This window comes from Ziziphus jujuba, chromosome 10 (assembly GCF_031755915.1).
Source record: "Ziziphus jujuba cultivar Dongzao chromosome 10, ASM3175591v1".
In the NCBI taxonomy this organism is placed as follows: Eukaryota; Viridiplantae; Streptophyta; class Magnoliopsida; order Rosales; family Rhamnaceae; genus Ziziphus; species Ziziphus jujuba.
In genome coordinates this window covers 17747860-17873733 of record NC_083388.1, presented here as the reverse complement: position 1 = coordinate 17873733, position 125874 = coordinate 17747860, and the positions used below count along the sequence as shown (strand labels likewise).

The 125874-nt window shown below is 32.9% G+C and overlaps 9 protein-coding genes, 2 non-coding genes and 2 pseudogenes across 13 annotated transcripts; 5 read left to right on the top strand and 8 right to left on the bottom strand.

The window, feature by feature from the left end:
• Positions 1-21926: 21926 nt before the first annotated feature.
• On the bottom strand, positions 21927-24311 carry LOC107411485 (basic leucine zipper 61). The gene is made up of 5 exons (XM_048468028.2): positions 23917-24311; positions 23636-23726; positions 23374-23500; positions 23089-23277; positions 21927-22093 (listed from the first exon to the last, which is right to left on the bottom strand). Exons 1-5 carry the CDS (start codon positions 24282-24284, stop codon positions 21927-21929), a joined length of 942 nt encoding a protein of 313 aa, XP_048323985.2. The 5' UTR covers positions 24285-24311.
• Positions 24312-32148: 7837 nt separating this feature from the next.
• On the bottom strand, positions 32149-33241 carry LOC132799683 (uncharacterized). Its single transcript, XM_060812127.1, has 2 exons — positions 32915-33241; positions 32149-32646 (listed from the first exon to the last, which is right to left on the bottom strand). Exons 1-2 carry the CDS (start codon positions 33239-33241, stop codon positions 32149-32151), a joined length of 825 nt encoding a protein of 274 aa, XP_060668110.1.
• A 5381-nt stretch (positions 33242-38622) lies between these two features.
• Positions 38623-40032, bottom strand: LOC132799682 (basic leucine zipper 61-like). Its single transcript, XM_060812126.1, has 4 exons — positions 39794-40032; positions 39528-39618; positions 39136-39262; positions 38623-38903 (listed from the first exon to the last, which is right to left on the bottom strand). Exons 1-4 carry the CDS (start codon positions 40030-40032, stop codon positions 38623-38625), a joined length of 738 nt encoding a protein of 245 aa, XP_060668109.1.
• A 3593-nt stretch (positions 40033-43625) lies between these two features.
• Positions 43626-44558, bottom strand: LOC112490503 (putative cytochrome c biosynthesis ccmC-like mitochondrial protein; annotated as a pseudogene).
• An 8322-nt stretch (positions 44559-52880) lies between these two features.
• Positions 52881-55881, top strand: LOC107411489 (probable phytol kinase 3, chloroplastic). Its single transcript, XM_016019085.4, has 6 exons — positions 52881-53394; positions 54420-54487; positions 54563-54694; positions 54928-55043; positions 55198-55312; positions 55412-55881. The coding sequence occupies exons 1-6, from the start codon at positions 53041-53043 to the stop codon at positions 55587-55589; spliced, it is 963 nt and encodes a 320-aa protein (XP_015874571.3). The 5' UTR covers positions 52881-53040; the 3' UTR covers positions 55590-55881.
• A 1263-nt stretch (positions 55882-57144) lies between these two features.
• Positions 57145-58173, bottom strand: LOC107411500 (uncharacterized). Its single transcript, XM_016019098.4, has one exon. It carries the CDS (start codon positions 57721-57723, stop codon positions 57295-57297), a length of 429 nt encoding a protein of 142 aa, XP_015874584.3. The 5' UTR covers positions 57724-58173; the 3' UTR covers positions 57145-57294.
• Positions 58174-73844: 15671 nt separating this feature from the next.
• TRNAE-UUC (transfer RNA glutamic acid (anticodon UUC)) lies at positions 73845-73916 on the top strand. Its single transcript has one exon. It is a non-coding gene; the product is annotated as a tRNA-Glu (tRNA).
• Positions 73917-74056: 140 nt separating this feature from the next.
• Positions 74057-76451, top strand: LOC107411498 (SAGA-associated factor 11). Its single transcript, XM_016019096.4, has 4 exons — positions 74057-74216; positions 74507-74577; positions 75603-75914; positions 76047-76451. The coding sequence occupies exons 2-4, from the start codon at positions 74536-74538 to the stop codon at positions 76230-76232; spliced, it is 540 nt and encodes a 179-aa protein (XP_015874582.2). The 5' UTR covers positions 74057-74216; positions 74507-74535; the 3' UTR covers positions 76233-76451.
• A 206-nt stretch (positions 76452-76657) lies between these two features.
• TRNAE-CUC (transfer RNA glutamic acid (anticodon CUC)) lies at positions 76658-76730 on the bottom strand. The gene has a single exon. It is a non-coding gene; the product is annotated as a tRNA-Glu (tRNA).
• A 521-nt stretch (positions 76731-77251) lies between these two features.
• On the bottom strand, positions 77252-79940 carry LOC107411497 (BAG family molecular chaperone regulator 4-like). 3 transcript variants are annotated; one of them, XM_060811761.1, is made up of 5 exons: positions 79806-79940; positions 79441-79651; positions 78756-79012; positions 78532-78678; positions 77252-77671 (listed from the first exon to the last, which is right to left on the bottom strand). In XM_060811761.1, the coding sequence occupies exons 2-5, from the start codon at positions 79634-79636 to the stop codon at positions 77471-77473; spliced, it is 801 nt and encodes a 266-aa protein (XP_060667744.1). In that variant the 5' UTR covers positions 79637-79651; positions 79806-79940; the 3' UTR covers positions 77252-77470. The 3 variants fall into 3 exon arrangements, with proteins under 3 accessions (XP_060667744.1, XP_060667745.1, XP_060667743.1); XM_060811762.1 differs by lacking the exon at positions 79806-79940 and having other exon boundaries at positions 77252-77356; positions 77452-77671; positions 79441-79758; XM_060811760.1 differs by lacking the exon at positions 79806-79940 and having other exon boundaries at positions 79441-79758.
• Positions 79941-93150: 13210 nt separating this feature from the next.
• On the top strand, positions 93151-93663 carry LOC112490635 (uncharacterized). Its single transcript, XM_025070821.2, has one exon. It carries the CDS (start codon positions 93151-93153, stop codon positions 93661-93663), a length of 513 nt encoding a protein of 170 aa, XP_024926589.2.
• Positions 93664-100742: 7079 nt separating this feature from the next.
• Positions 100743-104971, bottom strand: LOC107411486 (uncharacterized; annotated as a pseudogene).
• Positions 104972-118172: 13201 nt separating this feature from the next.
• LOC107411499 (probable N-acetyltransferase HLS1-like) lies at positions 118173-119891 on the top strand. The gene is made up of 2 exons (XM_016019097.4): positions 118173-118584; positions 118727-119891. Exons 1-2 carry the CDS (start codon positions 118411-118413, stop codon positions 119711-119713), a joined length of 1161 nt encoding a protein of 386 aa, XP_015874583.1. The 5' UTR covers positions 118173-118410; the 3' UTR covers positions 119714-119891.
• Positions 119892-125874: the final 5983 nt, after the last annotated feature.

The following is a 125874-nucleotide window of genomic DNA, read 5'->3' as shown; positions in this document are numbered from 1 at the left end:
AATCACGTGCTTCCTTTAAGATCTCCTTTTTGAACTCAACGATACCCTGCTTTGGATTCTTAATTGGCGATACTTAACCTTAAGTCGCTTTTGGAAAAACCATAACAATAAACAAATAATAAAATATATTTTTCAAATATACCTAACTTGCATAGGCAGTTGTTAAAACTCCACATTGAAACAATAATAAAAACACGGATAAATGCATAAAATCAGGTCTTAAAATCCATAGCATAAAATAAAATATGCACGCTTGTAATGGAGGTACGTACGACACCGTCTACATACTACGTGATCCATGATTCCAACTGTCGCCGACACTCTGCTACCAATACAAACCAGGGTGGTTGCCTATATTGGCCGTCCAATCCCCTGGACTCGTAGGCAACATGATCATGGGGCTAGCTCTACATGGACCACATTGGTTCGCCGCCTCCATATGGTGCAGTATAATATCAAACAACATACATAAAAATACATGTATGAACACAAACCAAAAATACTTGAATAAAACACCTTGAAAAGCATTTAAATTTTGATAATCGATCGGGAAAATATTTTGACGCCTTGAAATCGATCGACACACATCCTTAGGCAATCATCATTCTTCTCCATGAACGAAACGGATACCATTCACGATGATAAGCTTGACCTTCAAAAAGAAAACGCATCCTCGACCATCGACTAGGCCAGAGGAATTTCCCGTTAGGCTAGATGATCCTAATTGACACCCTCGAAGATTAGAGTTATTCAAACTCGGGCAACGAATTTACTTCGAGACAAACAGAAAGAACGCTTTCACACGGGTAAAACGAGAGATTAAACACGGATAGGATGCACAACAATGCACAGTCCCTTAGGAATACTAGAACCTAGAGCTCTGATACCAACTGTCAGGACCCGTCCAAAGTTCCCCACCGGAACCCTAGACAAGCCCTGATCCCAGGGAAACCCTACCGGACCCTTCTGTGGAAGATCCGGCAGAACCTCCCCTAAGGGATGGACTTACCACAAAATTTCCTGCACTGAAAACACACTTCTATAATTGTTCCCTTATTCCTCCCACAGTACGACGAACTGGTTCCACAAATTTCAGCACTCCAAAATAAAAATACAGTAATCCAGTGCAATACAAATACATAAGTGTCCCATACAGTATACAGAGCTTTATGAAGTACTACAAAATACAGAATACAGCAAAAGTGAACGAAATATTACAACTGCAGTAAAAGAAGAACAAGGTACTGCGCGAACAAATACAGCGAGGAAGATCAAGTCCGCTCCGAGTGAACACCGACAACCTGGTACCTAGAGGAACGGAATTTAAGAGTGTGAGATGCTAATCATCTCAGTGAGCGACCCTACTACTCTACACTATCATACCACGGTAATAGGTATATAAATAATAATTATTTGGAAATAATAATGTCTCTCAAAACCCTTACAATTCTCTCAGTTGGAAAGGTTTCCCTTTTAAAACATTTTCACAAAACCCTTTATTCATATTCCCCGAAAACCAAGACATCAAATAAATATCCGAACAGTAAAAGTAATTTTATTTTTCCAATACAGTTTCCAAACATTTTATTTTTAAAACACAGTTCCAAAATCAGTTGATGCACCCACTATATACCAGTGGCGCCAACAGTACCCAGCGTCCCAAGGTACCGCTAGACAGGAGGTTATAGAAAGAAACCGGCATACGGTCGCGTGGCGTCCCACAGCGCCGCTGCTAACCTGGTGTCCCGGCCAAAGGGGGGTGGCCGCCCTCTCCGATGGCATCCACAGGACACCCTCATAATATCAACCGCGCGCTACTCACACCCACCTGCGCGCTAATCACATCACCTGCGCGCTAATCACACCCACCTGCGCGCTAATCACAACCGTGTGCACACTAACCATATCACATATACCATATCACATAATCAGAACACCAGTACGTGCACGGTGCATCTAAAAATTATAAAATCCATAAATTTAAATCATAAAACAAATTTCACATTTTTTATAAGCATAGCGGGCATAATCCATCCTCTTGAACCGGGAAATTCTCCACAATTTCCTTATAATCCATACCAAAAATTCCATGATTTTCAAATCCACCAACTCCCAAATCCATCAATTCAAATATCCACATTTTTTTCCAAGCATAAATAATTTCTCGAAATATCATAATCAAATCCCATAATATTTTATGGGCATATTTCATAAAAATTGAAATCACCAACATAACCAAATATTTTCCTTGAAATATTTGAAAATCAAATCGTGCCCAATTTACCATTAAAACCACACCAATTTCAAAATCCTCAAAACCATAAAATAATTCCACACGGCATAAATTTGTAGAATTCGCATTTTCTTAAATCCAATAAGTTCATAAATACTTCTACAATAAATCCAATAAATATTTGGCACATAGAAATTAAATTCCAAATATTTAATTCACACATAATATATTCATCCATTAAATTCCCCAAAATTAATTTGAAGGTGGGTCACTCACCTGGAGCACGCAATTAACCCATGATCCACTACGGGATCGATTCTACGACTCACCGGTGCTCCTAGAACAAAATTCACAGACAGTCAAATAAATTAATATTTTATTCGGGTAAATAATACCCGGTACCCGGGGGGTCAAAACACAAACGATATCTAGAATTTACGAGTTATATACCGAATCGAAGCTCGAGTGATGCTAATCACAGATCCGGTCTTAATTTTCGATGATCGTACCCGACGGGGTTTGAATTTCGTCGGGAAGCTTTTCGGGTTTCGGCTCCGCAATTCTCCCAAACCGTCGCGAATTGGCGGAAACGGAAGTCGGATTTGGGTTCAGGAGGTCGAACACTGCGGACTGGAGCTGGCCGGAATTTTCGGGTACTCGCCGGAACAGTAATTTCCGGCGGGCCGCCACGTCACCGGCAACCGTCACCGGAACAGTATTTTCCGACGGTGGCCGTTTGCTGTGAAATTTTGCAGATTTGTAGATCGTGAGGAGAGCAATCCAACGGGACCGACGGTGAGCAAAACGGAGGTCGGACGGCGGAGAAATCACCGTTTGAAGATTTTCGACCCCTCGCCGGAAAACGCTCCGATCCCGGCGCGTCGGTGGTCCGATGGCCGTGATTTTTGGTGGGTAGGCCGGACTTGAGGAGAGGATGATGGGTGTATGGCGCGTGTACTGTATATTAGCCGGAATAGTGCCGATTCGCGGTGGCCGGCGGTGGAGGGGGAAAAATCGCCGCCAAACTTCGGACGTCCGATCCGGGCGCGTCCGGCGGCCGTTCGCCGTGAAATTTGGAGGTTTTGCCGGAAATGAGGTGGGCAATCTGGCTGGCCGGCGCGTGTACAGTAACTAGGCCGGAAAAACGTGAAAATGACCGGCGGCCGGCGGGTCCTCTCTCTCTCTTTCTCTCTCCTCTCTCTCTTTCTCTCTCTTCTCTCTCTTTCTCTCTCTTCCCCGAGAGTTTTTCAAAATTAAAACCCTGCATGACACTGTTCATGCCACGTGGACCACTCAGAAGCTGACACGTGGCATTTCACTGTTCACGACCCAAAAACATTAAAATAATACGGTATCCGGTAAACTTCAAACGTCCATAACTTTTTAACCACATGTCCGATTTAAGCGTGCCGCTAGTCTATGAACTCGTATCGACGAGTACTTTACAACCATACAAGAGTCAACTCACAATTACATCACAAGAAAAAGTCAACTCCCGGCACCTTTTAGACAGTTTACACCTCAACTTGTTTTGCCCATAACTTTCAAACCGTAGCTCCGTTTTCGACGTGCTACTAGTCTACGAACTCAGGGCATCATGCACTTCGCCACGGTATCCTAGTCAACTCAAAATTCTCACCGAGTCAAAAAGTCAACTTTTGACCCCCTTCGGTCAACGGTCAACCTCGGTCAACGTGCACGGATTCCGGTGCGATTTGGGACGGGGTGTTACACATCGATCCTGGTACTGGCTCTGATACTAACTGGAATAGCTTAGTCCACCTGTATGAGATATTGTCCGCTTTGGGTCCAGCCCACACGGTTTTAAAAGGTCTCTCAAGAGAAAAATATCCACACCCTTTTATAAGGCATGCTTCGTTTTCCTTTCCAACCGATGTGGGACCTCACACAAACCTTATGACATTTTATAAAATTTTCAATATTTGTAATATTTTCGATTTTATGATTTTAGATGCACCATACAATATTGGTGTTCTGTACTGTATTTATTGATTAGTATGCAAGTATATTTGGTTATCCTGTGGGAGCTACGGGTCTAAAGGTTAGCAAGTATTTTGCAAAACGAATATCAACTGCCTCCCATGGCCAAAATGACTGTTATTAGCATCGGCGTCTTAAAATGCAAAGGTGACCGTTTGCAAGTTTTTTTTTAACCTCTCCGTCAGAGTGATACTTGGGACATCAAGTATTGTCTGACACCACTTGGTATATAATGTGGTACATCAAGTTGTTTTCTTAACATGTTTTCCAAAATAAAAAATTTTAAAATGTATTTTATTATTTCTATATTATTTTATTATTTAATTAAAATTCTATATATTAATGTTAATTTTGTTTTTAAACTAATTTTTTTCTAATACAAATTTTATTTATGATTTTATTTTATTTTATGATATTTTATTTTGAATTTAATAATTTGCTACCAAATTATTTTCAATGTTAATTTTAATTTTAAATTATTTGTATTTTATTTATTTGTCTATTTCCTTAATTTTTGGGGATATAAAAATGATGAATACTGTGAAAATAGTTTTAAAAAGTTGAACATTTCTAACTGAGTAAAATTGTGACGGTTTTGAGGGAAAATTCTTAATTTTACTTTATTTATTATTTTAATTACTTACTTATTTATTTATTATTAATCACCTTTATTTTATATTATCGTATTATTATATTTTATGTAGTAGTTGGATCATTCACTAGTATAATTAGCATCTCATTATTTTTCTGTTTTTAAATCATTTTTCCTAAGACCAGGTGTAGTAGGTGTTGACCCTTTAGAGCAAGCCCAACGTTTTCTTTCCATTGCTGAGTTCCAAGAAGACTTTTTTGCTTTTCTTTCTTTTCTTGTGATATTTTTTTCTTATCTCTTTGTTATATTAAATTTTATAATTGTTGTAAACTTTAGTATGCTCTGTATATTGTATTGGATTATTATTTATTTAATATTGTGCTTGTTCCCTATTTTGTTTTATTTTGAAGTGCTATTTTGTGGAAATCTTTTCTAGTAAGGTGGAAGGAATAAGATGATGTTTTATAGGAGTGTGTTTTCTATGTAAGAAATTTTAGGACATATCCAACTTTTAGATGAGATGCTATAGGGTTTTTGATAGGAAGCTGTGGTAAGCTTTCTCCAGTGCATGTTTAGGTTTCTGGTAAAGAATTTTGTATGGATTATGACATTAAACACCTATTTAAGAGTTCTAAATGAGACAACAAAAGGATTTAAAATATTCTGTGAAGTATGTGAAACATATACCTTCAACTTAAGTGCGTTTACTTCGGGTTTGAACAAAATGTAGCATAACATTTCCAGATATTCTAAAATTGTTTAATATGAAAGGTGCAAAAATTTCTAAATAAAAAATTAATAGAAAACAATAAACATTTTTTTATTGAAGAGAATTATTAATTTTTTAACAAATTAGTGTATTCAAAAATGCAAATTTCATAGAAAAAAATATTCTTTTTATATAGAGTTCGTTTATAATATATATATATTCTTTTAATATTTTTTGGGAAAATAAAAATTTAATAAAACATACATATTAGAAATCTTAGAAGTATTTTTTTAAAAAAATAAATATATAATATACATATAATGAATAAAAGAACATTTTTTATAAAAATAAAATTTCCAAGTTTTCTTTTCTTTTTTGGGTCTTTATTTTTTTTTCAATCTATATAATATGCATATAATATTATTTTTATTTTTTAAAAATTCACATTTTCATGTTTTAATATTTTACTAATTTATTAAAAAATAATAATTATCTTTAATAAAAAAAGTTTTTTATTAATTTTTTACTGAAAAGTTTTTGTATTTTTCATTTGTATTTTTCATCCTGAATTATGCAGAATCGCATTTTAAACTCTCACTTTTTGTCCCTTACGCTACTCATGAGACGCTCCGCTAAAAAGTTAACAAAAAATAAAATAAAACAAAAAGGGTGTAATAGTGCAAGAAAAAATGAAAATAAAGTTCAAAAAATAAAATGCTAAAAAAATGTCAAACCCGCAAAATATGAAATATTATATAATTTAAGGTATAGTAATGCTAATATCCCATAAGTAAATAAATATATTTATTTAGATGATTCCCTTTTTGAAAATTTATAGAGTTCATTGGATTATAGGCCTGATATGTAACTTCCATTCAATTCTATAAAAATTTGTTTACTAATTCTTTCCCCAAAAAAAAAAAAATGTTTATTAATTACAAAAAAAGTTAATTTGTTTATTTAATTAAATTTTTATTTTTACCTTTCTGTTTGCTAACAAACCTAGAAGGAGAACAATAATAAGAGAGTAACGATGACCTACTAATATATATTAAGAAGTATTTTATCAAGAAGTTTCTAATTTTTTTAAATAAAAAATATTTAGGTGTATTTATACATAATCGTCCATTCTTTATTAAAATTAGGGATTTCTTTTAATTAGAAAGCTAGTATATATATATATATATATATATACACACACACACATTTTTTCCCTTCTTGATATTGAAATCGAAAAATAATTTGAATTTTGAATGTATAATAGAGAAAAAAAAATTTATCATTAGCTTGTGTTTGTAAAATGCTATTCAAATGAATTAATATTGGGAGAACAATTAAATTACTCTTACATTTAATTCCTTTCTAACTCATTAATTACTTAACAAAATATAATGTCATTATGCTTGTCTTCTTAAATTACATTACTTTGACATTAAATGAAGATATAAAAAGCATACAATTTATTAATTACTTAACTATATATGTATGCCTCAATGAATTTATTTCATTTATTTTCTCTTTTCTCTAGTGCACTGGTAGGTTTAATTTTCCATTTAATCATTAGGTAATATATCCTACAAAAAAATTATTAGGTAATATATGTGCCAGCTCTTTCCTATTAATGCTTTCAAATTAAGCAATATTAGAGTGTGTTTGGAAATGCTTGTTTATAATTATCTATTTTTCATTACACCTATTTTTGTAGCACTTTGTATTAATAACTACTCCATAAAATAAGTGGAAGAATGTTTGACTTTATATAATATAAAGTACTTTTAAATATAGTTTTGATATTTTTATTTTTTATTTAATGCAATGAATTTTTTTTTTTCATCTTAAAGCACTTAGACTATGTTTGTTTAAAAAAAAAAAAGAAGCTTATTTTTGTAGTATTTTTGTTAATAAGTGTTTCATAAAATAATAGGTAAAATATTTGACTATACATAATATAAAACACTTTTAAATTTATTTTTGATATTTTCATTTTTTAGTTTATGCATTGGCTTTTTTTTTTTTTTTTTTTTTTTGGGTTAACCACCCTGAAGGACTTATTTAGAAAAATATCAAATTGCTTCCTTTAGTATTTAATACATTTAATTTTTTTTTTTAAGAATAATTGAGTATGGGATGTCTAGTTTAGTTGGACACCAACGTAGTTGAAATGCTTCTTTCTTTAAAGTGGGTACATTTTATAGTGTAAGTTATATATCAGAAAAAGAAAATATTAATATAATAAATTTAGAAATGTTTATGCGGCAGAGATTTCACCATTGGATAAAGTGATAATTAATATTTTGGTATGTGGCAACTATTAGCGTGTGCCACATAAAAATTTCTAATTTAAGGAGTTACAAATTCCTTGATTAGAAAATTTTATATTGTATATATGTATACAATCAATCTCCTATTATCAAGACGTTGTGATGTAAAAACTATCAAAACTTTTTATCATTAGCCATCGGATTTCTTAAGTATTGAGGTTTAAAGATATTTTGATAGATTCAATAAGTTTGGTGAGTATTTAAATCCTAAAATGACAAAGTCAACTTTGTTTGGACTCATTTAATAATTAGTTTGAAACCAACCTATTTTGGTAATAACTAATTTGGTCCAATTAATAGTTTGTTTGTAATTTTCAATCAAATCCAAACAAATTTCAACTTTAAATTCAATCCAATAATGGTCGGTCTGGTTGATTAAATGATCAGTTTTGTATTGAGTTTGGACTTGGATTGTACACTTTGGATTTCAAAATTTTAGGCATTAAATGTTGAAACCTTGGATTTTGACATTTTGAAATCTAGAATTTTCACATTTTCATAATAAAAATAGCCAAATTTTCTATTAAAATCTCTTAACATTTTGAAAAATGAGAATTTATTTTTAGAATAAGATAAATAAAACAAAAGAAGTTAAAATAACATATCAATTAAAACTATTTTTTAACTACATAATGTAAACCAATATAAATATTAAATAAAACAAAAAATAATAATTTACTAATTATTTTTTAATATATATATTTAATTATTTATATTTTAATTGGTATGTTTTGAATTGGTTTTGTGGGTTTTTTCTTTTTGAAATCTATCAAACTATTGATTTTGAATTTTTAAACCTATTCTTAACTAGATTGATTGCATTGCATGGTTAGTTTGTTCGTTTAATCTGTTTTTGTACATATCCCTAATTCAAATTCAGAAAATATTTCTACATCTCAATTTTTAAAGCAATCCAAGGACTAGTAAATGAGAATCTAATGGTTTTTTTCATTAGGATGTCTTGATTGGAGAGTTCTCCTACATATATATATATATATATATATATATATAAATATATATGTAAGATCCCACATTGGTTGGAAAGGGGAACGAAACATACCTTATAAAGCTGTGGATACATTTCCCTTCTGAGGCCTTTTAAAACCATGCGGACGGGACCCAAAGCGGACAATATCACATGCGAGTGGACTGGGCTATTACAGTTGGTATCAGAACCAGTACCCGGATCAGTGTGCCAGCGAGGACGCTGGGCCCCAAGGGGGGTGGAATGTGAGATACCACATCGGTTGGAAAGGGGAACGAAACATGCCTTATAAGGCTGTGGATACTTTTTCCTTGTGAGGTCTTTTAAAACAGTGCGAGCGGAGTCCAAAGCGGACAATATTACATGCGGGTGGACTGGACTGTTACAATATATATCTAAATGACTATCACATTACAATGTTCTATAAGAAACTTTCGACCATAGACAATCATCGTATCAAAAAATATTTATACATATACGATGTGGCAAATCAACTTGCACAAAGATCCCTACTATATAGTCACTTTTAGACCAGTATAAAAGCCACAAATAGATATATTGAATAAAAGAAAAAAGTAATACAAAATTGAAATTAAGAAATAATTACAACCAGCCTAAACACTTACAAACAACAAAACTCCCACTGGCCTCATTAAAACCTGTTGAAAGAAAAATCTAATGGAGAAAACTTTAACAAGAAAAAGAGTACTAGTTAACAAAATCCCGACAAATCCACCCAAAAACTGACAAAAACAAAAAGTACAATTGCTTCGCATATAAGATGAATGAGCATGAAGACATTCCTTTGGTAAATGTTGTAACCAAACCTCACGTGTCAATGGAATAGTTAGATTGGAAAGAGCATCGGAAACCATATTACACTCCTTATAGACGTGAGACCCTATAAAATCAATGGAATTAATGAAATCAATTCAAACCAACCAAGCCTACAAGCTTCCAGGAAGCATCCAAAAGCAATCCTAAAGAAGACACATAATAGACATCGAATCACTTTTAAGCCAAACTCAATTTCAAGAAAAAGATTAGAAAAATCCAAAACTTTAATAACTGCCTAAATTTCAGCTTCAAAAGCGGTCAAATTGCCTAAAGAAGAATAAGAACAACCCTTGACCAAGCCACAAGTAATTTTGAAAACTCCACCACAATCTACTGGACCTAGAGCCTCCAAAGCATCACTATCTATGTGAATCTTTATCCAACCATCTTTAAGAGCCAACCAAACAACTAGCAATATTTTTGGGGCCTTGGAATGAATGCCTGAAATAACAAAATTCCTTAATATGTTAAAATTTGAGATTGTATTGTCCATATGAAAGATAACAGCCTTACGGATAGACTTCCAAATAAAGACAATAAATGAAATGAAAGAAATGAAAGCACCATCAAATCTCATTTTATTTCAAGCATATCATATAGCATGAAAATCAACAAAAATAGAAGATTGCCCAAGACAAAATAATTGGGAGCTAAAATTTTGAGACCTACAGCCTGTAAAGAAATTCAAAACCGAATCACCACGCTAAAACATTTTACCAAAACTAGAGAAAATTGACTCCCATAATTGATGAGCATAGCTACAACATATAAAAAAATGCTCAACATCTTCATAAGCAACATAACACATAGAACAACATGAAGCACTTAAAAAGTCACGAATAGAAACTTTATCATCTATTGGAAGATAGTTGCTAAGCGATCTTCAAACCAAAGTAGATCTAGAAGGAGGAACAAATTTATACTAGATAAATTTAATCCACCCAGGATGAACAACAGGTTCATTAACAAGAAATTTATACAAATTTCAACAAGAAACTTCTCTTGAAGATGAATGCAACCAAATAGGTTTATACAGAAGACTGGCCATCGTAGTCTTTAATTAAATCAACAACATAAGGAAAAGTAGAATTAAAATCCATAGGAAGCTTCTAACCACCATTTTGATCATAAAAGGAAGAAACTTAAAGAAATTAAATCCAAAATAAAAGAGCTAAGCTAGTTGTCTTTCCAAAATCTAACCTTTTTGAATGTCGTCCAATCAACCATTTACAATTTTGCATTAGAAAAGTATAATGAAAACACAAGGAAGGCCATATATATGAATGCATATAATGGGAATGACCAAGTTGCAATTAATGCCAATATCGATTTCTCAAAAAAGAGAAAATAAAAAAGATTGAGACATGAATTTCCAAACAAATCTACTAAGAAGCACTGAGTTAAGTTTATTGAGATCGTTGATACCCAAACCTCTTACCTTCAAAGATAAACAACAAGAAGATCAAGAAACCTAAACCTTTGAGTTGCCAAAAATAAAGCCAATCCAAATAAAGTTCTGTATAGCTTAATTTAATTCCTTCAATAGACCACTTAGCCATTCATAAGCATGAAAAATTGAACGAATATAGAAGAAATAACAGATTTAACCAACCTTGCTAGTCATATATAAAATTCGACCATACCATGATGAAAGTTTTGCAAATTTATTATCAATAGTCAGACGCAAAACAAAAATCTTAGAAGTACTTTTAAAAAGAGGAACCCTTAGATAAACACAAGGCAGAAACCCATATCTCATATTCAAAAAATGAATGATATCATGTTGCTTTGAAGGAGACATAACTTTTCCAAAATAAACAAAAGACTTCGTCTAATTAACTTCTTGTCTGAAAGAGTAGCATAATTATCAAAAGTTTGATAAATAATCTTTAAATTCTTAATAGTTCTCTTGTAAAAAAAAATAATAATAATATCATCTACATAAAGCAAATGAGGAGTGGCATAACTCTAAGTAGCTGTTATGGATGAAAATAACATTTTGAAAGACTTTTAATTTGTGAACAAAATATTGAGTTTTTATTAATTACCTTACATTCTAGATTCGTACACCTGCTTGACTATTTATACAATCCTATGTACACTAGTAGGTAACAAAGAATGATAGACTCCTTATATGAAAAAAAAAGTTCTATCTTTACACATCCCTTTGAGATGGCATTACAGATAACCTTACAAATAAAGAATATGCTTTTTGTGATGATTAACAACCAACGGATGACCAGCTACTAAAGATTTCATTCTTTTGTGATAATCTTTGATCAACTACCAATGGCTTCAGCATCTTATGTTGATCTACAACTAACCATTCCAACATATTCCCGAAATTCCAATAGTTATCCTTACTCATAGTTGGCATAATTTGCATATGTTTTATCAGGTCCCCTCAAGGTTGAAACAGAAACTTATGAACATCTGTTTGGATAATGCTTTTGTAAAAGCATCTGCTATCTGTTGAGACCATTGTACCATCAGCAATCTTTTCTCGAACAAAATGATAGTCCAACTGAATATGCTTAATTTGTTGATGAAATACCAGATTAATAGTATATGTAATGTATTCATTCATGTTATCACCTAAAAGCTGAATTGGTTTGGTATAAGAGAACCAATGTCTTGAAGAATATAAGACAACCAAAGTAATTTAGATGTTGCTGCAGCCATTGCCTGGTATTCTACTTCTGCACTTGAACATGATTTAGTGGATTGCTTCTTTGAAGACTAAGATGCACAATTAGCTCCTAAGTATATGCAGTATCCCAAAGTACTTCTCCTTATAATAGGACATCCAGCCTAATCTGCGTTTCAACAAGAAAGTAAAGTATAAGAACTTTATGCCAATAACCGAATGCCAAAGTCCATAGTTCCATACACATAAGATGCACTTGACTACTTGAAGATTTCCCTTTGTAGGACTCTAAAACTGTTGACAAACCCTGTTTACTGCATATTGTATATTTGGACTAGTGAAAGTTAGGTACTGTAAAGCATCCACAATACTACGGTACTCTATTGTATTCACAAGTTCATCTGTATATATAGATTTTGATGGTTTGACAGAGATTGGTGTGTTAATAGGTGCTACTCCAAGCATGTTTGCATGCTTAAGTAAGTCCTTTGTATACTTGGATTAAGATAAGAAAAGGCCCCCATTAAAGAATTTGACTTCAATGTCAAGAAAGTAGTGAATAGCTCCAAGATCCTTAACAGCAAATTGTGTTCCCAAATGATAAATAATTTGGCTAAAAAATACTAAATTTGACCATGTTATGATGACATCATCAACATAAATTAAAAGAAGTACAAGATATTTACCATTGTTGTAAATAAACAAGAAAGGAGATAAGCTCTATTACTAAAAAAAAAAAAAAAAAACCCAAACTTTATAAGGCATTGAGAAAGTTTGTAAAATCAAACTCTCAATACCTATTTTAAACCATAAAGTGACTTCGTTAGAAGATAAATATGAGAACATTTGAGGGGATCATGGAAATCTGAAGGTTGTTCCATATATACTGTCTCTTTTAAATCACCAATGGAATAACATTTTTAACATTAAGCTGTTTTATTTGTCACTTTTGACATTAAAGCTACAGAGATAATGAGCCTTATAGTTGCTAGTTTTACCACTACAGTAAAGGTCTCTTCGTAGTCCAACCCTTCAACTTGTGTAAATCCTTTTACAACCAATTTGGTTTTGTATCTATCCAAAGATCCATCTTTTTCAAATTTTATGCGATAGATCCACTTTGATCCAACCATATTTACATCAATTGGATGAGGAACTAGCATCCATGTATGACTGTTGTGCAATGATTGTTCTTCCTTCATAGCAGTAACCCATTCCTTTAATTTAAAAGTTGTTTTTAAGATTTTTGGTTTACGTATTAGATGGCATGTATTGGCTAGAAGGCTAGCATGAGAAGAAAGAGACATATTTAATTCATTTAGACGTTCATAATGCATGCGCAATTGGTGATGTTGTAAACATTGTATGGCTATGTGTGGACGATGGGACTGGTTGAGGATTATTGTGAATGGGCAACTTAACAAACAACTGAGAGGAAATATCGGGTTGAGTATGTGAGTCTACTGGTGAGGACATGACTTATAGATGAGGATTACTATCAGATTGTGATACACTTTCACTTGTAGCTAAGGATTTTTTTATTGATTTGGTATGGGAAGCACTAATGGGAGATACATGATGGTGGGATTCTATGGAAGTTGGTTTTTGTTGAAATTAGGTAGGAGTATTGATTTCAATCTCTTGATGATCTAAGGACTCTACAAGTGGTACATTAAGATCTAATGACTCATTAGATAACTCATAACAAGTTAATGAGGTGTTGACATTATATGATGAGGAATGGGTTCAATTTGACAATTAATACCACTTTGTGTGGTTGCTTGAATCCATTCATCAACATCTGACAATTTGGTTAGATGTAGTGAGGCTTGCATAATATTATCATAAAAGCTTTTGTTAGATACAAAAGGAAAAAAAATTTCATCAAAAACTACATGTTTAGAGATATATACTTTATGAGAAACAAGTCAAGGCATCTGTAACCTTTATGTAATTTGTTGTACCCAATAACTAAACAAGGATATGTCTTCATATTAAACTTGTATTTACCTTGTTTTATTAAGTGAGGATAGCATCTACCCAAAACTTGAAGGCCATTATAATCTAGCTCATGTCTAAACAGTTTACAATAGGGAGTTTCCATTTTCAGTGTACTTGATGGTAGACTATTTATAAGCTAAATGACAGTAAGGAAAGCTTCAACTCAGTACTTTAGTGGTAAATTACAATGAAACATCATAGTTAATCATTTCTCAACAATATGGTGATGTTTTCTCTTAGCAACGCCATTTTATTGAGGAGTTCCTGAACATGAAAACTATTGTTGTATTCCACATAAAGCTAAATGGGTTACAAAAATTGTTGAAATGATTCACCTCCATTATCACATTGAAATTTTTTTATTTTTCTTCCAAAACGATTTTGCAACTAATTTTTGAAAAATTATAAATGTGTCATAAAAGTTTGATTTTCTTTTCATAGGATATAGCCAGGAAAAACGAGTTTAGTCATCCACCAAAATTACATAATACTTAAATCCTTTATTTAAGACTACTGGGGCTGGCTACCATAAGTCATAATGAATTTTCTCTAAAGGAAAATCTATTACATTATTGGAAACACCGAAAGGGAGTTTACATTGCTTTCCTAATTGATAACTATTATAAACTGAGGATTTTAACCAACTGGAAGCATAAATATTTTTATTTTGATTTAACACTTGAGAGCTCTTGAATTTGGATGTCCTAGTTGCTGATGCCACAGGCTAGAAGAAACTGTTTCTTTTCATACCGCATTTAGTGCTTCCAAATATCCATTATCATGTGCATACAGACCACCTTTTCTTCTCCCATTTCCTATTAACTATTTGCCGTGATCTTTATTACAAAGCCCAAAGAAGTGAATTCAACAATATATTCATTGTCAAAAGTTAATTGCTAATAGACAATAGATTTTTTTTTTCAATTTTGGAACCACCAAGACATCATTTAATTTTAGACTCGTTAAGCTAGTGGGAATGACAAGCTTTCTAGTGTGCGAAATAGATAGAGAATTTCCATTTCCTACAAAATTTTTGTCATGACCAGTATAGGGACTTTTAAAGACTAGATTACCTTCTTGGTTTGTCATGTGAGAATTGACACTTGAATCAGCATAAAATACGTTATCATCTCCTTGGAAAGCCGTATAGGCTTGCTGTGCATTTCCTGGTTCAACAATGATGTTATAGTAAGCCCATCACTTATCTATTGAATGATAGGGCCTTGTGCGAATTTGACACACAACAACATTATGATGAACTGATTTTGCATTTGTTTTACCTTAAGAAGTTCACTGATTTTGATTTGTTTGAGGATTCCAATTATTTGTAGGAGATGAGAATGTGGAGCGGCCTGCAGGATTAAAACCTTTCCCATAAGAAGAAAACATCCACTGGACATCCCTTTCCTCTACCACGACTGCTTACAAAGGCCAGAGATTGATCCACCTGTGAACTTTCCTCAAACTGATCATTTGATAGAACCTGGCCATGTGTTTTCAAAACTAACACAAATTATATAAAGGACGGATATGGTGCTTTAGATAACATAGCTAAACAAAAATCTTGGTATTTAACATCAAGGCCTCGAGACAAATGAAAACGCTTGTCAAGATCACCTACCGATTTGCCAATGGCAACAAGATTGTCACAGATAAAAGTGAACTTACAAATATACTCATTAATTAATAGATTTCCTTTCTTCAATCCCACGAGATTATCTGTGAGAAAGTTCTTTTTTTCCTTTGTTGCTGGTAATAGGTGCTTTTCGATGGAATGCCACATAATATATGCTATCTCCAATCCAAAAAAGTGAAACTAAGAACGCCTCTACTCATTTTACCAAGAAGCAAAGTGGCTAGAAGACCATCATTGTTGTTCCAAAGGGCAAAGTTTGGATTGATAACCTTATCATCATATTAAAAGATGAGTTCCACCAATGGTTTGTCTAGCCTATTGATGTGATGATATATGTCTAGACTCCTGATAAGTGCAAGAACTTGTGATCGCTATAGGAGGTAGTTTGACAAATCCAGTTTGATGGAGATGAGTCTGGGGCACTGATAAAAAAATTGTATTGATAGGTTTAACTCTACCTCAGCTTGAATGTTGAGGTCTAAGAAAGTCTGCTCTGATACCATGATAAAAATAATAGTTTGAAAAACTTTTAGTTTGTGCACAAAATATTGAGTTTTTATTAATTGCCTTGCATTCTACATTTGTACATCCTCTTGGATCTTTATACAATCCTATGTACACTAGTAGATAATAAAGAATGATAGACTCCTTATCTGACAAAAATTCTATCTTTACACATCCCTTTGGGATAGACTTATAAATAATATCCTTCTTGTGATGATCAGCTACCAATGTCTTCAGTCTCTTATGATGATCTTTGATCAGCTACTAATGACTTTAGTTTCTTATGATGATTAGCAACTAATGATTCCAACATATTCCCACAATTCTCATAGTTATCCTTATATGTATAACTTGCATAATTTGCATATGTTCTATCAGTTATTAGCATAAGATAATCGGAATTCTCCAAAATAGACAAATATCGACTTAAATAGTCTTTAATGATGCCAAATAACAAAGGAGACACTACAAGAAAATGAGCATTTAGCGACAAAAGTTTTACCGGCGAAAAAAAATATCGTCGCAAAAGATATCATTTACCAGCAAAAATTATATTCCTCGATAAAAGTTGCACTTTTGGTGACGAAAAATAAAAGTCGCCGGCTAATGTAATATTTTTAATGATGAAATAATAATTTTGCCTGTAATGGACTGGCTTTTACCAACGATTCCTTAAACTGTCGACAAAACAACAACTATTTACCAACGGTTTTATGATTTGTTGGCAAAGGTAAGAACTTTTACTGAAAAATTTAAATTTTGTTGGTAAAAAGATTACATTTACCCATGAAATTATAATTAGTTGGAAATTATACCGACAAAAGTTAAATTTTGTGGGTAAAAACCTTACCATTACGGACGAAAATTGAAATCCGTCATAACAATTGCCCCCCACATTTAAATGGTAAAAAAAAAAACCTTACAATTTACAAAGTATTCGGTAAAAGGTATAATCCCCAAAAAATATATTTTTGAATTATTATTATTATTATTATTATACTATGTATTTAAATTATGGTACAGAGTTAGCGAAAAAAAAAAAAAAACCGATTTGCAAACAAAATTTTACATATCAGCGGCATGGCTTTGTTTTGGATTTTTAAACATATAAATTACTTAATTTGTATCCTAATTTTCATTTCAATTGTTATTGTCAATGAAATTTAACAATTTTGTTTGTGAAAGTTGTGGATATTTTATTTCAAAAAATGTATTTTTTGGAAAAATTATCATATATTTAATCTTTTCATTAACATAGAATTTTTGTAACATATATGTGTAAATTTTTATGTTAAAAATAAACTAACAGCAGTACTTTTTAGTTAGTATGATATATAATTATATGCAACTATATATTTAGACATATATATATATATATTATTGTTATTAGTATAGTACTATTCGCATAAATTAAACTGAAGAGTATACATATAAGTTAGTACTATTCTAAATACTTCATTTCTTTTTATTGGTAATGGAATCAACATTTTGTAAAAAGTGTAGTTTTTTAAAAACACTAGTAAATATTTGTTTATGAAATTTATAGTTTATTTATTTGGCAATTGCTTTTATTCGTTTTAAATGTAATTATATATTATGTATTGGCAATTGTTAGGAGCTGCTGCCGGCGAAATATATTTCCCTCGGTAAATATTTGGATTTGTTTGCCGACAATTTTAACAAATTCCTCGGCAATGGAAAAAATTTTCCCGCCCCCCCCACATCCCGCCTCACAGACCCGCCAGTGACATGGAAAAATAAATTAAAAAACAGTACTTTCCCTCTTTTTTCTCTCCATCTCCGTTGCATCTCCTTCTCCTTTCCCTCTGTTTTTTTTTTTTTTTTTTCTTCTGTCAAAATCCACCGCAAACCCACTTTCTCCCTTGACTCAAATCAGCTGCTCATCTCGAAATGTTGAAGCAAACCCTTCTTCGACTTTCACTTTGAATATCTCTTCGAATTTCTGAAATCCAATTTTCTTCTTTGTTTTTTTTTTTTTTTCGCAGGCTGCCGATCGATCTGCTAGTTGCCATTCCGTTCTGGTTATTGCCGTTCTGGTCCCGATTGGGTTGTAGCCGTTCTGCAGGTTGGTTTTATTTTTATTTTTATTTTTTTATTTTTGTGTGGATATTGCTATGAGCCCCTTTTGTTTGGTGATGTATAGAGTCCCTTCTGTCTAACCTGCATTTGGTCATTCCCACAAATTGATCCCAAAGGTCCATTTGATAATTTTTAAGGATTAGTGATTATTTGGATACTTTGAAAGTCATATACTTCAATTACGATTGCTTATGAGATGAGGTTTGGGGATACTTGTTCATTTAGATGGTGGTGGGTAGCGATTGCAGAATTTTCTTGCAGGAATTCCTTTTAGACAAAAAATATATGTAAAGTAAAATCTTTGGTTATTTTATATGTCGTGGATTTCAAACTTTGAATATTGATCGTTGGCAATGACTAAAAGCCAGCAAGGAGCCAAGCTTTCTTAGACCATATATTATTTCTTTTCTGTTGATGATGAACAATTTTCTACGTGTTGTTTTTGTGTTGATGATGGACGTTCACCTTCACTTTTTGTGTGCTTAACTAGGAGGCATGGAATTGAAAACCAACATTGACTTGAAATGCAATTGCGAGAAGTGGGTCCTAAAGACTTTGTGGTATATGCATCAATTGAATTAATGTAGTCAACTCCTACTTCTAAAGTATATGTTTGCTGCCTTTTTTTTTCTATTGAAGTTTGTTACGTTCCAATAGTTCTGATTTGGTCTAGTAATGTCGTCAAACAAACATGTGAAAGTAACTTGCTGACAGTTGTCTTGACTTCATCCATAAAACAGTATGTCAAATGTGGGATGTAGTGGAGGAAGATTATTAGAATGGGCATGCTGATAGTTTCATTGGCCTTATGTATTATTGTTTATGAGCATCAAAGTGTCAATAAACTCTTATTGTTTATAAGAGTTTCATTGGACTAGGATGGTTAGCATATTTGCTGGCAATCAGAAAAGATGTTCTCATTAGGAGCACTGATACATAATAATGAATTACACGATGACTGCATCTGTAGCAGAGCATTCATGAACTGTTACTTACTGTGCCCATATGGCTGCATTTTGTAATACTTGCAAGGTCCCCAACGAAGGGTCTTGATTGTCTCTTTGCTTCCCTCCCATCGTCTCATCTATTTAATTAAAAAAGATAGATTTGTCATCATGATTCTCGTTTTATTGTAAAATATATATTTCTACTTACATATAAGACAACTTATCCATTTGGCATGTATGGGAGTTGGATCTATGTCAATTAATGATTGGTCATTGTTGAATTTGTCTTATTCTACCTCTGTTTTTATCTCCTGCTGCTGGTACTATTTTCTCTCAACTATTGTTGTCTGCCATTTGCCACTGCTGTCATTGTGCATGCTACTGTCTATGTCTTTATGAAAATCAGACTTGATTATGTAAGTTAGGTTTAAGCCGAAATTTAAAATACCCCTGTCTTGAATGATAATGTGTATATGTATGATATTATACAGTTGATGCTTATGATGAGGTGTATGCATGGCTAGATGTGATTATTGTTCCTACTAACTGTTATGTCTTATTTAAATTTGTTTAGGCACCATCTCGAATTGTAGAAGCAAGTGCAAAAGCATTAAAATTGACGGATGCACTTTTGAGGTTAGAATCTCATCACTTAAAACTTTTATATATATATGTACTTACAGAAACAAGCTTTCATAAAGAGGAAATCAATGTTTTTTGAAAAGCCTTAAGGTGAATAGTTTGCTGTTAAATACATGAAATAAAGAATTCACTAAATAGAAAGTGTTGAATACATATTAATGGTTTTGTTGTTAGATAATGTTGGTTTTCAATAGGCATTGTTATTTTAACCATGCCACATTTTTGATTGATGCCTAAATGGGATAGATCTATGATTATCTTTGCTGTATGAAATAGATGGATAAAAGTACCGATGAAAATAAATTTGTCGCTAAAACAACCTTCACTGACGAATCAATTTTGTTGGCATTTCAATTATTGCCAATGCAATCTTGTTGTCGCTAGAGACCTTTTCCGATGAATGAATTATTATCGGCAAAAGTTATTGCCGAGGAAATTAGTTTTGTCGCCAAAATATTTTACCGAGGATTTTTTATTCGTCGCAAATAGTTATTGGCAAGGAAAACAAATTTTTGTTGGCAAAAGTTTTTAACCGATGAAACAAAATATTTCATCAGTAAATACAATTCCAGATGCTGTATAGGCGACGAACCAACTGACAAAGTTAATTTCGTCGGTAAAACATTTACCGCCGAATTTTTTATTTTTCCCAACAATAATGTTTTGTCGGCAAAAGGCGATTTTCTTGTAGTGAGAGAAAGGATCTCCTTGTCCACGTATAGGATCCATACGGATCTTGGATTGTTATGAGATGGACATAACATGAGGTCTTGCTTTGAAATGACTATCATGGTCTCCATAATTACAATGGCCTAAGGAACTTGTAGGATTCATATGGATCTCATATGTTGAAAACATTTTTATTATTATACGTTTTTGCCTAATTACAGGATTATCACTGGACTTTAGGCATGTGTCCTCCTCCTTCCGCCTATCTAATATTACTCATTCCTTATTTTATTTGTTTTCATTTTTAGCTTAATGAATGTATCCAATCCAACACCAAATACTTTATTAAACATTGTAAAAATACTTTTAGAATTTACATGTGTAAATGTAAAAATCTTTTACTTTAGGGAGAAAAAAAAATCTAAGAATGTCTTCAACAAACTAGTTTTTTGTACAAAAAATATGAATTTTTCTATTTAGTTTTTTTATTTTAATACACGTGTAAAATCTTTGTATTTTTAAATATTATTTCTATTATTAAACTATATATTTCATTATTTATATTACTACACCGTGTTGAATAGAAAATATAAATTACTAAGTATGTACTCTTTGTGAATAAGTAATATTTTTTTTTTATCATCGATAATTATACTTTGTTTTTTTTCTTAAAAAAATTGTTTTCAATGGTACTCTCTAACCAAATTTTATGGATCCTCAACTGTAGCACATCATGGTCATACTAAATAAGTCCTCAATTATCCGATTAAGTTTTGAGGATTGGGCCAGAAAGGACAAAAAAACTGAAGGAAGCACAAAATAAACATATTTTCCAAATTTAATCCCAGATTACAAACAAAGTCATGCCACGCTAGTTATGGATACACACAGCAAACAGACATAAGATATATGCAAGGGAATTTAAGACAATGCTAAGCATAATGGGGGAGCAAAGAAAGCCTACAAAAGTTTTAAGTTGAGGTTTACGTTTCGTTGGTGTTTCATATGAAGCAATTGCGAGGCTCGGAATTGATTGTGTTCAAGCTTAGCATCTGCTCCACCCCACCAAAGTTTGAGTTGAGTTTCATTTTTTGCTGCGGCACTAGTAATGTAGATTGGTTGGAGCTTGTGTTTTGCATATTCTGCTTTGGGCTATTTCCCAATTATTACCACCCGTCCATGATTGTCCCAGTCTTTCTTCATGTTGTTGTTGTGCCATGTTAAATTTGTTCAGGTTATTCACTTCTGCTGTGACGTCTCCCACTTGTGCTACAAATTGAAGAATGAGAAAAATAAGTGGATTAGTTTCAATATAATATTCTTTAAAATGTGTTACTAATTAATGATTAAAAAGGAATGGAAGGTCTTAACTAAAAAATAAAAAATAAAAAAATAATTAAATATATATTTGTTTTTTGGGGCAATTTTAAAGTCATTACAACTAGATGAGTGGAAATTTTACCGGAATCAAGGTTAGAATGTTGGATCTAGAAGTGTATTATTAGTGGTTTTACCACTGGCCCAAGTTTGTGAATACAATTAAAATACATTTCTACCATTAAGTAATTGTAATTAGAGGGTCGAAGTAAGTACATTTCCCTCAGACCTGAAGTAAAACAAACGAGGTATGTGCATAAACAATTTCCTCTTGAGGTTAGACATACTATAGAAAACAAAGAAAACGGTATACTCTTTTTAAGCCTCATTTATTTCTAGCTAGCTTGTTATGTAAAATTAATTACATGAGTTTGACCATTAAAGATGACCATTAATGTTTTAACCAATATGAACTTCTTCCCTAATTAACTAGTTAGCATTATCATTTTAAGATTAATGGTAAAAGTGAAAAATATATGTTTAGTAAAACGTATGTCGATATATTATAACATCATATAACGTAAGAACACATGTCAATGTATTGTGATAACAAAGATTTTATCGTAAATATTATACACAAAATCTTTGTTTGTAGATAATGCTTACTGTATCTAACTTTTATTTCAATTTCAATATTAAATCCATAAACTTGATACATTAGACCTTCATAATCAAACTTTTGGAACTCTTAAATATTTGAATCATAGCTTTTATTGAGGAAAATAATGATTTAATTGTATTACTTTATTGGTCTCGATATATGATATAATATACAAAAATATTTATAGATATTTAATTTTCTAGGCGTAAATACAAAGAAAAAAGGATATCAAACAATATTAAATATTACAAAGAAAAATATCAATGTCAAGTGAATTTGGTGTTACCTTGGTTTGAGTTTAGAAGTCCAATATTCTGCCCAAACCCAGGTTCATTTAGACCGGTGTTCAAAATTTGTTCCAATCCACCAGATTCCCAATTTAGCATCCTTGATTGTGCTTGCAATTGGTGTTGTTGCAACTTCAAATGAAGTTGCCTCAACCTTGAAACTTCCACTTTGTTTTCTTCAATTTGGGCTGTGAAAAAATACAATAGTTATCGATTATAAAATCATAAAACTAAATACACAGAGAGTGAGAAGGCAAAGGCAATTTAAGGCAAAGGAGGGTCACCATCTTTGATTAATTTGTTGTTGGTTAAAGCAGTCATCCTTTGATTCAAGCTATTTTGTTCCATTTGCAACATATGTTGCTGGTTTTTGTAGGCTGAAACTTGAGGAGATAGCACTGCTATTTGAGACTGCATTCCATAAAATATATATATATATATATATATAAATATATATTTACCATTAATTTTGATTACAAATAATTAAAATTAAAATCTCCACCAAATGTTTCCTAGTAATCAAAAGGTTAATTCCCTTACGGTTACCTCTAAGGCCTTCAATCTCCTTTCCATATCCGTGACATATTGAAGCTTCTTCATTCTCGATTTCTGTGCTGAAACTCGGTTTGAAATGATCCTACATACATACATACATATATACATAAAATATTAAAATTTATTAATGTAATTAAAAAAGAGAAAAGAAAAAGACATACATGTGTACAAGGAAATTACTTAAACCACTGGGTTTTCTCCGCAGGGACAAGATATACGTTTATATGAATGTATATAAATGGCAGAATATATAGGGGAAAAGATTTTACTACCGTTTGAGTTTCCTAGGATCCACGTTTTGGTCAACGTTACGAGGACGTTTTAACTGGGATTTATTCCCATCCACAGCCACAGGCTCACTAGTATCAACAACATCATCCTGGTTTTTTGTGTTGTTGTCATCAATTATAGCTAAAACAGGAGAATTAGGGTTAGCATCTGAAGGCTGGACAAAACTATTCTTAGCCATGGCTGTTCTGGTGGTATTAGACCCGGTTTCGGGCAAGCTCTTCGAGTACGGTTTTCTCCATACCTGAAATGAATTGCCAGCCATAGCCTCGAAGCTCGATTCAGAAGGTGGAGGATGAGTAGTTTTATGCCATGCTGATAATTGTCCAATTGTTTTGCTAATCTCCTCCATTTTTACAACTTTTTGTTTTTGTTTTTTGTGCCTGCTGAAAAAAAGGAGAACCAAAATCAATACGCATTAACTAAAACTATAAGAAAATGAAAAACCTTATAGAATTAAGAAAAATGGAATTCTATACTCAGACTAACCTTTATAAGAGAGAGCTTAATACACACCACTAGTAGACTGGTATGGGAGATAAATAGAGAGGGCCTGCCCGCTTGTCCTTATTTATACAGAAATATACAGCTAAAACTACCAAATATTACCTTGGCTTTCTTGAAAAATCAAAGTTTATCATGCCTAGCTAAATTACAAAACTAGGCTAGTTTTTGTTTGGCTAAATTACAAAACTAGGCTAGTTTTTGTTTTTGTTTGCTGATGTTCATGCTGGTTGGTATGTTGGGGTTAGTTTGGTAAATTTGTTTTCATCATCGTTAGATATTTGATGTTGGTTTTTAATAAACTTGGTTTTTTCCTTGAAGCTTCGTTCTTATCTTCTAAACAGTGGCTTCTCTAAAACATTTGTAATTAAGACGAACCATTATAAGAGGAAAAATGATAGCTGTCTCTCTTTTGCTAATTTGAATGCACGAAGAAGATACCAAAGTATTTGAAACTGAATTCAGGCCAAGTATGGAACCCTAATCATTATTCTACAGCCAATGCATCCGCAAACTCATGCCATGTGGACTACCCAGTTGAACATGCAAACTTTGAATTATATTATTTTATTTTACTAAATAGCAAACAAATATATATTATATTATTCTTCTAGTACATATTATGAAGTATTTGTATGTAGTACAAGTCACTAACTAGCAATACTTGTACGATATATACAATGTAGGCAACGGGAGAGTTAGCTTAATTACTCAAGAAAATTACCAAAAAGATCAATCAAGAACATTTCATTTTGTTATGAATCCCCCCTTGCTTTGTAATTTTGTAGTGGAATGTAAAAATTTCAAAGCAAATATTAATGTATTGGTCTTGTCATAACAATTACCATGGAGCAATAGGTTCAATTCCATTACGTCTGATGGCAAAAAACCATGCAAGATGAATATTTATTTTTTCCATCCAAAAGTTGACGCAAGAATTGATGCTACGTAAGGAAACCGATTGAAGACCAAAATCCTTTCGGCTACACAAGGCAACGAAGCTACATTTAAAGCATGCCCAAATTTTCTTCTTATACCATCCGATAATTTCCAAACTTTAAACCATAAAATCCAAATAAATATTATACTAGAATCTTTATTTGGTCTCTCCCTTTAGTCATATGCGCCATAATCTTCTTGACAAATTCACTTGTCCACCCTTTGATTATGCTACACTACCACGAATCCCATAAAAACCTTTGACCAAATATTCTTTTTAGACTCCAAAAATGGCCATGATTAATTCCTTTCTAAGGGAAGATCGGATAAGTAAATGGGGAAAATGAGAATCAATTTATATTCCATGGCTTGCCCAGTGACCCTTCTTTCCTTATTTTGTTTCCTTGAAAATTTCCTTCCTTACCAGCCATGGTATGACACGGTGCAATGACCAAAATTAATCCTCCAGGCGTGTATTGATTTTCTTATGGCTCCCATAGAATATGTCAAATTACCATAGTAAAACAATTCCTTCTTATTAACCCCGAATACTTTATTTTCACAAAAGCCTCCATCCCAAGTTTCCAATTTAAAAATATTCCTCAAATCCTTTCCAAATTTCATTATACTACATATATATCTCATGAAAACAACCCTAAACGTATTATATTAAATATAAAGAATTCCCATCTCAATGTCCACGACTGGTCCTCCATCATTCCTCTTTCAAGCATAAGTTCTCTCCATCCTGCCTCCTACTATCCATAAGTCACACGCAAATCTCATCTGGTGCAAGAACACGGCTCCACAGGTAAGTCTTGAAGTTTCTTCATCATCAAAATCTATACATACTAATTGTACACGCACCCCTGCTTTCTTTTTGTATCTCTTGTTGATAAACTTCTCTACCTCTTATTAATGGCAGCCAATACCACCCCAAGTACTGCCTCTGCATAGAATCGGCCTTCTAATAAAGAGCTTCTTTTCCCTTCAAACAGTGCCGTCAAAAGAGATAACCTGTCTACAGAAAGGTAAGTTCAGCCTCTCTTGCTTCACTTACTGCACCCGTGACCTTCTCCATGCATCGCTTCCTATGTTTGCTGTTGACTCTTCAGTTCACTAATCAGCCGAATAAGTGTGTATATTGACTTGTTTATCTGTTGCATCCTGCACAAAGCAATGCTCCCACCAGCACATCTATTCACATCCTCTTGTTTACATATATATATATATATATATACATGTAGAGCTTGGACAAAATCCATAAAAGCACACGGTTCCATATGCTTTGTTTTCTTCTTCTTCTTTTTTTTTTTTTTAAATATATATATATATATATATATAAACATGTGAAACATGAAAATTCTCACCAAGGTGCACGGCTCCATACATGTATATGGCAAAAGGTATCCACATGTCTTTTGTTTAGCCACACAAATTTTCTCTTGGCTCCATGCATATACATATATACACACATGTGAAAACATCTCATCCTTTTTTTTTTTGTTTTGGTAAAAACATACCAATGACCCCCTAAATTCCACTTCATAGTTGTTTAAACTTTATTCAAGCCATTGAATTTTTTTTTTTCCATAGGTAATCGGCTCGATGAGAACACAATTTTACTAAGGTCGCCAAACAAAAATTAATGAGGCTCACGATTCATCTCCATAGCCAAAGGTACTAGTGGCCTTAATTTAGCATATTAAATATATATATATATATATATTTTGAAATATTCTTTTTATATGTGGCAGTCACCAATAAAGACAAATTGTCATATGTGGAGCAGCTTGAGCAGGCTATCAATCACACCAAAGATGCTATTGACGATAGGATTTTGATCGAGAGAAACCAACTATACAAAAAATTTAGCCTTGGCCTTCAATTCAAAGATAAAATGCCTTGTGAAGTTGAAGTCGCATTTCGAACTCGCCCAGATGGAGTTCTACCGTTTTCCTCAACATCCTTGGATTGGGCTAAGTGGGAAGATTCTAAACCTTTCAAGTCGTGGTCGGTCACACCTCCGGAGTGGATTACATGGGTGGATCGATTGGAGCCCTATTACGGCAATATCTGGAAGAAATCTGGAATTTATGCCGCGATACGTCTATCCAGTCTTGACATCCCATGCAATAAGGGCCTGATTGCAATTGTACTTTGCTTTTGGTCTTCTGTTTCCAATGTTTTTTATTTCAAGTTTGGAATGATGACACCGACCTTGATGGATCTAGCTGTTCTGCTTGGCCTCTGACCTTATGGCGAACTTTTGTCTATTATAGCTCTATCGCGATACGGCCTGTTGCATTATGAAGAAGCCAACTTCCCAAAGCAAGAAGCTTCTTACAACCATTTCCTGAAGAATATTCAAGGCAAAGACAAACCACCTTCGAATCAAGAACACCTTTTCTTCTTTTGTGGTTGTGTAGGTAGATCTTTTGTGTGCCTTCGATGCAAGTAACTGTCAGGACCCGTCCAAAATTCCTCACCGGAACCCTAAATAAGCCTTGATCCCAAGGAAACTCTACCGGACCTTCCAATGGAAAATCCGGCAGAACCTCCCCTAAGGGTTGGACTTACCACAAATTTTCTGCACTGAAAACACACTTCTATATTCATCCCCTTATTCTTCTCACATTACTACAATGTAATTCCACAAATTTGCAACACTCCAAATTAATAACAGTAATCCAGTGTGTAATTAATACATAAATGTCCAATACAGTATACAGAACATTATACAAATAAATATGAAATTAATACAGGATGGAGAGGAAAAAGGAAAGGAGATGCTCCTTGGACTTTCGTCAATGAACTGAGACGTCGGGCTCGCCCCGGATGATCGATGTCACCCAACCTGGACCTAGAGGAACGAAATTTAAAAATATGAGATGCTAATCATCTCAGTGAGTGAACCTATCTACTATACAATTATAATACCACAATAATTAAGTAGATAAATAATAATTAAATGGAAATAATATTTTCTCTCAAAACCCTTACGATTCTCTCGGTTGGAAAAGTTCCCCTTTTAAAACATTTTCACAAAACCCTTTATTCATAATCTTCGAAAACCAAGGAATCAATTTATTCAATTAAATATCAAATAAAATATAATAAATCAAGCATTCCAAATTTATAATAAAAAAGAAATTAATTTATTGAATAATTAAGTAAAGGGAAAATTAAATCAATTTAAAATTCCCATTCAATTAAATAATAAAAACAACATTAATCATATTCTTAATTCCAATGCAATTTCAAAATATTTATTTTAAAATCCCAGTTCTGAAAATCACTTGATGCACCCACTATATACCAGTGGCGCCAACAGTACCCAGTGTCCCGAGGTACCGCCAGACAGGAGGTTATAGAGAGAAACCGGCATACAGTCGCATGGCATCCCACCGCGCCGCCGCAAACAGGTGTCCCGGCCATGGAGGGGTGGCTTACCCTCATCCGATGGCAAACACAGGACAACCCCATAAAATCACCTGCGCACTACTCACACCCACCCGCGCGCTAATTACATCCGTGTGCACACTAACCATATCACATATAAACAGAACACCAGTACGTGTATGGTGCATCTAAAAATCATAAATCAATATATCTCAAAATTTCAAATTTTCCATAAATATACCGGGTTTATCCCATCCAATTAAACCCGTAATTTTTCCACAATTCCTTTATAATCATCGTCATAAATTCATCGCATAAATTCCATAATTTTCAAATCAACCAGCTCTCAAATCCACTAATTTAAATATTCAATTTTTTCCAATGGCATAAATATTTTTGAAATATAATAAATTAAATCGCATGATATTTCATGGGCATAATTATAAAAATTGAACCACCAACTTAAATAAATATTTTCTTTGAAATATTTAAAAATCAAATTATGCCCAAAAAGAATACTAAAATCCAAATACCACTAATTAAGGAAAACACCTTGCTCATGCGTGGTAAATACAATTAAATTACAACAACTATTCAGAAATTCATTAATAACCCAAATTTTCGTTTAGCAACGATAAACATGTGTATACATATAAAATAATATTTTTAGCACAATTATTTTTAAATTCCACCACATGAGCAAAAATTCCAGATATCAAATTAACACCAAATAAATATAATTAATCACCCCAAATAATTTTAAAGGTGGGTCACTCACCTCGAGCATGCAATTAAACCACGATCCACCATAGGATTGATTCCACAATTCACACGTGCTCCTAAATTAACAATTTTACACAGTCAAATAAAATAATATTTTATTCGGATAATTAATACCCGGTACCCGGGGGCCTAACACAAACGTTATCCAAAATACGCAAATTATATGTCTATGGAAAGCTTACGAGATGAGGAACGTGAAACCAACCTTTGTCGGACCCATTTTGACCGGCGGTGGCCGAAATTTACCCGTGAAGCGCTGGCCGAAATTCAACTCCTCGTATCTCGCACACCGTTTCAAATTTTTTGAAATTGGAGGCCATATTTGGAATCAGAAGACCTAAAATATGGGTCAGGGCTTGTCTAGGGTTCTGGTGAGGAATTTTGGACGGGTCCTGACATAACGAAAGGGTACATTCACATAGCTGAAGCTCTTGCTGTTGGTTCATCCTATGCATTTGGACCGCTTGTTCTTGGTCACCTATATCGAAGAATCAACAATGTCGTCAATGCTAACATGGACCCGCATCATCCCAGACCTCTATGGATATTGCAGTTTTGGCTCCATGCCTACTTTCCTGAGAAAAGGCCATCTCTGTCCACCAGCCAAACCAATACATTTCTTGGTCGTCAAATCCTTCAAAATGGTTTGTAAGGACATTCAGCCAAAGATTGCTTTGACTTCTTCTACTCCACAGACCAGCGGGCTCCAGAGACTTTTTCTGTGCTGACCAGATATCCTTTTCTTCCTTCTTCATTGAGTACTGCACTTAATCCTTGCCAGGGAATAGAGAAAAATCCTCCATTAATGAAGACATTGAAGATTATTTGGTCCACCATGCTGATCAATTGAGATATTTCTTTCAGTCGAAAATTCAAATCCAATCAACGCAGTGTAGAAGTCTAATGTCCAAACTTCATGGCTCGACAATTCGCTTTTTGCCAAGCTATTCATGTACCGTGGGTGTCTTCTCATAATCTTTATTCCACATATAGACCATCTTTTTCTATCATGTACTCCTGACTAGGTCGAGATCCAAATGATAAAGGCAGGACGACAACCTTGTTGACCATCACTTCTTCCATAGTTCCAAATTTAACCATCAGAGACTTCTTATTGGTTGAAGAATCAATCATGTCTTCTTTCATAAGGTCGTCATCCAGATTCTTTATGCATGGGATAACTTTAGCACTTTGTTTCCTAACTCATACCAAAGTTTTCTTCTTCACTCCAGAAGGGCCAGCTCCTGATGAGGCAATGGCCTTTTTAGCCGTGACTTCGGCCATCTTCTGCAAACCCTCTGGTCTACCTTCTGTACCACAAAGGTGCGACTCCAATTCTTTCAATATATTATCATCTTTCTGACTTTCGGGCCGAGTTAATATTGTCATTGGCCCTTTTTCAGCAACTTTCTCATGCGCTTTTGATTCCTCTACCAGTCTTCTTACCGCAGCATGTTGCTGTTGCATCTGCCTCTTCTGAGTCCTGGTGAGTGGCTGATAATGCCTATATTCCGCACGGTACCACTGGCCTATTTCTGTAATTAGTGGCCAGAATGTCCTTGGCTTCCCAATTTTATAATAAACCAATCTTGTTCGATTATCTCTCGAAAATGTAACTTGAAGCTTAGAGTCAAATTGCCTCCCTTGTTGTTGATGGTTCAGCTTCCAATGCCCATCCTGCACCTTCGGTCTTAGGCGTTGGAATATTGACTTTGGACTATGAGGCCCGTAATTCTCTGGTGACAACTTTATCACATTTTGCTCACACATCTCTAAGGGTTGCTTTTTCCCATCGTCAACTTCATGCTTGCAACATGTACAAAGCACCTGATCAGATGGTTCAGCCCTTTTGGCTGAATACTCCTTCCTTGGTTTGGTCTCCCTTTTCCAAACTCTACCAGACAAGGGTTGTCCTAGATCAATCTTGACTCTAGGTTTGGTCAACTCAAAAATGTTGGTCGAAACCATATCCACTTCAGCTGATGGGAAATGATTGCTATCAACCTCCATTACATCCTTTCCTTTTTCTGGGAACTTCAAGGTACCCTTGTCAATTAGTGCTTGGATGGCATTTCGAAACACCACACAGTGTACAGTTTGATGCGTCCACATACCATGCCACTTACAGTACGGTTTTTTTTAGTTTTTTTCGCTGTGGATAAAACATGATTATCGGGTAATTTAATTACCTTGTCGACCATCAGATGGTTAAAAATTTAATCAGCTTTGGAGATGTCAAAACTCTAAACTTTCTCCGGCTTAAATCGATTTTTTTTCGTATCCATGACCAATTGAGGAATCCTCTGGTTCCTTGTTGGTCTAGCTAGAGCTTTGCATACGTATGGCCTAGTGGCCACTACCTCAGCAGCATCGATTTCGATGGAGGCATCTTCGATTCCTTGGTCTTCAGCTTCAACCGAATAAATCTCCATATTTGGGTTTCTATAATATGATCCTCGAGATGAGTTCTTCCTCTAATACTCTTCCCTCAAAATACTTTTATATCTAGATGCTCGAGAGACTAACTCGAACAAATCATGAAACTCTGTCCCCTTAAACTTCTTCCGAAGCTTGTAGCTCAATCCGCTCTAGGCTAGTTTGACAAACTCTCTTTCTGGTATATCCAAGCGACATCTGATCCTTGTCCTTTTGAATCGGGCAATAAAATTCTCCACCGATTCTCCTTCCATTTGACGCAAACAAGACAAATCAGCCATAGAGATCTCCGGCTCAATCCTATAAAATTGCTCATGGAATTTTCGCTCTAATTCTTGCCAAGTATGGTTCGAGTTTAGTTGCAGGTTGATGTACCATGAGAAAGCAGAACCTGTTAAAGAGTTAGCAAACAGACAGAGTTTTAAGAATTCATTGGCCGCAGCTTCTTCGCATTGGATAGTGAAACGGTCTATGTGTTCCACAATAGACTGATTCTCTTCACCCGAGAACAAGATGAATTCAGAAAATCTGAATCCCCTTGGAAATTCTATCCGATCAATGGCCTCGAGATAAGGCCTTCTGTAAAATGATCGGCAACTCTTCTGAATGCGGGGCCGATCATCTCCTAGATTATGGTCTCGATGGCCTCCCTATCCATTCCATGGCCATTGTTCATCCAGTTCTGGATATATGTCCTTGTCTCCATGTCGGGCCATGGTAGTCGACCTGGTGGTGATGGTCTTCATTTTGGCCATACAAAAAGTTTTGGCCAAAATGTTCAGCATGCCCCCCACTATGACCTTGATTTTGGACATGTGGGAAAACATGGGGCTGAAAGTCTGCCCTTCCTCCGTTAACATTATTTGCTGCCTAAAAGGCCTGCATGCCATAAGGTGCAGCTTGAAAAGCCCGCACTACATGTGGTACGGCCTGAGGGGCCAGTACAATCTGTTCTTCTCGGCCATTTCTAACATTCTGGCCTTGGTTTTCAGTTACTCCTCCACCATGAATTGGGTTCCAAATAGGTGGGGGAATATAAAGTTGTCGTTCGGGCACGACTATCCTTCCTTCATTTCCATTTGTTCTCGTCGGAACAGTTGGTGCGTCAGTCCTTGTCATGTTGCCTTCAGGCACGGTCGAAAAGGCTTGCACTTGTTCTTCTTGGCCGGCAAATGGCTTTGTGCCACTTGACAAGGCTTGAATAACCTGCAATTGTTGACGCAACAAATCCACAATGCCTTCCATCTGACGTTGCTGGGTCTCCTGGAATCATTGCTAGGTTTCTTAGAATAACTCCAGCTTCCTTTGACCTTCCTTAAGCTCTTGGGATAGTTCATGGATCGACTCTTGGGTGGACATCTCCGTCGAGTCGAGAGTCTTGCCAACTTCTTCCTCATTGTTGTTGTTATGGGTGTCGGACTCCAGAGATCTTGATCGAGTCTGAACCATTGTCTTCAGTTGAAAATTTATGTGGTCCCACCGGACGTGCCAAAAAGATATGTTGGAACAATGTCGGAAAATTTCCAACAATCTGTCATCTCCTAAATTTGCGGGCATGCCACTTCAAACCTGTAACAGTTCAAAGAAATAAAAGAAAATGTGCTCTAATTGAATCTAACTTTTCAGATGATTGTATTGATTATTGGAGAACAAAAAATAATCTTACGAAGTCCAATTGCCTTAATGATTAAAAGACTTTTAAAAATAAAATTTCAACTAGAAAACAACTAAGAACAATAAACTAGAGAAAGTAAATTTTAAAGAGAATAAACTAATTAGTCTATATTCTTATAGTCGTTTGTGGAGGTGTGTAGCGATCCCTTTCTAAGTCAATGGAGCTTCAATTTATATACGTAGAGAGCTTTGAATTGCTTCATACATTTCCGATGTGGGATTTTTTTCAAACTCCAACTTCAAAATTTCAATTTATACATGGGACAATTATATGACTATACAATCTCCAATCAATGTTGGACTAAAGCCATTTAACTAATCTCCCAAAAATAATACTTCAATGAATTGAAAATATTAAATTAAAAAATTAATATTTTGGCCCAAACAGAATATGATTGATTAAATTTGAATACGACTTTACCTCATATTCTATTATTAAATTTAGGGAATTTCATATATTTCTTTATGATTAATGATAAAATCTATTCGTAAAAAAATAGTAATATTGAACGGTATCGAAACATGTGGATGCAATGCGGCAATATATGAATTTGTATAGCAATATTTTTCGTGGTTAGCTTATAGGGAACACGCATTATACTAATAAACTTGTTGACCAAGGATACATATATGTAACGCTTAATAAATGTGTATATATATATATATAGTAAGAGGATTAAATGTAAATGCATGTATACAGATGCATATGTGGCTTACTGCAGTTTAATTGGTGCTTACTATATATATATATATATATATATATCTATATATATATATATCTATATATATGAGCAATCAGTACTTGCAAATGACATAGATAGATCAGCAAGTGAAACCAAATGCCCAAATTCCTAAATAATAAGTATATGCTTAATTTGAGACCACAGACACACAATATTGCTGGTTGTTGATAACCGAAGAAGATTTAGTAAATATACAAGAGTACTCGGCTTTTTTTTTTTTTTTGTTTTTTTTTTGTTTTTTTTTTTTTTGGGTTTCTGGTACCTATATATATAAGTGTACCTAGAAGCTATAGGTAGAGCGACATGAATATATTGATTTAAAGACTATGCAGGATTTGCATCATGCTGAGTTCCGATTTTGTTTATTAATTCAACATTTATTTAATTGATGTAGACATTATCCCCAAAATATAAATTTATAGTCCAATGGTGTCTAGCTTAAATAATAATGTTGCCAAGAAAATGTCATAAAATCAGTCACTATAACAGAATCCATAATTAAGTAGCTTGTATATAAATTTTAAAAAGAGAATAGAAGAACAAATGCATTAATTTTTTTTTTTTGGAACATCAAATGCATTCATATTTAGCAAAAGGTAAAAGATAAGAAAATATTTTTAAGGGAGCTAGAAATTATTTTTGGGTGCTATGGTTGAGGTGCTTTAAATTAATTATTTTACAAGTGCTCAAAGAAAATACGTGGTCAAAAAGGCTAATGATAAAAGGAAACAAAATAAAAACCACATATATACATATATTTTGATTCTTTGAATAAAGATATCTTTTCTTATATCAATTAAGATGAAAAAATGATAAACATATATATACATTTTATACCTTATACAAGCAGGACGTAGATTCATTTTCGAAAAAGGAAAGGAAAAAGAGGGGGAAAAAAAAAGAATTGTTTAATGATGTATAGGCATGCATATATGCATATGTTTCTGCATACGTAAGTGCATATGTATGATTCGGTGTTTAGTAACAAGATCTCTCTCCTTGTTGATAATTTTGAAATAGATTCTGAATTTTGTTTTTCCTTTTTTAGTCTGCGATGTATGGTTGTATATTTAGATATCTGAGAATGAATTTCTACGGATCTACGTCATAATCTATTCAAATGTTGATAAAAGAAACTAGCGTGATCTAATATAAGGGCACGCAGTGGGGAGCCATTGTTGCCTTTCCTTTTGCTTTTTTATATATGTCAAATCACTATATACGTGCATCTTAATTAGTAGCACTAGTATTAACTGATAGTAGACAACTTAAATAATTTAACTAAAATTCCTAATGTATATTATCTGGCTATGCTCCCACATCCCGCTCCCGTTCAAGAAATTAAGAATTAAATTAAAAAAATAGAAAGGACTAGATATTTTTCTTGATTTTGATGTTTTATAAGCAGGCAAAAATCCTGCTTATACCAAATTATGCAACCTTATGGCCATTAGTATAACTCTATGTCACAGTTTCTTAGCAATACACAGATACAAATTGGGATTTTTATATTAATGTCTCTTGAACTTTTTATACTTTTCACGCATTTTGTTTCTTAACAAATTTATTTTTTGGCTTCATAACCTTATAAAATTTCTAAAGAGTACAATAGCATCTCTGATATTGTTATTTGAATTTTTATTTTATTTTTTGCTTGTGGAACAAATCATTCGATTAAAAAAAATTTTAGTTTGTGCATATATATATATATGTATATATATATATATATACAGTCCGTCTATGGTGCAGATGGTCTTCATGCGGACCACAGTATTGGTGACGGTTTTTTATAGTATTGGTGACCATTTTCTAAAAAACCGTCGTTAATACTATGAAAAACCATCACTAATACTGCAGTCCTCATGCGGACCGTCCTCATCATAGAATTTCCGTATATATGTATATCAAAATTTGTTTATACCTAATATTCACGCGCATCCAAAAGGCTGAAGGGGAATTGTGATCTTCTATTCACCAATACCTATCAGTTTCCAGTCTCACCAATGGATAATAGACACATCATTTAAAAAAAAATTTGGGATTGTGTCAAGCCTCACTCTGTTACTTTATTTTCCAATTTTCCCTTTTTCTTTCACCTTTGTTGCTATTTTCTTTCTCTGCCATACGTGGCACCTCTGGTGAACTGGAAGACATCTAGAAAAATCATGATTGCCTTGTTTTAAAGTAGAGATGAGGATAATGAAGATCAAAGAAGAAGCAAGAGGCTAGCCATGCAAAAGTGAGATCAAATTAAAAATTTTTGTTATATATGGTTGCCTTGTACCAATTAAAAATAAGCTAGTGAAGATCCCAAACAATTAAAAAAGTATGTTTCAAGTACTAAAATTAATATTGATATCAATCTTCAATTGAGATCAAATTGATTTGCTGTAGCTTTCCCTATGCCCTTCATCTAGGTCACGAGAAATAGCAATCAAAAAGCTAGAATGGTTACTCCATTGTTTTAGGGTTTTAGTGAATTGATGGGAATTGGCAATTGGGCGGAGGCAAGAAAAATAAGGAGCATACGAGGGATATGGATTCTCTGATGAAAGGAAGATGAGGAAATCTTCTTGATTTGCCTGCGCAATGTTTTTTCAATGAGTTTTTCTGACTATGAATTGGCGATTCAAGAGAAACTATGGCATCACTGAACAATTTTCCTTTTTCACGAAGCATCAACTTTCAATTCAATAAAAAAAAAAAAAAAAAGGCGGAAACTAACAGCAAGAAATTAAAGGAGATGTGTAAATTTTTGTTAAATGACGTAGTTATTTTTCATTGGAGAACACGGAAGGGGACAAACAGATGAATTCATAAATGGATAAAGCTCAAAGGGTCAATAAATAAATAATTAATTGCATTTTAAAAATAACGATTTAAACGATCAAATTTTTAATTTGTTGCAAATTGGTTCAATTTCCAATTTAATCAAACAAATTAATAAAAATATCATCTAAAAACTTGCAGGAGAATCGATAAAGAAATAGATTAGGGTGTTGATAAAAAAGAATAAAGTAGTTATGTATAGGCGAAAACATTACTAATTTATTTGGCAAAATTGGGATTTAAATCATTTTGCAATATATTTAAAAATTAAAAGTGTAAATCACTATTTTAGAAAGTTGAGTATCCTAAATTGTAATTAAAATAAATTACAATTACAAATTAATAAAGCATACAATTAATTTTTTGGTCGGTGACATTTATTATGCATTCTATCATAAAATCAATTTTGGTAGCGCATAATTATAAGTTTAAAACTACGTAGTTCCCACCGACATAAAAGTAGCATCTTTGCAATACGTACTAAATGTTACAGCATTGTTTTATATTACAATATATAAAGTATGTAATCTATCTATTAAGTCTTAAGATGTTGTCTCTTTGGGCACGATCTAGTGTTTAACTTTCAGATTCTAGATTAGATCACAGTGTATGGCTATTTACCAGGAAAAAAAAAAATCAAGGCGTTTGGCTAAAAGATTATTCTACTTCAAATAAACATATATCAAAAGAAAAAAATAATAATAATAAAGGTCCATTGAGATGTGTAGCTTCAAAAATATTTGTGAAAAAATAAAATAGGAAAAAAAAAACCTCCTACAATACGAAATAACAATTAATTTATAAAATTTATTTGTATTATATTATAAAAATACATTAGAATAAACAAAGTACATAAAAAAAAAAAAAAAACAAAGTGAAGATCAAATATGGTTTTGATTTTCAAATTGTTACATTTCACTTATTGCATTGATCAAAGGGCAAACAAGCAAGAGAAATATAGATATATACACCCAAAGGGGAGGATCAAATGGAAAGAAGCTGCAGACCCATTACACTTGCTGGCAGGAATTATAAGTTTGATTCTTAACAAATCCCATTTGAGCTTTAATATGGATCTGATATATATATATATATTACTGTGGAAAAAGGCGATAGAGACTGTGGGCTGACAATTTGCGGACTTCCACAGGATTAGCAAAATATAAGCTGCTAATGATCCATCGATTCTTAAAACCTGGGCCCATAATACTCATCAAGAGGTCTTTTTTTGTTAAGTCAAGGAAAAAAAAAAAAGGAGAAATATATACATAAACCAATAGATCACATACAAACAAAGCGAAATTAAAATTGGATTGGCCAAAGAAGAAACAGGCGAAATTAATTAAGACTAGGAAATCATGTGGGCTAGGAAATCAGTAATCACATAAAGTTGTAGGAATGATCAGGATTGGGAGTATTATTATTATTATTGATGTTAATAAACTGTAGTCCTGGTGCAAATTGGTTCAAGTTTTGGTGGTTGGGCGGGTTGACGGGTTCTGGAAACTGATTAAGCCCTCGTGCAGATTGGTTCAAACTCATGGTGTTCACCATCTGATACATCGCAGGCCCATTTCTCAGCATCTCAGACATTTGCTGTTGATAAACTTCTGAAAATTGCTTCAAGGAGTCTCTTTCTTTCTTCAATTCCTCATATTGAGCTGCATACGTGATAATTATTTATAATATATCTTTGTTTTATATAAATATATATACAATTTTGATATAGTTAAAAATTTATGAAAAGGAAACTGTGAAAATAACTATTCATAGTCATTTAATGGTAAAAATTATACAGATTTGATAGTTGTAAATACAGTCCTTCACAATTATCTAATATATATATATATTAAGTGATTGTTCAAGATGAGAGAATTATTAGAGGAATATCACCTTCTTTGAACAAAAGTTCACCGGAAAAGGCAGAGAGCCTTTGCTTTATCGAACTATTTTCAGCTCTCAATAGGGCATTTTGACGATCACTGTATTTAATTCTTGGAGAAGCGATTGCTACTTCTGCCTGAAATATTTATATACAAAAAAAAAAAAAAAATGAACATATTTTTATACATAATTAATTTTATATATATGAAAATAATTTTATTCTACTAGATGACGTTCAACTAAACACATCTCACCAAACTTGATGGCATGTAAAAGAAAAGCAAGTATGTTCCATCAATGTTCGTGGGATGAGTACGTGGTCGCCCAGTGGAAAACTACTGTATACGTATGAGAACTGACAGAAATACATATATATATATATATATGTATATGTGAATTACTTGTAAAGCTTTGACTTCAGTTTCCAGTTGACTAATGTATTGGAGCTGTTTGAGCCGATATTTCTGTGAATACTGTCTGCTTGCTACGATTCTAAAGAGAGTAATTAAACACCATCAAATGTGCACGTCTTGTATAAGCAGATCCAAATTCCTATATATGTAATCTGCTATATATAAATCTTCTACATATATATATATATATATATATAAAACTTGGTATATATATAGTATATGAAGTAGGAGGGATGGAGTCAATATTAGTTAACCTTTTGAGTCTCTTGGGGTCTGCATGAGCATTAGCGTTAGCGTTAGGGTCCTGATGATGAACCTGATCAGTCTCAGTGTTGGAGTTATCAGCAGGAACTGATTCTTCGTCTTTGTCAGAGATAATAGGGATCTCTTTGGCTGATGGAAATGGAATCAGAAAGTTACTGTTTAAGCTCTGAACCTTTGGACTTAATGGAGGCAATGTATTTGATTTTGGTCCAACTCTTTGTGCTATCATATTGTTGTTCAAGCCCTCAATTTCCTTATCTTTGAAAAATTTTGAAAATAAAAAAACCAATTAGAATCCAAAACCCATAAACTTTTACAATTTAAAAAACAAAAAAATAAAAAATAAAAGAAAAAGAAAAAAAGGCATTTTCACTTACAACTCATAGTAAGCTTGTTAAAAAAAATAAAAAGAAAAAAAGAAAAAAAGAAAAAAAAAAGAAAAAGAAAGAAAGAAAGAAAGAAGCAAATTAATTTAATCACAGAGAGCGCGTCTTACATATCCCCTTTTATAGATCCATGGCAATGAGAATTATCCATATTAATTACTGGCTGACTACACAACTTGGCATATGTATCGTGCCCGACTTGCCATTGAATAACCCAAATTGCCCCTGCAAGATTATGTAAAAGTTTGATTACTGACCTTTTCCCATGGCTTTTATAGTAATTACAAACGTGCTAAATATGAGTATCCATTCTGTCATATTTTGGGTTTATCATATATATACAGTGGTCTAAAAGTAACTTAATAAATTAGTGTATAAGTGTCATAACCAAAAATGGAAAATTCTATATGGAATACAGACTATATTGCCCTAAATTAATTAGACCATGAATAAGTAAAAATTTAGAGCATGCCAACTATCCACTTCTCAATATGCATGCATAATCAACATTTGTAATAGGGTATGCGTAATTTTTCATGATTAGCACTAAATATGTATATATGTTAAGTAATTAACTATGTAATATTTTTATTTTTATTTTCTATATGCTTATATACTATTATCTATCGAGAGAATATATAGCGGAGGTTGGAATCTATTCAATAACAATAATAATAGAATTACCGAATCTATTATTTATTAGATTTTGAATATCAACTAATGTGAGATTGCTTTAATAGATTTATATATTTATGCTGGATTATATGAATTAACTTTCAACGACTAACCAACTGTTGCGGTTTTGAAAATTAGTGACCATAATAAGGGTACTTATTTCAATAATTAGTGATTCTTTTAATTTAGTAATGAGATTAATTTCTTAAAATAGCACAATCTATTGGTTTTTTTTTTTTGGTGAATAATAACCTGATTTGAATATAATTAAGTTTGGTATATAAAACTAATTAACAACCTGCTACTTAAGTGATAGATTTTTTTTTATGGAACTCTTAGTTATTTATTAGCAATGGCAACCATTTCATTTTAAAATTAACAAGTGCATCTCTACGATTCTTAATTTTGCCAGTCATATACCGTTGATTTGTATTGTATGAATTGTTTAAATATTTTTGTGGTTATATTATGACATTTTAACTTTTTGAGTTATTATATGATTTTTTATTTAATCAATTACTGAAATATTTATTTGCATAAGAAAAAAAAATATTTTATATCATAAAACAGAAAAAAAAAATTGCTTCACACAATGAATTAGCGAATAAATACCAATATATATATATATATATATATATATTCTATCATTATAAAAATATATTTATAGTAAATAGTTTATTTCCAAGACAAATTATGTGAGAAAATTTGAATATTATACTTTGAAAAATTTTTAAATTTATTTTTTAAAAATATATAATTTTTTATAAAAATCTAAATAAATTTTAAGGAAAGAAGAAATATCTATTCTGTAAGTAAAATAGGAAAGTTCTTTTTAAAAAAAAATAGTATATTTAGGCTTAGACGTATGTGTAATTTTGTTTTGAATTTGTATAGATAAGTTCTATTTTATAATAAATAAAATGAAAATTATTCATATAAATTTTAAATTAACATAAATTGTAAATCCAATATTTAAATCATACTTCACTACCATATAAAAAAATAATAATAATAATAATAAAAATTACTGGGATGTTTATTTATTACTTGTGCCAATTTTCAAATGAATGATATTATTTTCTGAAAAACGGAAAGAAGTATAACCATTTGTTCCCTTGTTATTTTTTTTTTATTACCTCAAAGAAATTTTAAATTTTTTGAACAAATATGAAAAGAAATGCTCTTTTCATATTTTTTTTTAATATTTGTATATATATATATATATTTCAAAAATTATTCTTTTTAACATTTTTAAAAAAAATTAATTGTATAATAATGTTTAAAATCTCTCTTTGTACATAATAAATAATATGTGTTTGAGTACTTTATTAACTTTTATTCACAACATGTATTTTTTCAATATTTTTATGAAAACTAATGTTTCTTTCATATGTATATAATATTTTTCAAATTTATATTTTTAATTTTACACTATTTAAAAATTCTATACTAGCTATTTTGGAAAGTAAATTATATATATACAAATATATATATATATATATATATTGTTTAAAATAAATTAATATTTTTAAGTAAGAAGGATAAATTTTTCTTTAAATATTTATTTATCTTATTTTAAATTATTTTCTTTCCACAAATTAACTTTTAATAATTTTTCGTACATAAAAAAGATACAAAGTATCAGCCATAACAAAAATAGTAGTTAAAAGTATACATTTTATGGGTAAATGTTTTTTTTACCACAATAAAGGCTGTTACCAGTTGTGGCCAATAACCCCTTCTGGTTAATAGTTTTTAGCCATATTCTTAGTAACAGCAATCTTTGTAGTTAAAACTAATGGTTGTAGCTAAAAGCTACTTATTGTTGCCAAAAGTGCTTTTAGCCATAGCAATTCATAGTGGTTAATAGTACTGTGGCTAATGCTCATTTTTTTAAAGTGGTATTTGGCCCTTAAATTATGCAAAAATCTTACTTTGGTCCCTAAAAATTACCAACCATGCTCCCAACTAACAAAATTAACGTACAAGTGTCACTTATGTTAGCCAAACTATGGAAAATCAAATAAAGACTAATTGTGAGACTTTACATATGGTTTAGAGATCAAAGTAGGAACAAAATAATTTAGAAACCAAAATGAAAATTAACTTGTAGTTCAGGAACAACAATGATTAAAACTTTTTGTTTTTTTTTTTTTTTGGTGGTATATAATGGTTGGTGAATTTTGTAAAGGGTTGTTAAATTTGTTAATCCTCAAACTTTATCTATAGTTGTACTTTAGTTCTTGAAATATATATATATATATATATATTTTTTTTTCTTGTTTTCTGATATTTTTGTTTAAACTTTAGTTTTTAATGCACTTTAGTCTTTAAACTATCTTTTAGCATTTTGAGACATACAACGTACTTGATGCACATGCAAGGATCTTATAAGTTAATTCTCAATCAAGTTATAGGAGGGCTAATCCTTCTTAGATACTTTGTACCTGCTATGGTGTTAATTTGTAATACCTCCATAGTTATTCCATACCTCCTTCGAACCCCTCATCATTCACTCACTTTGCTCGCTCAATTTTTGCTGTGAAATATCTCCTTCACTTTGTTTAGGAGCTATTTCGTGTCCCCAAATAGGATAGTTAATTGATTGGTAACTATCTCACTACGAAAAGTCTTTGACTTCTCTCCCATATTTTCTTCCCACTCATCCGGTGGTCAAAGATTGCACATACATGTGTATATGTATATGCACCACACACTTACATGTGCACACATAGTTCATGGAAAACGCACTTTTTTGTAGTCAAATACGAGTTGAGAAGGGGGAGTGAGCAAAGTTAGACAAGATTGGCATGTGGATAGGAACACGTATTGATGTACCAGATCAGCTAATGCTCCCAGGTTAATGCGGTGTATTCCACTAGTTGACTGAAGACTTTATTATTGGTATATCAATCGATCTAGCATGGATTGAACTTGTTCAACAGGAAACTTTTGAAAATGCAATTTACCTAGGTAAATAAGGAACAAGATGAATATAGAGATTAAACGAGTATCCCACACCCAAAATGTGCCCCACATAGGTCTTTCCCGAAACCCCCCCAGTAACTAAAATAAACAACATAAAAAAAGCTCCTAATTCTGTATCAATTTTGGAAAAGTGAAGAAAAATGGAATGTTTTGTTAATAGGAAAAAGAAAGTGTTTATACTTGTAGTGATATAAACAAGAAAACTCATTTGAGTTGCAGGAATATGTACATAGGAATGCGAGAATTTCCACCTTGTTGAAGATCTAGTGGTGCTACTTGAAGACTTAAATGAATAGCCATCGTTGTTAAGAATAATCGAGATCCAATAAGAATTTTCGCAACACTACTGGTGCCAGGACCTCAACTTGTTTTATCCATAACTTTCAAACAGTAGCTCCGTTTTTAATGTGCTACTAGTCTATGGATTCGGATCGATGCATACTTTGCAACGGTACCCCAGTTAAAGAGAAATTCCATTCGGATCACTAGTCTATGGACTTGGGTCGATGCATATTTTGCCACGGTACCCCAGTCAAAGAGAAATTCCATCCGGATCAAAAAGTCAAATTTTGACCCCTTTCGATCAACGACGGTCAAACCCAGTAAACCTCAATCAACGTGAAGAAAATTCCGATGTTGTTCGAGACGGGATGTTACAACTGGTCTTTGACATTAAAAAAGAAGGTTGTAATAATGAAATAGACATATGAGAATTTGGTCCAATCAGAAAAATAAGTAGGAGGGTATGTAAAACAAAAGCTTTTAAAATCTACCCAGGCACTTCTTCATTCATCCACTTGATTAGGCCAGGGGCAAGCTTATTTCTTTATATAGGATGACATGGATAAAGCCACCTTCTTTGATCCATTCATTAATCGCATCCCCTTCTACTTTTATACTCTAACTTCATTAATGAGATAAGGTAGTTGGCTTACTTACTTGCTAGTGGACAAGTAATTTATTACTTGAATATGGATGTGATTCGTCATTACATGTGACTATATCTATAGATAGAAAAGTTTGCTATGCCTAAAAATCTTAATCTATAATAGTAGTTGAGATCTATTTGACTAATAATCCATTTTGTAATTGGAAAAAAAAAATTAAAAAAATAACTAAAGGGAAGAAGAGAACTGATCTTTTAATATAACAAGCCTATGTTATGAAGAGAGTTAATAAGAAGAAAATAGTGCATTTTAGGCATCAAGCGATAAACGTCTGTTCTTTTGTTTCAGTTTATTCATTGATTTGAAATTTAACACTTGTTTTCTTATTCATCCAAGGGCGGTGGCATTCTTAAATGAAGTATATTCGAACTAAATTAGCACTTCTCAAATCAAGCTAGGCCTTTCTAGCAGAGTTAGGCACCAAGGCCCCGGATGTGCTAGCAATCGGCACATATGGGAGTTGCTTGAGGTTTCTTGACATGGTATCCTACACCTCACATTCTTATTCAATTGTGCCCTGGAGCCACGGTTGAAGCACGCCCACCCAATGTGCTTCTTTCACGACATGCTCTGGTCTCAGGGGTCATCCAATAGTCTTCTGTTAGGACCTTATTTTGCATGGGGCATGAACACCTACGTGATCAGTGGGTTGCTTTGTGGGTGTGGACGTGGTTGTTATATTGTTGCCTATTTTCTTGTTAGTTGTTTAGTTATTTTGCTGTAGTGTGTGAGTTTAGTAGCTGGTATGTAGGAACCATAGATAGCTTAGCATTTAAATATTGGCAGATGTATTTTATGAACATGATGAATGAAGTTGTTTCCTTCTTATCTCTCCTCTTTCTCTATCTTTCCTTCCTCTATTCTCTTACTACAAAACAGGAGCCTATCATTGGTATCAGAGTCAGGTTCCCTTCATAAGCTATGGAGACTAGAGGTAAGGCAAATGCTAAATTCCAAGCGGATGTTCAAGAGATCCTGCTCCAACATGACACCTGTATTGATCAGATTAATACAAGCCTTGTATAGATCAACACCACTTTGCAAACAATCCTAGCAGATTTGCAAACCTTGCATGTTCAATTCCTCAAGAATTAAGAGGATCGAGAACAAAACCGCTTCAGCATGGGAGGTCCTTTATTCAACAATGCAGGAAGCACGCAGCCAACCGGGATGACAGAAACATGCCAGGCAAAACTCAAATTGTATTTTCCAAAATCAATGGTGATGACCCGAATGGATGGATTAACATATGTGAGCAGTTGAGTTCAAGAATATTGAAGCCTTACAACGGATCCAGCTTGCCTATTTTCATCTTAAAGGGATAGCCTTGCAATGGTATAGGTGGATCAGCAAGTTCAAAGGTCTCTTTCTATGGCCAGAATTCACTAGAGCTGTTCTGCACTATTTCGGCCCCACAGAATATGAAGATCCACCCGAGACTTTTACGAGGTTGAAACCAGTGAAGAAAAAGTCACCGACTTTAGGGAAAAGTCGGCGAGAATGTTGAATGTCAGCAAGCACCGGCAACGATAGGAGGGAGAAAAAATGTCGCCGAAATAAACTTCTTTTTTTTTTTTCTGAGGGGTTTTTGAGTGCGGTTTCGTGGCTTTTAAATTGATTTTGAAAGAAAAGAGGTTTTTTAAACCTGTGGGTTTAGAAAGTACCAATAGAAAACAAAGAAACCGTCGAGAGAGGAAGGTGAACAACGATTAACTACTGCTCATTCTCTAGTTTTACTTCCATGTAACATTCCTGTTTTGAATTTTCTTTTTTTTTTTGGTTTATTTTTTGTGGACGCTGATCACTTTGCGTTGGTTTGCTATTGATACTTTAATGAGATCTGCCAGCAATAGTCACTTTCACACACGCCAACACACTCCCTCATTTCTACAATTGACATTTGTGTCTTACAACCTTTTTCAAAACCAATGCACTATTTAAAATAATAATTTCAACATTTTTTTTTCTATTACAATATTCCTGTTTATTTAATTTTAATACAAAATTTTTATTTTACATATTTTTTTCTATTTTTTAAGAATATAATTTTTTTATTATCCAAAATGATAATAAATTTATATTTATTTATACATAACTAATTAATCATTTTTTTTTATAAAAAATAGATATTTAAATAAATTTTTAATTTAATAGGCTATGACTGAAGCTTCTAATTATGTAAGTCATTATAACAGTATAAACTAATAATTTATAGTTAAACATGTATGCAGTATAGTTCAAAATATTTATTAAATATGTAATAAATATGTTTTTTTTATTTATAATAAATTTTAATATTTATGTATTATTTTATTATCATTATATTTTAATTGTTATATTTTTTATATTATCCAATCTTATCGATATTTTCATCAATATTTTTACAAAATTATACTTTTGATATTTTCATCGATATTGATATTTATCACTGGTTGAAACAGACCACCTCCGTCAACCACTACCGAACTGAATTTGAAAAATTATCCTAACAGATTGAACATCTGTCAAAAACTTACCTGGTAGGATGTTTCAATGCTGAATTGAAGGACGAGATACACCTCGATATCAAAGTGAAATAGCCTCAATCCTTATCAGATGCCATTGGCATGGTGCATGTGATTGAGGAAAGAAATCAGTTACAGAGAAAGAATTATGAACATCCGAATAGCCTAGCATGGGACAACCATCAAGAGTGATGGAACAAAACGCTGCTAGGCTTTTCGGACCCTTACCGGCAACGAGACAAAATTCTCAGAATTTTCCACTCTCTTTCCAGAAAATTTCGGCTCAAGAGGCAAGGGACAGATGTTCCAAAGGCCTATGCTACTACTGTGATGACAAGTTCACACCTGAACACCGTTGTCAACGTCCTCAATTCTTGATAATTGAGGAACAGACAGTTTTTGAAGAGGAGGAGAAACCGAATCCGCCAGATGGCCCATCCAAACTTCATCCTTGAGGACAAGGATGCTTTAGGGGGGAGGAATGTTAGAACCTTATTTTGCATGGGGCATGAACACCTACGTGGTCAGTGGGTGGCTTCGTGGGTGTAGAAGTGGTTGTTATATTGTTGCCTATTTTCTTACTAGTTGTTTAGTTATTCTGCTGTAGTGTGTGAGTTTAGTGGCTGGTATGTAGGAACCATAGATAGCCAAGCCTTTAAATATTGGCAAATATATTTTATTAACATGATGAATGAAGTTGTTTCATTCTTATCTCTCCTCTTTCTCTCTCTTTCCTTCCTCTGTTCTCTTACTACAAAACTTGGGCCTATCATCTTCTAACCCTTACAATATGGGGATAACTTAGACACGACCCCGACCCCCTTCTTCTCTAGTGGGAATTCAAATCCCGAATAACTAAATAGCGTCAATGTGGATGCCCATGCCTAGTAGCTTCTTTTTCAGCTTCCTAATTGTACTGGGGCTTCTCCACTTCAATTAAGCCGCTGAACTTGTTACCTTAGCCCTCCTTTCTCTATTCAATCTATGGTTTTTCCTTAAATGCCAATTCTACTTTCCATTTGTCAGTTAAGTAAGGTAAGCTTCATGCTTACTTATGAACTCCTGCCTTAGATTGATTGCTAGTAGGCTAAATAAATGCCTCTAAAGGGCTTCTTTAGGCTGATTTGTAAGCATTAAAGGAAGCGATCTAATGGTCATTAGCTGATCTAATGCACATGGATCTCTTACCTATTGATCTGACCTTTCCTTTTCCAATCTTAGATATCCACAACCAACTTTACTTTCTTTTAGAAAGGGATTGTGAGAGCAATTATTAGCCAATGCATCAACCTGTGTGTTTTGTCTTTAATATACTATTGCTCCATTTGCAGATTTCGAAGGTGTAAGGTGAGATGTGCAGTGCAGGTCGAGTGAGGTAGAGTATCATTCATAGGTAAGCAGCTAAGTTGTCCTATGTCTAGTCAAATTATGCAAGCAAGAAGATCCATTTTAGATAGAGCAAACAGCAAAAGACAAATCCAGATTCACCTCGGCGATTCACCTTGACATAGATTGTTACCAACAGAAAATCAAGCAGTTGATCATCCAAATTCTAGATTCAAAATTTATGGCTTTTCTTTGCCAATTAAGTTCGCGACGTACTATTGATTGATTCCAAATCAATTTGTTTGACCAGGGAATCCATTTTTTTTAAAAGAATGAAAAGGGAGCAAAGCAAATTCCAATGATTTGAGATCTGTATAATGCACTGAGTGAAGCAGTAGAAATTGGACCTAAAGTGCTGATGCTTGTCCGCCAACTCTTCCATTTATAGATCTCTATTTTATGATGGACGAAATATAGGCTCGAGCATAATAGTCAAGCCCTATAAGAGCTAAGCTCCTATTTTGGCTTAAGACAAATGGTCATAAAAATGAGATCTTTCATCAGCAAGGCCAGACGAGGTGACATAATCTAGATGAGTAGCCGATCCCAATTGCTGAGGAAGATCTAGATTTTGATTCAGATTTATTCGTAGGCCATATTGGGATGAAAGGAAGGTAAGCTGCTTCACCTTTGTCCGACTATCCTTTTTTATCTTCCTTTTTTACTGCTTCCAGAAGGTTATCTAATTTTGTGATTTTATTATTTCATTGTTACAGCAAGTATACTACAAATCTCCAGACAGCAAAAATTAGACTAAAAAATAGTTTAAGGATCATAGTGCATCAAAAAATAAAGTTAAGGATCAAAGAGCTAAAAAAAAGAAAGTGCACAGGATAAAAATGCAATTATAGACATAGTTTTGAGACTAAAAAATTCAATAAATTTTTATAAAACCAAATAATAGAGATTTTTTTTATTTTTTTTTGGTGGGTTATTGGTACTGTTAATATCTAAACTATGCTCACAAATTGTGCTGTGAATTTCAATTTTTTTTTACACTTTGGTCCTTAGCACTATTTTTAGTCTAATTTTTAATAGTTTTGAAGTATGCAATGTATATACTGTAACATGAAAATAACAAAATTACAACATTAGGCAATCCTTTAAGACTCTTGCGTGTTGCATTAAGTAGACCACACATTTCAAAATTATAAAAATTAGATTGAAAATAATTTTTTAAGGACAAAAGTGTAACAAAAATTAAAGTTTTAAAACCAAGGTACTTAAAAAAAAAAAAGGGTCCACGAGCCAAAGTGCAAGTATTACCATCATTATGGGAATAACAGTGTTAATAATCATATATCTTAGTAGTCCTTACAAAGAGTTCCCAACGGTAAAAGTTATTTATTTTTTTTTTTTTTGAAAAATAACTCGAAAACCACATATCTTACTATATAACAGGTCTTAATTTCCATTGTAAAAACAAAATATATATTACATATATAGGGAGAGTGGGAGTCAGAAGGTCCTTAATTTGAGGATTAACATGATATCTTTTTTTTTTTTTTAGCCCTTTAATTGTATTAAAAATTGAGATTTAAAATTATATTTATTAATCATTGAGTTCCGATAATGTTCACTTTTCTTACATAAGATTTTAATATATTACTAAATTCATATCTGACCACTTTTAAAATTTAAAGTCTAATTTTAATGTAAGCTAATGGTTATCAACAATGAACCTTAATTTAATAAAACAAAATAAACTTTACTTGGGCCCAACTGTATATATATATAGTTCTAATATAATAAGGAATTTAAAATCTAGTTTATAATGTAAGCTAATGATTATCAACGGTGAACCTTAATTTAATAAAGTAAAATAAACTTTATTTAGAGCCAAGGTGAACCTTAATTTAATAAAGTAAAATAAACTTTACTTAGAGCCAAGTGTGTATATATATATATATATATAGTTTTAATATAATAAGGACATAGTAAGTAATCATAGTAATGACAACCTTTGTAGCAAGCCAAATCATCTAAATAATACCATATTATTTAAATATATAAATATATTTTTTGAATAGTAATAACACTTTCAAATTTGCAAGGGAGCCATTAAAAATTGTTATAAAAGGTTAATTAGACTTTTTTAAAATTTGATTGATAATTTATTTTTTCAATATGACAATCAACATGGATAACATAGTTTGCATATAGGACAAAATTCTATATATATATATATATATATATATAAGGTCTCTACGGTGTAGGTTTCTATGGCGTTATTGATATTTCAAAATTATATATATATATATATATATAAGAACAATTTGTAATAGCTATTTTTAGACTCTTGTACACCAACACCACCAACCTTGGGGTTGATGACATTTTGCCTTTTAATATTTAAAACTAGCACCAATATGCCCTATAACAAGCAAACTTGGTTGTATCCTAAGATATTCGTTTCATTTGATTTTGGTATTAACTTGTTATGAACTATGCGTGTGCGGATGGACCATGGAGAAGATAGGGAATTTTTTTATTTATTTATTATTTAGTGAACTAAGTTTTTCCAAATTCATTTTGTTGGCCGTTGTTTGAGTTAGTTTTTAATGGAGCTGGACCCAATGACTACCATGGCTTTATAAATCGATAGCCTATGAATCTTTTAGTGGTGGTGGTGAGATCTCACTCGTCAAAAATGATGATCGTTGGCAGTGGGTTGCTTGGGCGAAGTGACGATTGTTTGTTAATATTAGTTAAGGTGGTTTCCCATTGATTTGGATCATGCAACCCCATGGTTGTGTATATTGGCAAATTATGAATCTTCTGATGGGATGGTGATTGTTAGTTCTCACTTTTAGGGAATGCTTGAAGCTGGAGTGGATTATATGGGCGAGTTCTGGGTTGTTTGTTGATGTTGGTTAAGGCGGTTTCTAGTGGAGTTGAGTTATGAAACCACTATAATTGCATAGATTCACATCTTATGAATCTTTTAAAAGTGGTGATGAGGTCTCACTTGCTGAAAATAGCTGATGCTTTTGTTGAAAAGCGTCGACTTTTTTCACTTTTGATGTTGATTTTATAAAAACATCATCTTTTCTCTTTTTATATATTTTTTAATTTTTTAATTTTTGTATAATTTTGAATGGTGCTTTAAATTTGTCAACCTTTTTACATCCTGCATAATAATTATTCTTTTATCCTATTATTAATTTATTCATCTAGAGAAAAATTGGTCAAAAAGAATGGAAGACTGGCAAACTAGCAAAAAATGAAGAAAATTTATCTTTTTCGTCAATTTCTAATGGTTTTATTGGTTTTCATGATTTTACAGATCTACAAAATATTTCACATTATATGTAATTTAAGTACTTTTAAATTCTAATATAACAACTTATAAACTAATTTATTACATACACATATTAAAAAAATTTTAAAAATACAAATCCATTTAACATAATGTTGTAGAATTTTTTTTAAAAAAAAAAAAAGAAAAATTTCATCTAATTTTAGTTTCAAAAGTGAGAAAATACAAGAAAAAAGAGTAAGAGCAGATGCAAAGGAAAACAAATTGGGTGAGAATGTTTTTTTAGGTGAACGGACGTATATTTGAGAAAGAAAGAAAAGGAAAAGAGAAAAAATATTTGATAATTTTCAATTTTAATTAAAGGTATTTTTGTCTACAATTGATTAATTATTTAAAAAAATATAAAAATTTCTTCTTCAATTTTTGATACGATAGCAACTATTTTGGGAAAGATTAGGGTGGGGTGCGGGGCGGGGCGGGGCGGGGCGGGGCGGTGCAAAAGAGTCATGTTATTGTTATTATTATGTTTTTCTTTTTTATAAAGGTGCATTCGAACACGAAAGTCATAATCAATGGCGATATCATGTGTGAGGACAGTGTGTAAAACCGTTTGAAAGGATGAAAATACATATAATTTTTTTTATCACTGAAAATACGTATAATTAAGTGGTGGAGATTAAAAAAAAATTTAAAATTTTAATCTTAAAATATTTATTTATTTATTTATTTATTTTTCTTTCAAAAGATTAAGCAGTTATCAAACTCACATTTATTCAAATCATCTTTTGGTTTTAATCTTCATAAGATAAGTTTTACAAGTTTAAACCGATTTTATCAATGAAATATATTTTTTGGGTGAATATAATATATATATATATATATATTTGGGATAAATTGGGCGGATAGTTTTTCGATGAAAATGAAATAGACTTTGATAGTATTTTTGTCAAATGGCGTTGTTAACTAATTATATATCCCATCTACTCCCCCTTAGTTCCACAAACCAAACACCCACCATAGACGCCAGTCGGCCGACAAACTGTTTGTCGGCGGCGAACCTATCGGACAAAAAGACGTCGACCATAAAACGACATGAGTGGGAACCTCCGTACAATAATTCCGGTTGTGTCGTCTGTGTTTGACCTTATTCGCTTGCGTAAGCCAATCCCACTCTTTGTCGGGCCAAATCTGAACTACCCAACCTCTCTCTCTCATTACACCGCTCTCATTTCCATACCCACCACTACTTCCACAAGCTCATCATCCTTCACTTCCCTAACGACAAAGCCCCTCAACCCACGTCGCCGTCTGATGTCATCTCCGGCGGCCACTATGTTCCACGACAACCCGCTTGTCAACGATATATGTGCCACTGCTGTTTCCGGTGCTGTCGCTCTCTTCTTTCTTCGACTTTGGCAAGAAACCGCCAAACGCGGGCTCGAACAGGTCAAAATACTTTTTTTTTTTACCCCCCATTTTTATGACTGCTTGTTTGTTGTTTGTTTACACGGTTTCTTTTTGTTTTTGGGTTCTAGCTTTTGTGGGTATTTCCGGGTTTTGTTTGATCTGCTTGGACGGTGTTTGAACTGCTAGTTGGGATTTTGATTTGTAGTTTCATTTTTATTGTTTATGTTTCTTGATTTTTCAAGAACCCTGTAACGTTGACCAGTACCAATGACTAAAACATCGTGCTCAATTAGTTTAAATGGTATGAAGTTCTTCAAATTAACATAGAATGTTGGACCAAAAGCGTATTTGATTAGTACGGAACATAGAAATTGAAGAATATGGATCCCAACTTTGTTGAAGCATAGCAAATTTGTCTTCCTTGATAGCGTATAAAGCAGTTCTGTTTATCCCATCTTAAAGAGCCATGTGAACATTGGAGGGCTAATCTTGCTGCTGGCTTAGATGGATGATAAGTGTTTTTAAGAAGGATCCTGAGTATCATTGATGGCTCTGCTGTTATGCAATGGTGTGCCCTGTAGTCTCGTTTAAGCTTGTAGTCCGATTCTCTGCCTTCATGTAGTTACATGTTGAGTAAGTTCAGATGCCACATTTCTGTTAAGGTCTTATACCTTTCTTGTTGGTTTGAGCTGAAGCATTTTTCTGACTTATGATGATAAATCTACTTCTGATTTCTGTCTCATGATGACCCGGAACATCATTTGGGATTCATTCTATTAATTAGGGGAAACTTATGCATATTTTAATGTGGATTTCCATGAGCGTTTAGGATTTTTCCACTGTCATTTAAAGAAAGTTTTATTAATAAACTTGATACTTTTATCTGCTAACATTCAAAGACCAATTTTTCTTCACTAGCACAACTTTAGTAGTTAAAATTGCCATTTCAAGCCTTATAAATTTAATGCTAGTAGCAATGTCACCACCTGGGATTGTGCATCTAATTGTCTCTTCTAACCAGTTTATCCAGAGAGGATTCTTATCTGTTGTCTTTTGTTGTATAGAAACTAAACAGGAAGCTCGTGCATATAAGCATTGGCCTAGCTTTCATGCTTTGCTGGCCATTGTTCAGGTATTCTTGGTACTAAAGTGTTTAAACAACTTTATGATGTATCTTCCTGATACTGGATGTTTCCTATCATTGCAGTCCTGAGTATTACGGAGCACTCTTAGCAGCTTTGATTCCAGGTGTCAATATCATAAGGATGCTTCTCTTGGGACTTGGAATTACAAAAGATGATGCTACAGTGAAATCAATGAGCAGATTTGGAGACCACAGGTTACAAATTTGAAAGATTAGTGGTTCAGGATGCTTGTATGGAGACTTTCCTATGTTAACCGAGTATAAATGGTTCATTCTTCAAGCTTTGTTCCAGTTGGAGTGAATTTTTACTGCTATGAAGTGTCCCTGTTTATTGTCCTATATGGAGCTTAAAATTAATTTGACATTATTTGCCTATTAATATTTCTGCATTATTTGTTAATTTGACTTTAGCTTTCTCTCATTATCAGGGAGCTTCTTAAGGGACCACTGTACTATGCCATAACAATGACCCTGGCTTCTATAATCTATTGGAGAACATCGCCTGTTTCAATTGCAGTAATATGCAACCTATGTGCTGGAGATGGTATGTCTAATTAAGTTGGTTTGTCCATTCTGTTGTCTCTATTAGCGTCAAATTCTAGCTTTGCTAATCTCGTCTTTTGAACAATAATGTTAGTTACCTGCACAGGACTTTGCCTGGGAATTTTTTATGTCATTTCCTTTTGTCCTGTTTTCAGGTGTTGCAGACATAATAGGACGGCGATTTGGTAGGCAGAAAATTCCCTACAACAAAAATAAATCCTTAGCTGGTAGTTTTGCAATGGCGTCTGCTGGATTTTTAGCATCTATCGGGTACCTTTTGCTGCCTTATTTTCTTGCTTTCTGAGACACCATTTAAACATCTTCATCATAATCTATCTGGGTTTGTTAACTGTAATAATGTTTTGACAGGTATATGTTCTATTTCTCCTCATTTGGATTTGTACAGAAAAGTTGGGAAATGGGATTTGGTTTTTTGGTCATCTCTCTCGCCTCGGCGCTGGTGGAATCACTCCCTATAAGCACTGAGCTGGATGACAACCTCACGGTTCCCCTGACCTCTATGCTTGTGGGCTGTCTTGTTTTCTGATATGAGTTCCCCGTTGTAATTGTGGCTCAAGCAAAAAAGTGTAAGAAATTATAAGTTCTGAGAACCAATTTCTTGTATTTGGCCAACATAGGTGCAGGTGTTGCATCTTATTTGCTCACTGGTATTATTAGTGTATGTCTAACCGTGATATTCACCATTGTTGTAGTATGTATGATGTTGGAAGTCGGTTCTTCTTTCTTTCCTTCATGGAGGATCTGTTCATTCTTTTTACAATCTGCAAGTAATCAGTATCAAGTGCAGGAATGCAACTTGTTCATGGTTTTATTTGTTATGGAGGAAATTGTGATTATTGAATTATCATAAAAATACTAATGAAGTTTTATTTGGTAAGGAGGAAATTGTGATTATTGAATTATAATTAAAATGCTCATGAATGCTGGTAATTCAACAGCAGAGATATCTATAGGCACCAATATGTACATCACTAGTCAAGATGGTAGCTACATTGATCCATATTCCAATTCTACCGGTATAGGTTGGTCGAAATTGAAGGCTTTTTAAATCTTTTTTTCCCAATTATTATTATTATTATTATTATTTTGCTGAAATTTTTTAATGATGTTTGATGTTTATGTTTTATGGTACATCCAGTGGATGCGTGGGGTATGGGCATTCAACATGCTGTAAGGAAAATTTTTAACTCTTTAACGATTTATTCCCAATGTCCGTACCTCAGTCATATCCACTGTATGATTATTTTCTAATTGCCCGCAGGAAAAGGAAAGTTATTAAAAAAAATAAAAAAATAAAAAAAGAAATAGTAAATATCATCTGCATTCCAAATGGGAATTATGAAATCACGGATTTTATTTATTTATTTATTATTATTAGTATCTTCTTTCTATGAAATATTAATATTATCTTGAGGTGAAGGTTTGTTTGTCCATGTTAAAACTGTCCAATAAAATAATGAAGTTTACCATTAAGCTGTTTTAAAAGGATGAGTTATCCAATCAATTGCTCTCCGTTACTTTTTCTTGTCTTGGTTTTTGTGATTTGTATTATAATGTAAAATGGAGCCCTCTCAATGTAAATGAGGTTTGTAATTTGCTCATCTTCTTTGTCGCTGGGAATCTCTTCTGTTTTGGCACAACCCAGAAAATCAGATATGAGGATTTTTTTTATTTTTTATTTTTTATTTTTTTTATTTTTTATTTTTTGGTTTGTCCCGTAGGAAAAAGTAATTTCAGAAAACATTATACAATCAAGATTTTGGTAGGAAATAATCCATGGCTGTCTAGTTTTCGTGTCATTATCACCTCGCGTCATATTGTAGCGATTAAAATGTAAAGAAGATAATATAAAATATAATAATTATAAGCTATGGACGGTCCAATTTGGACCACAATTGGATTTACAAACCAAGAGATACATAGCAAGCAATATTATAGATTCACAAATTACATATATACAATGCATACGAGAAAAGAAGTCAAATCAAATATAAATAGTTACAAATCAGAAGGATTAAACTGACAAATTCGTGATAAAAACATAAAAGATTGAAGAATCACAAATCACAGCCACAGACCGACGAGGTTAATCATTCAAAGTCAAAAGAATAATATCAGTCTGACACTCCAAACCCATTAAATTACTCACCACCCCTCAACATACTATGAAATTACATTAAGAAAACTTATAATAGCTACCTGGGAAACTAATTCACTATTTCAACTGTTATTTATATTGTGTGGGTAACATTTTTACTGATTTCATCTTCATCAATGTTATTGCCCTCCTGCTGCTGGTGGTGGTGGTGGGACTGGGATACTACTTCTGGTGCACCATCACCATCTTCATTTCTACTACTCCTTTTTATCCTCCTCCATAGTTTAATCCAGTAGGAGCAATATCCATCTTCTGATTGAGTGCTGCTGCTACTTGATGAATTTGAAGCCATCTTGATACAAGGACGCACGGCTATGAAGAAAATGAAAACCGAGAAGATTGAAACCAGAACCAACATCAAGATTACACCATGCAACTCGTACTTCTTGTCCTTCATCATGAAAACATGCTCCTCTTGATCTTGTTTATTGTCTGCAGGACTCATGGCCGGTCCCATAACCAACCCTGGTGGTGGTGCTGGTCTCCATTTTGGTGCTCTCATTTCTCTATCTCTTTGTACCCTTTTCCTTATTGGTCTTAGGCTAAGCAACCCTTTTTCTCTTTTCTTTTTTGAATTTTTTTATTTTGTGCGTGTGTGTGTGAAAAAGATGAAATTCCTTTTTTCACTCTCTGTTCGCACACAAAACCACCAAAACTTGACTCTGTGAATTATAGAGCCATAGCTGTCCAGTTTTCTCTTCAATTACTTCCAAAGCTTCTTCTTTTTCTTCTGTCTTTTTCTTTATATGTGCCATCATTCTGGACCAGTCAGTAAAAGAACACTACGATGTAACAGATTTCTATGGTCCATCTTTAGCCGCCGCCCGCGGCCCAAGGCCCATGATCCAAGGCCCACTCCTTTCTTGTATCTTTTTGTACGTGGTTTCTTCTTGTCCATTTTCAACTTCCGTTGTACTTTAAAAAAACAATGTGAATTTTTATTACCACTTCCATTGTGAGTTTTTTTTTTTTGTTTTTCTTTTTAATTATTATGACTTTTTTTTTAATCTAAAATTAGTTTTCCTCGTTAAAAAAAACAAAATAGGGAAATGAAATACTAATAATGTTACAGTTATTAAAATATTGATAGATAGAAGATATAATAATATTTAATTAATTTATTTTAAAGTTTTATTTATTTATTTAAAATTTTATTTCATATTTAAATTATATAAATATATTAATTAATAATATTTTAATATTTAATAAACATTTTAATGGATGTAACTTTACTAAGGAAAAATATATGGTCGATAATAAATTTGGAAATAAAGAAAAAATTGAGACAAACAAAATTGGATAGAAAGATAAATAGCAATCAGTAGAGAGCAAGTCAATGTCAAATAATGTTGAGACCACCGACCGTCTAGATAATAGACACGTGCGATTGATGTGGATCCATACAAAGACATAATAATTAATAAATGAAATTGATAATGTTTTAGGCGCATGGTCAGTTTTTATTTTTCGGTTTTATGTTTTCTGCTAAATTATTTATGATTTTTTACTTTAATAGTTGTTTGTATTAGTTAATAATTATTTAATATTTTTATTAGTTATAAATCTACAACAAGAAATAAGAACACAAAATGAAATAAAAATTGAAATTGTGTCTATTTTTATTTATTTTGTTACTTTATAATTAATTGATATATTTTATAAATTATAACAACCATTAATATTAATAAATAATTAAAGTAAAAATAATACACTCTTTTAGAGAAAAAAAAAATATACATGTTAACAAAATAGACCGACAAAAAAAAATGGTATATAATTATGAGGCAATAGTTCTCAAAAAAAAATATATATATATAGAAGAAATTCTATGTTGCAGTTCATCCGCATACATATTGAAAGTGGATGTTTTTAAGAAAAAATGAAAGTCGATGTTTTTTTTAAAAAACATTGATTTTTGTACGGTCCGCATGCGGACGATCTGCACCGTAACCTCATCATATATATAGAAGGAAATTCTACGGTACGAACCGATTTGCATGCGGATCACAACTAAGCTGAAAATTTTTTTGGCTTTTTTGTGTATGTATATACAGTGTCCATAGCAAAATTGATATTTTTTTTTCAAAAAAAAAAAAATATCGGCTTAGGTATGATCCACAACGTAAAACTGTTTTATATATATATATATATATATAGAGTTTTTTTACGATCAGGACCGTCAACTTACGGTTTAAGAAAAAATCGATATTTTTTTAAAAAAATCCTAAACAACATCGGTTTTTCTCTTACTCATAAAAGAAAAATCGATGTTTTTTATGTTTTTTTCTGAAGAAAAAAAAATCGACTTTTCCCTTAGTAGATATATAGATGATGCTAATCATAGAATTATCCCCTATAGTAAAAATTGTCTTACCATTTTTGTCGCAATAACCTACATACACTATCGGGAGAATATTTCAGTAGTCTTTGTGCCCCACTTTTTATGACAGGGTTCGGGCCCATTTTGCGGGGAGAGCAAAGTACCGTAAATGTTTTTAAGGTGTATACAGTGGATTAAACGGGTATACGTTTCACTACATTAAAGGTTGATATAGAAAGAATCTTTTTATTTTCTTTTATTAGAAAAATACGAAAACAGAGTTTGTACAGGTGGCATCAAATGACAGGATCCAGCAAAGACCAGAAGTAGGAGCAGAGCACACTGAATCCTACCAGCTTGCCTTCTCTCTGTGGAGTAAGAAAACAGGAAGAAGCCCATACAGGGCTTGAACTCTCTTTTTCTTTCTATGTGGTTGGTGGCAGATTTGGTTTGGAATATCGTCTTCTTCTTCTCAAGAATCGGTGAATTATTTTCCCTCTCTCTCTCTCTCTCTCTCTCTCAGAGACAAAGAAAGGGTAACAGCCAGGAAAAAAGAATCTTTAATAAAATATGTTAAATAATTTTCAAAGCTACCATTACCAAAAAATTTCCAATTGCTATGTGTAGAGAATGGACCGCATGACCAACGTTCTGGGAAGGAGAAAGCAAACAGTAAGACCCTCACCTCTGTAACGCATTGAATTTACATGCTTACCCCTGCTTCCTAGTTTCGATATCATTTTTCGGATCTTGAATTTTAATTTCCATTTCAAATATATAAAAGGAAAGAATCTATATAATATTATTTTAAACAATTAGCATTATGTGCACAAAATGTTTATCTTTTTTTTTCTTTTTCTTTTTTTAATCTTTGTTAGCTGTATTGACTTTTAATATTTATCTATTTAAAAATTCATATATTTATATTTATTTTATATATTATTTGTTGACAAAAATTGGTAAATAATAAATATATATAGTTTTTACTTGAATTGGGAGGATTTGAAAGTAGGAGTATTGTCCCAAAAAGTAGCTGCTTTGCCAATTTAGCGCATTCGACATTACTTTTAATTATTATTTTTTTTTAATGAAGATTGCATCATTTACATAATAGTCAATATCAAATTATATATATATATATATATATATATATAAAATCCTTTAACTAGGAAAAAAAATAAAAAAGAAGTATGAATGTTCATACTCAAATGCAATGGCGTCTTCATTACATAATAGTCAATATAAAATTATATTAAAAAAATCCTTTAAGTAACAACAAAAATAAAGGATGAGTGTTCATACTAAAATGCAATGGGGTCTTTTTTTTTTTTTTTTTCTCCACCAACCGTGTTAGTTATGTCGATAAATGATATGTTCAACTTCTAATATAGCTCACGCCATTAGTGTAGTTATGGTTCTGCATGAAATAACTTTGGTTATAGTTTTCAATAATTTTTGTTTATTCAGAATAAGTTTCTAAAAAAAGTTATATTACATCAGATTTGGATTTAAGCTCTCATGGATTTGGATTTTGATCTGGAATTGGGGTGGGTCTTTCCTACCAAAAAGTGAGGGAGACAAATTTAATTACCGTAATATATGATTATAGAATAATATTTTAATTACCATAATATTATTTAATTATAGAAAAATAGTTGGTCTATTTTAATTAATTTTTCCATTTTTGGCCTCATAAAATGGGCTAATTTTTTTCAAATTTTTTTTTTTAAAATTCAAAATTCAAAACTATATTAGTAATGGTGAGGATCCCACAAAATTACTGTGGGGTCCATTACCAAAATTTACCAACTGTATTTTTGGTGCCAAATTTGAAATGCAATTGGTAAATTTTGCAATGTGCCATTGAAAAGGTCAATACACACTCATCCAAAATTTAGCAATGCAATGGCAATTTGCAATGCCATTGGATATGCTCTTAGTAATTTCCTGTTTTTCCTGCCGAGCATTCTCACACTCAAGGCATTTGGCAGAATTCTGGATGGTGGAGTCTGAAATAGCATTTGCAGATCTCAAAGTATGCATATATAACTTGAATCTTGTAAATTACGCTTGTTTTTGTGCCATTTGATTTGTTGGTATATGTCAATTCTACTTAATTTTGTCCTTTCACCTTGTAATATCCATAGTTCTCTATTAAAAAAATCTTGTCTAAATGAAGGTATATGAAGCATCATCAATTCATTTGTTATGTACATTTATGTCGTGTATATTTATATATAGGATGGTCCCTCACAATTATCATTTGGTCTCTTGTCCCTCACAAAATTCTCAGTTAACAAAATCATCGACATTTTATGTTCCTGTGCCTTGTAATTCAAGTAATATCCTTGATCGACTGAGAATGTTATCTTTAACAACTTTTTTGAGAGAATAACATATACAAAAGCAGTAGAGCTGCTAAAGGAGGCTGTGAAAGACGGCAAGGTGTTTGATAAGAAAGTGGAGTGGGGCATTGATCTGGCATCTGAGCATGAAAGGTATGTCTGCGCCATCATTCATGTTTTGCCAGGTTATTGTGATTTATTTCATTGAGCTTGCTGATATTTTATTATTTTGACCATTTTTTTGTGCAGATACCTGACGGAGGTTATATTTCAGAATCCTATTATTGTGTATGATTACCCAAAAGGAATAAAAGCATTCTACGTGAGGCTCAATGATGATTGTGAGAAAGTGGCTGCTATGGATATCCTTGAACCTAAGGTAGATTTCTTTCACATTCATCAAATTTCTATAGATAATGTACCATATTGTTAATAGCTTTAGAATGGACATCAAGGAAATTAAGCGTTTAAGTTTGCTTATAAATTATAATTAAAGTGCGCCTTGCAGTTCAGGTGGGAGAATTGATTGGTCGATGCCAGAGGGAGAAGCGTTATGATGTTATTCTAAGCAGAGGTATGGGAAAATAAGTCAGCCTTTTGCTCTTTTATATTGAATAAATTAATATTTGTGGACTTGGCATAATCAATTATTTACTTACAGGGCCTATTTATGTCATTAATAGGACTGGCTTGTTTTATTATTTTGTAGTAGGGCCCTTGGTCACACACTCTCTATAAGACTCCAGTTGGCTCATTGGACTGGATGACCAACTCTCTTTATAAGCCCATTGACTTATCCATATTTTTCTAGTATAATTGTATTATCAAATTATTATTATTTTATGTGTGTCAAAATTAATGGATAAGTCTGACTTGCAGAGACTATTTAAAAAGGTCTAGGGCAAGCAGACACTAAGAATAACATACAGTATTTTTGAGATTAGAGTTTTCAGAAATCTGAGAGTGGTTTGAGAGTAGTGTGTCCATAGGCACTATTTTATGTTCTTTCTGTTTTGCAGGATTAAAGATCTAATTTATCAATGACAGCTTTTGGAGGTTAGTAATTTATGATTTATGGAATTTATTATGTATATTTAGATCCATAAAATCTAACAATTGGTATCAGAGTTGATGGTTAATATGCATAATAAAATTCTTTTTCATTAGCGTTCGTTGTATTCATGATGATTGAATTGACCTGTATATGGCCATTGAATGATCTGTGCGATTGAATAAATGTTCTTTATTTTGTTTTCTTTCGTGCATGTACTTGTGGGATTCAACATTACATATTCAGTTAATATATATATACATGCCGATTGCTATTTCAAAAAAAAAAAAAAATTTATATTTTGTATGCATTTTGATTTGGTTATTGTCGATTCTTGTTCTCTATGTGGAATGGAATATGTTTTGAATGTTGTTTTGGTTTGACCCTTTTGAAATTGGGGAAAAAAAAAAAAAAAGAAACCCATTGGCCGAAAATTTTCATGTGTTTGGGTGTTTGATTTTATGGCATTTTGGACCGAATTGAGTTGAGGAAATTGTTTCCCACGCCGAAAGGAGAATAATGGCGCTGGTATCGGTAAAAACAGTGGCCGGAATAGCGTTATTTTGGCCGGATTGTGAAACGGGTCACGCGACCCGCCAACCTGAAAACCGGGTCATCCACGACCCAGCTGGAGGAAGAAGAAAGCTGGCATCAGCAGCCCTTTTGCTGACTTCAGCAGCCAATTATTTAAAAAAAAAATTTGTTATTTATTTATTTATTTGTTGATTGTCTATTTGTTTATCTATTATGTATGTGTATATATATATATTTATTTATTTATTTATTTATTTGTTTGATTATTCTATTCCATAATTTCTTGAATTAAATTAAATATATATGTTTATAATTGGATTGTATTAGCTTTCCCTAAAAAGGCTTTATGCCTAGTTGGTATAGTAGTGTAGAATTTTAAGCACTCACCTGTCGTGAGACTTATTTTGTTTGCATTATGTGTAACAATGTAATATTAGTTGGCATAGTGGATGGGATGTTTTATGTTTGCTTATTTCATGAAATTGCCAGTATGTTAATTTTTTCCCACTTATTAACCAGGATCTATACGGGTGACTAAGCTACCCTGTCGGTGGTTTTAGTTGCTTTGTATGACGTCTGGAATGGCAGTGGAAGTTAATTAAATGCCATGTATTGCAGGTTCTGAGTTGCCCTGTCGATGATTCAGTTCAATGCATTTGATTGTGGTTATTTGGTTGAATGTCCCTGGCCCGCGAAAGAGTATCTTTAGTGCTATAAAAGCCCTAGCGATATTGATTTTATATTTTGTTTTGAGGGGCTAGAAAATAGTTATTGTTTTATATATTTAATATTTTATTGTGTTTACTATTTTCACAGTTAGTAGCACCCCGAATACTCTGCCAATGATTACCATGATGAAATTGGATGGGACAAATTATCAGAAATGGAGGAAGATTTTAGTTATGAATTTGACTTTTATGAAATTGGATTTAGCTTTGGAGAGAGACCCCCCAGCGATACCAACTGATGAAAGTAGTGAAGTAGTTAGAAAACTTTATGAGGATTGGAGGCATTCTAATAAGTGCTGCATGATGATGATAGAAAATAACATGGATGAATCAATTTTTGCAACTATTCCAAAGGTAGAAACTGCAAAGCAACTTCTTGAGGAGATAGGAAAAAAGTTTATAAAGTTTGATATGAATGAGAAACATCATTATTTGGACCTTTTGAATAATACTAAGTATGATGATGCTTATCAGAAAGAGTACTTCAATGGATGGTGTGGTTACTATAATAAAGTTGAACACAAGAAGATAGAGTGTTGGAATTTAAAGGGAAACCAAAAAAAAAAAAAAAGATAATATTTTAATGATTGAGACCAATATTGTTGATGTGCCTTTGAATTCTTAGAGGTTAGATACTGGAGCAACAATTCATGTTACTAATTCATTGCAAAGGATGATAAGGCAAAGGAGGCCAACCAATCTTAAGCAGCATGTTTATATGGGAGATAGCTCAAGAGTGAAAGTGGATATCATAGAAACAACCAAGTTGAAGCTTGTTACTGGATATGTTTTAGAATTATAAGAAGTTTCATATGTACCCTCAATTAGGAGGAATTTATTATCTATTTCTCTTTTAGATAATCAAGGTTATAGTTTTTTGTTTGGAAATAACAAAGTTGAATTATTTAAGGATGGTAAAGTTGTTGGTTTTGGAACTTTGTGTGACAATTTATATAGACTTGATTTATTTAGTAATTGTCTCAATTCTTCTATTAATTCTGTTGTTGACCTTGTTATTGCTTCTAAACGTCCAAGAGTTAATGACAATTCCTTAATGTTATGGTATAAACGTTTGGGACATATTTTTAGGCACAGAATGGAAAGGTTAGTGAAGGATGGGATACTTCCTAATCTTGATTTCTCTGATCTGTTGACTTGTGTTGAATGTGTGAAAAGGAAGTTAACTGCCAATGTAAGAAAGGATAAGTTAGCTAGGTGTGGAGATGTTTTGGAGTTAATCTACACTGACATATGTGGACCTTTTACACCAACTGCTTTGGGTGGTTATAGATATTTTATTATCTTCATTGATGATTTTTTTCGTTATGGACATGTTGAGCTTATTCGTGAGAAGTCAGATTCTTTAGTTGCCTTTAAAGAGTTCAAGGTAAAGATGGAGCTTCAAAAGAATAAGAAAATAAAAATTGTAAGGTTTGATAGAGGTGGTGAGTTTTATGGTAGATATGATGAGACTCGAAGAAACTCAGGGCCTTTTTGTAACACCCCGTCCCAAAGTACAACGGAAATTTTCCAACTTTGATCGAGGTTGACCGTTGACCGTTGACCGAACGGGTCAAAAGTTAACTTTTTGACTCGGATGGAATTCTAGGATGACTGAGGTACCGTTACGACGTACACATTGGCACGAGTTCGTAGACTAGTAATACGTCGAAAACGGAGCTACAGTTTGAAAGTTATGGGCAAAACAAGTCGAGATTCAAACTGTCCAAAAGGTGTTGAAGTTGACTTTTTATGGTTGTAGAATTTTGCTTTGACTTTCATATGTTTGTAAAGTACTCGTCGATACGAGTTCATAGACTAGCGACACACTTAAATTGGACATCTGGTTAAAAAGTTATGGACGTGTGAAGTTTTTCGACTGCGTAATATTTTAATATTTTTGAATCGGTGAACAGTGAAATGCCACGTGTCAACATCCGAGAGGTCCATGTGGGTGAACAGTGTCACCCACGGTGGCTTTTATTTTGGCAAAACGGCAGGGAAGGAGAGAGAGGAGAGAGAGAGCTAGAGAGAGAAACGACCGACCACCACCAGTTGGCCACCATCCGGCTACCGGAGGGTCACACCCGCCAGCCACCCCTCACCACCTCCTCAATTCCGGCCGACCACCCAAATTTCACGGCCAACCGACCGGCGACGCGCCCGGATCGGAGCGTTTTCCGACGACGGTGATTTTTCCCCTCCACCAACCGCCACCGTCGATTTGCCCAGTTTTCGGCCACCCCAAGCCACAAGTGCCTGACCGGTCTCTCACCCGTGGGAATTCCGGCCTACCCACCAAATTTCACGGCCATCGGACCTCCGACGCGCCGGGATCGGAGTATTTTCCGACGAGGGGGCCGAAAATCTTCAAACCCAGATCTCTTAGTCGTCCGGCCTCCGTTTACCTCACTGCTGGTCCCGTTGGAACCCTCTCCCCTTGATCTACAAAACCCCAAAAAATCTCAGCCATCGGCCACCGGATGCGCAGGCGGCGGCGATGCTTGCCGGTGACCGAGGCGGCTCGCCGGAAAATCCAGTTCCGGCGAGTACCCAGTTGCACCGCTGGTCCCTCTCCACTAATTCCGACCCCTTGAATTCAAATCCGGTGTCCTTTTCCACCAATTCGCGACGGTTTGGGAGAATCGAGGCTCTAAAGGCTGAAAGCTTTCCGAAGAGATTCCGGCCATCTCGGGTCCGATCTCCGGGAAGTAAGACCGAATTCGTAATCCTCGTCACTCAAGCTTCGATTCGGTATATTATTCGTCAATTTTTGTTAACGTTTGTATTTAATCCCCCCGGGTATCGGGTATTATTTACCCGAATAAAATATTATTTTATTTGACTGTGTGTGAATTGTTGTTTTAGGAGCACGTGTGCATCGTGGAATTGATTCCATGGAGGATCTTAGGTTAATTGCGTGCTCCAGGTGAGTGACCCACCTTAAAACTATTTTCGGGTGATGATTTATATTTATTTGGTGATATTTGAATATTTGGAAAATATATGTATGTGGTTGGAATTTTATAAAATTGGGTATTTATTTTATAATGTCAAATTTCGGATGTTTGGTTATATGCATACATATATATATTTTGATGCCATGATTGAATATTGGAGAAATTCAAAGAATTTATGATTTAAATTCTGGATTATTACTATTATTATTTTTACCGAGAATTTTCATGTACAATCAAGGGCTTATGAAGAGAAAATATAATTAAATATTTTTTGTGAGCCTTATATATTATTTTGGAGGAAAAAATTGATTTAAAGGATTTGAAGAAAAATATTGGTATGATGGTACTATATGTTTTAAAAAGGTAATTATGCATTTATAATGCGAGGTGGTTGATTTCATAGTTTTGAGTAAACCATATTTCTTTTCTATATTGATGATTTATGGTGAGAAATGCAAGGAATGTGGGATTGGAGATTTTTATAACTCCCACGGTAAATTTCAGAAATTTTTGGTAATAATAAAAATGGGCTATTGGTATTTATTTTATTTTAATTATTTTAGACGCACTTATGCAGTACTGGTGTTTTGTACTGTACATGAGATTGTGATTAGCGCGCAGGTTTTAGTCTCCCGCGAGTTACCTATGGACCTGAGGGCAGGCCGGTTTAGTATATTGCACATAACCGCCCTCCTCCTAGGCCGGGATGACAATCTCCCGTGAGTTACCTAAGGACTTGAGGGCAGGCCAGTTTAGTATAGTACACATAACCGCCCTCCTCTTAGGCTGGGATGACAGGTTTTAGCAGCGGCGCTGTCGGGACGCCGAAGCAACCGTATGCCGGTTCTCTCTTTAACCCCCGCCTGAGGGTGCTCGGGACGCTAAGTACCATAGGGCATCACTGGTATATAGTGTGGTGCGTCAGACTATTTTCGATCTGAATTTTTTAAGCTTATTATTTGGAAATATTATTCAATTAAAATGGTTAATTTATTTAAGTTTTACCGTTTATTTCAAACAAATAATTTTTATGGCATTTTTCTATATGATTTATTAATTGTTATTCAAAATTTACTTTATTCCGGATTATTTTTCTGAGTGCATTGGGTTCCAAAAATTGTTGCATTTTATTGGTATTTATTGATTAAATATTTTTATATAAATTGTGGAGCTCTATATTATTATTTGCATGATTTGTATTTTAAATGTTGATACTCCATTTATTTATTATTTAGTTAATTATTTGTTGGCTACCTTGATTTTGGGGAAATATAATTGCTGAGTTTTGTGAAATATTTTAAAGGGGAACTTTTCCAACTGAGTGAACCGTGAAGGTTTTGAAAGAAAATACTATTTTCAATTAATTATTATTTATTTACTCATTTATTGTTAATTATTCAAATGTGCTATAATTTTCGTTACTATTATAATTGTACAATAGATAGGGTCACTCACTGAAATGATTAGCATCTCACATTTTTAAATTCTGTTCCCTTAGGTTCGGGCTGGTAGACGACATCAGAATCAACTCGACGTTTGTTGTTGTTGAGTTTCAAGAGTTATGCTTCCTTGTATTCTATTGTATTATTGTTTCCTATTTTATGTTGTATAACTTTCACACTCATTTGTAACTTATGATGCTCTGTATATTTACTGGACCTATTGTATCAATACTGCATAGATTTCCTGTTTATTTTATCAGAGTGCTGAAAGTTGTGGATTAAATTGTAGTAATGTGGGAGGAATAAGGGGATGTTTCTAGAAGTGTGTTTTCAGTGCAGGAAAATTGTGGTAATTCCAACCCTTAGGGGAGGTTCTGTCGGATTTTCCATTGGAAGGTCCGGTAGGGTTTCCCTAGGACCAGGGCTTGTCTAGGGCTCCGGTGAGGAATTTTGGATGGGTCCTGACATTTTGCTATTTATTTGCGTGAGTGTGGCATTGATGAGCAGTATACGATGCCTGGTACACCTCAACAAAATGGCATAGTTGAGAGAAGGAATAGGACTTTATTGGATATGGTGCGGTCTATGTTGGCAAATTCTAGTTTGCCAGATTGTTTGTGGGGAGAGGCTTTAAGGACGGCGGCTTATATTTTGAATCAAGTTCCAAGTAAGTCCATTCCTAAGACACCTTTTAAGTTGTGGTCAGGAAGAAAACCTAATTTGCACCATTTTCGAATATGGGGTTGCAAAGCTGAAGTAAAGATTTATAATCCCCAAATTAAGAAGTTGGATCCTAAAACCATTAATGGATATTTTGTTGGCTATTGTATAGGATCTAGGGGTTCAAGATTCTTTTGTCCTTCTCACACCACCAGGATCGTGGAATCAGACAAGGCCATTTATTTTGAAGATGATTTTGGATTTGATGACAATAATGGAACAAGGGTGCTTCAATTTAGAGAAGAAAGTGTTTTCATTCCCAGTATAGTTGTTCCTGATAGAGATTTTGTTGATCCAATAGTTGATGAACCAGTAATTGGTCAGAATGAACTCATTGTTGAAAAGTAGGATATTCCAGCTATTGCAGATGCTGATGTACCTTTGAGGAGGTCACAAAGGACTAGGAGATCAGCTATTCCTGATGACTATGAGGTTTACTTGCAGGAACATGAATTTGGCATAAGTGATGATTCAGATCCAGTCACTTATGAGGAAGCCATAAGCAGTTCGCACTCAAACTTTTGGTTGGATGCAATGGAAGATGAAATGAAATCCATGGCATCAAATGGAGTTTAGGATTTGGTTGAGTTACCAGAGGGTAGCAAGCCTATTAGGTGCAAATGGATCTTTAAGACTAAAAAAGGACTCCAATGGTAAAGTGGAGAGGTATAAAGCTAGACTTGTAGCTAAAGGGTTTAGCTAGAAGGAAGAAATTGATTATACAGAGACTTTCTCTCCTGTATCCACAAAGGATTCTTTTAGAATCATTATGGCGATAGTGATACATTATGACTTGGAGTTGCACCAAATGGATGTCAGAACTACTTTTTTGAATGGTGATTTGTATGAGGATGTGTATATGGTTCAACCAGTTGGCTTACAGCAAATAGGGAATGGTAATTTGGTTTGTAAGTTTAAGAAGTCAATTTATGGTCTTAAGCAAGCTTTGAGACAATGGTATCTCAAGTTTGATGAGGCTGTCATCGGAAATGGCTTTAAGGAGAATGTGGTTGATAGGTGCATATATATGAAGGTCAGTGGGAGTAGTTTTATATTTCTGGTGTTGTATGTTGATGACATACTTTTGGCTACTAATGACACTGACCTATTAGCTGAGACAAAACAGATGTTGTGCAACCATTTTGATATGAAAGATCTTAGTGAGGCTTCTTTTGTTTTGGACATCAAGATTGTTCGAGATAGGACTAATTATGTGTTGCAATTGTCTCAGAGAGCTTATATTAATAGAATCCTTAAGATATTTGATATGCATAATTGTTCTCTTGGAAGTGTACCGGTTACGAAAGGTGAAAAGTTTTCTAAGGATCAGTGTCCCAAGAATGATAAAGAGAGGATGGCGATGAGAAATGTTCGTTATTCTTCAGCAGTGGGTAGTATAATGTATGCTCAAGTTTGTACATGGCCTGATATAGCTTTTGCTGTGGGTGTGCTTGGTAGATTTATGAGCAATCCTGGTCCCATTCATTACCAAGCAGTTAAGAAGGTCTTTAGGTATCTTCAGGGTCCTAAAAACCATATGTTGACTTATCGACGTACCAACTCACTTGATGTAGTTGGTTATAGTGATGCAGATTATAAAGGCTGTGTGGATGATAAGAAATCTACCACTGGGTATATATTTATCATGGCAGGAGGTGCTGTGTCTTGGCGGAGTGCCAAGCAGTTTGTGATAGCATCCTCGACTATGGAGGCAGAGTATGTGGCGTGTTATGAGGTTACTCGTCATGCAGTTTGGCTTCGGAATTTTATTCATGATTTGGGAGTAGTTGACTCCATTGAGAGGTCTATTATGATGTATTGTGACAATACTGCAACAGTATCTTTCTCCAATAATTTAAAAAAGTACCCCTGGTGCGAGATACATTGATGTTAAGTATTTTGTGGTTAAGGAGAAAGTTGAAAAATGCCTCATTACTGTAGTTCACACGCCTACTTACAGCATGGTGGCAGATCCACTGACCAAGGCCTTACCTGTAGGCATATTTGAGGAGCATGTGTCCCGTATGGGATTGTTAGGCAGCTGAGACTGTGTGGGTCAGTGGGAGTTTATTATAATTTCTGCAGTAATATCCATGTTAAGTATTTTTTATTATTATGATACATTGATGTATGTAGATCATTATTTATTTATGAGATGATTTATTACACATATTATTGCTCCTATATTTACAGGCCTGTTGAGACTATTAGTCTATGTATATGTGTATGTTGATCCACAGGTGCCATGGTGAATCTCTACTACCTAGTTTGGGTATATTGTTGTATCCTGTCGATACGCAATGTGCTTGAATGAAATGGTTTTGTGTGTTGGGGGATTGCACAAGATTAGGTAAATCTCTACTACCTAAATTGAGTTTATGGCATGCAAAGTACTTAGTTGAAATGGTATAATGTTTTGGGAGATTTATTAAGAGAATCTCTACTGCCTAGTCTAGTATATTGTTGTGCCCTGTCGGTATACTATATATTTGGATGAAATGGCATTATGGTTTGGGAGATTTTATAGTAAGTGAGTTTAGATTTTATATGATGATGATTATGCAGTCCAAGTGGGAGAATGTTGAATAAATTAATATTTGTGGACTTGGCATAATCAATTACTCACTTACAGGGCCTATTTATGTCATTAATGGGACTGACTTATTTTATTATTTTATAGTAGGGCCCTTGGTCACACACTCTCTATAAGACTCTAGTTGGCCCATTGGACTGGAGGACCAACTCTCTCTATAAGTCCATTGACTTATCCATATTTTTTCTAATATAATTATATTATCAAATTATTATTATTTTATGTGTGTCAAAATTAATGGATAAGTTTGACTTGCAGAGACTATTTAAAAAGGTTTAGGGCAAGCAGACATTAAGAATAACATACAGTATTTTTGATATTAGGGTTTTCAGAAATCTGAGAGTGGTTTGAGAGTAATGTGTCCATAGGCACTATTTTACGTTGTTTCTATTTTGCAGGATTAAAGATCTAATTTATCAATGGCTGCGTTTGAAGGTTAGTAATTTATGATTTATGGAATTTATTATGTATAGTTAGATCCATAAAATCTAATATTTCAAAGCATAGGATGGAACATGGGAGTGGTCTTTTTTGTTTTGTATTTTTGTTTGTTTCATTTGTTTTGTTTTGTTTTGTTTTTGAGTTGTGGTATAAAGTTTTCTCTAAAATGGACAAATAAAGTTGGTAAAATATATTGAACTTAATAAAGTGGCGGAAATTTGATTGTGATGGGCATACATATTCCTGTTATTGTTGCAGAATGGAGGAGATGAGACTGCTTGTAGAGAAATACAAGTGGTACCTTGACCTTCGTAGATTTGGGACAGTAAAATACAGCGGTTTCGGATTAGGCTTTGAAAGAGTGGTGATGTTTGCTACGAGCATCGACAACATTAGAGACGTTATGCCTTTTCCTAGATATCCGGGGAGATCAGCTCTTTCATTATTATTAATAATACCATTAATATTTGGTTTTACTTACATTTCAATTTGTTTTTTTTCTTTTTTTTTTCTTTCTTTTTTTTTTTTTTTTGGTGGTAAATTTACATTTCAATTTGTTGTATTGAAATTTATGAAGTGGAAATGGTATTTTTATTTGAAACCATACCACTGACATGTCATTAATGCAGTTGAATTAAGAATATCAATATCAAATGTTTGAAAATGAAATAGTAGTTACTTTTACTTTGTCAAATTGGATTTTCTATTCATTACTACTTGTGCTGTGTAGATCTTGTTCCCACAACAACTCACAAGAATAATAATAATAACAAAAATCTTTCCTAGGTTATTGATCGGTCTAAGTCTAACATTTGCCAGCTTAATCTCTAGAGCGATATAAATACATATTGGATGTTAATTACCAAGAATTAACTGTAAAAAACTTATTATATCTTAACCTCAAAACCTTTCCATGAAATAAATAATAATAAAATGAAGAAAAGTTCAAAATCCTCCTATTTTCTCTAGGGAAAGGTTCCAATTTATTTGTTTATTAATTCCTTCCATCATGATAATAGTAAAAATAAATAATAATAATAATGGCAACATTTTGGGGAAGGTTCTTATTTATTGTTATTGTTTTTGCTGAATAACATTTTGGATCAATTGTGTCTCGGTGAGTTTGGGCGAGTGAAAAGAGTGAGTGCATAGATAGCTACCAGCCAAAGTCAATGACTAATGATGTGGAGAGCCAAAAGTGTCTTGGTCATAATAGGAGACGAGCTTCTGACGTGGATCCGCATAAAACCAACAACCGAAAAGACCTAATGATTAATAAATTTTCTATAAACATAAAGGTACTATTTTGGGGGAAAAACATGGCATGTAAAATTACCTCACCATTTTTCATCCACATCATTGGCAGTGACGCATCTCAGCTGATACTAGAGTTATGTTTAATGACGTAATTAGCTAATATAAGGCGACGTGTATAATGAAAAATCTGTTTCAAGTTTGAATAATAACGGTTACCTTAACCAAACGTCAATCCATTGTCGTCCAGCGGTTAGGATGTCTGGCTTTCACCCAGGAGACCCGGGTTCGATTCCCGGCAATGGAATTTTTTTTAAATCGTTTTAATTTTTGCCAAAATAAAAATATGATTGGTTGAAGGTGTTTACGTGTCATCCTAATAGAGGTTGCTATAGAAAGGGTCTGACTATTTACAGGTGGCATCATGACAGGTTCCAAGGAACGCAAAGAAGCTAGAGCAGAGCACACTGAATCCTTACCCGCTTTCTTTTCCTGATTCATCGTTCTCGTTGGAATGGTAAACAGAAAGCTCTTACTCGTTCCAAGTCTGTTTTCGATGCGGTCGCAGATTTGGTTTGGAGTATAGTCTTCGTCTTCTCAAAGATCGGTGAGTTATTTTCCCTCTCTCTCTTTCTCTCAGAGACAAAGAAACCCTAGTAGAGTGAGAAAACAATTTCTCTAAACCTACCATTACCTAAAATTTCCAAATTGCTATTCAGGTTTCTCTTCTATGGATTTATTAGAGTCTAAAAAAATTTATTTATTTTGATATTTTTATACTCTGAAATTTAGATATTTATTTTATGTTAAATCACACTTAGGTTAATTGGGAATTTGTTTTTTCCCCCTTACTGTTGTATTTGTTAAAACTGCATTTACCTACTCTTTTTGACACAGTGGGAGTTAACTCTGTGTTCGAAAGACTCATGTCGGTCTCGAATGAGGATAATCCATCTTCTCATGCTCAGGTATTCCGTTTTCGAAAATGCACATTCTTAATTTATTTATTTATGGTTTGTGGTTTGTAGTTTGAGCAATGGAATTTGAGTTGGGATGCCATTTTTTTATTATTATTATTATTTTTATTTCAAAATCAAAATTTGAATGCTTTGTCGAGTTGAAAAAACTATTTGGTGTTTGTTCCTTGTGCACCATTTTATAGTGAATGAAGACTCAAATTCTTGAATTAGGGGAACCAGCTCTATGTACTACTCTTTCATGTGCAAATCAAAATAAATAATGTCTGAAGGGGAAGTGGTTAATGATGATTGAATAACCTTGAAGGAAGTAGAAAGGTGATGGTTTGGACTTGGAGTTGGAGTTGGAGTCGGAATTGGGGTTTGGTCTTCCTTATCAAAAAGGGAGGGTAACAATTTTTGTCTGAGTTTCTTTTAATAACCTGTGCAACTATTGATTTTGTGGCTACATACAAATCCCAGCAGGTTCTTCCATGTTTATTTGAAAATTTAACCCAACACAATAATTAGGTGGATCATTTTCTCTAATCTCAACATTTGAAATTGTACATGGTTATTGCATTTTAGAGCCTGGCCTCTTTTATACCTTGTAACTGGTTCGGTGCAAATGAAAACTGTTGATGCTAATGAGCGTGGTGCTTTCGTGGAGCTGGCCACTTTTGTGGAAAGGGAGAATGCCCATGATCCAATTGTTGTTTCCAATCAATTATCCTTTCCTAATAAAGAAGATAAAAGCAGCTTTTTTCTTTTTTTGGGGAGGGTGTGTGTATGGCATGGTTGACTTTTGAAGGCCAATGTTGCTCCATGCATCATGATAAGTTACTACGTATATGCACTGAATTATTCTATTCCTTCGGGCATGATTCTTATTTGTATGAAGCCAACAGAAGACACTAATTAGTTTCTTCTTTGGTCTCTGTGTTTAACATGTGAATATTCTTTTTCATTTGCAATATAAATCTATTGACATGATATCTGTTCCATGGCTCCTTGCTTGTGCCTGGGTGTGGTTACAGCTGTCATCTAATTTTTTCGGGGATCTCCTTGATTCCATTATTGTTGACGTTGCATCTGAGTGTCATCGAATAGCAAGGTTGGGCCTTGACCGTAATTTGGAAGATGAGGAAGAAGAACTGAGGTTGTCAACCCAAGCCAGGGTAAGGGTTGCTGATCCTAGTAATAGTAGCGAGGCAAATGGCAGGTATGTCGTTGACATATTTGGACAGACTCATCCTTCCGTAGCCAGTGAAGTATTTGAGTGCATGAATTGCAACCGATCTATCATGGCTGGGAAATTTGCTCCTCACTTGGAAAAGTGCATGGGAAAGGTAGTCTTGATAAATGTTGTGCGTTTTTGCAAATATAAAACATGTGCTTGGCAACAGTTATTTCTTCAATTTCCCTGAGATTTTCTGAATAGCTGTTTTTTTCCTATCATATGATTCTGTTTTCCACTACAGGGTAGAAAGGCTCGTCTGAAGGTGACAAGAAGTAGCACAGCTGCACAGAATCGGCATTCAAGAGGCAGCCCTGCTTCCACATACTCTCCTTATTCAAATTCCTCTAACACCAGCCGATTGTCAAATGGAACCTCCAGTTTTGCTGCTGGTGAGGAGTACTCGAATGGCACATTTGAAGAGCCATGATGCAAATTTGAGCGACCCACACATTTTACATGATTAGGACCTTTATTGTATAATATTCCCTTTCAAATTCAGATGAATTTTAACATGGTTGTCAGATAGACATTAATATTTCTGAAATGAAGCACGACTTATACAGAGTATTGTTGAGTCTCTCATTTCAAAACATGAAAAATGTCTTATGTTTCCATGCCTTGAATGAAAATTGTATCTTACAGGCAAGTTGGATTTTGGTTGGATTCTGATTTCGTAATTATCTGGCTTATTGGGTATAATTGCATGCACAAAAAATTAGAAATGAAGTAGGTATCGTCGACATAAGAGAAACAAATTGGCGAAAGTAAAAATGAAAATTAGAATTGAAAAGTAAAAATAAAACCTGTCGTAAAAGATCAACTTTGCAAAGTAAAAAAAATAAAAAATAAAAATTCCGTTGCCGGGACTCGAACCCGGGTCTTTCGGGTGAGAGCCGAATATCCTAACCATCTAGACTACAACGGAGTTGTGGTTTACGAACCCTAATTATTATAACTTATATATCATATTAGAAAAACAACTAAAAAAAGAAAAAACAAAAGATGATTGATAAGACATTGAGGTGGAACACAATTTCAAACCTTTTCTTCGTTGTGATAGCTCAGAATTTTTCACTTGGCGTTGTAAAAGAATTTCTAGAAAATGTTTGGAAAAAAACAAAAATTTAGATGGAGCATTACACTTTTCCCCTTTCTTTTTATTTTCTCTCTTTCCAGGACCCTTTTCTGCTGGCCTTTCTTATCATATCTGCTTTACGTTCAATATGTTAGTTATTGAATGGTGTAAATTGTCTGATACAGATATGCTTTCATTTCTATTTTCTGTTCTTTCAAGAGTGAGTCTATCTTATTTCTTTAAAACTTTACCAGCCTGTGTTAAAATTTACAGTTTTGATCTCCTTTCTGATTAAAATTATACACATCCCCTTGAAATTGGTTCTTACCATCCAACGTCGCTTAATTTATAACAAAAGAAGCCAACAAGAATGAAGAAGCGTTGTAAGTATAAGATATAACATAGAAACCCATATATACATGCACACAAATTGTTCAAGAAAAGGCCTTTCTCTCTGCCTCTACCAAAAACAGCTTCTGAACAAAAGAAAAGAGTGAACAAAGCTGTACCGAGCAAGTTTGAGTTTATGCAAACAAACATTGTAAATACAAGATTCCAAATATACAAAAACCTTCATGGTGGATCCAAACTTAGTCGAACACTTCCCAATCCTGTGTTATTTTGGTAGAAGATTGGATTGGAGTTGGTGCACACAGGCTTCCAACACCTGACTCAAAAGTTTCCCATTTTGTAGTCACTGATACTTTATTGCTACTGCCATTGCTGAAAGGACCATAGTTCTTTGCCTTTAGATTGTCAAGTGTGTCGACAAAGCTCTGGATTCGACGAACCTGTAAATGAAAATTTATTATTTCCATTCCATCAATTCAGCAGACATGTTAAACAGTGAATATAGCCATCAATAATGCATGTAATTCAATCAGAAAATATTGGTTTCCATTGAATAGTAGTAGAATATTCTCCATTAGGGTAATAATGGAAGACATTTCTGAGGCACATCTAAACAAAACATGTTTTAGTGATGTCAAAATCTTCATTGCCATGTTTAACGGATGACGGCTAATAATTTTTTTTTTTTTTTTTTACTTTGTTCTCTAATATGACTCATTTTTCTTGTACCGCTAGGATTCTCGTCTATGACTTCAAATAAAATATCCACATGCGAAATCATTATCTCGTCCCTCAGGTAATTTTTCTTCCACTTTTTCAGAAAAGAATCTCAGCTGTTTTTACTGTTTTTGCATTAAAAGGATCTTCTACTCACATTTTTTCTAATAGTGTCATTAATAATTAATTATTAGAGTAAGAGGAAGGTTCTACAATATTTCCTCTTTAACTCATATCTTTAATCAATGTACCTTGGGCTTGTAAGTATACTATCTATAATAAGGTACTTGCTAGAAATGACCACTTACATTTTTTTTTTTTTTTTTTTTTTCATTTCTCACCACAACTCTTTTTTTCATTTTTGCCACAACTCTCAATTTGAGAGAGATGCACATCACTCTCAACCTCTCGTACATGGAGAGTATTAACTAAGCCTCATCCAAAGCCAATCCAGAACAATTTACAGAAGGAGCAATACTGTTCTCCAAGATTTTTGAATTAGATTTGAAAAACCTAAAAATATGTTTGTAAACAGTGACAATGAAAGGTAAGAAGTTTGACAGAGAAAAAGGTTTTCACCAACCTCAATCCGTCTCTGCACTTTCGCTTCTCCAATAGCCTCAATTGTATCCAATTTAAGCAACTGCAACATGAGCAGTTCTGTCAAGACAACAAATTCTTGAGCTGCCACCTTGTTTCCACTTCGAACGGTTGCCTCAAGAGAACCGACCTGACAAACATCAGCTGTGGTATTGGTCTTCAGGATGCCAAAACAATGAAAAATTGACTATATAGTGGATAACAAACCTTTTGAGAGAGCTTGTCAACCTCTGCTCTCACTTTGGCAACAGCTTCATAGGCTTTTAACATACCTTGATTTTTCTTCATCTCCTCAAGTTTTCTTTCTTTGCTAGCTGGGTCTTCCAGTAATATAATCTTAGACATATCTTTTACACCAACCATGTCTAAACATTCCTCATCATCTTTTTCTTTCCCTTTAAAAAGCAATCTCTGCTCCTTAGGCTCCAAGCCAGTCTCATTGGCCAGAACCCTTTTCAGATCCCCTTGCATTCGCAATTAATCATCAATCTTAAAATTTAGAGATGCTAACTAAAAGGCGCCAAAACAGAAACCCATCAAACGAAGCATGATTGTTCAAACAAGACAATGCGTGTAAATGGTTTATACAACTTTACTTTTGATAATCCAATATTGAAAAGTTTGCTAGTTAATTAGAAAGAGAAAGACCAAAACCAACAAATTTAGCTTGGATTACAATAAGCCATTTCAAATTTTCCTATTGTTTCAAGGTAAAAATTAAAAAACCCCAAATGGCAAAATAAGATTCTCTACATCAGACAATGCCCACTAATAATACCCTTTATCACTATGGGAGAAGATAAAGCCAAATTCACAAAATCTGAGCAAATGAAGAAAGAAAGCAAAACAAAAAAATGAACCCAAAAGAAAAGGCATTAATGGGGATGATTACCAAAAGTAGATTGAGCAAGGACAGTGATATCGTGGTGATAAGAACCATGAGAAACCTTGATTTTGATCATTGACCCAGAAGAAGCATCACCAAAATCTCTCTTTTGGACAAGCATACCTCCAGGCCTGAGCTCCCAATCTACCTCCCTATTAAAGCCATTACTCACCCTGCTTACTTTTGAAGTTGATTTTTTCATTCTCTACCAAATAATCTGAAAAACCATAAAAACAAATTTCAGGACGAAAATGGCATAAAGTGAAGTTGGTAGAGAGAGAGAGAGAGAGAGATGTGAGAGAGGGGCCTGTGATGGAAAAAGCTTAGTACTCAATCAAACCCAAAAGACTTTGAGGACATGGACATCTCACCAGACTTTAGAGCTAGCGCCTAGCGGTTGGTCGGTTGCAATACATGTTAAAAACTTGAAGTTGGCAACTTGGCAGGGTGAGAGTGAGTCTCAACTCCTCACAACGAAGCCAAGCCGTTGGATGTTACTCAAATGTTTTAGTAAGAAATTAGTTTTCTTAAAAAAAAATGTATATATTTGGTACGCTGTATTGAAAGGTATTAAAAATTGGCATTGCATTAGATAATCCTATACCTTGTATGGTGATGCACGTACGGGTGGATAAATTAATATAGTTGAGCAGTTTTTATACCCCTTACGGTGTATTAGATATACACCCGAGAAACTTGATACAAACTCGTGAACAGCACCTCGACCAAAAAGGAAAAAATATGTAAATTTTCTCCTTTTTTTTCTTTCCAAGAAACTTGACCTAATTTTCTCTCTTTTCCTTTTACCTTATTATTATTATTATTATTATTGTTATTATTATTATTAAATTTCACTGACCTTCTGAAAAGGGTTTTGCCAGGATGGAGGGGTGGTTTTAAAGAGGCGAGGTCATGTAAGAATTTGAGGAAGGCAATGGGAAGCAATGATCTTTATGAGTAACAAGGAGTGTCTAGAAGCAAAGTTTTAAATGTTTAAAATTTCCATTGAAATATTTTTAAAATTTTTATTTTTCCAAGGTATCGAAATTTTTTTTAATCCCAAATGGAAATTGATAGAATTTCTATAATATCTTTCAAAATTTTTGAAATTTCAAAAATTTCACCAAAGTTTTTATGGAAATTTTCATCAAAATATTTCTATCAAATCCTTAACAATTTGGTTAAAAAATCCATAATATCAATTAAACTTTCAAAAATTTCCATGTAAATTTATAAAATTTTTATGAAAATTTTAAAAATATCGATTATATTTTTTTATAAAAAAATTCATAAATATTATTGATGTTTAGTAAATTATTTTATCAAATTAACTTTGGTAATAGTTTTATTTTTTTACCTTTTAATTATCTTTCAAATATTTAATAATATAAATAAAACGGAATGAATTAAATTGAATAACCTTGAATAGGTTCTATTTATTAATAAAGTATATATATACTTTCTATACATTTTGTATAAGATAGATTCGTTAAAATTACATAATTATAAGTTAATAGTTGATCATATAAGAATGAAAAATAATAACATAATATAATAATATGAAAATTCAATATTATGTATAATTGGTATTGATAGTATTTAAATTAATAACCTTAAGCAAATAAAAATAAAAAGATGATGGAAATTTTTTTTATTAAACATCATGGATAACTACATTTAATACAATATTTTTATGGTTGACATATTAATAATTCTATAAAAAATTATTAAAGAGACATATATTTTAATAATTATATTTTACATTTTACATTTTAAAATGAGAACGAGAAAGAGACCAACGATTTTCAATCAGCTAAAAAATTTATGAATATTAAGATAATATTTATGAAATATAATGTAATTGTAATAATTATTTTATCTTAATTAATAAACAATTTTTACCAAATATATATATTTTTGTAATAATAATTATTTTATCATAACTAATAATTTATTAATAATCATTATCGCTTACTATAAATTTAATTGATTAAGATAAATATAATATCTATTCAATATTTTTATAATTTTTATAATTGATTGATTAAATAAGCTAATTCTAAAATTTCAACAAAAAAATTTTATTTTTAAAAATAAATTTTCATCATTTTCTATAAATTTTTATAAATATTCGATACTTTTTAATATTTCCATTAAAATTTATATATTTTAAACCTTTAATATTTCTATCAATATCTAAATTTTGATCTGAATTTTTTTAAACTGAATTTTGGGGAGTTCCCTGTGATAATTTTGGGGGTCGATGATGTGCTTCTATGGAGTCAGCCATGTGGGCGGGCATTGGTCTTCAATTTGGGTTTCTAGCAAATTGCATTTGGCTGCATGTCCGAGCCATGTTTATTTATTTATTTTTTTTCAAATATCAGCAAAATGTTTTAATTGATGCATTTTTGCCTGTCTTGTCTTCAGATAATTTATTTTAATAGAAATAAAAATATATAGGATAATGCATTACAACACCAAATATAGTATTATATTAATATTATACAATTTATTTCAATATAATTCATTTTAATATATTTTAATACAATGCTATTGGGTATCAAAGAACATCATTCTAAGAACATCATTCGGTTCTAAGAACACGATGGTGCTGCTGCTTCACCAAAATGGTAAATTATAACCAAGCAAAGGATCTAAGGAAAGAAAAAATTATTTTGGTAAAAATTAAAAATTATTTTGGTATGAAAATATCAAACATAATATATATATATATATATATATATACATATTAACTAGTTTAGGGTGGTAGGTCTTAGGTGTGCCCGTCGACCTTACGCTTTGAAAAAGAAAACTAGTACATATTTTTTGGTGAATAAAAAAAATAGTTTGTTTATGGATAAATAATAATTATTATAGAGTTCCTTATTTAATTAGGGAAGGTATGCTACGCCAAAATGGTAAATTACAACCAAGTAAAGAATCTATTAAAAGGGAAAATTATTTTGGTAAAAATTTTGATCTGAAAAGATCAAATATTATATATATATATATATATATATATATCAGCTAGTTTAGGGTGTTAGGTGCCCAGCCACTTTATGCTTTAGAATTTTTTGGTGAATAAAAAAAAAATAGTTTCTTTATGCTTAAATAACATTATTTATGTAATTAATATAGAGTTCCTTATTTAATAAGGAAAAGATATACGAGCTGACTACCAAATTTTTGGATGGTAAAATAACATGGCACCTTGGAAATGTATACAAATTGAACAAAAATGTTCTACTTTTATAACCATGCATAGAGCGAGGTGCAAAAGTTTCTAAAGTAACATTCTAATGACAATCGTTATTGAAAATTCAAACAATCAAGTTGCAATTGATTGGGTATTATTATTTATCATTCACAACGAAGATCATCAATAAATTTATTATTGCCATATATATTACTCATTGAAGTATTTATTCTAAAAATTTGATTTGAAAAAACAAATATTTTTAACAATGATTCAAATTATCAAATGATAAATTTCAATAATAATTACCCACAATCACAATTAGTATTTTTCTTTTACATTTGCCAAAAAAACCTTTTTTGTTTTTGTTTTGGTTTTTGTTTTTTTTTGGTGAATACCAAAGAACTGCTTTTGCTTTACAATATCTTGTTGTAATTATTCGTACAGAGCCACAGGAAAAGCATCAATATTCTGTGGTTGATGGTGCCAAGGTGATTGAGACAGGTCGGACAAGGGGACCCACATTGCCACAGTTAGAAAGTATTTAGCGTCCCGTAGTTCTTTGCTGGGGTATTTTGCCGTTTGTCGTCGTATGGAAAACGAATTTCTGTCCTTGCGGTAAAAACAACTAACGCCGTCGTTTCGTTATCCTTTAGAACAGGCTTATATAGAAATGGACTAAACATTTTGGTTTCGACCCGTGATATTGATCTTGGGCCCATTAAAAAACTACTTAAAAGGCCTTTGGGCTTGATTTTCTAAAGTTTGGCTATTCGTGAACGTGATCAACAACTGGTTAATTAAAATTCACAGACATATCATCTTTTTCCATCTCATTTCTGCTTATATTAAATTTTCTCTTTCTCCTAATTTTATAAAAGAACGAATATAGTAGCATCCTCTTTTTTTTTACCTGTTTGACAGACTTATATTTGTATTTTTCATAATTAAATAATATATATAATTATTTACAAAGATGCCCCTCAACCTTTGGGTTTTGTTACACTTGCCCCTTCTTCATCTATGAAGTTAGCCAATTTGTCCCTGTAATCGTAAAACATTGCCACAGTACCCCTTTCCGTGAGTCCTCAACTAATTTCATCTTTTTTTTCTTTTTTTTTTAACCATGTGCCGCTTATATGACTTCCCATCAGCTCAAACAGTGTTATTTCAGTCTTTTTATGTTCATGTGTTACACACATGCTCTCCCATCAATGAATTCTTTTCAATTCCATCTCTCTCCATCTCTTGCACCACTGCTTCTAGCTCCTTCACCGAGCTCTTTGACAAAGACCCAGTTCACCGTTCTCTCTTAAGGAAAACCTTTTGACTCCCAAGCTTCCGCTAGATTAGAATCGCCTAACACTAAACTTCCTCTGAAACTCTTGCTCTTCTCTGCGTCTGCAACTGACTCATTATCCTAGAAATCAATTTTGATGAGCAAAATTATAAAAAAGAAAAAAGAAAAAGGGACAGAGTGTGAGAAGGATCATGATCCAGACGGAAATGCAAACACAAATCAAGAATGAAATCGAAATTGAAAACTGAAATAAAAATTGGACTAGGAGAAGATTTTTGGTTGATTATGGTTGAATGAGATTTTTTTATTTTGTTATTTTTTATTTTTTTGATAAATTGAATGGGTTGAATATATATTTCAGTTGCTACATATATATATATATATATATATATACCGAGAATGATTTTATTATCTGGGTCGTTAACATGCGGATAAAAAAAATAATTTTTAAAAAAATAAATTTTTTTTATATGTGTAAAAAAAAAATAATAACTTTTTAAAAGATCATCGTTGTTTTTTTTTTTTTTTTTTTTTTTTGGTGTCCGCATTCGAATGATTTAGATAGAAAAATCATCATATAGCATGATTTTTTATGAATCCACTCATCATGAATATATATATATATATATATATAATTTGACTACCATATGAATCGTCCGCATGCAGAAAAAAAAAAAAATAATAATAGTTAAAAAACTGTCGCCTTTTCTCTCCTACAGAGGAGAATATATATATATATATATATATAGAATCCATTTGAAAGGGTTGAATAAGGTTAAAACCCTTTTAGTTTCTTCTTTCTTAAATGGCGGCACCATCAGCAATAAGAAGGTGGTCTCCCTTCTCTGTAAGTCTCCCACAGATCTGCTCATGCCCAACGTCACCGCACTTAGATCGGACTTTCACATTGCAAATCTGAAATTTCACAGCATGTACCATGGGCAATGTTTTCGATTTTAATTTTTAGGGAAAAAATTGTTAATTTGTTTTTTCATCTGTTCATAATTTATTAGAATTTCTTTTATTAGGTGACTACTAATTAATTAGAGTTTGATTGCATAGATGGTATATGTTATTTAGTTCCTAAAAATTCTATTGCACTTGTTATCTGTTGAAAGATTGGAGCCGATTGGAAATTTTGAATTTTGGGAAATTTTTATTTGGGATTCATTGGTTTAAGTATAGCATTTTTTTTTTTTTTAATTTTTATCATTTTAGTTGAGGGAGGAAGTGAGAGAAATGGAAAGGTTACAATAACCTTGTTTCAACTTTATGAGAGAGGGAGAGGAGAGAGGGAGAGAGATCAAAAGACTGAAATAACCTTGTTTTAGCAAAGGAAAAGTCATGTGAACCGCACATGGTCAAGAAAACAATAAAATTGTGGCAACGTTTTGCCTTTTACATGGAGTAAATTGGCCAATTTCATAGATTGGAGGTCAAAGTATAACAAATCTCAAAGGCTTAAGGGTATCATTGTAATAAATCTTTTTATTTTAACATTTCAGTTTTCATACAATGTCACTATGTTACCCCCTTTTGTATCCATTTTTTTTTTTTTAAAGTTTCATATCTTAATTGAGTAAATGAAGATGTACAATTTAATTCATTGTATTTATATGGAAATATGACAGTTTACATTTACAATTTTTTTTTAATAATTTTGATATCTAATTTTGATATGAAGAGCCCAATTTAAACCCATTAAATTTAAAATGCATATTTTATTTAAATAAATTCTTTTTTTATGCAAAGAATAGTCCTAAGTTACTTGTAATGTTTTTGATTGGGGACTAGTTTGGCTGCATAAGCTATGCAATATAGGTTTAATTTAAATTATTTTATTAAAAATATGATACACTTAGTGGTTCTTAACCCAATAATAATAAAATAATCTAGATTAAATTAATAAATAGTCTATTAGCCAATAAACCTTATATAAGCCAAATTGTCCTAAACCTTAAGCTAATTCATCTTTCATTGTAGCTCACTCTTTAATCCAAATAGAGTAGCCTATTTTTTTAACCAAAGCCCTTAGGACAAAAACCCGCTTAACTTGGCCTGTTATTTCAATTTCAACATGTATATATATATATATATAATATGTATATGTATATGCATGTAGGCATATTCATGTATTTTTGCCCATTACTTTAATATATAAAATGCTTTGCACTATTTATATATATATAAATCTATATAGTATGTATATATATATATATATATATATATCTTGTTTGAATTACTCTTATGCCAAATATATTTGCATATAGGTACACATGGGAAAGTGGGATAATATTTCCAGGAGGACATGCTTTCCCTATGCACTAAAATATATTTGTTTAATAAGAAGTCTTTTACATGATAAACATGACATTTTCTCTCACACTTAAAACCATCTCTCTCTCTCTCTCTCTCTCTCTCTCTCTCTCTCTCTCTCTCATTTTCCCTAGAAGCATTTTTCCATCAATCATCAAAAAGAAAAGTAAGAAAAATGATTTCTCCTCTCTTTCTTTCATTTTCCCTAAAAGCATTTTTACATCAATCACCAAAAGGAAAAGTAAGAAAAATGATTTCTTTTTCCTTTTGTAAAATTCAAAAGAGCCCATCTACCTTCGGATGACCTTCTATAATCTGGGCTGAATTCAAGCCTTATCTTATCCACTCTAAATGCCATTTAAGGAAAATATTCTATTCTTTGAACTTTTTACTTCCTTTGCCTACCATGATTACAAGAAATCTTTTCATTAGCAAGTTGCATCAAGCAAAATAATGGGTAAAAAAGAAGATTAAAAGAGAGTTTAAAACTCTATATAAAGAGGACTCTAATCTTCTTCTCCTTCTTCCTCTCTATCATTCTAGCCACATACATTGGGTAACCTTTGGATTATAGCCACCTTAGAAAGGAAAACTAGAAAAATTAGAAAGATAAGCCCATTGAATTGAGTGTGAGTTAAAATTCATACTCGTAGATTTTAACCTTACGAAGACTTTCCTCTATCCAAAGCCTAATTTGTTTAGTTGGTTTCTTTTTAAAAGAAATCATTCAAGGAAAGTACCATTTCTGAGACTATATTGTAAAGGTTGCTTCGTATCCTCATTTGCTTTATTTGTGGAGTTATAAATTTGTGTTTTTATTATGTTTTATTCTATTAACTTGTCTCTTTTAATATCATTTTTAGGATATTTGATCTCTGTGGAATGTATTTTCTTCTTTGGACTTGTGTAACACGCAGTACTAAAAATACATATGTTTTAACAAGTTTGTCCAAGTTAATTAAGTTTGACCAAGTGAACAATATATGGATCTAAGTTGACTTTTTCAATGGTCAATATTTTTTGTTTGAATGAGGTACCATTGTGTAGATCTCGTCAATATGAGTTCATAAACTAGTGGCAGGCCAAATTCCGAGTTATGGAGAAAAAGTTATGATACTGAGAAGTTTTAAGCATAAGTTCTATATCAGTATCCAAACCAGTCCCTAATTTTTATTTGTTAGTGATTCAAGGCTCTATCTAAGCCTCAGTAAGCATTCCAAACAGGAAACAAACTCCAAAATACTCACTTTATCCCCAAAACTCTAGAAATTCCTTCTCCAAACCTGTGAGTCCGAACTGGGTCGTTTCGACCCATTTAACGGCGAATCGGGTCACCATCGTTTTCACCACTTCTGGCCACCAAGCTATTACACGTGCTAGCCAAGGAGGAAGACCACGTTGAGATGAGATTGGCTGTGAAATTTCACGGCGAACGACGACCAGAAGCGCCCGGATCTAGCTGGAGAAGACGGTGGTCGCTGGCGAGGTGGGTTGTCGGATTTTCACATTTTTCGGCCGTTTCAGGCCAACCCATACACCCATCCTATCATTTTTGGACCCTCTAAACTCATTTCCATGGTTCTTTTTCTCAGATTCCTCACCGTTTAGGAGATACGATGACTTGAAATTCGACCCAAGCTTCAACCGAGTTTTCCGGCCACCAGAGGATCTTTGGACCAAGGTGAGCATACTGACGGGTTCCTTGTCTCTTGGGATTTCTATGGATATTAAGTTTCTGAATTTTGGGGGTCGTTTGATAATTTTTTCCTTTTTTGAGTTAATTAGTTAATTATCGGATAAATTGGGACTGTGTTTGTACAAAATTGGTTAAATTGGTTAAAATTGGAGTTGGCTTAGTGAAATTGGATATTATTAGGACCTCTTTGGAGGTTAATTTTGAAATATTAGGCTTCGGTTGAAAATCTCCAATTTTGGGTACCGAGTCTTAAGGACATGCGGTATAATTGAACTGTCCGGTGTCCAATTTATGTAATTTTATAGTATCATAAATTATTTTAAGACATTTGCGTCATGCAAATATATTTGGTTTAGTTATTTGGAGCTTAATAAATATTTTATTATATTACAGGCACTCGAGATAAGCCTAGAGGTGATCCTGCAGAGGAGTGAGAGTGAGCATCTGTAATACTGTGAGTGATTATTATTTTTAAAATATTTTGAGTATATAGAATAATATATATGTGTGTTTTGGATATTTTACGTATATATAAATTGATTGAAATGATTGTTTTATGTATATAAAATATCTATTTTCACTTACACAAATTATCATTTTATGCGGATTTTAATAAGATTTTTAATGATTTCTAATTTTGATGAGTTCATAGTGAACTTGAGAATTATGTTGATTAAATATCCTAGTATTTGAATTGAGATTTTAAATTATTTTGGAAAATAATTGATTTGAGAAACAGATTGAAAATTTATATGATTTTAAGCATGTTCAAATATTTTATAAATTTTTAGGTGTTTAAAATCAGTTTATGGTGAACATATTTCACTGTAGCATTTTTTATTTTGGCATGAAATAATGATTTGAGAATTTTGAAATATTTAAATAAGTGGTGGAATTTAAATATTAAATTATGATTTATGATACAGTATCATTTGGAAAAGTATATATGATCTTATAAGATTGTTTTAAAAATACTGTATTGGTTACTTTTAAATTGATGTACCATGTAATGCCAATATCTTGAATCAGCATTTTATTATATTATATTATAGCGTGCTGGATTTTTCTACGGTACCGTAAGGTTGGATTAAGCCCACATAATATTATTGTTACGGACTATGAGGTTGTGTTTATCCCACAGGTTATTGTTGCCACGGTACCATGAGGTTGGGTTCAGCTCACGGGATATTATTGCCATGGACCGTGAAGTTGGGTTTATCCCACAAATTATTATTACCATGGTATCGTGAGGTTGGGTTCAGCCCACAGAATATTTATTACCACGGACTGTAAGGTTGAGTATGTCCCGACGGTTTAATATTTCCATGATGTCTTTCGTATATTGAGGGTCATGAGGTGGGTATATCCCACAGTTTACAGTTGGTACATCGAATGGTACATTCTATACACTTTGAGCACGTTGTTGATTTTCAAATATTGTGATCATTACTGCATTTTCTTAAATATTTTGTGGAACTGTGTTTATTATATTTTATGCTCAAATATTTATATCTTGATTGAGACATTTTATAATATAACAATGATCGTTCATTTATATTTTTGAACATCAATTTTTTATGAGATTAAATTGGGATACAAGTTTGGTTTTGTGAAATGATTTTTAAACGGGGAACTTTTCAAAAAAGCGGAACGAGAGGTCTTGAAAGAAAGATTTTTACAGAAATAAATGATTATTTTTATATTATACTATACCACTCACTTAGATTCTCTTATGTCACATTTTATTGTTTTAAATTCGTTCCCCTAGGCCCAGGCAGCTAGTAGCAGTCTACCTCGCACACAGCTTATCACTTTGTTCCTACCACGACAGCAGCCATATTTATCCTTTCTTTATTTATCATTATCTTTTGGACTTAATTATTACTTGTTTGTACTCCTAGACTTCGTTGACACTCTTAAAATGTTCTGATTTTAAATATGAGACTCAGTAAAAACCACGGTACTTATGTGGGTAGTTATGGCCTATGGTACTATAGGCAGGTTGTGGACTTGTGTTGTTGTGGATTTATTTTATATTTTAATATTGAGGTATTATTGATATTGTTGGTGTTTGTTATCCACGTTTTAAGATGAAGTTCCATAGGATATTCTCTAGGGATTGTCCGGTGGAACTTCACTAGGTGGGACCACCTGGGAGATCCTGGGAGGGTTCTCAGGGAGTATCCTGTCAGCTTGGTATCAGAGCTTTAGGTTCTAAATTCCTCGGGGTTGTGCATTGCTGTATGACTCATCTTGTGTTTTGCCTTCCATACTTACCTTTTGTTGGTGTTAATTATATTTTGACTGATTCCACCATATAGAACTTTTTCTTGATGTCGCGAAAAGATAGACGTGGTTGCCAGCATGCTACAGCTGGAAGTACAGATGCGTCTATTTATTTGGAGTATCTTATTTGGTGCCTGGCTTAATCATCGAGAATAGTGGTTTTATTAGGTATTATGTTAATTAGGTACGTAGACTTAGAGCAGTAGGTTGTGATGGCTCCACGAATCTTATGCAATGTCCGGACGAGGACAAGATCACATTAGTTTAGCTTTATGCTAGAGGGAAACTCGAGGAAGTGGTGGACGTATGAAAGAACTAGGAGACATCTCCCTTGGACATAGTTTAAGACTACATTTCACCCCGAGTTTTGTCCTCCAACCTTTGTTAAGATTAAGAGGTTAAAGTTGAAACACCCACACAGGGTTCAAGACAGTGGATAATGAATAGCAGTAGCGACAATTTTCAGAGATCTGCAGTCTGAGATAACTTATCTGGTAAGTTTTATGATAGACACTGTCAGTGAAATGGATCCTGATTTCATTACAGGCAGTCAAAACAATTTAAAAAGAATTTCCTCTATCGAGGACATGGTCAGACTAGATACTTAAGATCGGATACATGATTTCAGCTGACTGATGGATACAAAGTACAAGATACATAAACAGGCTAGATTTTAGGAGGTTCTACCAACTCTGGACAATGGTCTTCATCCACAGCCAAAGGCAGAGGTTAGAATGGATGACAACTTACTAGAAGTAAGGTATATGCTATGATCAGTTGAAAGGCACAGATCATCTCGATGTTGTAATAGATACATTATCTATGCTTAGTGGTGATGGATATAATTTATTGGCTCAAGGACCATATGCTTCTTTTTTTTTATGTATATATGTTACACAAGTTAGGATGACTCGAGTTTCATTGGGATGTCACTTGGAAATTTCCACCTCCACAAGAGGGTTCATTTGACCTAGTTAAATGTCCGAGGATAGTTATTTTCGATTCATGGAAATTAAGATCTTATATTAGAATTTGGTACAGACAAAGTTTGGTTGATGTTTTTCGATGATCTGATGTGGGACAACTTGTTGAGAACTAAGTTGTAAATTTCATAAGTGGGTTTTATGGCATCTATTTTTGGTGATAATTTTAGATATTGGTTTTGATATTTTGTTTTCTTCGAGATTGAAGGTTTTATGCCAACGATATTTTGTGGATCAAAGGTGATTGATATTCTTGATGATAACTTAATCTCCTAAAGAATATGATTTTTGGGGCATAGTTAGAGTATAAGAAAGTGATGAATGTTTCCTTATGGTTTGAGGATCTATTAATTAGTTTATAGTATTTGGTTGTGATATTAGAATTAAGATTTAAATTTCTTTATTGCTTGAGGTATAAATTCTTAGAGTTTGTTTGGAATTGGAAGAATTTGAGATTTCTTCAAGAATGATAGTTGAGACGACGAGAGGACTTGGACTTGATCTTTTGGTTTCATAATTCTTGGTGTTGCCAATCTTGAGGATTTCTGTTAGGCTTTATAAGTAATCTAAGGCCCTATATTGGAATAAGTATGAGAATTTTTTATTTCATGACTTTGATGAATTTGGTTAAAAGAAAGATGTTTGTCGAGGTTAAGAAAACTGGATAATCAATGAGGAACATGGATCTTATAATTGCAAGTACTAGGAATATAATTGGAGGTGAAAAGAATAATCTAAATTTTAACTTTGTGACACTGGTATTTGGTTTGAGAAAATTATATTTAAGTTCTAAGCCTTCTTTTTGAATTGATGGATGTATTTTCTTTTAGAAAACTATAAGTTGTTACTTATGCTTCTAAACAGTTGAAGAAGCACGAGCTGAATTATCCAACTCATAATTTAGAACTCTCTACAGTGATCTTTATATTGAAGACTTTGAGGCATTACTTGTATGGAGCCACTTGTCGGATCTTTACCGATCATAAGAGCTTTAAGTATTTGTTGACTCAGAAAGAGTTGAACTTAAGGCAAAGAAGATGGATGAAGTTGTTCAAGGATTCTGATTGCTCTATTCCTTGATGTTTGAGTTGCAATAGTTAGGTGTTAATTTGTGGATGCATACTTCATGAGAACTTTTTATTAGCTTTTGACTATGACCAATACTTATAGATTGTGTTTTTTAGGCCCAATTTGAAGACCTTTACTTTATGAGTATGAGAAGGAAAGTTAAACAAGTGGGAAAGTAAGATTTCACTACTAGAGGCAATGAAACTTTGGTAATTGGTTCTAGGCATTGTTTTTCAGTTAATCAATAGCTAAAAAGGGAATGAAAAGATAAGTTGTTGAAGATGTATCCAAGTGTTTCAATTGCCAACAAGTGAAGGTAGAGAGACGAAAGCCTTCTGAACTTCTACAGCCCTTACCCATCCTAGAATGGAAATGGGAGCACATCACGATGGATTTTGTATTCAAGCTTCCCCCCACAGTCCAGAGACATGATGGTATTTGGGTGATAGTGGATCGACTCACCAAGTTCGCACATTGCCTACTTATTTGTGAGGGATTTTCTCCTCAGAAGTTAGCGAAACTCTTTATGAATCATATAGTGAGCTAGCATGGGGTGCCAATATCGATTATATCTGATAGAGATCCACGGTTCACTTCGAGGTTTTGGCGGAGATTAATGAATGAACTTGGTGTCAAGTTGAATTTGAGTACCACTTTTCACCCTCAGACTGATGGACAATCTGAGAGAATTATTCAGACCTTGGAGGATATGTTGAGGTCATGCATGCTACAGTTCAAAGGAAATTGGAATGAGTATCTACCCTTGGCAGAGTTCACCTACAACAAGAGTTATCACTCGAGTATTGAGATGTCACTGTATAAGGCATTGTATAGAAGGCAATGTCGGACTCCATTATATTAGAATGAGATGGGTGAAAAGAAACTTCTAGGCCCTGAGATTGTACAGGCTATAGCAGACAAGGCCAATATTATACGAGCCAAGTTAAAAGCAGCACAAGATAGGCAAAAGAGTTTTATGAATGTACGTAGTAAAGATCTCGAGTTCGAGGTTGGCGATCGAGTACTCTTAAAGCTCTCTCCTTGGAAAGGTGTAGTACGTTTTGGAAAACGAGGGAAGTTAAGTCCTCGCTACATTGAACCATATGAGATCATAAAGAGGATAGGTTCAGTGGCATACCGGATCAACTTGCCAGAGGAGCTTTCTGGAATTCATGATGTTTTTTACGTCTCCATGCTTCGCAAGTATATCTCAGACCCATCACATGTGTTGGAGACACCAGAGATTGAATTGAGGGATAACTTGTCTTATAACGAGCAGCCAGTGCAGATTTTAGGAAGGGAAGAGAAAAGGCTGTGCAACAAGACTATACCTTTGGTGAAGGTTCTTTGGAGGAATCACCTTATTGAGGAGGCGACATAGATGCGAGAGGATCAAATGCGGAGTCAGTATTCTCACCTCTTCCAAAACTAAAGTACGAATTTCATGGACGAAATTTTTTTAAGGGGATAGGTTGTAACACCCAGTACCAAAAATACACATGTTTTAACAAGTTTGACCAATTTAACTAAGTTTGACCAAGTGAACAATATGTGGGTCTAAGTTAACTTTTTCAATGGTTAATATTTTTTGTTTGACTGAGATACCATTGTGTAGATCTTGTTGATACGAGTTCATAGACTAGCGGCATGCTAAATTTCGAGTTACAGATAAAAAGTTATGGTTCTGAGAAGTTTTAAGCATAAGTTTTAAATCAGTGTCCAAACCAGTTTCCAGTTTTTGTCTGTTAGTGACTCAAGGCTCTATATAAGCCTCGGTAAGCATGCCAAACAGGAAAAAAATCTCAAAATATCCATTTTATCCCCAAAACTTGAGAAATTGCTCTTCCAAACTTGTGGATCCGAACTGGATCGTTTCGACCAGTTTAACGGCAAACCGAGTCACCGCTATTTTTACCCATTCTGGCCACCAAGCTATTACACGTGCCAACCAGGGAGGAAGTCATGTTAAGGCAAGCTTGGCCATGAAATTTCACAGTGAACGGCGACCAGACGCGGCCGGATCTAGCTGAAGAAGACTGCGGCGGCTGACGAGGTGGGTCGCCTGATTTTCATATTTTTCGGCCATTTCAAGGCAACCCATACACCTATCCTATTATTTTTGGACCCTCTAGACTCATTTCCGTAGTTCTTTTTCCCAGATTCCTCACCATTTGGAAGATACGACGATGTGAAATTCGGTCAAAGATTTAACCGAGTTTTTCTGCCACCGAAGGAATCTTTGGACCAAGGTGAGCATACTGACGGGTTCCTTGTCTCTTGAGCTTTCCGTGGATATTAATTTTGTGAATTTTGGAGGTCGTTTGATAATTTTTCCATTTTTGGATCAATTAGTTAATTATTGGATGAATTGGGATTGTGTTTGGACAAAATTGGTCAAATTGGTTAAAATTGGAGTTGGATTAGTGAAATTGGATATTATTAGGACCTCTTTGGTGGTTAATTTTAGTATATTAGGCTTCGGTTGAAAATCCCCAATTTTGGATACCGGATCCTAAGGACATGCAGTATAATTGGACTGTCCGGTGTCCAATTTATGTAATTTTATAGTACCATAAATTATTTTAAGACATTTGGGTCATACAAGTGTATTTGGTTTAGTTATTTGGAATTTAAAAAATATTTTATTATATTACAGGCACTCGAATGGAGCCTAAAGGCAATCCTGCAGAAGAGCAGGAGTGAGCATCTGTAGTACGGTGAGTGATTATTATTTTTAAAATGTTTTCGATATATAGAATAATATATATGTGTGTTTTGGATATTTTACGTATATATAAATTGATTGAAATGATTGTTTTATGCATATAAAATATCTACTTTCACTTACACAAATTATCATTTTATGCGGATTTTAATAAGATTTTTAATGATTTCTAATTTTGATGAGTTCATAATGAACTTGAGAATTATGTTAATTAAATATCCTGGTATTTGAATTGAAATTTTAAATTATTTTGGAAAATAATTGATTTGAGAAACAGATTGAAAATTTATATGATTTTAAGAATGTTCAAATATTTTATAAATTTTTAGATGTCTAAAATCGGTTTATGGTGAACATATTTCACTGTGGCATTTTTGATTTTGGCATGAAATGATGATTTGAGAATTTTGAAATATTTAAATAAGCAGATATGATTTATGATACAGTATCATTTGGAAAAGTATATATGATCTTACGAGATTGTTTTAAGGATAATGTATTGATTATTTTTAAATTGATGTACCATGTAATGCTAATATCTTGGATCAGCATTATATTATATTATATTACAGCGCGCTGAGTTTTGCCACGGTACTATGTGGTTGGGTTTAGCTCACAGGATATTATTGCTACGAACTGTAGATTGGGTTTATCCCACAGGTTATTATTGCCACGGTACCATACCATGAGGTTGAGTTCAGCCGACAGGATATTATTGCCATGAACCGTGAGGTTGGGTTTATCCCACAGGTTATTATTGCCACGGTATCGTGAGATTGGGTTCAGCCCACATGATATTTATTGCCACGGATCGTGAAGTTAGGTACATTCCGATGGTTTAATATTTCCACGATGTCTTTCATATATTGAGGGTCGTGAGGTGGGTATATCCCACGATTTACAGTTGGTACATCGAATGGTACATTCTATACGTTTTGAGTACGTTGTTGATTCTCAATTATTGTGATCATTACTGCATTTTCATAAATATTTTGTGGAACTGTGTTTATTACATTTTATGCTCAAATATTTATATCTTGATCGAGACATTTTATAATATAACAATGATTGTTCATTTATACCTTTGGGCATCAATTTTTATGAGATTAAATTTGGATACAAGTTTAGGTTTTGTGAAATAATTTTTAAACAAGAAATTTTTCAAAAGAGCGGAACGAGAGGTCTTGAAAGAAAGATTTTTACGGAAATAAATTATTATTTTTATATTATACTATGCCATTCATTGAGATTCCCTTATGTCACATTTTATTGTTTTAAATTCGTTCCTCTAGGCCCAGGCAGCTAGTAGCAGTCTACCTCGCGCACAGCTTATCGCTTTGTTCCTATCACGATAGTAGCCGTATTTATCCTTTTTTTATTTATCATTATCTTTTGGACTTAATTATTACTTGTTTGTACTCCTAGACTTTGTTAACACTCTTAGAAGCTCTGATTTTAAATATGGGACTCGGTAGAGACCACGGTACTTCTGTGGGTAGTTATGGCCTATGGTACTATAGGCCGGTTGTAGACCTGTGCTGTTGTGGATTTATTTTATATTTTTATGTTGAGGTATTATTGATATTGCTGGTGTTCGTTGTCCATGTTTTAAGATGAAGTTCCATAGGATATTCTCTAGGGATTGTCCGGTGGAACTTCACTAGGCGAGACCTCCAGGAGATCCTAGGAGGGTTCCCGGGGCCGGTCCTGTCATTTGTGATTAGATGGTCTCACTAAGAAGTCTGGATTTGAAGGGCATATGACTTGACTCACCAGCATTAAGAATCCAAGTGCGATTTAGGAGCGAGAGCTGTGTATCCAAAATGAGCCTAAATTTTAAAAAACATTACATTTGGATGAATGTGTGAAGTCTAAAGGATCCAATGGTCGTGCAAAACTCGTGATACATTTTGACCCCAAAATTAAAAGCAACTCAGCTAAGGACCCAAGGAGCAAGCCATATTAAAAAATAACATTCAAAACCATGATAACGTGAATCATGGTAAATGAAGGCAAAGGAGATTCTAATTCTTGTCAAAGCCACATAACAAATCAAAAAAAGGGAGAAGTTAGCTAATATGAGGTTACAATGGCTGGTGTGGTAAATGTCATTCAAGAGCGTCAAGATAACAAAATGGGTTTAGTTGATACAATCTGAGCCTTACAATAGAACTTGTTTATCTAGATGTCTTTTAAAGGTAAAAACTTGGAGGCTTCCACCAATTAAAGGGAGAATAAGTAAACATCTACTCTCTCATCAAGCATAGTTAATCTTATGTAAACCACATAGGGGCTTCCACTATCTAAAGATAGAAAGAACAACCATTTGGTAAGCAACAATCCCATTACCATAAGATGACTTACTGCTACCATATTTAGTGTAGTTAGTCCACAGAGATTACTAGAAGCTTCATCACTTAACAAGAAAAAATATTAGTCATTCAATAATTGACTTCTATATACAAGTCCAAAGCTACATTCGGAGAAACTATTCAAAATACTATATTCAAAGTAGTTATCCAAGTGCCACATTTAGGGGAGCTGTGCAAAATGCTACATTCAGAGTAGCTATCCCAAGTTCCACATTCAAGGTAGTTGTTCACAAATACTGCATTAGGAGAAGTTGTCCCAATTCATTATTAAGGTAGCTGTTTGAAACACCACATATAAAGGAGTTATCTTAAATGCTGCATTTGAAAGAGCTGCTTGAAGTTTAAATCAATAAAAGCTGTCGCATATGCTAGATGCAGATGGATAATCCTGGATGCCATATCTGATAGAATTATTTCATAAACCACATCCAACAGAAAATACTTCTAAAATGGAGAATGAGTAACCATTATTCAATCGAAAAAAACATGCTAAAAGGCTTTGAAGCCACTAGTGGAGTTTGTGCGACAGTTCCATGATTAGCCATGTAGTGCTATGAGGCGTACGATGAAGACTCATTAATGGAGATCTATAGCATCAACATCACAATGGAATACGAGCACACTTAGAGAACCTCAAATTTACTCAATTTTTAAGGCTTCTGTAGTCTATATGAAAGACTTCACTATCTGTCAAGTTGCCTATTCGGACGTTGAGAATGGAAAAGAACTAGTCTTATCAAACATTGACAATGGTAGAAAAGGGTAAAGGCAATCCAGAATTAACAAAAGGAATGAGAGGGAAACTTATCTAGCAATTCCATGCTTAGATGCTGAACTTTATACCATCCTTGATTGATTGATCGAAGATAGGCTTATCCAACCTTTCCAACCGAGGAAGCTGCCAACTAAGAAAAACAAAGTACAACTATGTTTTTATCACTACCATCAATATGTAGGCCATCCGACCCCAACATGCCAAGCTTAAGAAGATCATTCCATGCCAAATTGAATGATAGAAAGTTTGAGATACCAATGAAGAAATAAACTAATGAGATTGACCTGCTACCTCAACACAAAGTGAAAGAGGTAGCAGCAGTGGCCATCCATGTGTTAACCGATTTCCACTTAAGCTTGGAAGAAGAGGAATCATTAAGCGATAAAGGGACATGAAGCAACGAACCCAAACCATTGGATGCCATATAGGGAAAAGCAAAAAATTTTTAAAAAAAAACTTTTGAAGAAGTATTTGAAACTCCAAGCTTTAAAATGACAATTCTAGAATCACAAGGTTAGTGATACGACTTTGAGAAGCATTAGATGAAAATCTTAGAAAAAAATCCATATGGAGATTGTAATGAACCAACTTTAGGTAAGAAAAATCAAGACAAGCTAAATCAATATAGACCTAATTTGGATAAAACCAACTCAGATGAGCCAAACATTGTAAAACCAAAACCCAATGAGGAGGTCTCAGCTTGTATAAAAATTAGTTCCTATATGAACACAATGTCAAGCTAAGCTCAAGCTACTAGAAACATCCAGAAGTGGTTACAATAGAAAATATAGCTGTCATTTTCCATTAAAAAGAATAAAATCCATGTTGAGATGGAAGATCTAGCTTAGGGGTTACGGTGAAGGCACTTCAATATAGTCAAAAATTTAAATTGCTGTTTGATCACAGAGGCTTTGGAGCACACGCCAGACTCACAGCAACGGACTCACTCATTAGACTCTCATCTCATTATAGACCATAATGCTACAGTAACAAAGCTTAAGGGATATGGACATTTTTAGAAACCATTCATGCCATCACACTTATGGATGAGGACATGGAAGCCCCTTACCTAGATCATAGGATATGTTTGGAAGCTATAATTAATGATGTCTACGATCGGAGAGCACTGATTGACACAGGATCCTCTATCAATGTTATTCCTCTTGGAATATTAGACATGGTAAAGATTTCAAGGTGTAAAATAGTAAAAAAAAAAGATCATTGTCACCAAATTCAGGAATTCGGTAGAAAATGGGACATGTCTAACTAGATCTTAAGGTCAGTCCGTTGCAATCTTTCACTAGATTTCATGTCCTGGAAGCCAAACTAAGCTACCATACTTTGCTAGGAAGGTTGTGGATTAACAAGCACATGCTGGCGGTCTCCACACTCTATCATTGTGTAAAGGCACGCCTCAAGATGAAACCAATCCGAATAACTGTTAACGCCACTACATTGGATCACTCAAAGACTCATTATGTTGATGCTAGATTATATAAAGAATTTATCACAACACCAAATGATACTTTCAAGCTCATAGGAACTCTTCTATTATTATGGGAAGAAATTAAAAACCTAGGCGATGATGATTTGAGGAAAACAATAAATCAAAAGAGAAGGAAGAGGGATGATGCAAATTCCAGAGCTTCAACTTCCTAACCTAAATGCATCAAAGTAATCTTATTGAACAGGAGGATAGTGTACCATTTATGTTGGTATTTAAAACTTGACCATGCTTCATGAAAAGTTTCCTAAGATAAGGATGCAATTTTATGCATAAGTCTCAGTCAACCACTAAGATAACAAGAAGTTAAGGAAGAATCCAAGAGTATATTGGGTCAAGGACAAATGCAAAATGATTCAAAAGGTCTTTAATCAAATGATAATAGCTCAACAAAGAAAAAAGTGGCCGTGAAAACAAAAAAAGATTCATCTAGCCCATACTGGTCATTGAAGTCGATGCAAGACAGGGCCACCACCATTATAGAAGAGTTGAAAATGGTGGACCTCATCACAGATCCAGACATACAAAGGCATATCTTAATAAATGCCAAAATTTTTGGTGGAGAAAGACAAAACTCGATAAGTATTGTTGAAAGAAAAACATGAAGTGTTTACATGAAGCTACAAAGATATGCCTAGACTTGACCATGAAATGGTTTACCATTCCGAAAGTAAACTTGTCAAGCAATCGTAGATGAATTTTTATCTAGATGTGGAAGTGAAAATCAAGAAAGAGTTGGAGAAAATGTTGATTGTAAAGTTTGTAAAGCCCATCCAATGTCCACCTTGACTAGCAAACATAGTGCCAATAAAGAAGAGAAATGGTCAAATCTAGATGTGTATAGATTACTGGGACCTTAACAAGGCTTGCCTTAAAGATGATCCATTACTAAACATGGATGTTCTCATTGGCTCGACCTTCAAACAAGGCATGCTCTCATTTATGGACGAGTTAACTGGGTATAATCAAATTAAAATGTCATAAAAGGATGCTGAAAAGACCGCTTTTGGAACACCATTTAGGAACTTTTACTACACTATCATGCCATTTGGATTCAAGAATGCTGGAGCAACATATCAAAGAGCTATGTCTGCAATATTTCAAGACATTATGGGAAAAAAATAGAAAACTATGTAAATGACCTAGTGGTGAAATCCAAGACACGCAAGGGTGATTGGGAGATCTTAAAGAAAGTGTACGAGAAGTGTCAGACATGCCAGCCACATGCAACCCTTAGTTATAGATGTGTTGTAGCACTCTAAAACATGAAAATACCATAACCATTCCATATTTGGGGGTTGAATTTAATTGGACCAATCCGTCGACATCAAAAGAGCACATTTAGATTCTTACAGCCATTGAATACCCTACGAAATGGGTGGATGTTATTTTAATGTGTAAAACTATTAGAGCAGCTATGTCTAACTTCAGTTGGGAATATATAATGAGCAGATGTGAGATCCCCTATAAAATTGTAAGTGATAAAGGGACAACATTTGTCAATAAGCAAGTAGAAGCTACTTTAAAAGGATATGATGTCAAGAAAAATGGTCCACAAGTATACAGAGGTTGAAGCTGCCATCTCCTGAATCATTTATGGGCATATCGAATTTCACTAAGGTCAACCATCGGATTTTCTGTATATACTTTGGTGTATGGCATCGAAGACAGTAGTACCTGTAAAAAAATTGTACCTACCAAGATGGCCTTGATTGTCAATGATGTAGAATGAGATGTAGAGTCATGCACTAACATTCGGATCAAGGACCTGAAGGCCATCGATATGAAAAGACAAGTAGCCTGGAATAATGTCGCATCCTACAATGAATGAGTAATGAAAGCTTATAAATAATGTCGCATCCTACAATGAATGAGTAATGAAAGCTTATAACATGGTCGTCAGACCATAAGAAATCTAGGAGGGTGACTTAGTGCTCAAAGCCATCAATTTTTTTAGAAGGAAAATATTACCATCTCAAAATTTCATCCCACTAGGAAGGTCCAAATATTGTGAAATAAGCACACTCAAGCAGGTACTTTTGGCTTATGAATGCTGTTAGAGTGATTCAACATGACCCATCAATGGTGAATGGATCAAACTATCCTACTCTTGAAGGAAATGTTAGATACAAAAAACTCTCTCAAACTTTGACAAAATTTTTATGGGTCAAAAAGTCAACAAGCATGCTGCATGCAAGAAGCACTCTTTTGGCACTTTACTCTTTTGGATTTCTATATTTTACTTTGCTAGAGCTATTGCTTTATGGGACACTTCTCACTTTTTTCTTTTTCTTTTTTTTTTTATGAAATTTATAATCCTCATATATATATATATATATATATATTTGGGAAAAGAGATGAGTTTTGGAAAATCAAGTTCTTTGTTAATTTCATTGCTTTGAAATTGCATCACGTCTTATTTTAAATGACATATGCTTAGTTATGTCTCTTTGAATCAAAAGTAAGATACATTACTCTTATTTCTAACCAAAAAAAAAAAAATTGGCATGACCTCTTTGTATTTGTAGCCATGTCTCAAAATAAATGCCTTTTTTACTTGCACAAGAAAGCATATTTATAAAGATCACATATTTTCAACAGCCAAGCATTATGTTTTAAACATGTTTCTCAAAGCATCACCAAAAACACATCCCCACATATTATTTAAAAAAAAAAATCCAAAAGGGTCTTAAACATGCATATGAGTTTCAAAAGTCATAGAAAATCCAAAGAGAAATGCCAAAGATATATGATTCATATGTAAGATGCCAAAAAGGATCCTAAGTTAGCCAAATTCCATACTACATACAAAATGTAAAAAAATAAAAAAAAATAAAAAAAATTAATGTTGCCTATTATCCATGCTAGAGACAAAGGGGAAAAAGAAAGGCTTCAAAGTTACCAAAAGTATACAACGATAGCTCAAGGAGCTACCAAATCATGCAAACAAAAGAATAGGAAACATGCACCCAAAATATCCAAAGAAGCAGAAAACTAGGTTCAAAGACTGCCAATATTAAAGACTGTTATTCATTCTATTAGAAAAAAATATAAATCAAATGAAAATCTACCTTCCATCAGCTTAAGCTTTTGGGATAGGTGGTATTTCAACTTGGTATTAGAGCCAGAGATCCTAAAAGTCTTAGGTTTAAAACTTTACAATTCCATCCCACAAAAAAAAAAAAAAAAAAAAAACAAATATAAGGACCCAAAGAGAAGCCTAAAAAAGGCGGGCCCACATTTGAGGGGGAGTGCTAAAGAAAAATATAAATGAAATGAAAGTCCACTTTCCATTAACTTAAACTTTTGGCATCAGTAGTATTTCAACATGGTATCAGAGCCAGAGATCCTGAGTTCAAACCTCAACAACTCCATCCAAAATAAATAATAAATTAAAAACACAAGTAAGGACCCCAAAAAAGGCCCAAAAGAGACCGGTCTACATTTGAAGGAGAGTATTAGAGAAAAATATAAGGGCAAAATGCATTTTAGTACCGTCTACTTTGAGCATTTTTTAGTTAGAGGTCTGTAAAAAAAATTTTTACATATAATACTCTCTATTATCCAAACCATTAAAAAGAAACGGGCTCTGTTAAAAACTAATCACGTGAGTTTCATGTGGCAACTAAGTCAAATTTTTTAATACTTTCTTATTTTTTCTGAAAAATTGAAAATGGAAAACTGTTTTTAAAATCAAATATCTGAAACTCACCATTTCCACAGAAACGAACCTAGGTGGGCCAACAACACCATCAATGATGACATGCGTGACATGCACACCCATTGGTTGGAACTCCCTTGGCAAGCATTGAGACAGTGCTCTCAATGCAAATTTCCCACAACCTGCCGTTAGGTTCATATTATCCATACAACCACTCACAATGCCAAAATTTGTTAATTCTACAATTCAAGCTAGTTTTGATTTTGGGTTAAATTAAATTTTAAGACCTTGAAGGAGTGAAACTTACATAGTTCAGAGTATCCAGCAATGCCGCTTATAGAACAACCAATGAACAAAATCACCACCCTTCCTCTTTCAATCATGCTTGGAAGAACCTTCCATTCCAAAAACATATAAAATATAAAAATAAGAAGGAACTAGCTACTTTAAAAATATTATAATTCCCAAGACCTATTTGATTATAAGAGATCGAAGTGATTATCACTAAAAGCAAAAGAATCTGTTAGAGAAAAATATAAATCAAATAAAAGTCCACCTTCCACAAGCTTAGGCTTTTGGGATCAGTGATAATTCAACATAATATCATATTCAGATACCAAGAGATCTTAAGTTCAAAACTTAACAACTCCACCCAAAATAAAAAAAACAAATGTAAAGACCCAGAGAAAAGCCCAAAATAGGCAGACCTACATTTGAGAGGGAGTGTTAGAGAAAAATATAAATCAAATAAAAATCCACCTTCCATAAGTTTAAGCTTTTGGGATCAGTGGTGATTCCCACTCAACAGAAGCAAGATTTAATTGTAGATAGAATAATGGTGAAATCAGTTTAGTATTTTCAAGTCCCAAAGTTGTGGATATTTTGTCCATTTTTTTCAATAGTGGCTTTTGAATCATTTTGAACTGGGAGCAAGATTGATACCTGGTGAACGCGGTGGAAGACACCCACAAAGATACGGCAAGGGATTTCTCAAAGGAGTTGAGGCGAATATCGGTGAAGTTGGTTGGGTTCCAACACATGGGCTGGTACGCATTGTATACTAAAACCTCCACAAATTCCAGAGACAAAACCCCTTCAAATGCCTTTCTTACACTCCTTGAGTCCAAGCAGTTATTTCTTATTGCGAATACCTGAGCTTTCTCTTCCCTCGCTATTTCATCTGCAAATCTTGACAATATCCCTATGTTTTGATTTTAAAAACATTTTTTCATTTTCAATTTTTTAGAAAAAAAACAAGAAAGTATTAAAAAATTTGACTTCTTTGCGTGCAACTAATGTAAATAGTTTTTAACAGAATCCATTTGTTTTAACGGTTGGAATAGTAGAGGATATTATATGTAAAATTTTTTTTTATAGGCTACTAACTAAAAAAGACTAAAAATAGAGGATACTAAAATGCATTTTACCCAAAATATAAATCAAATAAAAACCCACTTTTTATCAGTTTAACCTTTTGGGATTAATAGTATTTCAACACATCCAGAGTTGCAAAAAGGATATATATGTAGTGCAAAAAGTATGAGTCTTTAACAAACATCTAGAGCACCTCTTCCAACATTAGTTGCATCCGGAACATCCTTTTCAACATTTATTTCACCCGCAACATCTCCCTCAACACTTAGTGCATCCATATGATCTCTTTCATGCTTGCAACATTTGTAAAATTCATCTCAATAATTGCTCTTTATCTATGATATTGATCCTGTCATAAAAATAAAAAAAAAGATGTCAAAGGCTTCTTAGTCAACAACAAAAATCATCAAAGAAGCACACATATAGATATAGAATATTCATACTTGTTGGAGCCACCGGATCATGTCATGGTGATATAAAATCTTAAGGATTCTCCATGTGAAATATTGCTACAATAAGAAGCAAGTTAGCAGCATTGTGAAAAAACAAAATCATCAATCAAAACCCAAAAAGAATCTAGCAAATGTATGAACGGCAAATGAGGAGATTAGTCACCTTCAAATAAGAAGACACCTACACCTCAGATCATAAGCAGTAATCTCCTGTTGTCAGAACGATGAGAATGCCAAGCTTTGATGATGGATAATATAGATGTGTGAGATATTAGACAAGGAACGATGAAAAAAAATAAATAAATAAATAAAATTGATCAATCAAATACTAATGACTAAGAAACAAAATGACACTCACCAAAGCAAGAGTCAAATCTGTCATTGTAACCACCACCGATCAACCAAAAGAGAGAGTGCTTAAGATTATGGGTTTTAATGATGGTCACCAAATGATAAACAACAAGGCAGGGAACAAACTCACCAAATAAAGTCCAAATCTGTGCCACCATAGCCATCACAACCGTCGGTGAGAGAGACTGTTGGAGAAAAAGAAGGCATCGGAGAGAGAGTTGCAATCTGGGAGCAAGAGGCACCACTGTTTGCATGAAAGAGGAAGCTAAGAGGTTAAAATGATTCCTCTAATGTAAATCCAAGGGTGAATTGACTTTACCATAATTAATTTCTTTCATTTAGAATTTGGGGAAAATGAAAATGATCGTTTCAAAATAAAATTATTTTTCTATCATCTAATCTAAGCCTATGGAGATGATTTTACCTTTTTTATCTTTCCCATAGAAGCATATGCATATGTCTATGTTCATGTCATGCTAAAATCTCTCTATATTGCACCTATTTAATTATTTATTTCCATTTTATACTTATATTTTAACGAGGAATTCAAATATGCAAATTTATTCCATAAAATCTTTTTGAAGGGGCTCATGGGTTAGTCTTATATACTTTTATGGATATACAAAATTTGAATTTTTTTTATCCATAAAATTAAAAGAGGCTAATGTTGATATTCAATTTATATACGAAGAACCCAATAGTTTCATTGGGTCTAAAATGTATATTTTATTTAAATATATATTTTTTTTTTTACACAAAAGGTAGTCCCAAGCTACTTGTAGAGCTTTTGATTGGGGATTGGTTTGGCCGGTACAATCTATGCAATATAGGTTTAATTTAGATTATGTTATTAAAAGGGTGAACCACTCGGAGGGTTTTTAACCTAACAATAATAAAATAATCTAGATATTAAAGTAATAAATGGTATTTTGTCAAACCTTAGATAAGCCAAATTGTTCTAAGCCTTATGCTTGTTCATATTTCATTCTAGCCCACTCTTTAATCCAAGTAAAGTAGCCTACTTGTTCATCCAAATCCCTTTAGCCAAGCTTAAAAGCCTTCTTGCTTGGTCCATTATTCCAACTTCAGCATTTGTATATATACATATAGAGTCATTCTATAGTCAGGGTGATCCAAACTAAAATGGTACGGTCCAAAAATGTAAAAAAGATTATGATTATTGGATTCAAAACCATAGACACGGACGGTTCAGATTTAAAATTCCCTCATGTGAGAAAAATTGCCAAAATTTCCTTCCCGCTCGACACCGCAGCTCTCGCTCGACAGTAATTGAGACACTTTTGGCAGCAAGAACCCAAAAAAAAAAAAAAAAAAAAAAAAGAACAGCAAGGTTCATTTCTTACTGTTGGCAGCAAGAGCACCACGGAACTCCCCCAGTCTCATAATATTTGCTTTGTCCTAAGATTGAGTTTTCTCAGAATTTTGAAATCTAAAACTAATATGGGTTTTCTTTTTGCAAATCAATTTATAAGGTCTACCCAATATGGGCAGCAGAAGTCAGATGAGGAAGATGAAATGGTGAGCAACGGCAATGAATGTAGAGCAGTCCTTATGCAGTGTTCCAATTTCTTCCTCCGGGTTTAGAAATGGAAGTTTTCCAAGCAACGATAGAGCCTCTTGAGGAATTGATGGAAGCTGGGGATACAATGGAGATTGAAGAGGATATGGGTAGCTTACCACAAGGACAACCCAATAGTGGGTTTGGTGGGATTGGTTTGCATCAATGGTAGCAACAACACTGCATGATTCCACAGCCACCACAGCAAGCCTCCACACCCATCAGAAGCTGTAAACTTGTAGCCTTGGGGATATCAGAGATTGCCTCCATTTTTATTTTTATTTTGGTTATTTTTACAAGGGTAGGAAAAACATGGGGGGTTGGAAAATTGGGTTTTGTTGGTTGTTTTTAGTGTTTTGGATGGTCTATGCCTTGGAGGGAAAGTGAAGCAGTAATGTCTTTGAAGATAGTTTCTTTGGAGGTTGTTTAACTCTGGCTCAATTGTCTAGGTCTACTAAAACCAAGCCCAAACCCACACTTCCTTCCTCTTCTTCCCCTTCGGTCTCTCTCTGTCTCTCTGTTTTTTTTTTTTTTTTTGGGATCTCATGTCTGAATTTTGGCTCTGCAATTTTGTAATTTTGTTCATGTTTTTTGTGTTTTGGTGCATTATTTCGCCTATTTTGCACTTGAAGTAGGCGTGACCAGCCAATTGCGGAAGGAAGACTTGGAGATCTTCCCACTCTCTGATCCTTCAAACAGAGAGAATATGGTGGACACCTCCTCACCCTTTAGGAACTGCAGCAAGTCTTCTTCTTCTATGTATCTGTAGTACAATCACAGTAGGTGTACATGCCTTGCGTAAAACTAATGTTATCCGTTTGGAAGCTTTATAGTTCAAAGCCGACGTTTTTACATTGTAAAAGTGTCGGTTTTTGTAAATTTTTTTAATTTTTTTTATTATTTTCTTTTTTAATTCCTTTGTAATTTTTTTGTATTTTTAAAAGGATCATTCAAAATTATAAAATTTAAATTTAACAAAAAAAATTGACAGCCAATTGAAAATTAGAAAATTGGAAGATAACAAAAAAAAAAAAAAACAAAAATTGGGGGGCCAAAGCAATGTAAAAGTGTTGGCTTTTGTAATTTTTTTGTTATTTTCTTTTTTGTAATTATTTTGTTTTTTTTTTAAATTTTTTTGGTACTTTTACAAGCATCATTTAAAATTACAAAATTTAAACTTAATAAAAAAATAATTAGGACTGATTGAAAATTACAAAATTGAAAGTTAACTAAAAAAATTGGGGGACCAAAGCTGATGCTTTTGCATTGTAAAAGCATCAGGTTTTCTAAATTTTTTAATTTTTTTTTAAATATTTTGATACTTTTACAAACATCATTTAAAATTACAAAATTAAAACTTAACTAAAAAAAGTATAGTTGGGGGCCGATTGAAAATTACAAAATTAAAAGTTAAAAAAAAAATTTTGGAAGGTCAAAACCAACGCTTTGACTTTGTTAAATTTTAATTTTGTAATTTCTAATAATACTTGTAAAAGTACAAAAAAATTTAAAAATTAAATTTTTTTTTAAATGTAGAAAAGCTGACGCTTATGTTGTAAAAAAGCGTCAGCTTTTAGCCCCCACAATTTCTTTTTCTTTTTTTTTTTTTAAGTTTCAATTTTGTAATTGGGGTCCACCGTCACAGGGATCGAATATCCTGATCACATGAGCTTCAATGCTATCTTTGCATAAGGAAGTACTAGTTGCAGCCTCACAAAATCAAAGAAAACCCAACCCTCATAATCAACCATGGAAGCAATGGGCAAAGAAGAAATCGGATGATGAAGAAGATGAAGAAGAAAAAATTGCCTCATTCTTATCATTGAAATCCCATAAGCAATCAGTGAAATTCCATCTGAAGTGCCAATCGTCGAGCTTCGAAACCAAGCTCAGGAAATCAGTGACAGATTGCACAATCACATATAAGAAAGTTCATAAGATTTCTCACTCCAACTTTATCTTCCACCATTAATTTCTATTTTCCAGAGCATAGAAATCCAAATAGATTTTTAAAATAATAATAATCAACTTTCATAAAAATATAATATATATTTATGATGAAAGCAACTTTCATAAAAAAAGCAACCAAATTACATATATCTGCCTGAATAGTAGAGAACCTTAATCGGAGGGTAATAGAGAAGAAGATCAAAATACAATCTCACGGCTATAGCAGAAGAAGGCAAAAATTCAACCATATAACAGTAACCTAGTTGTTGTTCCGTTTGTGCCATCGCCTTTCGGGGTATAACATTAGAATACTTCCAACATATGCCTTTCGTAAGAAAATGGTCAACTTCTGTTAGAACCTTGCTGTGAAGTTTTTGTTTTTCTCTCTCTTTTTTTTTTTTTTTTTCCTTGCTGCCAAAAGCAAGAAATGAACCTTGCTTTTCTTTTTCTTTTTTATTTATTTATTTTTTATTTTATTCTTGCTGCCAAAAGTGCTTCAATTATTTCCGAGCGAGAAGGAAATTTATGCAATTTTTTTTCACATGTGGGAATTTTAAATTTGAGTCATCCGTATTTATGGTTTTGAATCCAATAGTCATAATTTTTTTTTCCACGTTTTTGGACTGCACCATTTTGGTCAGGACCAACCTGACCATAGAAGGACTTTATAAATATATAGATATATATATATATATATATATCTTGTTTAAATTCCTCTCATGCCAAATAAATATACATATATATATATATACACAGAGGGGCTATGGTCAGGACATCCTGACTGTGTTGCATCCGGACAAAAAACATGGTATTTTTCCTGGCCGTCTGATTAGAACTGATGGTTAGATTAGATTTTCCTTTTTTCCCGTCCCATTTCCTTCATTTCCCATCGCATTTAACACCATCTCCCACCTCAAGCAGTTTTCAGCAGCCAAGTATCCATCGCATCTACCTTCCTTTCCCACCCATCTCCCAATGTTCCAGCTAGTTCTGCTTGGAATGCTACAACACCCACATCATGCCAAGGTTAATTTTTACAATTGCATTTCCATAAATTGATTCTCTCCTCTTATATAAATTTTTGCTTAACTTTGTCACATTTTATAGGTTACCCCGAAATTCTGTAAGCAATATGCACGTGTAGAAGATGTTATCAACAAAGCTAAAGAAGAAGTGAGCAGCAGTAAATTTGGCTTGCATACAACCTTTTTTTTTTTTTTTTAACTCTTACTCATCCACCTTTTCTTGTTATTTCTCTGTAACACCAAATAATGTCATCTATATAATGTGCTGTTAGAATTCCTATTGAGTGGTAAAATAATTTGATTCCTGCACAAAGTTGTATTTGGAATATTGAAGCAATTTTAGGAATGAGAATGAGATTTAAAGCCACTGTTCATGGTTTATGATCTTTGATACTTTTGGTACATGACTCCTAATAGACTTCTCAGTCTGTTGTTTGGTTGAAAATTTATATATTGGAATGCATTTGCAAATTCAAGGGAAACCTCCTTTTTTTTTTTTTTTTGGTGGGTCTCTTTCGTGTTCTTCCCTCTGTAAAGCCCTTCGATTTTGATTTTTCAGTTTTATCAAAAAAAAAAAAAGAAAAAAAAAAGGAAAATGTGATCTTTTTCTAAAAACAAGTCCACTTTCTCCATTTTGGCAATGCTCTCTTTCTCCATTTTGGCAATGCTCTTTTAGAAAAGCGTTGCCATTCCTCCTCCCCACCCCCCCAACCCCCTCTCTTAAACTTAGCATATGTTCAATTTGACTTGAGGAATTTACTTCCAACTGTATATTAAATGAGGAATTTACTTCCAATTGTAGCTGTGGTTATTAATTTTGGCTCTTTCTCTTTCTCCTCTGAATGGTGGCTCTTCCTCTCTCGGATAAACCGTGACGTTGTATTTGGGAGGTGGGAGATGGTGGAAAAGAAACGGAAGAACGGTGGCTCGGAAGGGAAGGGAAGAACGACATTTGGAAGGTAATTTGAGATTGAGAGCTTTTAATCTACACCGTAGATTTTAATTCCCTCATCAAAAGACCATGTTTTTTGTCCGGATACCACACGATCAGGACGTCTTGACCATAGCCCCCTCTATATATATATATATATATATAGAAAAGAAGGATATTGTTTCTAAAAGAAGGACATGCTTCCCTTTACACTAAAATATATTTGTTGAGTAAAAAATTATTTTTTAAATGATAGACATCACATATTCTCTCTCTCTCTCTCTCTCTTTCTCTCTTACTTTCCCAAGAAACCCTTTTTCACCAAAAGGAAATGTAAGAAAAAAGGTTTTTCTTTTTCTTAAGTAAAATTCAAAAGAGCTCAGATAGTTTTGGATAATCTTACATAATTTGGAACTGAATTTAAACTCTCAAAATGGTAGGCAAAAAAAGATATTAAAAGAGAGTTTGAAACCCTATATGATGGGGATTCCCTCCTTCATTTAGGGACTTTTAGAATTTTCTACTTAATCTTCTTCTCCTTCTTTCTCTCCTTTATTCTAGCCATATATATTGGGTAACCTCCGTATTTGAGCCACCTTATAGAGGAAAACCAAAAAAAATAGAGAGATAAGCCCATTGAATTAAGTGTGAGCTAAACCTTAGGAAGACTTTGCTCTATTTAAGCCTAATTTGTTTAGTTAGTTTCTTTCTAAGATAGATCATTCAAGAAAAATACCATTTATAAAACTACATTGCAAAGCTTGCTTCCTTTCTCCATTAAAACCATTTTACCCATTTGTTTTCTTTGTGGAGTTATAAATATGAGGTTTTTATTATGTTTTATTATATTAACTTATCTTTTTTGATATCCTTTTATGATATTTGATCTTTTTGAAAGGTAATTTTTTCTTTGAATTTGTGATTAGGTGGTCACCGAGAAGTATGGATTTGAAAAGTACCTGATTTGGTTCACTGGCATCAAGAATCCATAGGGTTCAATCCGGAAGTAAAAGTTGTGCATACAGAATGAGCTTAAATCAAATAAAATGTAACATCTGAATGAACATGTGAAGTCCAAGGAATGCAGCACCCAAGCAAAGCCCATGACACATTTCGACCTAACACATTATTTGTACAGAACAGATGATGAAAACGAAATATGAAAGGTGCTTAAAATACAAAGGCAATTATCCAACTGATAAAACAAAGAGAGTGTTATACAAATACCGATTATGTAAATATATATATAGATTGCCTTTTTATATATTATATTTTTAAGCTTGAATTTTCAAGTTCTTACCAAACAAGTTTTCAAATATACAGATATCATTTTGATAGAATCATTTTTGTTTAATTATTAATTAAATACACCTTTCAGTACCTGCAGTAACCCAAAAAAAAAAAAAAAAAAAAGGCCCAGGCCCAACAAATGAGGGCACTACTTAACAATTACTCATCCGGAAAAAGCCCATGAGGCTTATACACGTGCAAACCGGACATATATCAACATTATACTTATATAGAACTACAAGATATTTACTGTTCATTATCCTTATCTAGAGCAACATGATATTTAGTGTTTCTCATATCCTTATATTTGTTATTCCAATATTAGTGAATAATGCTAAGAGAATAGTTCAAAATCAAGCATCAATCTTAGATTTGCCACTTAATATACTTAACCAAACAGCCCCAAATTAAACCTGAATGCTAATTTTGCCAAACCCTTTCGAACAACAATTTAAAATTAGTGTTCTTACTAGAAGATAAAGAATCTATATATATATATATACACAATTATCTTCATTCTTGCTCTCTGTTGTTTTCATCTTTATAATTTGAATCCGCCTAATTTGGTTATTGATCACTTCCTCGTGTATGTACATGATTAGAATAATAATATCAATTCAGGACCACAACACCATATTATATATATATATATATATATATATATATTCCTTGTAAACTTCATAATATTATTGCCCTGATGTTGTGGAAGCATTTATACACCCACAATTGACCCCTATTTTATGTGAATTCTTTTGATCCCTGCTAGCCAGGGAATGTTTGGTAATCACAAAAACAAACTCTTACAATTATTGTCATTATTATTATCATCCTAGAGACTTTACAAAATCATTATTTAGTTTGAACGATATATAATTCTGGATTTGATTCTAGTATAAAAAGAAAATAATAATAATAAAATTTGTAAAATAAAATATAATATAATGGGAGATTCCATGGCCCTAGGTGGGTTGATGAATGATGATTGATAGATATTTTGGAGCCTCTTTGTATCCGTACGTAGTATGCAGAGCACAGTTGCGTACTAGTTTTGTCTTGGAATTACGTGGCTGGTGGGTATTGCCCAATGAATGATATATTTAGCTCTACGTACCCACCATCAAAACCCTTTTTCAGATTTGATATTCCTTTTGGCTAAGCAATAATCCCCAATCATCCATTTTCTCTTTTCAGTTTCCAAATCTCTGATTTTGCAATAGGAATGGTTGCTTTTCTATGTAGTAGAGCTCTAAAAACCTTTTATTTACCCCCAAAAAAAAAAAAAAAAAAAGGAGCTCTAAAAACCTTTTGTATGTTTGGTAATTAACATTATCTGCACCAAAATTGCCACGTCCAACACAAAAGCTAGCAACAATAGTGATTTATGGGGGTCCCCTCTTTGGGGTTCTCATCCACTTGTCAAGAAATTAAGAAAAAAAATTTAGGACCCCTTTGCATTTAATTTTAATATGGAATCGGTAAAAAAGGGGGTTTTGACAGACAAATGGATAAATAGATGATCAAGGAGAAGACTCTTTTGGAACATACTAAGAACCAACGCGACAAACATCCCAAGCTATGGTTTAGCATTTTCTATGGGATAAGTTTGATCCATTATAAAGAAGAATAATAGAAGCTACCCCACTAAAATGAGAAAATTCCAAAGGAGCAAAATTCTCCAAAATTCTTTCGCAAGAGCTTGAGAGTGAGACCCACATTAAATTCTCCACCTCAACCCCCCCTCTCTTTCCCTCTCTGAAAAAGTGGTCACTCTCTCACTTGCTAAATGGACACATTGTAAATGCTCACCTCAAAGTATCCATCCAAAAAGGCATTTAGAGGACAAAATAATGCATGCAAAGAAAAACACAGAGCAGACAGCTGGTACATTTCTTGGAGGTGCACACTTTCTTGTGGAGGATTGAATCATGAGAAGAGCAACCCACAATTTAATTTTATTTCTTTTAGTTTTTTATTTATTTTTTTATATAGGTTTCTTTTTGGATGCAGAAAGAGTTATTTATTGAAAAGATCGCAAGTTTTCGATGTTAGTGGTAGGACCAAAATGTGGGATATGTATGTATAATAAGTTTATAAAATTGGCCTCTTATCAGATCATTACCCGATAATATTAAACCAAGATTTCTTATTAAAAATTTGTTAATTAGGCTGCATTATTATTTAAAATTATAAAATAAAATATTATCAATTATAAGAGACTGACTTATCTATAACATATACAACTTCTATAATTTAATAATGTGACAAGTATTAATCATTGCTGCAGCTTGCCCAATTAAATTTTTAATTTAAAATTAATCATTTTAAGTGGCATATTTAGTATATGATATAAATCAATGTGATTTTCTATTTCAAATTATAATGGAAATATATTTCTAATAGAATATATATTTTCTTCAAAATTATATTTTCCCTTGTACGGCCGATATGGTGATGTGTCAAATTAATTTAAAATTAAAAATTTAATTTGAGATATAACAATTATTAACACTTGTTGTGGTACCATATCTCTTATTATATGTAAATTATGAGATTGTTCCAAAAAATCATATATAAGAGCATAGAATTATGACGTGTTAAAAATATGGTTCTAACAAAAGATGAGATGTGTCAAGTATTAAACATGATTCTAACCATGTCTCTTGGAAATTATTTCCTAGTTTATATTAATGGACATGGTAATATGTCAAAGTTGATTTAATACTAAAATCTTAATTAGAAATGTGATAAATATTAACATTTTTTGTGATATCATATTTCTTATCATGTATAAACTGTGAGATGGTCATCAAAAAATCAAATATAAACATATAGAGTTTTAATGTGTTAGAAACATAATTCTTACAAAACATGAAAATCATATTAAATGCTAAATATGTTATTTTTATTAATAATTTAAAATTTAGTTAGACAAATAGGAATTCTTAACATTTCACATGCCAGTAATCAATATCAAATGGGAACTGTAATTTTAATAAATCAAAATTATATAATATATTCACACGTGGATCGGATGAGAGAAAGGTTTGCCACACGTGTAAAGATTGCAATTAATGGAGCATATATGTATATTGGTAATTGGTCTCCGTGTCTTTTCTAGTAATAATGGGAGGTCTGATGATTATTAAAGAAAAGTGAGGTAGTTGGAAGGAACTAATGAGTAGGTTAAAGGCCCGAAAAGAGAGAAAAAGGCAGAGAGAGAGAGAGAGAGAGAAAATGGTAATAGCGATGGTTAGGGTTTCATTGTGACCCATTTTGGAAGTGCTTTCTGAGATGACTATCGGGCTTCAGTTTGCATAATGTCTGTTTTTTGTGTTTTATTTTTTCTGAATCTTTATATGACCAAACCCCATCTCAACGCGTGGTAATCCGTTATTTCCATGCTCATACCCCAAAATGGTTTAAATAAAAAAAAAATTAAAAAAGAGAAAAAGAAACAATATTAATATTTTTGTTCTCGTGGGTAAGGTGGGCCATAAATATCTTTTATATCATGGAATTTTTATTTTGGTTAGCTGCAATTTAATATAAGTGTATTTTAACTAAATTACATATTGAATTTTTAATGTTAAAATGCTTTATATTGAATTCTTAATTTTTAATTTGTTTCATATAAATTTAATTTTTAAATTAAATAATGAAAAGTTTAAAAATTGAGAATATTAACTAATTTTTTTAATTTATAAATAAAATATGAAAAATTTAATTAATTAATAAATAAGAAAATTAGTCAATTTTCTTAGTTATTTAACTAGTCAGTTTTTCTAGTTATTAAATTTTTTAAATTAGTTTAAAATTGTAACTCATATAAAACAAATTATAAATTGAAAATCTAATATGAATTATTTTAAATTTGAAAGTTTAATTTATAATTAGACTAGAATACAAAATATATTAAAATACAATTAATCTTTCTTTTTTTCTTTTGCAGGTCGTATTTATAACATGGAATTTGAATATAGGTTATTTGATTGTTATTTAGAAAGATTTTATGGACCAACTAATCTCATAACATAAAATTTTATTTTAATTTTCTTTTTGGGGTACTTGGAGGGTGTCCAAAATCAAATTTTTTTTTTTTTTTTAAGAAGTCCAATATCCAAGTTCTTGGTTCTTTTACGTAAACAACGTACAAAATAAAACATAAAAAATAACGTAGAACGAAATTGAAAAGAGAACCTAGAAATACGACGTGCATATTTTTATGGATAAGATGGTATATATGCAAGTAATATGATATATGTTTCTTTATCTAGCTTTCCGTGTCCAAATAAAAACTTATTTTATAAACGATGCAAAACGGATAAGTCAATTCTCTAGTGATCGATCACTTTAATTAATTTCACGCAATCCAACTGAATTGAAACAAATGTTATTTTTCTTTAGTTACTACAATTTAAACAAAGAGCAAGTTAAGTCCTAAAAAGAACTTTCTTCTTCATCATAATTCATCTTCTATTTAATTTTTTGAAACAATTAACAGCCTAAATATAAAGCCATTACCTTTTTTTTTTTTAATAGTAAATCTTAACAGTTTGAATAATATTATTCCCTATTACCAAAGAGAAAAAATAATAATAATAATAATAATAATAATTTTTTCCCTAAATGTAATATACTAATATGAATAAATACATGTTTTATGCGTGCATTTGAGGCGCGTTAGGAAAGCATTATGATTGATCTAAGAAACTTTGCTTGATCAGCAGAAAGCGAGGCATGACTCTAGTGGGGTTTTCACTTTCACTTTCGAATCTAATTTAAGTGTCTAAAAGGAGGGATGGACCACCCAAAAACCACATAGCATACCTAAAAGCAAAAATCATATAAATAATGTTATATATAGTACTTAAATATACATATAATATGGGAACAAAAGGGTTTAATTTAATTTAATTATATAGAGTGTGAATGGAAAAGGATTTAAACTAACAAACCCCCCACAAAAGTTCACTAAATTAATCAGACCACTAAATTCCTATGTTGCTCCACGTACCCCCTCCACCCCACGCAATCTAAGCTTGGCTAAGCTCTTCAATCGGGTAGGTGGAAGTGCATCTGCCGTGCCCCCCCAATATATTTTAGATACATGCATGATGATTAAATCAAAAGCATTTTCGAATTTTTTTTTTCTTTAATTATTTGATTTGAATAATCAAAAATTAATAAAAAACTTCTCGTTAACAATCGGTTAATCTAAATATCCTCGGTCATAGATTAATTAAAAGATTCTAAGATATTTTTTGTATCATCTGCCGACTCATGTACGGTACGGATCCAATAGTGTTTGGTGGGTTACGTATAGGGTGTATTATATATAGACAGCATATACAATTAACAGTACTATGTGCCCAATTAATTAATTTATTATGTGATATATATAGCTAATTTGGAAAAAAACAATGTTTTATTAATTATTTAATTGCTAATAATTGGGATTAGCGAATTGGAGTTGGCCAACGATATATATTCTGAGGCGTGCATCATGGACGGCGTGAGGCTGAGGTTATCGCAACGTGGATTTAGCTTAATCACTTGCTTTTTTTTTTATTAATTAACTTAAATCACTTGCTTATTATAAATATATATATATATATATAAATAAGATGATAATTTAAATAGTTAATATTAAATGATTTAATTTTAAAATGTTAATAATAAAATTAAATATTTTAATTAAAATATTTTATATAAATTGAAAATAATCATTTAATAAAAAATAATAAAATTCGTACCACTAAGTAAAATTAAGTATAAATATATATATATATATATATATATATATATATATATATTTATAATATAACAAAAAGATGATGAAGAAAAGAAAAAGTTAGAGACAAAAAACACATTCTATTATTATTCGCCTTTTGTCTACCATATTGTTCTGGAAGACTAGGTTGATGTTGATGATAGCTAGAAAACATATTCCCTTGGCCCCCTTCCACCTCCATATAAATATACATCATCATCCTCCATAAAATTTTCACGGGAAACTTTTTCCCTACGCTTTTGCTCCAATAGTGTTACCTTAACTCCTATATAATACATATATATATATATATATATATAGCTGTTTGATGAGTATATCTAACTTGCATGAGGGACTATTTGATTAGAAATGGGATTCAAGGAGGCTATAATTCGAAGCTATGACAGAGAAGCTGATAGAGCTCGAGTGGAAGATCTTGAACGAAGAAGCGAAGTAGGTCCAGCTGAGAGATTGTTTCTCTTCACCGATACTCTCGGTGACCCCATTTGTAGGATTCGAAACAGTCCCATGTACAACATGCTGGTATCCTACTCTTTTCTTCATCCTTTTCTCTATTTGAATTTTTATTTAATTCACAAGCAAAGCTTTAAACTTTACTAGTTACTTGTATTTTCATTGTCAAAAATTGATAGTAGTATGGTAAATTTCGGTTTATCATCTATAGGTAGCAGAATTGAATAGCGAGTTAGTCGGTGTCATCCAAGGCTCAATAAAAGCTGTGACGGTTCATCATCATAACCCACCAAAAGATGTAGCCAAAGTGGGCTACATCTTAGGCCTGAGGGTTGCACCACTCCATCGAAGAAAAGGTATCGGTTCGAGCCTCGTCTGCGCAATGGAACAATGGTTCCTAGCCCACGAAGTCGAATATTCGTACATGGCTACCGACAAACACAACGAGGCTTCGGTCAAGCTCTTCGTCCACAAACTCGGCTACCACAAGTTCAGGACACCGTCCATCCTCGTCAACGCGGTCAGATACAATCGCTCATCGCATATTTCATCGAATGTCGAAATAGCGAAGCTGAAACTGGAAGAGTCCGAAGCCATATACAGAAAATTAATGGATAAAATGGAGTTTTTCCCTCAAGATATAGACCAAATACTTAGAAACAAGCTGAGTTTGGGGACTTGGGTTGCTTATCAAAGAGGAAAATCATGGTCTGAAGGCCAAGTTCCTGATAGCTGGGCCATGGTTAGTGTATGGAATAGCGGTGAGCTTTTCAAGCTGAGGCTAGGTGATGCACCTTTGTCTTGTTTAATGTACACAAAAAGTTCGAGATTGATTGATAGATATTTGCCTTGCTTCGGATTAGTTCCGTCGATACCGGATTTCTTCGAGCCGTTTGGATTCTACTTCATGTATGGAATACACCATGAAGGTCCATTATCAGGGAAGCTCGTGAGGAGTTTGTGCAATTTTGTGCATAACATGGCTAAAGAGACTACTGGAGATTGTAAGGTTGTAGTAACAGAGATTGGAGATCACCAACACATTTTGAGACATCACATCCCACACTGGAAATTGCTGTCCCCAGAAGATTTGTGGTGTGTAAAAGCTTTGAAAAATAATGATGCGAAAAACAACCTCTTTGAATCGACAAAAACCCCACCAACAAGAGCTCTTTTTGTAGACCCAAGAGAAGTATAATAAAAAAATAAAATTAATACTGACCCAGAAAAAAATAATAATGACAATAATTTCTTTTGGTTACTATCTTGAGCTTGAGAAGTTGAGATCCAATTAAAAGTTGAATCAACGCCACATCATGTTATTTTCTATTTACTATTTGATATATATATATATATATATATGTTATATTATATTACGTTGTGTCCTGTCCATATATATGTTACTCTTCTGGTTGGGGCTTTTCTCTTGTTCCTTTCACAATCGGTGACACAAAATCTCCAAAGATTTCCTTAATTAGGTGCCAACACCATTGGTGTCCTTGGATTGTAACTTCAATTTTGCGTTTCCATGATTCAGACTAATCAAAATCAGGGGTCAGTGTGTGGTCCAAGTTTAATTTTTGTCCTTTTGTCTCTCTGCTTATATGGAGGCTAATAAAGTTCGATCGCTGGGGACCCCCTTCAATGCGGTCTTTGTCTCGTCGTGTATTTTAGATTGGACACAATAACGTGCACCTGCAAAAGAACCACAATTCCATTAAAATGAAACTCTTATATCGATAAGATTATATGTATGTAATGTATGATCCAGTACTCTGATATGAAGGAGACGTCTCTTTGGCTCTCCCTTTTTCATGTTCTTGGCTAAAAGTTAATGATTAATATTTCGGCGCCTTTTTTTCCCGTTTTGAGTGAGTGTTCGATTATAAATGATTAATTTGTTCACACCATATCATGTTACATATAAAACTCTTTTTTTCACCCAGCCAAATTTCACAAATCCTTTATTAATTATTCCTAATATACATCTTTTTGTACACTGAGTTCTTTGTATAAAAAACAACGTTGGTTAAGTGAGTTATTAAGTGATTAGTCGTGGTCAACACCAAGATTAGATAAAAAGCCAAGTGTGGTTGAGCTAGGCTTTCTCTGCCAAAACAAGGAAGCCTTTTTAATCACGTTTAGGAGTGTTTCACATTTTCTTTTTCGTCTTAGTTGCTAAAATGCTAATCATGATTATCATCATGATTATAATGCATGACAAAGGTGGTGGGGGTGGTTGATGCTGACTGTCATTGATTGGATCAAAGGAAGAAGAGTCTCTGGAATTATACAAAACATTATGAATCTGGTGGACTTTAATTCCTCAAAAAGCAGTGTTTCTGTCCTTGCAAGTGAGTAGTGGAGCAAGCTGGCAGAGCATCTATTTGCAGTAAATAAGTGGTTTAGAAGAGATTTTAGTGCTTTAATAATCATGATAATCCATGCCCAAAAAAAAAAAAATGAAGATATATATAAGATCACACCTCAAAAATCTTGTATTAATTAATTTTGTTGCTTTCATAATATGTATATCTGAACAGTCTTCAGCATCTGGAAGTTGCACTAATTCTATACGTAATTGATGATGTATTGTGATCAGAAGCACAAAATGAATGGAGATTATTTAACCAATATAACCTCTTTTCCAAATTCAGCAAATTATTGCAATCAATCAAGGACATCAAAACAGTGACCTATTATTTCTAAGTTCATGGAGAGAATCAGTTATACGAATGAGAAGTATATTAAATTAATAATTATTATATTAATCTCACATATAATATACTTAATTGTTTGAATATAGTAAAACGAGATGAACTAAATTAGTAAATCATTCATATTTATTCTTGAAAAATTATAAGTTCAAAACATCGGGATGAAAAAAGAAAAAACTATTATAAATGATAATAAAAAAAAAAATTGAACTTAGTTAGTTAGCATATATGTTTAAATAGCTAGTTTATTGAAACATTAAATCATCTTGATATTGATATGAAATAATGGTTGATTTTTTATGAAGTATTTAATTAATATATAATTTTGTACTTATAAGTAAAAAAAAAATTGCAGTAACTGGGCATGCAAGTTGATTACCATAATTTGGGTGGGATGGAATTAATATTCTGTTTCTATTTCTAATTTTGAACGTAAACATTTTATAAATCTTTATTTCGATACCATATTAAATTATTAAACAGCGGATCATTGTGGTATTTATATTATAGAATCGCATATATGAAAAAAGTTGTGTAGAGCTAGTTTTACACAAGGTTTTCAAGAAATTTGCAATCCCTAGACGCAGAAGTCCCAAGGAAGTAGCCAAGAGAAGAGCTTATGATATTGAGAGCAGATAAGGATGTGGTGGTTTTTCTCACCAACGTTGTATTTTCAGAATCCGTTGTTGACAAAAACAACCTCTATTGGACCACTTCGTACGTAAAACCAGAAAATTCAACAGATTCCCTAATTAAAGTCAACTACGATCTCTGATTCCAGACCCTCAAGTTCTCCAATTATTCCAATAGACAATTATACATAGCTTTCTTCGACAAACCATTCCACCTGCAAATTTTCTGTCAATGATAGTAATATTTTGACATTCGTTTTTCCACCAAATTTTCCTCAAGCCGCCCTTCCCTATATTATTATGTTCAAAACTGATCTTGTTATTAAAAAAAGAAAATAATAATAAAAAATAACAAAAAATTCATGGTATAAATGCCCTCCACCACAAACTGTATTTGTCTTTCTCATAGATTTAGATTTAGACTTACAAATTACATGTATATTTGTATGTGCGTGGTATTTATATATTTTCTCTTTTTTTCGGATTTGGATTCTCTCTTTATCTAATTCTTTTTTCTTTTCTTTTTTTCCATCCACCTTTGTTTGTTTGTAATTTCGTTTGGTAGAGTCTGGACCATATATAAATACAAGAGCATGATTTTCTATATTTTATATTTATAATAAAACAAGCTGTGGAATTAGTTTTGTCTGTCACGGTGGAAAAGTAGAATGAAGGAAAATGATTGATGGAAAAGTGGATAAAGAGAAAATAGATTGGTTGTTTGCTCGGGAAAGAGAAGAAGATGAATAAAAAACTAGGGAATAGGTATTCCAATAAATCTTAAGATATGGAGGGATTATTAAAAAAACATATATATAGTGAATACAAGATAGCTAATTTTATTTTTTTTTATTTTTTCACTTTTATATTAAACTAAGGTTAGAAAGTAGGTTTCCATATTTATGTCATACCAAACAATAGGAGAGAAACTTTTGAATTTTTCCTTCCCTCTTTTTTTCCATCTCTTTTAAATTTTCCATTATATATATGTTCCATCTTTCTTACCAAACAAGGGCTAATTAAGATTAAACCCATGTAACGATTAAAAACAAAAAATTAAAAATAAAAAGAGAGAGAGAGAGAGAGAGAGAGAGAGAGAGAGAGAGAGAGAGAGAGAGATTTTATACATGTTCTCTTTTTCTCGGATTTGGATTCTCTCTTTATCTAATTTTTTTTTTTTTTTCCCATCCATCTTTGTTTGTTTGCATAACATCGTTTGGTTAAGTCTGGCCCATACATAAATACAAGGGCATGATTTTTATATTTTAAATTTATAATAAAACAAGTTGTGGAATTAATTTTGTCTGTTATGGTGGAAAAGAAGAATGAAGGAAAAAGATTGATGGAAAAGTGGATAGAGATAAAATAGATTAGTTGTTTGATTAGAAAAAAGAATAAGATGAATAAAAAATTAGGAAATAGGTTTTCCAATAAACCTTCGTGTATGAAGGGATTATTAAAAGAAAAAATATTTAGTGAATACAAAATAAATAAACTTATTTAAATTTTTTTTTCTTCCTTTTATTTTTCATTTCTATACCAAACAAAGGTTAGAAATTAGTTTTCCATCTTTATGTCATACCAAACAATAGGAGGGAAAAGTATGAATTTTTCCTTCCCTCTTGTTTTCCATCTCTTTTAAATTTTCCATTATTCATATGTTCCATCTTTCTTACCAAACAAGGCTAATTAAGATTAAACCCACGTAACGATTAAAAAAAATGAAAAAAATAAGAGACACATTTTTAGATTTTTAGATTTTTCTATACCAAACAAAGGCTAGAAAATAGTTTTCCATCTTTATGTCATACCAAACAATAGGAGGGAAAATTATGAATTTTTCCTTCCCTCTTGTTTTCCATATCTTTTAAGTTTTCCATTATTTATAAGTTCCATCTTTCTTAACAAACAAGGGCTAATTAAGATTAAACCCATGTAACAATTAAATAAAAAATAAAAAAAAATAAAAAAAGAAGAAAAGAGATTTATATATATATGTATATATATATTTGCTCTTAGAGATTTTTAGAATCAAGTTATATATTTTTCTCATCATGAATAAAAATTTTCGTGATTTTTTTATCCTTGTTGGTTTACATTTTTAAATAATAATCGTCCAAATGTGCGTATGTATATATACATATATATATATATATAATCGGTCTCACATCAAATTAATTTGATACTTTTTTTATCAATTTTTTAATGGATTAAATATTTAAAAATATATTTATGGTTTTTTTAATTCTTAGAGGATACACTTTATTTAAATAGGGGTCTAATCTATAACTAAATTCATATTTAATATTTAAATTTTAATTGTAATTTGATTTGAAAACTATTAAAGAAAAATCTAATGTTAAAACCATCATGTCTACACCTAATAGATTGAATGTAAACATATATGCCACCTATCATAATTCAATTTCGACAAGTTGTCTTCAGTATTGAATGGCATTGATTAAAGATGGAAGCTGCGGCTGCTAACTGTATCACGCAGTTGAAGTTGTGCATATTATAACTCTTAATATCTTATCCATGTATAAAATGACCCACATGCTTTTATGTGATCCGAACTGACTTGGTATAAATCACATCCGCGTTCAAACTGCATTTTTTTCATTCATTATTATTTCTTGGTATATGTATAATTGACCATGAAAATCAGAAAGCCTTTAACCAAAATAAATAAATAAATAAATAAAATGATGAAAGACTTCTAAATCATAAAAAACCGGCCTTGTGGGTTGGTCCAATTCAACCCAAATGTTAAGCATAGAAGAATGAACGTAACACAGTTGATCGGCTGACAGTCACTCACTGACTCAGCCCAGTTGGATACGAGAACTATGGGCCCTAGTATGTTCTTAGCACCAATTTTTATTAAAATCTTTAATAATATTTAATTAGCATTAACATCCTTTAAAAGTTTATAATCAACAGTTCGGTATCAATCCAAAACCTTCAAAATTTTATTTTTCAACTACTAAATTATATAACTAAAACATTTATTTATTTATTTTGATTATACTATTGCTTAGGAAAGACAATTTTCGTACCTACAATGGACATGCACTCTAATAGTTAAAAAATCACACTTAAAAAGGTTTTAGACGAATGTTTCATTGTCTATAAATTTGAGGATATTGATGCTAATTCAATACTATAAAGAATAAAATGCAAAAGGAAAAATTTTATTTAGAATCTTTGGGTGTTACTATAATTACATTAAAGGCCACACGTAGAGAAGTGCTAAACGTTTAACTTTAAAGCTTACATCACAAGGATATATCTTATGCACCTCCTATAAAGTTTTTGTTTTTTCTAATCATTTACAATAATTTCTCCTCATTTTGATATTTTAAACTTATACCGAGGTCAAAATTAATAAAGCCATAATATCCTCTTTTATTTTGTGGATCGTTGTTGTAATAGTTCATGCTCTTTCAATAAGAATTAAAGTTTGGGCGTATTGCCTGCTTAATTTATTTTCCTTAAGTCAAAAATTAATTATGACGGGAGACGGTGATGAGAAAGGCATCATAATTTGATCCCCACAATATTATAATGTTTATAGATTAATTATAAGAGAACTACACCCTGAAAAAAGTATTACTCAAATCGAACATCAATAGCATATTTACATTAATGTGAGTCACCAAACAGTTTACTAATAGATTTATCAAATAATATAATTATTTTTATAAAATTAACGTGGTATGATTAATTTTATTTGATTTACTTATCTATAAATCTAGATTATACTAATTTGAATTTGTAGATTTGGTTTAATAATAAAATTATAGAAAATACACCTTAAAATCCTAGTTACAATCACGTGGGAATAAAATCTCTCTTCCATTTTAATTTTGAATATATTGTAAAAAAAGTTATACTAATTTGTTAAATTATTGGCCATTTGTTCCTTGGCTAGGAGTTGCATGGAAAGTTATCTTCCACTTTATATTGTTTTTGAGCATTATTTCTGATGGTGTATATGTATGATAAGC

Coding starts and splice junctions, on each gene's coding strand:
- LOC107411485 (XM_048468028.2), bottom strand. CDS start 24,284: ATGGAGGAGATTAGCAAAACAATTGGACAATTATCAGCATGGCATAAA. Junction 23,501..23,635: donor GGAGATTGAAGGCCTTAGAG/GTAACCGTAAGG, acceptor TATGGAATGCAG/TCTCAAATAGCAGTGCTATC. Junction 22,094..23,088: donor ACTTCTAAACTCAAACCAAG/GTAACACCAAAT, acceptor TTCAATTTGTAG/CACAAGTGGGAGACGTCACA.
- LOC132799683 (XM_060812127.1), bottom strand. CDS start 33,241: ATGGAAGGCATTGTGGATTTGTTGCGTCAACAATTGCAGGTTATTCAA. Junction 32,647..32,914: donor CCCCTCAGGCCGTACCACAT/GTAGTGCGGGCT, acceptor TGGAATGGATAG/GGAGGCCATCGAGACCATAA.
- LOC107411500 (XM_016019098.4), bottom strand. CDS start 57,723: ATGAGAGCACCAAAATGGAGACCAGCACCACCACCAGGGTTGGTTATG.
- LOC107411498 (XM_016019096.4), top strand. CDS start 74,536: ATGTCGGTCTCGAATGAGGATAATCCATCTTCTCATGCTCAG. Junction 74,578..75,602: donor ATCCATCTTCTCATGCTCAG/GTATTCCGTTTT, acceptor GTGTGGTTACAG/CTGTCATCTAATTTTTTCGG. Junction 75,915..76,046: donor TGGAAAAGTGCATGGGAAAG/GTAGTCTTGATA, acceptor TTTCCACTACAG/GGTAGAAAGGCTCGTCTGAA.
- LOC112490635 (XM_025070821.2), top strand. CDS start 93,151: ATGGGTGAAAAGAAACTTCTAGGCCCTGAGATTGTACAGGCTATAGCA.
- LOC107411497 (XM_060811761.1), bottom strand. CDS start 79,636: ATGAAAAAATCAACTTCAAAAGTAAGCAGGGTGAGTAATGGCTTTAAT. Junction 79,013..79,440: donor CCTTGCTCAATCTACTTTTG/GTAATCATCCCC, acceptor TGCGAATGCAAG/GGGATCTGAAAAGGGTTCTG. Junction 78,679..78,755: donor TTGACAAGCTCTCTCAAAAG/GTTTGTTATCCA, acceptor GATGTTTGTCAG/GTCGGTTCTCTTGAGGCAAC.
- LOC107411489 (XM_016019085.4), top strand. CDS start 53,041: ATGAGTGGGAACCTCCGTACAATAATTCCGGTTGTGTCGTCTGTGTTT. Junction 54,695..54,927: donor AGCAGATTTGGAGACCACAG/GTTACAAATTTG, acceptor TCTCATTATCAG/GGAGCTTCTTAAGGGACCAC. Junction 55,313..55,411: donor GGATTTTTAGCATCTATCGG/GTACCTTTTGCT, acceptor ATGTTTTGACAG/GTATATGTTCTATTTCTCCT.
- LOC132799682 (XM_060812126.1), bottom strand. CDS start 40,032: ATGATAGCACAAAGAGTTGGACCAAAATCAAATACATTGCCTCCATTA. Junction 39,263..39,527: donor CTGAAGTCAAAGCTTTACAA/GTAATTCACATA, acceptor TAAATATTTCAG/GCAGAAGTAGCAATCGCTTC. Junction 38,904..39,135: donor TGAACTTTTGTTCAAAGAAG/GTGATATTCCTC, acceptor TCACGTATGCAG/CTCAATATGAGGAATTGAAG.
- LOC107411499 (XM_016019097.4), top strand. CDS start 118,411: ATGGGATTCAAGGAGGCTATAATTCGAAGCTATGACAGAGAAGCTGAT. Junction 118,585..118,726: donor GTCCCATGTACAACATGCTG/GTATCCTACTCT, acceptor TATCATCTATAG/GTAGCAGAATTGAATAGCGA.